General features: G+C 36.2%; 1 protein-coding gene across 1 annotated transcript; it reads right to left on the bottom strand.

Moving 5' to 3' along the window:
* Positions 1-40213: 40213 nt before the first annotated feature.
* On the bottom strand, positions 40214-139100 carry NCKAP1 (NCK associated protein 1). The gene is made up of 31 exons (XM_029225622.1): positions 138717-139100; positions 122704-122814; positions 103617-103709; positions 103360-103416; positions 102489-102631; positions 102311-102401; positions 99601-99738; positions 98727-98775; positions 94543-94699; positions 91845-91901; positions 89300-89396; positions 88819-88925; positions 87937-88069; positions 85448-85529; positions 83424-83482; positions 76996-77141; positions 74786-74918; positions 70183-70302; positions 69398-69537; positions 68396-68527; positions 65867-66085; positions 65546-65676; positions 65216-65313; positions 57528-57621; positions 49474-49556; positions 48940-49020; positions 46622-46715; positions 44050-44166; positions 43346-43455; positions 42169-42258; positions 40214-41134 (listed from the first exon to the last, which is right to left on the bottom strand). The coding sequence occupies exons 1-31, from the start codon at positions 138822-138824 to the stop codon at positions 41018-41020; spliced, it is 3387 nt and encodes a 1128-aa protein (XP_029081455.1). The 5' UTR covers positions 138825-139100; the 3' UTR covers positions 40214-41017.
* Positions 139101-144179: the final 5079 nt, after the last annotated feature.

Here is a 144179-nt window from a genome sequence, read left to right as displayed (position 1 = left end):
AGCTGACTGTTGCTCTGGTGGGCAGAGCTCAGTTAAACTTTAATCCACTTGACTGTTGATGGGTGGGGTGGGTTCCCTCCCTGTTGGTTGTCTGGCCTGAGGCAACCCAACAGTGTAGCCTACCTGGGCTCTTTGGTGGGGCTAATGACAGACTCAGTGAGGGCTCACGCCAAGGAGTACTTCCCAGAACTTCTGCTGCCAGTGTCCTTGTCCCCAAGGTGAAACAGAGCCACTCCCCTGCCTCTGCAGGAGACCCTCCAACACTAGCAGGTAGGTCTGATTCAGTCTCCCCTTGGGTCACTGATCCTTCCCTTGGGTCCCGACACGCACACTACTTTGTGTGTGCCCTCCAAGAGTGGAGTCTCTGTTTCTCCCAGTCCTGTTAAGTCCTGCAATGAAATCCTAGTAACTTCAAAGTCTGATTCTCTAGGAATTCCTCCTCCTGTTGCCGGACCCCTTGACTTGGGGCTCAGAACCTTCACTCCAGTGGGTGGACTTCTGTGGTATAAGTGTTCTCCAGTCTGTGAGTCACCCACCCACCAGTTATGGGATTTGATTTTACTGTGATTGCGCCCCTCCTACCGTCTCATTGTGGCTTCTCCTTTGTCTTTGGATGTGGGGTATCTTTTTGGTGAGTTCCAGTGTCTTCCTGTCGATGATTGTCCAGCAGCTAGTTGTAATTCTGGTGTTCTCGCAAGAGGGAGTGAGAGCACGTCCTTCTACTCTGCCATCTTGGTTCCTCCTCAAGAGTAAGTAATTTCTTGAACCCAAAGGAAAAACATCTGGTCAAACCTGTTAATTACAATGACATTATGATACATGACAGTCTCTGGAATAATGCTAGTGGAGAATTTTGTCTTGTATCTCCAAATAAAACCTTGTTTTTATTTATTTTTTTCATAAGAAATAAATTCCAAGACTATTCAGAAATGATTATAATTTATAAAAAATAATATTTGTTTTGATTCTGTTTATTACCTGCCAGTCTGATCATTATTAAAGGATTATTATTAAAGTATATTATTAAAAGGAAAAAGAAATGAGTCTCTCCAATTCCTTGATTGACCTAATGTGGTTCAAAATTTGATAGGACTTTGCACATAGATCATCTGGGAAGACCACGCCTTCCCCCCTAGTTACACGTCATGTCAAAGGTAACACATTGCATGGGAAGGAGTCCCAGAGAGAGAATTAGGGAATGATGTTATATAGAGTGACATCACTGAATTATTCCATCCGAAGTGGAAAGAGAGACAGGAACAGAAAATCAGCCATTCTTTCCCTTTGCCGATAAAGATAAAAACCTGACAAAGTTATGAAAACAACACCCATGAAGATGAGGCCATTCAGATACTTTTAAGCATAGACTTTTTTATAAATCCTTCATCTCCTCTCTTGATAGACATTCAGATTTTGACTTCTTACTAGTAATTGCCAAACAAAAACAATTTGAATTCTTTAACTATTTTGCAAGAGTGAGAAATAGCATCCCTTTTCTTAGATTTCCTTTCTTCCCAATTTTGAAACAAAAACCATTTAAATTTGTAAGATTGGAATGAAAACAAGGAAGTCTTTAAGAGGACCTTTTAGTAGAGTGCCCATTGGAGTCCATTTATACTGTTTTATAAACAAATATTAATGTTTTTGATTATGATGATAGTGATGGTGATTAACACAATGACAACATAGCTATCAAGGTCTAGAATATTGTGCCTAATAGGACCAAAGTGAAGAGGATACAGAGGAAACAGTGAAACTTCTCTTTGGCGGAGTTGAGGTGGTGGAATATAATCTCTGAAGAGAGTTTAAAAGAATATTGTTATCCTGGAAAAGATCATTCATCCATTCATTCACTGAACACATACTGCTACCTTCTAAGTGCCAGTTTTAGGTTGTGGAGATGACACAACAAACAAAGTCTGAGCCATCTTAAAACTTACATTGTTATAAGTTTTCTCTACAAAATGGAAAGAACTGTATAATGGTTGGTCCTATATCTTAACTGAGAAAAGACTAAGTTACAACATTATGTTACAGCAAAGAAGATTTACACTAGATCTGAAGGATGTTCTCCATTGAGGTTGATAAATTCCTGAAATTGGTCCCTTAAAAACTAAATTAGTGTAGAAAGAGAGAATATCTTTTTCTTCCAAGGGTTTAGATGATACCATGCTACAAGCACGGTCACAAACATCACTGTTTTCTTCAGATAGGCCCCAAACTTAAAGTGGAAGGAGGAGGCCCTGGGAGGTGAGGCTTTGAAAGAATTGGCAGGTGGAAAATGGTTAAGTTGGCATTTTTGATAGTACCTCTAAACTGCTCTTGAAAAACTGCTTACATTTCCCTAACATATTTTCAGCTCAGTATATATTTATTTAGTCACTTATCATATAATAAGAGTCTAAGTGTGTACATCTGGAATGATTCTTTTTCATGCAGGTGACATGTTTCATTTCACCAAATTATAGGTCCATATTTTCCTTTTATTTTTGCTTCTTCCCCACATCACCCACGGACATGCTTTTTGCAGAAGATTGCATTTCCTTTTCTAGGTATAAAAAAATTTTAACTAGAAGTATCTGTAAGACCACAATAGCCAGGGTGGTGCAGCCCTCAAGGAACCCTGTCACACTGCACCACATCAGCCACTCAGTGGGTGCTGCCTAGTGTTAAAAATATCATTTATGGTGAATGTTAGTTGGGGAACTTTGCAGTGCTTTACATCTGCTATGCATTTTGTTTCAGAGCTCACTTTTCTCTGAAGAACGTGGTCAAGCCAACAACACGCTAAGATTTTCCCTAAAGTATTTAAGAACAACCAAATAGAAAACCATAAAGTTGTAACACTTGATTCATAGTAAGATTTGACTAAGGCAATCAAGAAACCACTTTACTAGAAAAGAGTTCAATCACATTTAGAAAAGAAAAAAGTATCCAAATAGACAGCCAGTCCATTGTTTCTATCTAGCTATTGCTGCCTCCAGGGAAACACAAATTTGTAGATTCTCCTATGAATGAACTTATTCTATATTTTAACAAATGTCAGGTATTCACACATTCCATGTTTTCAACCTCAGTAAAAATTTACATTTTCTTTCCTGACTATAGAGAATTAATATTTGCATCATTTCATATATAGATCTCAAAATATACAAAGTATATGTTTCCATTGTTGCATTTCTAAATAGGTATAAATAGTATATACCCCTAAGGCCATGATATATGATTGAAATAAATTATTAGGACAAAAAAATGTTTGATGGCTGCCCAGGAAGTCCCCCTCCCCCACCCCAGGCGGGGAAGGAGAACAAAGGAGAGAACAAAGGAAACGAAAAGAGGTGCAGCAAAAACAGGTTGGAAGGATGCTAGGGTTGAACTTAATGCTAGTGGGGAAACAAGAAGATAATTCCACAGGGAGGAGGAGATGTCCACTCCTCCCCAGGACTAAATACATGGGAGGAACCTGACTGGAAGAGCCACTTTTCTGGCCTGTGAAGTTGAGCGCAGAAAGCTGCTGGGCTTTTCCCTCTCCTTTGGAGATCTCTTGGAGATCTTCAAGCCCTCTTTGGTACCCACTGTGGTCACTTCTAGAGGTAGTGCAGCCACTGCAAGGAAGGCCTACGATGGCCCAGCACTCCTATGACTGGGTACTTAATTCTCACTCCTGGGGTCAAAAGTTAGCAAGTCCTGTTAGCCATATATCTAAAGCCACTTTCTCCAATCAACTTTGTTAGTAATCATATCCATCAGTTGGTCTGCTATAACTTTTTTTCTAACTGGAATTCTAATTTGGATTGGTAAGAAAGGTCTTTGTTTACTAAACCCTTCAAGGTTTACCAGGAGTCTAATTTCATCCCATTGGCCTCAGGGATGACTATGTCCCTGGGGTCTAGTTCCCTTATAATAGGGATAGTAATGAGACCTCTGTGCAGTGCCTCAGCACTACATCACCACAAAGGATACAATTTCAAAAAGACGATTTGATGCCAAAGTACTACTCTTATTAATAATATTGTTTATTTTTATACAAAGAACAAATAGGTCGCAGATGATAAGTATAAAGTAATATTTACCAGGACTTCAACTCTCACCATTTTAATTTTTCTCATGTGTGCCACGACCCCCAACCAATTTTCCTCTCATATTGCCTGTTCTTTGCCTATCTATAAACAAAAATGCCCTGGAGATTAAGTGCTACAGAAATATAAGATGGAACAGATGTTGTGCTGAATAACCCTTTCCCTGCCCCTTTGAGAATACCCAGGACTAAAGGTGCTTTTGACATACTGTATGTTTTTATAAGGCCAAAACTGTGTTACATCTTTTTACGATAAGAGTAGTGTTCGGGAATCTGATCTGTACTGTGGCTAAAGCCATAAAATATTATAAGATTCTGGGGTAAGATCCATGAAAACTGCTGAGCTTCTGTGTAAATCTGCTTGTGATTCAACATATAACCCACCAAGTTTATCATTTACTGTCACCAAGACTCCCCTGCTCCTTTTATTTGCAACTCCCCACTGATAAAAGTAATGAATTCCAAGCATATTCACATGGGTCTGTGAACTAAGACTCAACTCAAGACATAATGGTTACAAAATATTTATGCCTGAGAGGTAACAGTTCCTATACAGTTTCACTATTAATTAGTTTATAAAAAATGCACATCTGTTGAATCCTTAACTAATCTCCCCCAATTTCTTTTTTTTTTTAAAGAATGTCCACCCATAGATACCTATTTACTAGATAACAATAGCATGTAATTCCAAAGGGAGTGGTAAGTAGTGCTAAGATATTCCAAAATCTTTTATCATTTGGAAGGATACTTTGATTGTCTAATTATTAATATTAGACTGTGTTAGGTTAAATGTATCCTTTAAAGCATCTCAGGCAACCACTACAAAAATAGCAATAGGGCATATAACTTTCAAACTAATGAAGGGGAAAACACAAGAGAAGCAGAGATGAAAATGAAACTAAAAACCTCAAAATGGATCCCTGTACCTGAGACCAGACATGGTCTGAAATTGTTTACATTTGCAAACATTCCAGCAGATACATAACTCCTCCACCTTGCAACCTTCAAACCCCACTTTCTCACCAAACCCAAGATTCTTCTCTCTTCTCTCTCTCTCTCCCTCCCCTTCCCTTTCTCTCATTGTACATACACATACTTATATTTGTATACTTAATTCTTATGTTCTCTATTTATTTTTAGATCAATCTTATGTCTACTTCTTAAGCCCTTAGATTGAATTTACATATTAATAAAGAAATTTGACTAATTAAGAATAAAGAGCCAGGTTGAATATAACTGAATTTTGACTTATCTGGTTGTTTGGTGGTGGTGTTAGGGTTTTTTGAACCTATTTTTCAATGATAAACCAGCTCTCAATTAAATTTATATAGCTTAAATTGTTCCATTATCTCCAAAGTATATGTTAATTGTTTCAATGATAATGATAATTTAGGGGAGAAGGAGGAAGGGGAAAAAAACAGGTCATTGAGACACGCAGAGAAACCATCCGGGGTTGGGAATCAGTTGCACTAGCAGATACAGGGTAAGAAACTTCCCAGCCAATTTCATCAGCCATTTATCAATACCATCTCTTTCCCTCTTTCCAGCTCTGATGAGATGGCTCTGATTTGACAAGTGAAGCACCATAAGGTTAGAATTAGATTCAGTGTCTCATTACTGTGGCCTCTAGAAAAGACAAGACAGTATCTACTTGTGAATAATGCCATCAACTATAGCTAAGAGCTGCCCAGAGCCTTGATCTCTGCAGCAAGACAGGAAGCCTTGAAATTGGATTAAACATGAACAAAATACAACTCTTTGGAAAGGCATTCCATTCTATTTTAAATAATAGAATTTTCAATGTGTAATTTATACAGCTCTTCAAACCAGCAACATATTTCAAATCTATTTGATTTAAAGTAAACTAATTAGAAAAACTTTAGACTTTCCATTACAGTTTGATTAATATGCCAATCTAAAATTGAAGCCTCTATAATAACTCATTTACATTAAACATTTTCTAGAAACCCATAAAATGTTACATTGACTTGAAAATTCTCCTAGACTGCCATTTTGTTTCAAGACGGTGTATTGAACTACAAATGTAACTTACTTTGTGTATTTGATGGTAGATGCATGTTAGGCAGTCTGTTTCAGACAAACAGAAACTGTCAAATGGCCAAGCTTAAACAAAACCTTATTGCTACCATTTAAAGTTTCCTTAGTGTAACGTTTTGAAAATGTTCCAGAAATCTCAATTTAAAAAAAAGAAAAGAATGAGCTTTTGCCAAAGTCAGGGTCGCTGCATTTACCCACTCCTAAATGGACAATATAGGAGTTATGGCCCTAAGTTTTAAGAAAGCAAACAAAAAACATTTTAGATGAACTATGCCAAAAGTTCTGGAGCTCATTTATTCCCTTTTGTCTTTGTTGGGTGGCAAAGACATGAAGTGAACATTGAAATTTATGAAATGGTCACAGTGTTTATCTTTTTTTATTAGAGCAAATACAGCACTTATAATACATTCTGAAGTTCAACGTGGTCTTTCCAAAAGAAGGCTTTCAGAAGAAAATCTGATGTTGTTAATCATGGAACAAAAATGCTCTGACTAGAAAAGTCTTGAAACCACCTATCCTACCAAATAAATGCCTTATGTATCTTTCCCACTCAGTGGAAAACATCCCTTGTTATTGGAATAAAATTATAAAACTAAATCAGGTTAGCACTAGGTTTTTCTGTAGGCCATTAACTTTCAGGGTGAGCATATGGGCAATCTCAGCCCTGTGAATGACTGCATCAAAAAGAACAGTTTGGGGCTTCCCTGGTGGCGCAGTGGTTGAGAGTCCGCCTGCTGATGCAGGGGACACGGGTTCGTGCCCCGGTCCGGGAAGATCCCACATGCCGCGGAATGGCTGGGCCCGTGAGCCATGGCTGCTGAGCCTGCGCGTCCGGAGCCTGTGCTCCGCAACGGGAGAGGCCACAACAGTGAGAGGCCCGCGTACCGCAAAAAAAAAAAAAAAAAAAAAAAATTGTTGCATGAATTAATGAATGAGTGACTGTGAAGAATAGTCTTTACTGATGGTTATAGGAAGGAACAGCAACACTGAGAAGTTATTCATTATGACAACCTCACCTAATACGAAGACTAGCAAGGCACAATCGGTTTGAGTCCTACTTCCATCTCACACTAATATTTTGACCTTGTGTAAGTCACTGAACTTCTCTGACCCTCAGTATCCTGATCTGTAAAATGGGCATAATAGTTCCTTCTCATTCGACATCAAAAGGCAGTTTTAGGGTAAAATAAGATAATGTCTACAAAAAACATCCATGTCTCTGAAGAAACAAGTTGGAAAGGATAAGCAAGGTATACTTTCCCCTGGAGAGCAGAATTAAATGTGTGTGTAAGCAGAGGGAGGAGGAATTTAGCCACTTACTTTATGCCATGATGATAAAAAAGACGGGATAAGTGGTGTTTATGTTGTATTCCCATCATTTTTCAAATAAAATTTTTAATAAAAAAATTGTTTCCACAGTTCTTCAAGCACTCTTAGCAATGCTTCAGAAGTGAGTCTAGGGGAAGCAGCCTCCTAGGTCTGATTTGTTGGCATGGGTGGGGGACAGAGAACATTTCAGATGCTGTGGCCAGGACACAGGAGACCATGTCTCCTTTTTAGTGATAATATAAAAACAGATCTAGAAAACAAGCCCCAAATCTAAACACCTTCAGAAAAGAATATTCCACAACCTCTCTCAATGATGCCTGAGTCTGCTTCCAAGATTTACATAGTCTGCATATCCTGGAATTATCTGCTCATCTCCAAGGACTCTTTACGTGCTTGTGCCTGTGGTTTCCTTTTTCCAACAGACTCCAGGGACCCAGCCACCATCCCTGACCTGTCTCTTGGTCCCATGCTCAATTTTCCTTACTGCTCCCAGGTATAAGCACTCCAGTTCATTTCACTTAAAATTGTAAAATGAATTTTGACAGGGAATGAGAGGAATGACAAAGACAGCCAACATCAGAAGTTACAAAGTTGGCAACTGCTAAGAGTCGTGCTCCCAGGTTTATGCTTGCCAACTTACTTCTGGAATAGAAGTGGAAGCCCCTAAGATTTTAGCCCTTCATTTTAATTTTTCTGGGGTTGGAGATTACCAAATTGGCTATTTCCCCCATCCATCATTAGAGGAGGCCACCAACTCTCTGTGTAATCTTGAGCAACTGTCTCAACCCTTCTCAGCCTCAGTTCCACCTCTGTCAAGTGGAATGATAACAGTACTGGACCTCATGAGGTTGCTGTGAGGATTAAATGAGATAATATGTGTAAACAATTAGAACAGTGCCTGGCCTGATAAGTGTTAGCTGTTGTTACTATTATTAGTAGTATTAGTATTATCTGTGAAAGCATCTCTCCCCATCCTAAAAATTCCCCACCCCTTTGTCAGGTGGGCACATTACCTATCCAAGCATCTCTCTTTTGACGGTACCTGCTCTTCCTACATATAACCCGGACATTTCCCCCACCTTCCCCATTCTGAACTCATTACTTGTATTTTCTCATCAAAGGAAATAGGTAATTAATAATTGCTCATTCTTATCTGTGTAAGAGCTTATTATCTCTATAGAAGCTTAGGGAACTAACAACAGGTTTTTTCCATGTAATAACAGTTCCAGTGCTTGTCAATGAGGCGATTTCTGGCTTTGGATGAGTCAGCTCACCCAATGGTACACTTTGTGGCTAAGGAGGCCACCTTCATGATTTCTACAAAGGGTGTGTGGAGGGATTTGCACAACTAAATTGGAAATTCTCACTCTAAGACTTTCTGCTGTTTCTTTCTCCTGGACTGGAAAGGGTAAATGGGTCTGTGATCTGTGTCCCCTCTAGGTGGAGCCCAGGCTGGTCCCAGCTACCCTCCCTGGTTTGGGATTCCTGAAAAGTTAGGTCAGCTCAGCCCTTGCTGTGGACCTTTTAGTCACAAGTTAGCATGCTGGATGAAAATAACTGTTTATTTTAAATATGGGAAACAAAGAGAAAGTGATCTGTCTTTAGGAAAATAATGAGTTTGTTCATTTGACAAATATTTATGAAGTATCTGCTCAATTCTAGGCACTGTTCTAGGTCCTGAGTTTACAGTGATGAACAGATCAGACATAACAGCTGGCTCCGTGGCCCACGGAATCCAGTGAAGCAATGCCATAATTAGAAAGTGTCTGGCAAAAGGCACAAACTTTCAGTTACAAAATGAGTAAATCATGGGGCTGTAGTGTACCGCATGGTACTATAGTTAATGATACTGTGTTGCATATTTGAAAGCTGATAAAACAAAGTTCTCATCACAAGAAAAAAAATCTTGACTATGGTGACAGATGTTAACTAGACATTGTGGTGACCATTTTGTAATATATACAAATATCAAATTATTATGTTGTACACCTGAAGCTAATATAATGTTATATGTCAATTATACCTCAACCAAAAAAAAAAAGAAAGTAAGCAGATATCTGATCCCCTTCCACTCCCAGACCTACTCTCTCCACAGTGAAAACTGAGTAAATTCATAGCAGGCCCTAGAATCCCACCACAACATACCTCTTTCCCTTCCTTCTTCCTTGTTTTCCTCCTTGTCTCCTTTCCTCCCTTCTTCCCTTCTTTCCATGTTCTCTCCTTGACTTTCCTCCTCATCAGTGCTGTTTTTTACTCTACCTTACTAAACACCACACTAATAACTCGCCCCTCATTCTACTTTTTTTCCAGCCAGTTCTAAATGGAACAGACTTTTTCAGCTCTAGTGTAAATAACTGAGCTGATGAGCTCTGCCCAGGTAGGGTGTAGGTGGCAGGGGGTGGGGCTGCCCTTGCATCCTAGAGATGTTGGTCTTCAATAAACACTAAGAGATTACAGTTTATTAAGTTAAAAAATATCATTCATTTTCCTCCTTCCTTTCAAGGAAGGTGAAATACAGCAATATCTCGGGCGACATCAGGAAAAGCAGAATAGGTGTCAAATCCCTGGGTTTTGCAGAAGATAAAGATTGATCTTTGAGTTCTAAGAATTATGTAAATGTCCTCTTTCATATAAAACGTCCTAAGCTGTGTTAGGCCCGAGGTTGGTAGGGTACTTACAAGATTTTTAAAATGCCAAAGGCATCCAAAGCTGTCCAAAAATGGCTCAGCTGGACACAAGGATGAAAAGAGCAGCACCCCCACCCCGCCTCCTCAACACCCCTCTGGCCGCCTGCTGCTGCACATCGCATACAGATACACCCATCCACACAGACTCACACAACCAGACATGTGCACACACACTGCAAACCTTGTAGGCCACTTGTTCCCACACAGGTCTCTTTAGCACCTATACTGCTGGGAGCTGAGCCGCAGTGAGGCATTCACAGAATGCCCTCTGCTGGTGGGCTCAGCTGGGGCAGACTGGTGGTCTCTCTGCATAATCATCTTCACCTCTTCCGCTCCTTCTGTGAGAGAAGGATTCAATTAAAACTCTCCACGCTACCTTAAAAAAAATTGCTGGGGGCTTCCCTGGTGGCACAGTTGTTAAGAATCCGCACGGAACACGGGTTCGAGCCCTGGTCTGGGAAGATCCCAAGTGCCGCGGAGCAACGAAGCCCGTGTGTAACTACAGAGCCTACGCTCTAGAGCCCGCGAGCCACAACTACTGAGCCTGCATGCCACAACTACTGAAGCCCAAGCACCTAGAGTCCATGCTCCACAGCAAGAGAAGCCACAGCAATAAGAAACCTGCACACTGCAAAGAAGAGTAGCCCCCGCTCGCCACAACTAGAGAAAGCCCGTGTGCAGCAACAAAGACCCAACGCAGCAAAAAAAAAAAAGAAAAAAAATTGGTGGCTCTTTTTAAAAATACTTTTCTTGAGCTTCTCTGGTGGCGCAGTGGTTAAGAATCCTCCTGCCAGGGCTTCCCTGGTGGCACAGTGGTTGAGAGTCCGCCTGCCGATGCACGGGACACGGGTTCGTGCCCCGGTCCGGGAGGATCCCACGTGCCGCGGAGTGGCTGGGCCCGTGAGCCATGGCCACTGAGCCTGCGCATCTAGAGCCTGTGCTCCGCAATGGGAGAGGCCACGGCAGTGAGAGGCCCGCGTACGGCAAAAAAAAAAAAAAAAAAAAAGAATCCTCCTGCCAATGCAGGGGACACGGGTTCGAGCCCTGGTCCGGGAAGATCCCACATGCCATGGAGCAACTAAGCCCATGTGCCACAACTACTGAGCCTGCGCTCTAGAGCATGCAAGCCACAAGTACTGAGTTCGTGTGCCACAACTACTGAAGCCCACACACCACAACAAGAGAAGCCACTGCAATGAGAAGCCCACGCACCACAACGGAGACCCAGTGCAGCCAAAAATAAATAAAAAATAAATTAAAAAAACACTTTTCTTCCTTGGAATTGAATATACTCAATATTGTTCCATCTATTCAATCAGCTATTGCTTTTTAAACAAAAGGTCTCACATATTTATTGCTGAACCAACCTATTAGTGCAGAAGCATAAAGAAAAAAAATTTTCCCAATAAAATAGGTCCAACTGGACCGGTAGTGGCAATTTTTCAGCTTGATAGGGTAAAATGCTAGTGACCTTTTTACAGTATAAATGTGAGCCTCGGATGTGCGATTCCTTATAGACACAGCCTGGTTCCTCGCCAGTGTCTCCTCTTGGAGCTGTACCTGACTGTATTGTGAATTTTCATTTGAAGTCTTTGGGGAATGAAATGACTCTGCTTTTGTTTCTTAGCCAGAAATCACCTGATCCTGAAGGTCTTGTAGAAGACATGACAAGGAAAGGAGTCAACCGCACATACCACGATGGTGGAGAAAGGAGTCGATCAGTTATTATTTATTACATCCACTACATGAAAGTCTCTGGGTCAAATCAAAATGTGTCAGACACAATCTTGACATCAAAGACTATACACCCTTGTACAAAGATGAGAAACACTATTGGGTCAATAAATAAACCGGGTAGTTAGTAGGTATAAATTGTTTAAAGAAACAGGGATTAATCTGATCTCAGTATAAGATACATCTGGAACCTACCTTCCTAAATAAATTTATATGCTTAAAATATATAAGCAGTAGGGGAAAAAGCTGCCAACACGTTTTATCTTAACAGCTAGCAGCAGAATTCTCCTTAGAAAGGAAACTCTCTCAGTTTAGGAAATGTTTTCATAAATGAATGCCAGAGCTAAAGGTCAGCAGCCGCCAAGACAACAAACAAATGTGGGTGGCAGAAGAAGGAGAAGAGATAAAGAAGGGAGAGGAGCGCCGGGCCACATAGCGGCAGGGCAGATAACAATAAGAGCGATAATGATAGTAAGAGTAGAAGGAATGGCTAACCACTTCATGCCAGGCATTGTTCTAAGTGTTTTTCATGGTTTACATTATTCAACCCTCACAACAATCCTATGACTTAGGTATTGCTATTTATCATCATTTTATAGAAACTAGAGCCCACTTTTAAAAAATGGCCAAGGTACTTTCAAAATCAAGAATAACCAATATTTAATTTGTAAGTTAACATGTCTGTAAAATAAATTCCTCTACCTGAAACTTCAGTCAAGTTTTCTACATACAAATAAATCTTTTGTGAGTACTTTTTGTGTATGTATGCAAAATAAAATCACTGGGTGACATGTCAGGGTCAAAGTGGCACAAAACATGGACACAATCATGGCATGGTGAGACAGTCCCTTAACAAATAATTTGGCAGAAGCAGGAGACGGGAGCCATAGGTGACCATGACCATAAGCTCCTCAGGAATTCATGGTTATTTGTTGGGAAAACACTGGATTTTCTGCAGTTAGTGGAACGGTATTCAACACTTAAGAGGGCAAAGTAACCCCCAGTAACACCTAGTGGAGACAACATACTTAATAAGAGTCCCAAATGATTGTTTATCTCACCTCCTAAAAAATGTTTTTCTGTAGGCCAAGCTTGTGCTAAATGCTGGAGCTACGTTATCTCATTTAATCCTAAGACACTGTGAGTTTTTAGGTCAGTCCAATAGCAAAGAGCTGGTGAGTAGTAGATTTGGATTTGAACCCAGGGCTTTCAGACCCCTGACCCAGTCCATTTAATATCACCAATTCCAGGACAGTATTCTCTTTTTACTACCTACAGCTGAAGGACGATGCCACAGGCTAAATGGTACTAAGGTTCCATTCCATTATATGTTTACCTGTTTTATATTAGAGAAACACGCAGGGATGTTCCATTGGAGATAAAGGGAGTCAATATAAAGAATCACAATTAGAAGCAGATTCCCTCTTTTTCCTTCACTGGACAAGGCTATGGAAACCTTGATAACCTAAAATAAAAGGAGAAGATAAAAGAGCAAGAAAAGATTGAAATATATACAAAAGGGGAAATAAAAGAAGGAAGTCAGAGATGAGTGTGAAAGAAGACAAAGTGAAGAGGTAGGTGCATATGTGAAAATGGCAGATGCTACACAGGGGCAGTAGTCTTGGGACACCTACCTCTACCCAGACCGTGCCTACCTCTATCATTAAGTACTTTCTTCCCAAATTGCATTTTCATGTGTTTTCATTGATATTCCACATGAATCCAATGCAGATTATCCCATTTTACAGTAACTCCTAGAGTACATCTATCCTTAAGTATGCAGCATTGGTATTACACGTTTTATATAGCAGCCCCTTAGAGCTAGTTCCTCTTAGTTTGTGAAGATGCTCTTAAATACCATAGGTTAATATTTGAAAATGCAACAAAAACTAGGGTTGAATAAATTCTGACATATTGTAGACTTTGCAAAAACTTCTTTTTCAAATATTTTGTTTAGCAAAATGTATTTTCCAACCAGTATAATTTTCTTAAGTCAATGAGTGTTGTCAGAAAATTTAATCTATTTTTTAAATTTATACTTTACTCACCAATTCTATTTAAAGGATATTTTGAAATCCAGGAATTTATTTTAGTTTCTTTTTACAAGTCTCTTGTTCTTTAGGAACTCTAAACACATTTTATTTTTTTTACATCTTTATTGGAGTATAATTGCTTTACAATGTTGTGTTAGCTGCTGCTGTATAAGAAAGTGAATCAGCTATATGTGTACATATGTCCCCATATCCCTCCCTCCTGCTCCTCCCTCCCACCCTCCCTATCCCACCCCTCTAGGTGGTCACAAAGCACAGAGCTGATCTCCCTTTTACAGATCTCTTTAAAACCTATTTTGTCCTGAAGTTGCCCTGAATTAAACTCTCACATATTAGAATTCATTTTGAAACTCTGAACTGAAAAAAATTTATTACTATTAAAAAAGGAACCATGCCACTCAACTAAAATAACAGTTCTTTGAATATATAGTTAAATGAAATTCTGGCAATATAGCTAAAAAAAAAGAAATATAACTGGGAACTCTGCTGACCAGGAGTCTGTTCTTGGTCTTTGCTTGACCTAATCTGAGTTTCCTACTTCAGCCAAATATTGAACGTTTTTCACTAAACCAAGTATAACAACACTTTTCACTCCCCTGCCTAGTAGAGAATAAATTGTTAAGTGGATGTCTGCGTGAAACTTTGAGCTGTTCAGATAAAGAATACCCTATAAGAGTTTAAAGTAACGTTTGGTAATGAGGCAGGGAAGCAGGCCCTCTCAAACCCTGCAGGTGCAAGTAGAAACAGGAACAGACCATCTGGAAGACAGTGTTGTTGAATAGCAGAAGACTTACAATTTTGGCTCATAATTCTACTTCTGCGAATGTATCTTAATAAACAATAGGGGACTGGTAAAAGTATGGCACATGGAATACAATGCATTAAAACATTAAAAACGATTTAGTAGACTATACTGTAGTAGAAGAAAATGACATGGAAAAATGCATATGATATATGTTGTTTTAAAAAGTTATCAAACAGTGGGTACTGTATGATCTCAAGTAAGTGTATATAGATATAGATGCTGAAATAGATTAAGTAGATCAATAGATCAATAGATAGATGTACGGGGTAGATATAGATATAGATATAAATATAGAAATGCATATAGCTCTAGAATATATATATATGTATGTATGTATACATATCTATATTTATAGATATATCTAGATATACATCTTTTTTGTTTTGTTTTTCAAAGAATGATTTCTTTTTTCAAGATTTACAAGAACTGTTATTTATTACCATGAGGTTCAAAGTATATACCTTTATAACTCATTAGTTTTCTCTTTTATACATAGTATCAATAGTGTATGTATGTCAATCTCAATCTCTATAGATAACTTTATACCTGTATCTAGATAAAATGTTAACAAAGATGGGATTTGGGGTGATTTAACATTTGTGTTTTTTCCTTGTCTGTATTTTTCCTGAATAAACATGTATTTTCTTCAGTAAATATATGTTTCCTTCAATAAACAAGTATTACTTTATAACATGGAAAAATTATTTAAGTGGATGACACTAGAAGAAAAAATCATATATTAACCAATTAAAAGACTATATCAGGGCTTCCCTGGTGGCACAGTGGTTGAGAATCTGCCTGCTAATGCAGGGGACACGGGTTCGAGCCCTGGTCTGGGAGGATCCCACATGCCGCGGAGCAACTAGGCCCGTGAGCCACAACTACTGAGCCTGCGCGTCTGGAGCCTGTGCTCCGCAACAAGAGAGGCCGCGATAGTGAGAGGGCCTGCGCACCGCGATGAAGAGTGGCCCCCGCTTGCCACAACTAGAGAAAGCCCTCGCACAGAAACGAAGACCCAACACAGCAAAAATAAATAAATTAATAAACTCCTACCCCCAACATCTAAAAAAAAAGACTATATCATACTCAAGGGAAAAAAATGCATATTTTTATGTGTTTACACCTTCTGAGCCCAAATTTATCAATGTAGTCTCATGCCCTTTAGGCTTTGTGGCAGGCAGAGCTGATCTGTGCTGTAGGGCCTGGTGACATGGGAACCAAGTCACAGCCGCCATCCCAGGCCTTGGGTTGAGAACACTTGCACTTACAGCTTTTGAACTCCTAGGACCTCCTGAGGCTGACTTTTCACACAAATTTGAGGGCAGTGAGCCTCCCATAATCTGAAACATGATAAAAGGGCATTTAATGGTTGCTTAATGTACTCTAAATTCATCTGGGAAACACCTTCAGATTTTTGAAGTGAAGATGAACCTAATTCCACACTGTACCTTTACACGGCAAGCAAAATGGTAGCTAACCTGTCAACCTAAGTACTGATGGCTGGGGAGTACAGGGAAAATTGTTTGTTTTAGCATCCAATTCCTTCTTGTTTTATCCATCTAAGACTGCCTCCCCAGTTTAATAACAAAGGAGGAAATGTGGTTAGCTCCACAAGGAAATACCACCTTAGAGTCGAGCAGTCCTAGTATAATATCCTCTCTGTAGAACGCCAGCTCTTAAGATGAAGGCGTTAAAGAAATAAATATGGAAATGTTATTTTTCAGCTATAGAAGATTGGGATTCAACCCGATGATGACAGAGGCCTAGGTGTTGCACACGTAAAATATAGGAATCATTAGTGAATCCATTTTTGCATTATTATTTAAGCTATGGTATACTCCAGAAAATAGCACATAGAGTAGAAATGAATATATCCTAAAAGATTCAGTGTAAAGGTCTCATGGAAGGAGATTCTTTTTTATTTTTTAATTTTCTTGAATGTGGTTTGTAGGTTTTCCCCCCTCTTTTATGGGGCCCTCCTTAATTTATTCCTAATGTATCTAGCCACGAGGTAGCACTTCTTCGACACTCAGGAGAAATGCATTTCACTTAAGTCTGAACCCTTTAGTTAATAGTCCTGCAGTTTCTGGACTTTGTAGTCTGTTCTCTGACTCACAAACATGCCTTGCTAGAATTGTAGCCACAATCACAATATTCAGAACAAGGACCATGAATGAAAACAGATGCAGATTGTTAAAAGGTTGAATCTGGGTTTCAATGCGTTTGATACTGAAATTCTGAATTTCCACTTGCCCGTCAATCCCTTTTCAGATGAATGCATCCTATGACAGAATTAGTCTTCTATTTGTATGAAGAAATGTCTCTTTTCCTTCAGAAAAAGTCTGGTTGCAGCGAGACTGATTACTACTACCACTATGAAACCTTACACTCGAGATACACGGAGCCCAGACACCTCAAGAATTCAAAGGAGTTAAACTGGAATCTTGCACAGTGTCGAGGTAAGGGATACACCTTACAAGTCTCATCTCAATTACATCCATTCTTGCTGAGGTTATAGGTTGGAGATGCAAAGTCAGATGGGAGTGGTGCTGCAGGTATCCTGGAACACCACCAAATTTGGATCTGAGGTGCATAGACTTACCTGAACAAAAAGTTTTGTTCAAACCCACATATATGGTGACTCCAACATAGGCTTTCCAAATGAACTGGACTCAAAAAAATACAATTGTTTCTCCTTTTCTTTTTTAAAGGTTGGTTTTCTGGTGACAGTAATTAAAGAATAACTATGTTGAACTTCTCTTCAATGGGCTAAAAGAAAGGGCGTGGGTATCATTCAGGTTCATATATAATGCCTCCTTGAAAAAATATATTGAGCCAATAAACCATGTGCTTGACATAATTCCTAGTTTTTAAGTCACCTTTTTTCTTTCCAAACTAATAAAATGTAGTGTATCTTTTTTGGTCTAATTTTAAAATTTAATTAATTAATTTTTGGCTGCGTTGGGTCTTCGTTGCTGCGTGCGGGCTTTCTCTAGCTGTGGCGAGCGGGGGCTACTCTTCGTTGCAGTGTGTGGCTTCTCATTGCAGTGGCTTCTCTTGTTGCGGAGCAGGCGCTCTAGGCACTGGGGCTTCAGTAGTTGTGGCTCGCAGGCTTAGCTGCTCTGTGGCATGTGGGATCTTCCCGGACCAGGGCTCGAAGCTGTGTCCCCTGCACTGGCAGGCAGATTCTTAACCATTGTGCCGCCAGGGAAGTCCTTGGTCTAATTTGCTCATGGGAAATGCCATTACATATAACCTTTCAAGAACCCAGTGTCAAATGCCTCTTTGCTCTTCATTTCAATATCACAGCTGATGACGTGCTAGCTACAGTGCAGACACAAGCTACTATTACAAAGAGGTGGCAAATATACAAAACAGGTTATTATTCAGCAGAGGCTATTTAGCAATACATAACTTACAATGTAATTTACTTGTTTCCCCCACAAAGTTACATGACTATTGCAAATACCATAAACTATGTTCAATTCAGCCATCAAAGGAGGATTTATTGTATGTTTCCTGCTTCAGCTGAGATCTTATTATAGCTCCCACAGGTAGTCAAAACACAAGAGAATTTTAACTTCCTTCAATAACTGCTCAAACTTGAATGTAGCTAATATAGAAGGAAATAAGAATGGGCTATAAGTCTATCGTATCCTCTGGGTGTTTGAGAATCTCTGGTTTGTATTTCTAAATTGATATGTAATCATTTTGTATTTTTTTTTTTTTTTTGCCGGTACGCGGGCCTCTCACTGTTGTGGCCTCTCCCGCTGCAGAGCACAGGCTCCGGACGCGCAGGCTCAGCGGCCATGGCTCACGGGCCCAGCCGCTCCGCGGCACGTGGGATCTTCCCGGACCAGGGCACGAACCTGTGTCCCCTGCATCGTCAGGCGGACTCTCAACCACTGCGCCAGGGAAGCCCCATTTTGTCTTTTAAAAAAAATTAATTTTAAAAGTTTTTTCCTTAAGAAAAAATATCAACTAGCTTGTTAAATTTTACATAGTACATTGGACTATATCATCAAGGCCAGATTTCCTCAGCCACATTTTAGGCCCTTTCCTCAGCAATATACACTTGCTTCTTAAAAAATAATAAATAATAAAAATCATTTTCCCAAGCACCTCAGTCTAAAGTTACAGCTGTATCTGGTTACTCTTTGGATGGGAAATAGGCCGGTTGCTTTTCTTCTTGGTCCTCCAAGCCTTGCTCCTGAATCCTTTCCACACACATGACTCTTATTTCAAAGAGAAACCCCACTGGGAGGGTGGAAGACCTGACTGTGAGAGAAGGAAGTTATGCTAATTTCCCACCCCAAAGACGCCACTGGGCACTTCAAATACTTGCAGCTTAGGAGGGAAAAAAGGCTTCATTCTAGATCAATTCAAAATTAGGTGATCACAACTGCAAGTTTTCAGGCTATGCCATCTCCTCCCCCACCTCTCACCAGTGCCTTCCTCAGCCCAAGAAACAGCGTTGCAGCCTGAGGAACAGAGCCAGGCAGAATGGGATGCAGTGTCCCCATGAGAGCCGGGCCCTGTGCTAATTGAAGACATGGACGGCTGTGTTGTTTCTGGCTGCACCACAGCCAGAACTTTATATTTGGAGGAACAAATGGCTCCCAAGTGTTCGGGCCACAACTTGTCTGTGTAGCTTCTCTGACGTTCAGGAGTACTTTGCCTCTCAAATATGAAAGATTCCAGAAAAGGGGAGCAGGGAGCTCTGGGAAAGGAAAGAATTTTTTAAAAATGTTTACTCATTTACCTTTGTTAGTTGAGGAGTTTCTAAAGGAGATATTGTTCAAGAAGAAATGGTACATATTAAAAGAAATCTTTCAAGAAGAAATACAGTCCAATGCAAGCATTCATGTAACAAATATTTTATATATGTCATATGGTGCAATTATTCTTAACCTTTTCCCTAGCCTCTTTGAAAATCTGATGAACAATATGAATTATTTCCCTAGGAAAAAGCATACACATATGGAAGTACAGAGCCTTTGTCACAAAGTCCCTGAAGTGGAGGCAGGAGTGATATTACCAAAACAGTGATGGAGAAAACCCTGCCCTCCATCCCCCAGTAAAGATCAGCAATTAGACAGCTCTCCATGAATAAGAACAACTCTGGAGAGCTCTCGAGTCCACTTAAGAATCTTCAGCAACACAGTGAAACAAAAATCTGAGAATAACCTCATGAGAAGAGAAGGAAGAAAGCTTCATTTTGCCTGCATTATCCCATTCCTCAAGCCAGCACTGCTCAGGGTCAAGAGAGAACTTCCCAGCTAGAAAGAGCTCCCCTAGCCAGGAAAGGAAGAGTGGATGGAGTGAGCAACCAGCTTCCCCAGCCTTTGGGGCACCATATGAAGGTCCCATTACAGTTTCACCCCACCCAGAGGCTGGCAAAGCTGACACACAGAGAGACAGAAACAAGGAAGAAAAGCAGGAGTTACCAATAACAATCATGGTTTGTAGTGACTTGTGACTTGCTCTGCAGACAAATCCAGAAGATTTTGCCACTGAAGAAACGTGTTAACACCAGCACAGTTGCCAGAGACCCCCTGGGGATTTCACCAGCTTTTGCCCCACAGGTATTTGTATTTACTGACACCAGCCACCTGAATCCTTCTCTGCTACCTCCTTCTTCACCCATACCAGACCCCAGGAACTGTACTGGTGGCCAGCCCAGGCCTCTGTGGCTACGTGAGTGCTAGATGCCAGCCTAGACCCCCACAGCTGACATCCACTTCCTAGTGTGTACTTGACATAGCCCCTCCAGGTGTGCATTTGCACACCACTAGCCTTATACCTGTCACCAGTGTCCACTGCAGTGTGCACACCCAGGGGAAGACAATACAGCCACTGAAGAGCATGCTGACAGCCAAGGTCCCCATAACTGCCTGTGGGCTTGGATCAGGCCTTGTCTTCTGTCACTGTCTTGCACCACTGCACCATACTACCTGCAATTAAGGCCTCCAGCTGTGCACCTGCATACTCCTGGCCTGATCCCCATTACTGGCCTCCCCTGCAGTGCACACACAGAGGGAGACGATGCAGTCATAGGAGAGCACACCAATAGCCAGGGCCCCCACAGCTGCCTGTGAGCCCACAACTGGCCCAGCCCTTGCTGCCTACCCTGGCCCCCACCACTGTGTATGTGTCTGCAGCTGATCCAAGCTACCACACAGGCACCTGCAGCAGGCCCCATAGCCCAGTGTATGTACACTACTGGCTCTAGCCACCATCATTGTCTGGCCTGGTCACTAGTTGCTGGACCTAGAGGCATAACTGAGGACCCCAACAGCCCTTACAGCCACTGTAGACCCCCACAGTGCTCCCAAGGACCACACAGTTGTTGATGTCGTGGACCTCAGCAGCATGAGCCAAGGAGACATCATGCACCCCTGGACCCAGTGCCACCACATGTCCCCACACTTGGTACCTTCCTCCACTAGAACCAGGGTCACAGCACATTCCAGCATGTCCCAAACCACAGGTGAAAGTCTTTCCTTGCTGAGATCAGTCCATGAAGCCCAGAAGAGATGGCTAGTTATTTAAATGTAGAGACATCTATGCAAGGCTACAAGGGATCATGAAGAATCAGGGAATCACGACTCTCCTGAAGGAATACAGTAAGCCATTAGTAATGATCCCCAAAGAAATGGAGATGCAGGAATTGCCCAACAAAGCGTTCAAAATAATTGTTCTAAAGATGCTCAGAGAACTACAAAGAACACAGATAAATAATTTAACAATATTAGGAACACAACAGAAAAACAAAATGAGAAGTTCAACAGAAAGATAGAAAACATAAAAATGAACCAAACAAATTTTGGAGCTGAAGAATACAGAGTGAACTGAAGAATTCAATAGAGAAATACATAACAAAGAAACCTCCAGAATGCTAAGAGCAAATTTCTCAGCACAGGCCTTACAGACCAGGAGAGAATGAAATGATATATCCAAAGTACTAAAAGAAACAAACTGCCAATCAAGAATAATTTACCCAGAAAAACTGCCCTTCAGAAGTGAAGGTGAGACAGTTTCCCTAACAAACAAAAGCTGAGGGTGTTCTTCACCACTATACCTACTTTACAAGATATGCTGAAAGGAATTCTTCAAGCTGAAATGAAAGGATGATAATTAGTATCACGAAACATATGAAAATATATACCACACTGGTTAAATTTGGCATATAGTCACATTCAGAATACTCTAATACTGTAATATAGTGGTATGTTAACTACTTAACCTTAGTATAAAAGTTAAAGGACAAAAGTATTTTTTAAAAGCTATAGCTACAATAATTTCTTAATGGATACACAAAATAAAAAGATGTAAATTTTGACATCAAAAATATAAAAGGGGGAGTAAAAGGTAGAGTTGTTGTAGGTAATCGAAGTTAAATTGTTATCAATGTAAAGTAGATTGTTGTATGTATAAGATGCTTTATGTAAGCCTCATGATAGCCACAAAGCAAAAACCCACAGCAGATTCACAAAAGATAAAGAGAGGGGCGAGTTCCCTGGTGGCCTAGTGGTTAGGATTCTTGGCTTTCACTGCCGTGGCCTGGGTTAAATCCCTGGTCAGGGAACTGAGATCCTGCAAACCACATGGTGCAGCCAAAAAAAAAAAAAAAAGAGAAGGGAATCAAAGCATACCCACTATGGAAAATAACTAATTTACAACAGAAGACAGCAAGAGAGAGGAAGAAAGGAACAAGGGAACTACAAAACAGGCAGAAAACAATTCATAAGGTAGCGTTAGTAAAGCCTTACTTACAATAATTAATCTAAAAGTAAATGGGTTGAACTCTCCAATCAAAAGACATGGAGTGGCTGGATGTATTAAAAACAGTAAGACCTGACTATATGCTGCCTACAAGAGGTTCACTTCAGCTTTAAGGACACAGGAAGGCTCAAAGTGAAGGGATGAAAAAATATATTCCATGCAAGATAGAAACCAAAAGAGAAAGGGTAGCTATACTTGTATCAGACAAAATAGACTTTAAGCCAAAAATGGTAACAAGAGACAAATAAGGTCATTATATAATGATAAAGCAGTTGATTCATCAAAAAGATATAACAGTTACAAATATATATGCACCCAACACTGAGGCACTTATAGTAAGCAAATACTAACAGATGTAAAGGGAGAAATAGACAATACAGTAAGTCCCCCACATACGAACCTTCAAGTTGCAAACTTTCAAAGATTCGAACGTGCTTTTGCATGCCCAATCACATGTTAGTTCACCTGTCTGGCATATATTGTCACATGTGTGCATCCTCTAGAAGTGGTTGCGCAGGAAATGGCAAGGAGATTTTCTTTATTTGAGGAGGCACTGTTAGCTTTTGAGGCACAGGACCCGAATGCAGAATGGTACACAAAGGGTGCAGCAGCAATTCAGAACGCAATCTAGTGCTACCATGTCATCTATGATGAGAAAAGAAGGGCTACCACCCAGACATCACTGGATCCTTTTTTTAAGAGGGTAGATAGAATTGAATCCAGCAAGGAGCCAGAACCTGTGCCATCAACGTCAGGTGTGAGTGAAATTGCAGCTTGCCCTCCGTCTTCTGTCGCTGACGATCCTTCAGCTCTACCATCTCCCACCTCCTTTCCCTCTTCCAGTCAGTAACTCTTCTTGCCTGCTCACTCGATGCCAGCCCCTGTATGCCAGCTGTTGTACTGTACTACTGTACTTTTCAAGGTACTGTACTGTAAGTTAAAAAATGTTTTATTTTTTGTTTGTTTTTTATGTATTACTTGTGTGAAAAGTATTATAAACCTATTACAGTACAGTACTATATAGCCGATTGTGTTAGTTGGGTACCTAGGCTAACTGACTTACAAACAAATTGGACTTACGAACGCATGCTCAGAACCAAACTCGTTTGTTTGTAGGGGACTTACTGTACAGTACTAGACTTCAAAACCCTATTTTCAACAGTAGATCATCCAGACATAAAATTAACAAGGAAACGTGGGATTTGGCACATACTTCAAACCAAATGGGCCTAACAGACATATAGAAGAGATTCCATCCAACAGCAAAAGAATATATATTATTCTCAAGTGCACAGAAAGCATTCTCCAGGACAGATCATATGATAGGTCATGAAACAAGTCTTAGCAAATGTAAGAAGACTGAAATCATACCAAGTATCTTTTCTAACCACAATGGTATGAAACTAGAAATCAGTAACAGGAGGAAAGCTGGAAATTTCACAAATAGCGGAAATTAAACAACACACTTCAGAACAACCAATGGGTCACAGAATTAATCAAAAGGGAAAAAATTATCTTGAAACAAATGAAAATGGAAACACAACAATATAAAAGTCATGGGATGCTGCAAAAGCAGTTCTAAGAGAGAAGTGTATAGTGATAAACACCTACACTAAGAAAAAAGATTTCAAATAACCAGCTTTATACCTAAAGAAACTAGAAAAAGAACAAACTAAGCCCAAAATTAGGAGAAGAAAGGAAATAACAAAGATCAGAGCAGAAATACATGAAATAGAGTCCAGAAAAACACTAGAAAAGATTAATGTAAATAAGAGCTAGTTTTTTGGAAAGATAAACAAAATAGACAAACCTTTAGCTAGACTAAGAAAAAAGAGAGAAGACTCAAATAAGAGATTACTGTGAATAATTATATGCCAACAAATTGACTAACCTAGAAGAAATGGATACATTTTTAGAAACATACATCTACCAAGACTGAATTGTAAAAAAAATAGAAAATCTAAACAGACCCATAATTGCTAAGAAGATTGAACCAGTAGTCATACACCTCCCAATAAAGAAAAGCCTAGGACCAGATGGTTTCACTGTGAATTCTACCAAACATTTAAAGAAGGCTTAAGACCAAGCTTTCTCTCAAATTCTTCTAAAACACTGAAGAGGACGGGAGACTCCTAAACTCATTTTACAAGTCCAGCATTACTCTGACACCAAAGCCAGATAAGGATACTATAATAAAAGAAAACTACAGACCATATCCCCAATGAACGTAGATGCAAAAATCCTCAACAAAATACTAGCAAACCGAATTGAACACCACATTAAAAGGATCATACACCATGATCAAGCAGGATTTATCCCTTGGATGCAAGGATGGTTCACATATGAAAGTCAATAAATGTGATACACATTAATAGAATAAAAGATAAAAATCATATGATCATCTCAATAGATGCAGAAAAAGAATTTGACAAAATACTATAATCCTTTCACAATAAAAATGCTCAACGAATTGGGTACAGAAGGAAAATACCTCAACATAGTAAAGGCCATATGTAGCAAGCACACAGCTAACAGCAGACTCAGTGGTGAAAGGTTGAAAGCTTTTTCTCTAAGATCAAGAACAAGACAAGGATGCCCACTCTTGCAATAAATTTGACATAGATAGTACTGGAAGTGTTAGCCAGAGTAATCAGGCAAGAAAAAAAAGTAAAAAAAAAAAAAAAATCCAAATTGGAAAGAAAAAAATTAAAATTGTCTCTGTTTGCTGATGTAGAAAATCCCAAAGACTCTACCAAAAAACTTCCAGAATTAATCAATGGATTCAGTACAATTGCAGGATACAAAATCAACACACAGAAATCAGCTGCATTTCTATTCACTAACAATGAAAAACAAAGAAAACAATATTATTCACAATAGAATCAAAACCAATAAAATACTTAGGAATAAATTTAACCAAGAAGGTGAAAGATCTGTACACTGAAAACCATAAGACACTGATGAAATTAAAGAAAATGCAAATAAATGGAAAGATATCCTGTGTTTATGCATTGGAAGAATTAAAATTAACTTGTTCATAATACCCACGGTCATCTATAGATTCAATGCAATCCTTATTAAACTTCCAGTGGCATTTTTCACAGAAATAGAAAAACAATCCTAAAATTTGAATGGAACTACAAAATCAAATAGCCAAAGCACCAATTAAAAAGAAGAACAAAGCTGGAGGCATCACACTTCCTGATTTCAAACTATACTACAAAGCTATTATAATCAAAACAGTATGTACTAACATAAATTCCAATGGAACAGAAGAGCACAAAAATAAACCTATGTGTATATGGTCAGCTAATATTTGACAAGGGAGCCAAAAACACTCAATGAGGAAAAAATAGTCTCTTCAATAACGGTGCTGGGAAGACTGCATAACCACACACAGAATGGAACTGGACCCCTATCTTATGCCATTCACAAATACAAGAGACCTGAAACCATAAAAGGTCTGGAAGAAAACAAGGAGAAAACTCCTTGACATTGATCTTTGCAATGATTTTTTGGATATGATGCCTAATGCACAGTCAACAAAAATAAAAATTAATAAGTGGGACTATATCAAGCTAAAAAGCTTCTGGGGCTTCCCTGATGGTGCAGTGGTTGAGAGTCTGTCTGCCGATGCAGGGGACACGGGTTCGTGCCCTGGTCCAGGAAGATCCCATGTGCCACGGAGCGGCTAGGCCCGTGAGCCATGGCCGCTGAGCCTGCGCGTCCGGAGCCTGTGCTCTGCAACAGGAGAGGCCACAACAGTGAGAGGCCCGTGTACTGCAAAAAAAAAAAAAGCTTCTGCACAGCAAAAGAGACAGTCAACAAAATGAAAAAGCAATCTACAGAATGGGAGAAAATATTTGCAAATCTTATATCTGATACATGATTAATATCCAAAATATATAAAGAACTCATACAACTCAACAGCAAAAAAAAAAAAAAAAAAAAAATCCAAAACAAAAAAGCCCCCACACAATCCAATTAAAAATGAGCTAAGAAAATGACATTTTTCTAAAGAAGACAAATGGCCAACAGGTGCATGAAAAAGTGCTCTACTACTAATCATCAGGGAAATGCAAATCAAAACGACAATGACATACTACCTCATAGCTGTTAGAAGGGCTATTGTCAAAAAGATGAGGGAAACAAGTGTAGATGAGGATGTAGAGAAAAGGGAACCTTTGGGCACTGTTGTTGGGAATAGATATGGGTACAGCCACTATGGAACAGTATGAAGGTATCTTAAAAATTAAAAATAGAACTACCATATGATGAAGCAATCCCACTTCTGGGTATATATCCAAAGGAAATGAAAACAGGATCTGGAAGTGATATCTGCACTCCCATGTTCACTGCAGCATATTCACAATAGCCAAGATAGGGAAACAACTAAGTGTCCATCAACAGATAAATAGATAAGATGTGGTGTATATGTACAATGGAATATTATTCAGCCATGAGAAAGAAGAAAGTTCTGCCATTTGTGACAACATGGATGAAGCTTGAGGGCATTATGCTAAGTAAAACACGTCAGACAAAGAAAGACAAATACCGTACATCACTTACATGTGGAATCTAAAAAAGCCAAAGTCATAGACCCAGAGATTAGAATAGTGATTACCAGGCAATGGTGGGGGTGGGGGAAATGGGAGATGTTGATCAAATGGTACAAACTTCCAGTTATAAGATGAATAAATTCTGGGGATCAAATGATTATAGTTAATAATGCTGTATTACATACTTGAAAGTTGCTAAGAGAGTAGATCTTAAATGTTCTCGCCACAAAAAGGAAGTAGTAATTATGTGACATGATGGAGGTGTTAGCTAATGCTCTGGTGGTAATCATTTTGCAATATATATATTTGCAATATATAAGTGTATCAAACCAATACTTTGTACACCTTAAACTTACATGTTATATGTCAACTATACCTCAATAAAGCTGGGGGGAAAAGACTTTATTAAATTAAAAAAACATTTTAGGGGAAACCTTCCCTTATGTACTCTTTTATAACTGCCTTGACAAATTTGAGATGGTTATACTTTTTTCAATTTAAGTTTTTCATAATTGTATTAGAAAGCAATAACTGCTTTTGTACCCTTTCTGATAGCCCACTTGAGGATGACTTTTGCGTTATTTGTTTTTTTTTGCGGTACGCGGGCCTCTCACCCCCACGGCCTCTCTCGCTGCGGAACACAGGCCCCCGACGCGCAGGCTCAGCAGCCATGGCTCACTGGCCCAGCCGCTCCGCGGCACGCGGGATCCTCCCGGATCGGGGCACGAACCCGCGTCCCCTGCATCGGCAGGCGGACTCCCAACCATTGCGCCACCAGGGAAGACCCTTTTGCGTTATTTTTCACAATAGACTTTTCATGTCTTTGAATTCTTTTAGCTGGAGTAGGAAATGCAAACAAATCAACAAATGCATTTAGCCCTTGAAAGTTGGAGTCCAGCTGAGTAGTTACAATATCAATTCCATCATGAACAATTCCTTTTACCTAAAAAACTGCTAAAACTCAGAGGGTGGCAGTATTATTTCTCAACATAGGACCAACTGGAAAAGAAAATGTAGACCCCTTTTAAATATCTCTGAATGTTGGCAAGCCTGGGGAATTTTTTGATATGAGAAAAATATGCATTTGCTTTTAAGGCAACATATTGCCTATTATGTATTAATCAACTGACTTCAACAAAGACTATCTTATCTGTTGCTAAAAATCGACCAACAGCCACTAGAGTGCTATCTTTGCCAGTGCCAAAAAGATTTCCAAATCTTTTCAGCTAAAAAGCCAGCAAAGATCAAAAAGAGGTTTCACATGAGCTCTCTACGTGCCAATGAGATACAAGTGCCATTTTTAGCACATTATAATAATCCTGTTGTACAGCATTCTTTTCCAATGACCTGTAAAAGTTATATATTTGAGAGAGGTACTTATTTTCAGCGTAAGAAAGTATGAATTAGGAAAGGTACATTTAATAAGTTCAATGATCTATTGCTACAAGTTAATACACTTTTTTTCCATTCTATGGAGTTACAAATTCCTGGCCAATTAGCCATAATAGAGATGAAACTTGACTGCTACAGTGCAACTTGACAAAATGATTTATTACTCCTTAGTCACTGGAATAAATATGTGCTAACATTTACAGCTTTTCACTTATTTTGTTATGAATGCCTTCCACCAAATTAGAATATGTGCACTAGCATAATATTGTAGCCAGAGAAAGGAAGAGAGAGAGAAAGGAAAGAAGGAAGGAAGGAAAGAAGGGAGGGAAGGAGGGAGGGAGGGAGGGACAGAGGGAGGGACGGAGGGAGGGACGGAAGCCCAGCCCACGTTGAATTCTAGTTAAGTGCAATTTATTTTATTTGCTAATGATATCACACTAATTTTCTAATGCATTCACATATCGATAATCACAGAAGAAGGGAGCCCCCATTAGGAATATCTCTCCAAGATGAAGCTGTGAGTAGGGCAGGTCACCACAGACTAGTTAAACTGTAATTTTAGTTTTATCATTCTGCCCCTAGTATCTGGCACATAGAACGTAAAGAACATTTGTTGAACCGCTGCTAGGATATGATATAATACATTGTTTCTTTTAATTTTAGAATTATGTGGCATTGAGAAGGAAAATGGAGAGAGATGAAATAATAGTTGCTGAGGTTTGGGATTCTGGAAAGATATCCCAGGAGGAGTAGAATTAAAGCTGGAAATTTGTTTCTTTAATTTCCCGACTCAAGCATTACTTTAAAAATGAAAACTCTTATCAAATTAATCTTTGAAAAATCAATTAAAACAGCTAAAACAGAAAACGAGAGACTCTCAGAAACCCGTTGTCCACAATAACCATTGTTGACAATACTGCACATTTGAAAAGTGCCACAGTATTCTTTCTCTTTTCTGATTCTCTTTAGAACTTAAGCTATTTAGAATTACACGAAGGGCTCTATTAATTTCAAGATTGAAAAGGTAAGGAAACAAACCCCTCTAATAAACTTCTCCCTCAGAAAATATGCTGTGAGGAGGAAAAGGCTGACGGCTAGACAAATGTTACAGAAATCCGCTGGTAAAGATGCCCTTTGCTTCACGTTGGGAGCAAGTAGTTATGTCAGAGCATGTGGTGAGCACCTCTACCTGGGTGTTCCGCCCAAGAACACAGGTACTCTCACGGTGTCCTCCTTCTCACACGCAGAGAGTTAAACTCATTATTTTAACAGGGTTCACCCTGTGTACACTTTTTTAGGAATCTCTACCTCAATGGTACAATGAGGTTAATACATGAAGCAAAGCAAAATTCCTATGATAGGTTTACATAGGGTGGCCTGAGGGATTCATAAGCTGTTCTTGAAACACTACACCTATCTTCCAACTGTCACAGGCTGTATAGAATCAATATGCAGCCTGCTTTTCTAGAAGCCTGAATGGCTTAGGGCTGAAGAGAATATAGTTGGGTTGTGTGGTCTATCTTTCAGACGGGAGTCATGGTATTGGTCAACTTGCCAGCAACCCTTGGACTTGGGCTTGGATATGACAGGAATAGCAGAACTCACTAGAGAGGTCATCAGCTGCTTCCTCTAATCACTTTCTGGGTGCCGTGACCTCCAGTGGCAGAGGCATTTATTCTTCAAGGGTGTTTGGCTGCCTTGGAAGCCTATGAACCTGGTCGGTCCTCACTGTGTGATCAGCTGCCAGGGGAATTAATTGCCAGTGCAATGTTGAGAATAGATGTGAAGTTATACCGATAGGATAACATTTCAAGGTCTGCTAATCCTTGTGTCTAGTGACATGAGAAGACCATCAAACCTGCTTGAGTATGGGAGGTATTTCTGCAAAGGGATAAGATTACAATTAAGTGTCTCAAAGCTCCTGCCTCTTTTATGAAGTACAGACTCTAGCTAGAAGTAAGTCACCAGAATAAAAGGATCATTTCTCTATTTCAGAACAGTGACTTCAGCAGTCACTCTGTAATTTCTTTGGTGGTCCTTCTTCTTTGCCCTTGGCATTTCACTTAATTTCCAAATTAAAAAAATCATTTTCCTATAACATGTAACACCTTTTTGATCTCCCACCAATGTTCCCATCCTTATGCCTATTTATCGATATATAAGAAGCTCAGATCCCTCATCTTTTCCCCCAAATACTCCAGACATGTGAATCGCCTCATTAGGAGAGATCACAGAAACCACTTCTTTGTATCACCAATGAGCTACGTCCATTCCAGGGGCTAGAAACCCCAACCTACCTGTAACTAATAATGCCCTCCTCCTCCACAAGAACAAAGGGAAAAATAACCACTTGTTCCCATCATGAAGCAATGGGTATCATCAGCAATGGAGTTCTATAGTATCTGTCTAGCCATCAGTCTTTTCCACCTCACAGCATATTTTCTGAGGGCTGTGCAGGGCTGGGGGGATGACTAAACTGAAAGGTGAAATGAACACGGACCCTGACCTTAAGGCATTCCCAGACTTGAAGAAGACACAGACACGTAACAAATACACAGTGATTCAGTAAGTACTATAATAAAGCTACCTAAAAGGTTCAAAAGAAACAGAGGATGATGTGCTAAGAAAAAGGGAGGTGACGATTTGCCAGCCAGAATATAAAAGAACATTCTATTTCCAGAGGTAGGAAACATGAGGAAAAGTACAGAGGCTTCCAATGAGCAACTGTTGAAACTGTTCTGGATGTTGCAACGATATCTGAAAATACAAGCTTTACCTCTGTTGTATGTAGTATATAAAAATCAGTATAAAGTAATAGAGTACAGAGCAGTCTTTAAAAAAAAAACTTTCACATTTAAGACAACATAACGACTTTCAAACCAGAGCTAGAATACAGACTGACACGAAGATGGCCCATTCTCACGAATGTAAATTGTGATGTTATACTATTCATAAAAACATGATGGAACTCTCAGAAGGCAATTTTATAAGCAAAACCAAATAGCCGAATAATATCAGAAAAACCACCACCATTAACTGAATGCCTATGTGGCAGGCCCCAATCTCATTGATTTATATACATAATCTCCTTTAATTCTCACAATAGTCCTTGAGGTAGGTATTATCCCTATTCTACACTTAGGGAAACAAACTCAGAAGAGACAAGCAAATCATCCCTAAGTGACAGAGTTGGATTCAAATCCCAGATTAATTTGATGACATGGCATCATACCTCACATCCACCCCCGAAATCCTACCAAGAACCAGTGAAAGCTCATTATGATTAAGACTTTATGACTATGTAACTACACGCATATATGCAGCAGCACTGCACAGCACAAAGAGCACTATACCAAGAATCATGAAGATAGTATTCTAATCCCATAGTCTTTTTCTAAGTAACTTGGTTTAATTACTTAACCCTTGAGTAAGGTGAAGTAGACAATTTCTAAGGCTCTATCCAGCTGTAAAACACTAAAACGCTCCTTTATTACAATCACTGCTGCATAATGGGTTTTTCATTTAAGTATTAGCCATTATCTTAAAAATAAGGTCATCTTTCAAAAACGCAGAATCACTTAATCAGTCATGTTTACAGAGCTCCCTACACTAAGTCTAATGCTAGGCCAAGTGTTGAATATTCCAAAGTAGGATCTCACTTCAACAGCTGGGTTAGCTTTGGGACTTCCCTGGTGGCACAGTGGTTAAGAATCTGCCTGCCAATGCAGGGGACAGAGTTTCAAGCCCTGGTCCAGGAAGATCCCACATGACGCGGAGCAACTAAGCCCGTGTGCCACAACTACTGAGCCTGCACTCTAGAGCGTGTGTGCCTAGAACCTGTGCTCCACAACAGAAGAAGCCACCGCAATGAGAAGCCCGTGTACCACAATGAAGAGCTGCCCCCACTCGCCACAATTAGAGAAAGCCCGCACGCAGCAATGAAGACCCAACGCAGCCCCCCCCCCCAAAAAAAAACAGCTTGGTTAGCTTCTCACTGTTATTTACCCAGGGAATGTTTTTCAGTGTTTTGGGAAAGAGCACAATACAGTAGTAGTAATGGGCTAGAAATCCAACAGCTGTAGATTTTAATCTCAGTGCTGTCACTCAATAATTCTGTGACACTGGGGCAAGGGATTTAAGGCTGTAAAAGTTTCCCATTCACTTATGAAAACTGAAAAAAATAATCCTTACTAAGTAATTTGGTTTAAGAGATTAAATAAGGGACATGAAAATGCCTAGTATCAAGAGTGGCACAATATAAGCACTGAGTAAGGGTTATTCTTCTGCTCCTTGAGCTGCAGTTAAATTAGTGCAAAGCAGCTTTAAACACTACTGGATTAAAAAAAAAGCCCACATTCATATCTGAGAGACAAAGTACTGATAAAAGTACAGTTCTGGGCCAGATTTAAATCTTGACCCTGCTACTTCCTTGCAGTGTGAGTCTGAACAGCTTACTTACCTTCCCTGAGTTTCTGTTTCCACATTGGTAATGAGGATAACCATCAAACACAGTTATTGTGAGAACAAAATGAGCAATAGAGAATTAAATTAGATAAAACTTACCTTATACCACAGTGTCTAGTACCTAATAAATTCTCAATAAACATTAGTTCTCATTATTACTCTAGCCAACATTTTCAGTTTGGACAAACCCCCTATTAACAGTCAAGGTCTTCAAAAAGAGTCATGTACCAAAATGTTCATTGCAGCTCTATTTACAATAGCCTGGAGATGGAAACAAGCTAAGTGTCCCTCATCGAATGAATGAATGAAGAAGATGTGGCACATATATACAATGGAATATTACTCAGCCATAAAAAGAAACGAAATTGAGCTATTTGTAATGAGGTGGATAGACCTAGAGTCTGTCATACAGAGTGAAGTAAGTCAGAAAGGGAAAGACAAATACCGTATGCTAACACATATATATGGAATTTAAGAAAAAAAAAATGTCATGAAGAACCTAGGGGTAAGACAGGAATAAAGACACTGACCTACTAGAGAATGGACTTGAGGATATGGGGAGGGGGAAGGGTAAGCTGTGACAAAGCGAGAGAGAGGCATGGACATACACTACCAAACGTAAAATAGATAGCTAGCGGGAAGCAGCCGCATAGCACAGGGAGATCAGCTCGGTGCTTTGTGACCACCTAGAGGGGTGGGACAGGGAGAGTGGGAGGGAGGGAGACGCAAGAGGGAAGAGATATGGGAACATATGTATATGTATAACTGATTCACTTTGTTATAAGCAGAAACTAACACACCACTGTAAAGCAATTATACTCCAATAAAGATGTAAAAAAAAAAAAGTCAAGGTCAAATTTTCTCTTCATTGCCGCCTCAAGTTCTGCCAGCTGGGCCTTGCTTCATGCTGCATACAAGGATCCTTGTACGTTTTGGCTGAAGGTAAGAACTAGGAATGAACTGAAGCTCAGCTTCAGCCTGGGAACTTGTACATTATCTGCTCCTCAACTTCAGCCTTTGCAAGGTTTAACAGTTGAATGCCTACTTCAGATTGCTTTCTGGCACCCACAGCTTGTGTATAATCAATGACTATGTGATTACATAGGTTATGGTCATACCTAATTAGTATGGCATCTTGATTTATAATTAATCATTGAATATTCACTTTCAAATAAACATTTTAGATGTAACTTGGGAGTGAAAATCTCCCTATGTGCTTTACATGTTGAATTCTATCCACCAGTTTAAGTGTGAATGTGCCTTTAGAATGCAAGTATTTCTTACATGATGCTTGCTGTAAAGATTCTCCTTCTACTGCAGGGAAGATGCTGAAATTGGTGTGCATACAAGCAACTAAAAATGATATGCAACTTGAAATTCAGAAGCAATATTTTTATCTTGAGAGCCAGTCACATCACTCCAGTGCCAGATTTCTAGAACCAACATTTACTGACAATTGTTTTCTCAAGCAAATGTGTGATGCAGTAAATCCCTGCAAAAACATTAGAAAAAAAATAAACAAGGACAACATACCTTAGGTTTCTGAAAACTTTATCCAATTGTGCATAAAGTTTCAGTTTGTGAGAATACTTTAATAAAACTATCACCAGTGACCCCCAAAACTTTAAATCCAGGAGTTAAAGAGGAAATACCTTTTAACTTACTAATGGAGAAAAAGCAAATGATTTGATAGAAACTTCATCATGAGTTGGTCTCTGCTCTACACTTGAAAGTAACTACTTAATACCTTAAATAAGTAGTTTAACATGAGTGTGGGAGCAATTGAGCAGTTGAAAAAAGTGAGAAATTAATGATTCTGAACTACACTAAAAATTTAAAATATAATTGATGTAATAAAATTATAATTTTTGAATAAAATTGATTCATGTATTTTAGAACTTGTATACTATGATGGTACTTTTCAACTTAGGCCTTGGCCAAATATTAATTTCAAGAATCAACCACTGAGCATTTGGTCAATATGTGCACTATAAATGTGACTCAGCCATATACCACAGTTAAGACATGGCAGTCAGCAAGGCTGCATACCCTATCTCCAGCTCACCCACTTTCCAAGTTTGTGAACCTCATGTAAGAGGTTGACCAGAACCTACATCAAGACTTGTCCATCCATCTTACTTCCGAAGAGAAAGAAGTAGAAAGCTAAGGGTCAAGTGGGTGCACTTAATCAGAAATGAGATATGGCCCTCTATGGCTAGGATCCTGACTTTAGATTGCTAATTTATCTTATTTTGTTATTTTCAGGTCAAAATGAAATGAAAACTTTTCTTGGAAATGAAACATTTCAGTTAGGCATGCTTGAAATGTTAACTACAGCAACGTGTATGGAAAGTTTGGTTCATACAAGGAAGAATGCAATTTTAATACATTTAAAGCAACTTTCCACTCTGAAAATAACACCAGAGCAGAGTCGATAAATATTTTTCCTTTTCATTCAACAGGACCAAATAACTCAAAAATCATTTCTCATTAAAGATTAAAACATTTAAAATTTCAAACCGATTCTTTTCCCCAAAGTCAGAAGTCATGGTATACCTTTAGAAAAAGAGGGCAAGTTGTCTATTTGGAAATTCAGGCCAAGACCATCAAATGAAGTGATGCTTCATGCTCAAGTGGCTATAAAAGAGATGAAGAACAGATATAAGGAGTTACACTACTTTAAGGATTATTCATTCACAAGTCTTTACAAATAGCACAGCTGAAATCTCCTAAAGGTAAGTCACTGTAATAGAAGGGTGGGCATGATTTCATATAAATTAACTGGAATATTAAGGTTCACTGCCTTACAGAACTTGGGCTTGGTTTAGAAAACCTGATGGTGTGTAATAGACCTTACCATTCTCAGATCAATGCCACAGCACCAGTGAATTCAGTTCATTTCCTTCTTTACAACCAACCTACCTTGACTGGATCTGTGAACTCTTAATACACAATCAAAGAACAAAGGAAGACAGGCAAACCAGAAAAAGGAAAAGCGCTAGCTAGCCAAATGAGGCTCTGTCAAGTGCTCCTTCTGACAGAAATGCTAATTTGTGTACTTCTACTTCTCATATATGCCAAGTTTGTTTTTGTCTTCTTGGCCTTTACCTTCACTGTTCTGTCTATTTCTGGTTCCTTCTCATCCTTCATGTTTCTCTTACAGAGGCCTTCCCAGATGACACTTTCTAAAGTACTGCCCCCAAGCAACTCTCTCTTCCACTCCTCAGTTCATCATCCTGGATATTTCCCCATCACTATCAGAAGTTTGCTCCTTTACTGTCTACCATCATTAAAATGTGAACTTTAGTGTAAAGGGGAACCTTCTTTATTTTGCTCACCCTTATACCCAAGCATCTATAAGTATTTGCTGAATCAATGAATGAACGGAAAAGAAGAAAATGATTAGTAAGAGTGACAATGACTATAACTCAAAGGTCCAGAATGGCAGTCATGGGAAGCACGTGTGTCAAGTTCCATGGTTACCTCTGGAAAAGAGGATGGAAAAATTAAGAGATAAGCTGGAGAAACAAAAGGCATGAGAGTCTAGCAGAAAGGAAGGAACAACTCATTTTTAACTCTTGAGGTACTGTTTTAATAACTGGGGAAACACAAAGACTTGGTAGGGGTATTGCTAGCTTAAACTAAATTGATCTCACCCAGCCAACACTTGCACTACTGCATCTCACAGCTATCAGCACAGCACTGTGCCAATTATAACCCATAAAGCCAGGCTCTTGAGTTTTTTTTCTGGACCCAACCTTCTCTTGCCTCTAAGTTCCCAACTGTCTTTTCTCCTGAATAGATACCAGAGCCCTAGTCCTATGGCAGTGAACTTCTAATATTTTCCTATCGGGGGCGCGGGCGAGGGGGGGTAGTTTAAGAAACTGGCAACACTGGCACAACAGAATAAATAGCCGACTAAATTATGACTTAAAACAGTACAAAGTTCACTCTAAGCTCCTGGAAGGCAGGGGGGCAAGATCTTACACATCTTTTTCATCTCCAACAGTTCAGACATCTGCTCTCAAACTGAACAGAGGACACTTTGTGACCAGAGATCCTGCATTAGTTCAATCTATTAAATAGGTAATGATTACAGTAAATAAAGATGGATTAATGACCGGTAGGGCAGTGATTTCCTCTCTTAATTACATTTAAAATAACATATTGTATAGATTTCTATTTCCTCTGTATATTTAATAGCAAAAAAGCCACTTTACCTAGGTTCCAAAACATTTTGTAAAATGGGAAAACTTTCCAGAAAATGAAGTCTGGGCTGGAATGAGTAATACAAATGTAATTTTAGCAAGCACATTAAAATATAAAGAGTTTTAAAAATTAACTTTAGAGGGTGTTATTTTACCTGGCTATTTTATCGCTAATTTAAAAGGTTAGTATTAATTACATCAATTTAAGGGGAAAATATTTTTTTCTTTTTTGAAAATTAGGTATACCAGGCTATTAGTACGAAAGGCAAGGAAAGCCTTACAACTTTTTACTTTCTGATTGGTAGATGTTTTTACTTGAGAAAGATAAAGTTTTCAAAATGACATCTCTGAGAAATGAGGTTAAAATTGGTATATAGTTTCCTACATACAGTATCTAAACACACAAAGAGCAGCTTTTGGAATTAGCTTATTATGTCATTTACAACACCTATTTAATAGTATAAATTTACAATTAAGGAATTAGAGTTTGGTATAATTTCAATCTACTCTGTAGTTCATATATTTAAACTGGACATCTTTTCAGTCTTTAACAGGTATATACCCTTTTTATATCAATGCTGTTCTTAACTTGGATTTGGAAATAAACGTTTTCTACCTCTAAAAGTCAATTAAAATTCAGTAATCAAAGTAGCTGTATACTAACTTTAATTACTATGCACTGTTAGTATATTTTAATAGTCATATCACTATACTCAACATTGTATGGGGGTGTTTTCAATCCTAAATACATGCACTAAAAAATCTTATACATGCAAACGTTTTCAATTAGTATTTTAAGAGAAAATCTTTTGACCACTCCACTTGAAAACAACAAAAAGAATGAAAATGAATAATTCACTAAATAAAAACCAGTAAACATAAAAAAAGATATTCCACTTTACTAATAAGCAAATGTATGCAAATTAAAACAAGATTTATGTTTCATCTTTTAAGGAGGAAAAGATGCATCAACAATAGTAAAATTGGTATATAGTTTACTTATAGGAGGAAATTATCCTCACACAATTGCAGGACTAAAACTGATACAATCTTATTGGAGGGAAATTTAATAGGTATCAAAGTTTAAAATGTATATACCCTTCCACCAAGCAATTTTACCGGTGAGAAATTATCCTAAGGAGATAACAGTCCAAGTTCACTAAGATACAATATATTTGTAATACAAGAATACTTCATTTTATTGCGCTTCGCTGTACTACACTTCACAAATACTGCGTTTTTTGTATATTGAATGCTGGTAGCAACTCTGCATTATCAGATGATGGTTAGCATTATTTTAGCAATGAAACAGTTTAAATTTAGGTATGTACATTTTTTAAGACATAATACTATTTCACAGTTAACGTACTACAGTGCAGGGTAAACATAACTTTTATATGTACCGGGAAACCAAAAAATTCGTGTGACTTGCTTTATTGTGGTATGCACTTTTATTGTAGTGGTCTGGAACTGAATCCACAATATCTCCAAGGTACGCCTGTAGTGAAAAAGAAGAAATCTGTCTAAATGTTCATCCAGATGAATCTTTTAAACTAGTTATGGTATATATGAAGGCTTTAAAAAGAATATAAATATCAAAGACCCTTTTCTACTTGAGTAATAAGTAGAAATAAGTAGATTACAGGCAAGCATACATGGTATGATGACATCACTGTTGAGAAAATAAAAACAGTATGTTGTAGTATAAATTCAGAAGAAAATAAGAAAGTTAAGAAAAACAAGATGTTAAAAATAGTAGTCAATTTACTTTTAACTTTATTTTAAAAAATGTTAAATTTATTTATTTTTTGGAGGTAGAAAGACTCTGCAAAAAGCAATCACACAGGACACCAGTCAGTCAGTCAGTTTGAATATATGAGAAAAAACTGGGGCAAGGTAAACTTCACACGACTATAAAAGAGCAATTTTTTTCTTGGCCCGAAGAGGGGTAAATTATGTCTTATGTACATCCTTATACCCTTCAACATATCACCCCAGTCAAAGTGTATATACTTAAATGCCTACTGTACCTCCTAGGATATCATTATCGACAAGTTATTACCACTCTAGGATCCTAATATTTCAAAGCAAACAGCACTTAATCTTAGTTTCAACTGTTACCTGTGTATTTACGCTATTTCAAGTTTAAAATATTCCATTTAAAAATTCCTTCCCTTTTAGAAAATCCTCATGGAACCACTGGAAATTTTCAACAGATAGTGACAACTATTCCCTGCTTTAAATACAGACTGGAGAAATCATACACAAAATAGAAATATGATAATCTTGTGGCACTTCAATTTCATCCCAGTATCTGAACAACAAAAAATTGTAACTAAGTTCATAGGAGCTTTCTTTTATCTTAACATGAGTTACCAGGGTGGATACATAAGAAGCTGTGAACAACAGAAGCTCTATAAGATATCCAGATACACAGCTGTTGAGAAACAGTCTTTACAATGCCAATCAAAGAGCAAAACATCTGGTTAGTTTTCAAACTAAATGAGCTGCTCTGCCCTCCGTGACAACTGCCAAGCAATAGGCCCTTTATGTCTTTCCCATTCATTACTGACTGATGCAGTAGTTCTCAACATTTTCACTAATTCTATGATCATTCCATTTTTTCCCCCAATCTTTCAAATGTATCTGTCCACTTGCTCACAGATAAAATTAGCAAGTTGATGGCACACAAGATTCATTTTTAGCTCTTAATTAAAAAAAAATGTTATGGAGGGACTTCCCTGGCGGTCCAGTGGTTGGGACTCCACACTTCCACTGCAGGGGGCGCGGGTTTGATCCCTGGTCAGAGAACTAAGATCTGGGGAGCGCACCCGCCCCCCCCCCAAAAAAAGCTATGGAATTTTATTTTCTAATTTTAATATTTTTTCTAGTGGAATGTTTTTCAAAACATTTAAACAAATCTTATAATAGGTGACCTGGTATCAACATGCTACTTAGACATTCCTAGAATAAATTAAAGTTTACTTTAAACTAAGTTTAAATGAAAACTTTCATATTACTGAGTAAATTTTGAGGATCCCAAATTAAAGAAATCATTCAAAATGTGATACAGTCTAGTGTTTATTTTACGTTATGGCAGGTACACTTGAATTTCAAAAATTTAAAACATATAAAAAGTGGTTAGGGACTAACATTTGTATCAACAGTTGATAAATGTCTAAGATTGTTTATTATACAGCAGGGTTCAATGGTAGTGCTAATGCCAACAGGGCACCATGGAAATTAGTCTAAAAATTATCATTAGGCTTTATACAAGCAACAACATTTGCTGCTGTTTTAGAATTTTGGGACACAGCCTGCTTCTAATGCTAAGCAGTCCTTTAACATTTTTAATGTTATACAGTGTTATAGTAATTAGTTTGGCAAATGTTTCAAAATAAAGTAGAAATGTATTCATAACATCACAGAAATGCACATCCAGTTTTGTTTTCAATAAGAACCATAATAGGTACAGGTCAGAACTCTTCCCTATATGAAATAATTTACACACAGATGAATGCTATAATATCACTATCTAAAATAATCACTAAATACAATTCTTTTTCAGAAATAAACAAGCAAAGGTTTTTTTTCATATCAAATATCAAAAACATAGAGAATGCATGTTTTTCAAACAAATGATACTCTAAAATTATTGAAATAATTTCAGTGAATGTGCAACCTAAATCAACCAAGTATACTGAAGTACAACGATATTAAGAAACCAATGATCAGAAAACACAACTGTATGAAAGAAATTTATAATCCACGAAACTGTTTCTCAGGCCTTAAGGTAAAATAGTTCCACAGTTTACAGGTAAAACCGAGGCAACAAAAATGCGTGCTTGTCTTCAATAAGTAGGTATTTTATGCAGAAGATGTAACACTTTGCTTGTAGACAGCATGGTATGCATTTCTCAGCAAGACATAAGGAAAACAAGATTCCAAAAGATCCATTGTCAGGAATGGGGATTCCTGCACAATCTGAAAAATCCCAAAAATGCATCAATTCAACTTATTTATAATGGCAACATTTACTGACAACTAGTAGAGCACAATTTTATATTGCCGTTATTGGGAACAGACATAAGTTTTCCTTTCACTTTAAAATCTGAAATGCGAATGTGCCACAGTGTATGCTATCAAAACATTTTAAATCACTACTTTTCAATTAAATCAATTAATCAACAGGAAATACTGAGCACTTGCATTGCCCTCAACAATATATCACATTTAAAATGTGGTCCATATCATCAAGTCTAACTGGAACCCAACATTAAGCTAAAAAGCCAAATCAAACATGAGACCATCTATGATTAAGGGGAAAGCTGTTAAGTTCCAGAGAGTTCAAAAGAGTAGAAAAGTTAACATAGGCCAAAGTAATCAAGAAAGTCTATCTGAAAAAAGATTCGAGCTACGAGGTATGCCGAATCATTATTAGGATAGACACAGACCTCTGCAGATAAAGGAAATTATTCTAAGTGAGGAAAGAATCACATGGTAGAAACAAGCACAGGTGGTTTCATGCCAGTAAAGAGAAGGAACTGACGAGGCACAGAAAATTACAGGAAATGTTATTAGATGGGTGGGATGAAGTCAAAAATCAGAAAATTCGGAAAAGAGTTCAAACTGATACACTAGGAAAATATAAAGCCTGAGTGTTTCCCAATAGGTTGAAAAACTATTAATAAAAGAATACTCTACAGGTAATGGTGATCTTTTATTCTGTTGTTTTCTGATGCGATTACCATATGGTAAAGTACAAGCGATATCAGTCTATTTAGCAATTATTAGAAAGTGTGTGGCTTGGGTGGAGTGAATATAAATGGTCAAAAAAATACATCACTGTTATAAAGCAGAAACTAACACACCATTGTAAAGCAATTATACTCCAATAAAGATGTTTAAAAAAAAATACATCAGCTCTTATTATAATTTAATGACTGAAGTATCAAGAAAAGACTATCAGGAAAGACTGGAACTTTTTTGTTGTTAGCAAAAATTAAAATAAGACTTACCATATCTAGCAGTAAATAAACAGATTCTCTATTTCTTGTTGTTGTTTTATCTGTCTCCTGGCCAATTTTCAGTAGACTGGAGGATGCAAGCTTAAAAGTGTACATACATTTTAAATAAATTTTTTAAAATAAATGTTCACCACTTATTTTCAGTATGCTTCAACTTGCAACACATTTCAATCATAAGGTGAGCTTAGGCTCTTTACATTCAAGCAACAATTTAAGAGCTATTAAGGTATAAACAGATACAAAGGTAATAAATGTAATCAAATATTCTTATTGGTTTTTAAAACTGATTTTTTCAGAACAAGTCTTTTTTAAAAAAACGATTTAAATTGCTTTTTCTCTTCCCAGTAACTGTATTAACTATATTTCTTAATTCCCAAATAAGAAGAAAATTTCACATTGAGTTTGAGTTAATAGGACCACAATGAGATTAAGACATTAAGTCTTAAATAAAGGAAATAAAGAAAATGAAAACAAAAATTTTAACTCTTAATACCGTTTTCTTTGAAATAGATGTTATTTTGTCCTCAAGTTAGTTTGCTACTACGTTTACTTTAAAAATAAAAAAAAAAATTTTTTAAAGCTAACAGGATTTATAACTTAAAAAGAAGCAAATATTCTAGTGTTCTTTATACCACACTGCATCTTTCTTTTAATTAAAATATGAAAAAGGTTAAGTTGATAAAGGGAAGGAAGAGCTACACTACCATAGAAACTAAAAGCTATACTTCATGAGGCTAGAGTTAGCACTACTACCCTCTTTTGGCAGTGAATAGTATTCTTACTTTTGAGTTTGATTCCATTAACAGTCTCTCTCCAAATAAATAGAAATAAGTAAAATACATCCTTTTAGAGGGATACATTCATCTTTTGCCTCAAGTTTCCTTTGTTTTGTTTTTTCCTCTTTCAAACTCTAGGCAAAATTCTAGGGCAGTCCAAACATCAGCTTAGAAAAAAAAGTCACATTGCAGAGCTCTAGAAATGAGAAGACTTCTAAGTCAAAGGAAAAAATGCTAAACTAACTGCTCCTTGACTTCAATGCCCTGTCTTTACTTATTCCTTATTCCAAAAATTAATTAATTAATTAAGAGAATTTACTTTGTTACACTTCATAGTTACGATTTTTAATTTTCTCTAAAAATTGTCATGAGTTTTGTTTGATTATACACACCGCCAGAAATTCTTTAAGCCGATCTTCAATGCTTCCCTTGTGAATTGTAAACAAAGCTGCAGCGATCTGGTTGATGGCTTTGGCCAAGCAGTGTATGTTGTTGCAGTGCCCTGAGAAAGCGCAAACAGGGTTTGTGGTTTCTGTGTGACCCCAAAATATCAAATCTTTAATGACTTCATAATCTACATAAATAGTGGCATGATTAAAAACAGAGCTGAAGCATCATAACCTGCTTTGCTTGCTCTCCCTTCACTTTCATGAGAGCTAGTGCTTTTAAGAACAGTGTAGAAGAGAACAACAAATAATTATATCTATATTAAACAGGCACATTTTCAAAAACCCCTAAAAGAAACCATATATCAGTTTTATATTGTCTTGGAAACTTAAAAAATAAGTGCTTAGCTGCTTTACAAATATTTCCTCATTCAATCCTTAAAATAATCCTAAGAGTTGGATACTCCCTTCACCATCCCCTGCCACACACACATTCAGGCACCCGCAGGCTCACATATACACATTTCATATGTGTATACGAAACTAGGGGCTTAGAAAAAGAAAAACTGACTATCCAAGGTTATACAACTAGTAAGCGGCAGAACTTAACCCACTTTTTATTATAAAAAAAAATCAATTACTTGAAAAGTACCTACTATGTCAAAACTCATAACTTTTCCAGTGCCAAAACAATTTTAAACCACTATTACCTTCTATAGCAGGGCTATACTGAGACATCACGTTACTGGCCAGTGTTGGCAAAGAAACTGCCACAAAGACCATGAGGAGGCAGGCAATTTTATATTCTTCTTCTGGACTTATGTTTTCTAAGGGATAAAAATTAAAAATAAAGTCAAGGTATTTCTGTCAAGATTAGTTAAGAGTTGATCATCTAAACCAGAAAAAGCATATTTTAATTCTTGTATATTTTACTGAGTCTCTATAGAACTGATTACAATTTTGTTACAAGACATACAGAATGAATAGAAATAAAACACATTACTATTGGCTATTATCAAGTCCTCAGGCATATTTCAAGGACCTCTAATAAAATAAAGCAAAAAAATTTTTTTTTAAACTGTAAGATTTAAAAATATTAGTCCTGTAACTAAATACAGTTTTAGCTACAAGACTAAAAATATGTTTAGAATTACTGGAATCCTAAAATTTCCTAATTGAAAACTAATAATAAATTACTTTATAGGAAAATTCTATGTTTCAGTATAGAAAGTTATGTCATAACTTACTCTGCAAAATCATCCAGAAAACTCTTAAGTTTTTTTCTAAAATAGATATAAGTGAAATGTACTATTAAAAAGAGATGAATGTGGAAAGTAGACTGGATTTCTAACTTCTCCATTTTAGAAGACAGGAGAAACCAGTCATAAATGAATACAACTAGTATTGTCCTAAGGTTTTAAATATTTATTGTAAAATAATTTATCTAAAATATTTATTGTATCCATATACTAAAATTGTGGGTTATCTAGGTACTTCACTTATCGGGTACCTGGGAACTTCTAGTCACCTTACTATTTATCAACACATATAACTAAGAACTGAACATAAGAAAAGAGCCAGAATATATTTTAAAAATCTGGCTGGTCATGACTATTCACAACAGCTAAAACATGGAAACAACCTAAATGTCCATCGACAGATAATACATAAAGAAGATGTGGTACATATATACAATGGAATACTACTCAGCCATAAAAAAGAATGAAATAATGCCACTTGCAGCAACACGGATGTAACTAGAGATTATTAAACTAAGTGAAGTCAGTCAGGAAGAGAAAGATAAATACCTTATGATATCACTTATATGTGGAATCTAAAATATGGCACAAATCAACCTATCCACAAAACAGAAATAGACTCACAGACATAGAAAACAGACTTCTGGTTGCCAAGGGGGAGGTGGGTGGAGGAGGGAAGGACTGGGAGTGTGGGATTAGCAGATGTGAACTATTATATACAGGATGGATGAACAACAAGGTCCTACTGTATAACACAGGGAACTATATTCAATGTCCTGTGATAAACGATATGGAAAAGAATATAAAAAAAAGAATGTCTGTATGTGTATAACTGAGTCATTTTGCTGTACAGCAGAGATTGGCACAACACTATAAATCAACTATATTCCAGGGGAAAAAAAATCTGGCTGATTATGAAAAATATAGCTGTGGCAAATCAAGTAAATATAGTAATTATCCATGTAACTATAATTAACATACTGCACGAATGATGAAACAAAAGTAATGTCAAATCAAAAAAGAACTGATGAACTCAGTCAAACACCATGTTACATCCAAGGAAGCAGGGGAAGGTATTTTAGTGCCAGAAGCAGATGAAATGTTTTTACTTTGTAGAAAAATCTAGAGAATTCTGTGTACCACATTTCAAAGGGCTGATTTTAAAATATTCTGAACGTTTAATATTACATAATAATGCACAGACTCTTTATGGTAAGTAGCTCTAGTAATATAGGACACCCTTTTCTATTTTTCTACACATTTTATCTATTTGTTTGTTTGGCTGCACAGCAGCTTGCGGGATCTTAGTTTCCCAAGCAGGGATTGAACCCTGGCCCTGGCAGTGAAACAGCTGAGTCCTAACCACTAGACTGCCAGGGAATTCCCAAGACACCCTTTTCTAGATAACAATGCTTCTATCTATTAGACCATCTCCATCAGCACACAAATGCTATTATTTCCCCATGTGAAAAATATCCTTCTCTTGATTTTACTCTTGCCTCCTGCTACTATAATTTTACTTCTTTGCTCCCCTTTTTACAGTAAAACTCTGTGAGAGAGTCGTTTTATACTCATTATCTCTAATTTGTTTTCTCCTAAGCCGTCTTTAATGAGCCTTTTGCCTCTAAGACTTCACTGACATTGCTCTTGTCACACGTATTAATTCTACATAGCTGATCATTCCCTTTCCACTCTCCTCGAAGCGATTCTTTCCTGGTTTTTCTTCTCCTTCACAGATTCTTCCTTCTCAAATTTATCTTTTAGTAGTTCTTCCTCTTCTCCCTGAACTCAAACTTGAGAGTGTACCAGGACTCAGACTCTGATCCTCTTCATTTCTGCACACTAAATGGGCTTAATAACCTCATACAGTCTTATGACTTAAATATCTAATCTGTATGTACAACAAACAAAAAAAACCCTTGATATAAAACAGGCAGTTGAACAAATAGATAAGTATCACAGCTATATCTGTGTTGTCCTGGTTTTTTACTAAGACTACTACATAATTACTAGTGCATTTTACCTGATTTTTGTGAGGAAAGAGCTACCACCAAGGCAGGATCAATCTCACACGGTAATCCAGCAGCTGATGACAATTCATATACATTCATTGCAACCTAAAAAATACAAGAATTATAGAGTAAGAAATATTCTAACAAATTTCTGAGAAATCTCACTTTAGTAAGAAAAGGTATAGTGTTTAAATTAGAGTCTGCCTACAAGAACACTAGAGAATTTCAGAAACTTGGCTATAGAAGGAACTACAGCACAACTAACTACACCGAACAAGCTGATTTAGTATTTTGTGTGTGTGCACTGCTGATTATAACTTGACACTACTAAGCCAAACAAAACTTGTATGCTTTCTGTGGCAATTCCAACAGAATCATTCTAAAGCTATTATTTTTCTTGGAAGCATAAGTGTAAGATCAAGATCAAACCAACAGATATGAAAAAAAGAACAAAAGTGAATCAAAATTACTGGGCTTACGTTTTATGTCCATACTTGTCTAATTTAAAATTATAGTGGCTCAATGCCTAATCATATTGTATCTATAAATTCAGTAAATTACTTATTATAATAGATTTTTAAAGGAGTACTAATTTAAAACCTGATAAAGCAATTTCAAATGACTAATTTCTTTTGGTATCACATAAGGATTTCAAGGATACTCCGCTCAATAACTCAGTTAAAAACTACCTACATGGGACTTCCCTGGTGCCACAGTGGTTAAGAATTCACCTGCCAATGCAGGGGATACAGGTTCGATCCCTGGTCTGGGAAGATCCCACATGCCGCAGAGCAACTAAGCCGGTGTGCCACAACTACTGAAGCCCGTGCGCCTAGAGCCCGTGCTCCGCAATAAGAGAAGCCACTGCAATGAGAAGCTCGTGCAACACAACGAAGAGTAGCCCCTGCTCGCCGCAATCAGAGAAAGCCCGCACACAGCAACGAAGACCCAACGCAGCCAAAACTTAAAAAAAAACAAAACAAAACTACCTACATAATTGGTTAGCCCTGATATTACAACAACAAATGTTTACAATCTAGTATAAATTTAAGTGTTAAAACACAACTATAATACAGGGCAGAATATATTTAATTCTACAATGAACAAACAAAAAGTTCTCTGATAATACTAAAAAAAAAAGAAAGAAGAGATGAAATGATCACTTGGGGATCCAGCAATATTTCTTAGAAGATGGCAATTGAATCAGGCATTAAAAGATGGCAGGATTTCAAAAGGCAAAAATAGAGGCAGCCAGGATTTTCAGGAAGAATAAGTTAGAGAACAAAGTAGAAAATGTGAGAATGCACACAACAAGATTTGGTCATCTTACAGGACCCAATGGAAGAGAGGGATAGAGTAAGGAAGTAAAGAGAGAGAGAGAAGGGTGGAACAAGTAATGGAAGCTAAGCCTCAAAAATAAATTTGAGACTTGAACGCCATACAAAAAGTTTAGAAATAACTTTTTCAAGTCAGAGCTTTTCAAAATATGCAAAACAGAAAATAATCTTTCCAAGAAACATTAAAGTTTAGAAAATACAGATATGATAGGTTACTTACTAGATGTGTAACCACTGGTAAATCTGCTGGGATTAAATCAGTGGCTGATTTAATAAATAAATGATCAATAAATGATCAATAAATTTACAAAACAAACAAAACCTGTGGACTCTGGTAAGGCTACCAACCTTCTTTATTTAAAACAGGATACTAATTTAAAAAATTATAGCCTATAATTAACATCCTTTTATAAGATTTTTTTAACATCAATTTTTAAAAACTGAAATTAGCTTTATTTAAAACAAAACAACTCTCATTTCACTGGCTTATCTTTTTTTTTTTGCAGTACGCGGGCCTCTCACTGTTGTGGCCTCTCCTGTTGCGGAGCACAGGCTCCGGACGCGCAGGCTCAGCGGCCATGGCTCACTGGCCCAGCCGCTCTGCAGCACATGGGATCTTCCCGGACCAGGGCACGAACCTGTGTCCCCTGCATCAGCAGGTGGACTCTCAACCACTGTGCCACCAGGGAAGCTCTGGCTTATCTTTTTCATTTTGCTTATGACCATGTATAAACAGCTATCAGTTTAAGGAAAAGGTGATTGATCTTAACTCATTTTACATTGCTATAGGTGATCAAGGAAGATTGACTTTCAAAATGCCTATATAGTATTTTGGTGCTGAGCTCTCTAAGATACATTTTCAAAGGCAAGCATGCTAACCCATCACTCTAAAATATAAACTTTATAGTAGCTTAGGATTTACTAAATTTTACTTCATATGTAAGTTAAATGTCATTTTAGAAACTGTAAAATCCAAATAGAAGTTTTATTACCTTCATATCAGTTTCCCTTGGAATGTGATCCTTGAAATCTTCAATTGAACTGACAAGAAAAGGAATGTGGTAGGACAAGACCTAGGCAGGAAAACAAATTAAGAATGTAGAATTATTTTTAAAAAGCAACCTCTAAACTTATGAGATATTACCATTCAATTACTTCTAGTTTGCATAAAAATTATTTTACTTTGTCTATTTTCAAGTGATTTTCTAAAGTACTACAATACACATAAACGGAATGTATTTGATGCCAAACCAAGTATAGTCAAAATGGAAAATGCTCTAATGAAGAAAAAAGTTGAAAAAGTAGCACAATATTCAGGCAAGTTATATCCCCTAAATTTCAATACCAAAACAAAAAATGAGTTTAAGTAACTATAATTTTTATATGCTTTATTTCATATAAACTATGAAAACTGGAATTTTAATTATATTACTGCCAACTATAAATTTTTAAAGTTACTTTTAAATTTCTGGGAAATTAAAAAGGATTATTTGGCTATAGGATATGTACTCGTAATGGTTTCTTACATCTCTAAGTGCTTCTTGTGCCAATGATCGGAAGGATAAAATTACACCAATTATTGTCATCCTCTTCAAGACACTGTCAACAGCTAAATTTGAAGGAAGGGGAGAAAAGAAGAGAGTGAATTGGATTCTTTCTTAACCATGGAGAAAACTCTTAGTCATAAAATCCCCATGATAAAAGGCACAATTAAAAACAATTTGATTACAACCAATGATTAAAGAGGCAAGGGTACTGAAAACTGATGTTAAAATTAGGAAATTATAGTTTACTTCCAGTGGAGTACACTCTGTTCTTTAAAATGGTTTAGATGGTTCATCAGAATCCTGAAACAATCATGCAAGTAGCCACCTGTATAATCCTATCACATTAATGGTAGTAATAGGAGGAAGGAGAGAGAGACTAGGGGAAAAAGAAGAAGCTGATCAGAGTGGATCCTCAAAAATCAACTGGCGGGACTTCCCTGGTGGTCCGGTGGTAGAGAATCCACCTTCCAATGCAGGGGATGAGGGTTCAATCCTTGGTTGGGGAACTAAGATCCCACACACCTCCGGGCAACTAAGCCCATGCACCACAACTACTGAGTTCACACACCTCAATGAAAGAGCCCACACGCCACAAACTACACAGCCCGCGTGCTCTGCAGACCACGTGCCACAACTACAGAGAAAAAAACCTGCATGCCACAACTAGAGAGAAGCCCACGTGACACAATGAGGAGCCAGTGCACCGCAACAAAAGATGCCGCATGGCTCAATGAAAATCCTGTGTGCCGCAACTAAGACCCGACACAGCCAAAAAAAAAAAGAGAAAATATCAACTGGCCCTGGAACTTGGGAGATGCTAAATTAAGCAGTTGAGATCTAGAGTCCAGAAACAAAATGACTATTGAGATCATAAGCAGTAAGACCAGGTTTCTGAAGACTATGAATGGATTTGATCACTTACATTTTGGTTAGAGAACATTATTCTGAAATTTATTGCTATTATATTCAATATCAAAACTTGGTTAAATAAAATCAGGAGATATTAGAATTAGAAGGATCAATACCTTCATATTTTAAAAAACCAAAATTTATTGAATTACTCCCCATACACAAGTCATTGTACTATATAAGAAACAAATATAAACAAAATAATAATCTAGACCTTAATAACAGTCTAAATGGACTGTCAAGAAAACTAAAAAAATATGATCCTATTTATATGAGAGAAGGTATATATGTATATACATATATACACACACACATATTTGTATATACATAATAAATTTCTCGACAGATGTACAGAAAACTGTTAACTGTAGTTAAACCTTTGAGAAGTAGGACTGGAGAGAATTTTGTTTTGACTTTCTACCTCCTGTGTGGTTTGTTTAAACCTTTACCATAAGCATCTTTTATTAATACACATGGAAAGGCATAATAGAAGCCAAAATGTGATGAGAATTAATAGTGTTAACAAAATCATGTAAGGCACAAATATGTTATAAATTCCACAGGAGCAAAGTCTTATTAATCTTTTTATCTATCTATAGCACTCAGCAGAGTGCTTAAGACCCACAAGACTAGAAGATGTTCAATAAAATGGTTATTCAAGAAGTGAGACGAGAAAGTTGTTACTATCCAGATAAGGAGAGAAGAAATGAGGGTAAAAGAAAATATTTCTCTGAGAATATGTCATCCAATTTATGGGCATAAAGGAGTGAGAACAAAAGGGCATTCCAGTCCAAAAAACAAGACAGCAAACCCAGAAAAAAGAATGCAGAGAATAAGGTGAACAATCAGAAAATAAGTAGTGTGATATAATCATATACTTCGATGTTACCCAGAATTTAATGAAGTTTGCAAAGACTATAGCTATAACCTCCTCTTGAATATGCACAATAACATTAAAAGTTCTGAGAAACTTCACATTAAGAAATCTTGTTTAACTTATTGTTTTAATAAATAAAATAAATGTGCTCAAGTCACATAGTCAGAAATTCCAAAAAACTAAAAATTAATTTCAGGTTGTCTCCCAATTCAGAGCTTTTTTTTTTTTGGCCGCACCACGTGCCTTGCAAGATCTTACTTCCCCAACCAGGGATTGAATCCGGGCCATGGCAGTGAAAGTACCTAACTATTGGACCTCCAGGGAATTCCCCAGAGCTACTTTTAATAAATTATATTGCTTTCTCTTTTTTAGGGTATTTAAAAGAATGTGTTTGTTGACTATGAAAATCAAACTGCTACAAAAGTAAATCAATTTCTGTATATGGGATAAAGGCAGCACAAAGGTAAAGAAGAGATCAGAGACAAAAGAGAGTATTCTGGAAAACAGTTCAACTCAAAGCATAGCTTTCTCTATTCCCCTAAATAAGTCACTCTCAAGCAGATCTTTTCTTTTTCCAAATCACAAAAGATTTTGCTTCAAATCCACGAATAGAAGAGTTAAAGTAACAGTAAACATGCATTGAACACTGCAGTGGATTAGCTGCTTCTAACCAGATGACACAGTCAAAACGTTGTTTATTAGCATGAAATTAAGTAGGGTTAAGGCCAGCTGGGTGATCAAATGAGTATTTAAAAATTAAAGAAATGTGAAAAATAATAATAATAAAGTAAAACGTACTAGAAAATATAAGTATATAGTATAACAATGAACAAAAGATTGCCAGCAAACACAAGAAAGGATGCTCAAAATCACTAATCATTAGAGAAATGCAACTCAAAACTACAATGAGGTATCACCTCACACCGGTCAGAATGGCCATCATCAAAAAGTCTATAAACAATAAATGCTGGAGAGGGTGTGGAGAAAAGGGAACACTCTTGCACTGCTGGTGGGAATGTAAATTGATACAGCCACTATGGAGAACAGTAAGGAGGTTCCTTAAAAAACTAAAAATAGAACTACCATACACCCAGCGATCCCACTACTGGGCACATACCTTGAAAAAACCATAATTCAAAAAGAGTCATGTACCACAATGTTCACTGCAGCTCTATTTACAATAGCCAGGACATGGAAGCAACCTAAGAGTCCAATGACAGAAGAATAGATAAAGAAGATATGGCATATATACACAATGGAATATTACTCAGCCATAAAAAGAAACAAAATTGCGTTATTTGTAGTGAGGTGAATGGACCCAGAGTCTGTCAAACAGAGTGAAGTAAGTCAGAAAGAGAAAAACAAATACCGTAAGCTAACACATATATATGGAATCTTAAAAAAAAGAAAAAAAAATGGTTCTGAAGAACCTAGGGGCAGGACAGGAATAAAGACGCAGACGTAAAGAAGTAAAGCTGTCACTGTTTGCAGGTGACATGATACTATACATAGAGAATCCTAAAGATGCTACCAGAAAACTAATAAGAGCTAATCAATGAATTTGGTAAAGTAGCAGGATACAAAATTAATGCACAGAAATCTCTGGCATTCCTATATACTAATGATGAAAAATCTGAAAGTGAAATCAAGAAAACACTCCCATTTACCATTGCAACAAAAAGAATAAAATATCTAGGAATAAACCTACCTAAGGAGACGAAAGACCTGTATGCAGAAAATTATAAGACACTGATAAAAGAAATTAAAGATGATACAAATAGATGGAGAGATATACCATGTTCTTGGACTGGAAGAATCAACATTGTGAAAATGACTCTACTACCCAAAGCAATCTACAGATTCAAGGCAATCCCTATCAAACTACCACTGGCATTTTTCACAGAACTAGAACAAAATATTTCACAATTTGTATGGAAACACAAAAGGCCCCGAATAGCCAAAGCAATCTTGAGAACGAAAAAAGGAGCTGGAGGAATCAGGCTCCCTGACTTCAGACTATACTACAAAGCTACAGTAATCAAGACAGTATGGTACTGGCACAAAAACAGAAAGATAGATCAGTGGAACAGGATAGAAAGCCCAGAGATAAACCCACGCACATATGGACACCTTATCTTTGATAAAGGTGGCAGGAATGTACAGTGGAGAAAGGACAGCCTCTTCAATAAATGGTGCTGGGAAAACTGGACAGGTACATGTAAAAGTATGAGATTAGATCACTCCCTAACACCATACACAAAAATAAGCTCAAAATGGATTAAAGACCTAAATGTAAGGCCAGAAACTATCAAACTCTTAGAGGAAAACATAGGCAGAACACTCTGTGACATAAATCACAGCAAGATCCTTTCTGACCCACCTCCTAGAGTAATGGAAATAAAAACAAAAATAAACAAATGGGACCTAATGAAACTTCAAAGCTTTTGCACAGCAAAGGAAACCATAATCAAGACCAAAAGACAACCCTCAGAATGGGAGAAAATATTTGCAAATGAAGCAACTGACAAAGGATTAATCTCCAAAATTTACAAGCAGCTCATGCAGCTCAATAACAAAAAAACAAACAACCCAATCCAAAAATGGGCAGAAGACCTAAATAGACATTTCTCCAAAGAAGATATACAGAATGCCAACAAACACATGAAAGAATGCTCAACATCATTAATCATTAGAGAAATGCAAATCAAAACTACATTGAGATATCATCTCACACCAGTCAGAATGGCCATCATCAAAAAATCTAGAAACAATAAATGCTGGAGAGGCTGTGGAGAAAAGGGAACACCCTTGCGCTGCTGGTGGGAATGTGAATTGGTTCAGCCACTATGGAGAACAGTATGGAGGTTCCTTAAAAAACTACAAATAGAATTACCATATGACCCAGCAATCCCACTACTGGGCATATACCCTGAGAAAACCAAAATTCAAAAAGAGTCATGTACCAAAATGTTCATTGCAGCTCTATTTACAATAGCCCGGAGATGGAAACAACCTAAGCGCCCATCATCGGATGAATGGATAAAGAAGATGTGGCACATATATACAATGGAATATTACTCAGCCTTAAAAAGAAATGAAATTGAGCTATTTGTAATGAGATGGATAGACCTAGAGTCTGTCATACAGAGTGAAGTCAGTCAGAAAGAAAAAGACAAATACCGTATGCTAACACATATATATGGAATTTAAGGAAAAAAAAAATGTCATGAAGAACCTAGACAGGAATAAAGACGCAGACCTACTGGAGAACGGACTTGAGGATATGGGGAGGGGGAAGGGTGAGCTTTGACAGGGTGAGAGAGAGTCATGGACATATACACACTAACATACGTAGTAAGGTAGATAGCTAGGGGGAAGCAGCCGCAGGGCACAGGGATATTAGCTCGGTGCTTTGTGACAGCCTGGAGGGGTGGGATAGGGAGAGTGGGAGGGAGGGAGTCACAAGAGGGAAGACATATGGGAACATATGTATATGTATAACTGACTCACTTTGTTATAAAGCAGAAACTAACACACCATTGTAAAGCAATTATACCCCAATAAAGATGTTTTTAAAAAAAAAAAAAGACGCAGACGTAGAGAATGGACTCGAGGACATGGGGAGGGGGAAGGGTAAGCTAGGAAGAAGTGAGAGAGTGGCATGGACATATATACACTACCAAATGTAAAACAGATAGCTAGTGGGAAGCAGCCACAGAGCACAGGGAGATCAGCTCGGTGCTTTGCGACCACCTAGAGGGGTGGGATAGGGAGGGTGGGAAGGAGACACAAGAGGGAGGGTATATGGGGATATATGTGTATGTATGTATAGCTGATTTACTTTGTTATAAAGCAGAAACTAACACACTATTGTAAAGCAATTATACTCCAATAAAGACGTTAAAAAAAAACAATGAACAAAAGAGATCAGATAGGGATTTAAAAAATAATATTTTACTAAGATTTTTTTTTTTTAATTTTTAATTTTTGGCTGTGTTGGGTCTTCATTGCCGCGCATGGGCTTTTTCTAGTTGCGGTGCACAGGCTTCTCATTGCGGTGGCTTCTCTTGTTGCAGAGCATGGGCTCTAGGCACACAGGCTTCAGTAGTTGCAGCACGCGGGCTCGGCAGTTGCAGCACATGGGCTTCAGTAGTTGCGGCGTGCAGGCTCAGTAGTTGTGGTGCACGGGCTTAGTTGCTCCGCAGCATGTGGGATCTTCCTGGACCAGGGATCGAACCTGGGTTCCCTGTATTGGCAGGTGGATTCCGAAGTGCCACCAGGCAAGTCCCCTTACTAAGTATTTATTCACACTCCTCCTCCCTATAATGCTACCAAGTCAATCTTTCCTTTTTTTCATTTCATTTTTTAAAGTTCCACACAGTAAACTTGACTTTTCCCCCTTTCAGTGTACAGCTCTAGGAAAAATTTAACATGTGTAGATCTGTGTTACCACCATCACCACAGTGGTGACCAACTTCATCACCCCAAAAAACTCCTTTGCTGCCTTCCCTTTACAGTTTTGGCAACCACTGATCTGTTCTAAAAGGCAACCTGTAGCATAGTTTTGTTTTTTTTGTTTTTTTTTGTGGTACGCGGGCCTTTCACTGTTGTGGCCTCTCCCGTTGCGGAGCACAGGCTCCAGACCCGCAGGCTCAGCGGCCATGGCTCATGGGCCCAGCCACTCCACAGCATGTGGGATCCTCCCGGACCGGGGCACAAACCCGTGTTCCCTGCATCGGCAGGTGGACTCCCAACCACTGCGCCACCAGGGAGGCCCCTGTAGTATAGTCTTATATTAACTTTTATTAAATAACTTTGTATTTTTTTATTCATTTATTTTTTGGCTGCGTTGGGTCATTGTTGCTGCGTGTGGGCTTTCTCTATTCGCGGCGCACAGGCTCTAGGCGCACAGGCTTCAGTAGTTGTGGCACAAGGGCTCGGTAGTTGTGGCTCATGGGCTCTAGAGTGCAGGCTCAGTAGTTGTGGCACACAGACTTGCTCCACGTCATGTGGAATCTTCCCGGACCAGGGCTCAAACCCGTGTCCTCTGCATTGGCAGGCGGATTCTTAACCACTGTGCCACCAGGGAAGTCCCAAAGTTTCTATTTTTGAAAGCAGGATAAGATAGCCTAATAAAGTGATTCTCTAAATCATTTTATAATTTTATAAAATTTGATATAGCTGCAAAACATTTAAAAGAAAAACATCAAAGGGGAAGTATATAAAATATATGCATCTTTAATTTACTTCAGGGTTATTTTTTACTTGGGAAAATAAACTCTCTGGTTTTCTCAAATACGGAGAACATTTTATTTAGGATTTCACTAAATTTTTAATGTTGTAAAGGCTTCTGAATGAATCAGTAAGAAGTATGACTTTAAAATAATTTTTAATTATAACTTTGAGTTCAAGGACAAAAATCAAATTAAATTAATTCAAGTACATCTAAAATAGGTACTTGGCTAAACATACTTTAATAAACACTTAAGATTCACTGCTATTTCACATATCTCCCACAAAGAATCAGTATCAAGAAGATTTTTTTTTAAGTTGTAGGCTCAGGTTTTCATACAATGAATACTAGTTAGCAATAAAAGGAACAAAGTACTGATTCACTTAACACAGAGGGGTGAATCTCAACAATATATACGAAAGAGTATATACTGTGTGATTCTGTTTATATGAAGTTTTGGAACAGGCAAATTTAATCTACAGTGATAGAAATCAGATCAGTCACTGTCTAACGGTGTGAAACTGACTACAAAGAGTCATGAGAAGCTTTCTGAGGTGACTGGACTGATCTACATCTTGACTGTGGTAATGGTTATGTGGATGTACACAACATTTGTCAAAATCCATCACACCGTTCACTTAAACGTGTGCATTTTACTTACATAAACAATACCTCGATAAAGTTGATTTTCAGAAAATTACAGACTCTAAAGTTAAATCTCCTTCAGTCTAAATTAATATAGATTTATTGTATTTAATTTAATGGGTTCATGAACTAACTGATAATGATATCAAATATCTGACACGTGGTACTAAGAGTATTGTAAAGAAAACAAAATATGAAACAGGTAAGCCATTCACTTAAAAGTTCCTTTGCAAAAATTTTCTAGTTCTCCTCATTACTGAAGAGTACTTTTCATAACTTACTATTTATATTTATAAAATTTGAGCAAAAGCTAAATACTGAGTGTCAAGGTGTTCTTAATGCTTATAAAAAGTATCATGATTTACTCACACGATAATCTTTTAAAGAGTGCAGCCATCTGGTCGGGTTTGTCAAAGCTGGTCCTCATTTGTGTTAGCACATCAACATTTTCCACCACAAGTTTCTAAAGAAAGGAAAAGGAAGATCCTAGGTCAGGCACAGACCTCCTTATGTTGATGAGATAAGAACATGCTTGGAAATTACAATCTAGCAAGTAGGAAAAATAATACATGAAATCTAGATGCTCTATGCTATGTTTCTGTTATTGTTTTCATAAAAGAATTTTAAAATTATTTACATAAAATTAATGTTTTCCTTCAGTTTGCAAATTCAAGAAGGGAGGAGTTCAGGAAAAAGCAATAAAGATAAGTAGTAGTATAAAGGATTATCTTCTGCTTAGACACAGAACAGCACCAATAATAAAAAGCAGACACTGAAGTGGATATAGAGAGCAATAAATTCCAACTAAAACAAAAAGAACTTGCTAAAGTTAAAGCTGGCTAAAGGTAGCCTAGAGTTCATCATTGGATATATATATAATCAGAGGGAGAAAAACTTGTAGGGGTATGGTACCACTTCACAGAGAACAGAGCAATGTTTCCTAGCACAAAAAGGAAATGTCAACTATGTACCTCCTCTTTCAGGGACCACTGAGAAAAGGGAAGAGAAGAGAGGGAAGAGAGTGAAGGATAGCTAATTAAGAAAAGTATAACTCATTAAACAATGCTTTTCTTAAAAGGAGTACTGGAAAAGTAATTTCATTTAAAAGTTATAACTCAAACAAATATAATTAATTTTATTCTGGCAGAGATAGTGGGTATATTTGGAAAGCCTGGATATCTTAATTCAGCAGGTCTGGGTGTGGAGATATATGTAGCAAGCATATTGTTGAAGTGCCATAGTGGTTGTGTTACAAGCCAAAGGCTGATGACAACTGATTTAAGGGGAGCATGAAAAACTCCATGGAAAATCTATAAAAGTAATTTTTCCCATACTAGTACGAATTTTGCTTATGTTCCACCTGAGATCATTTCTGTTTATGCTCTCATTCAGATGTTCAGCTCCAGTAACATTTATTTGCTAAATTCAACCTCTACAGTGTCTAATTAGACTACCTGCTCTCTCTGAGGCCTATTCAATACTTGTCCCATCAATCAGTATACACTCAAATATATGCCCAACCTTGACTGTGCTCACGCACCTTGAACATAATATCATGTATCAGTGAATCAAAGACAGCAATGAATATTAAATGCACCATTATCTAATGTGCCATTAAGAAAAAAACTCGGGATTCCCTGGTGGCGCAGTGGTTAAGAATCTGCCTGCCAATGCAGGGGACATGGTCTGGGAAGATCCCACATGCCGTGGAGCAACTAAGCCAGTGCACCACAACTACTGAGCCTGCACTCTAGAGCCCGCGAGCCACAACTACTGAGCCTGCGTGTCGCAACTACTGAAGCCCGCGCGCTGCAACTACTGAAGCCCACGCACATAGAGCCTGTGCTCCGCAACAAGAGAAGCTACCGCAATGAGAAGCCCGCGCACCGCGATGAAGAGTAGCCCCCGTTCGCCGCAACTAGACAAAGCCCGCTCACAGCAACGAAGACCCAATGTAGCCAAAAATAAATAAATTAAATAAATGTAAAAAAAACCTCTACCAATTAAACTGACACAATGTTTTCTAATCATATGACTATAAGACATGTATAATTTCAGAAATGCTAATATAGGATAATTGTTTTAGAATCAATAAATTATTGTATACATTTAATAGTAAGATTCTGTAATCATTTTTAAGCTCCTCTACTAGGCAATTTACAAACAATCCCATTTACCCTGATCCAAATGAGGGAGGTGACAGTCCAATTTCACAACTGAGAAAACTAAGGCTCAGAGAAGTTAGATAACTTGCCCAAAGTTATAGATATTAAACAGTGGAATTTGGAATTTAAATTCAGGTATGCCTGATTTTAAAATCCATGCTCTTAATCCCCAAAGAAATGGTTGTTAATCTTCAGTGTGCATCAGAATGATCTGGAGGACTTGTTGGGTTCTAGCTCCACAGGTTCTGATTTAGCAGATCTTAGGTAGAACCAAAACTTGTGCATTTTTATTAAGATCCAAGGCAAGGCTGCCACTGCTATCTGGGGACCATGGTTTAAGAACGATTACCCCGAATTATTTGTTTGCACATTACTCTTAAAAAAAAGTTAATGAAGTCTCCTCTTAAAAGTATAGTTTATATAAATTTCTTTTCTCCCTCAATTGCACCCTGAGACAGAGCTTTCTATACATTTAAAGCCATTGATTAATATCTCTGACAAATGGCCCAAAAGCTGTAACTAGGAATTATAACTAAATGGTTTGGAACAAACTGAGACTAATCAAGTGAAAAGAATCAAGACTACTAAAAAAAATGTTGGTTTTCTGTTAGAAAGTGTTAAATTCTTGGCACAATTCATATTTAAATTTCTTACTTCATCCTTCTAGGACTCTGAAGAACTAGAAGAACTGAAAGAACTGGCAAGACTTGAAGAAGTTGACTCGATGGGCACAACTCCAAATGAAACACCCCAAGAATTTTAGTAGGAATGGAGACACTGGTTGTTTTCTTCTCCAGGAAGTAATAAACACGTTTTATCATTAGTACATGTGCATAGTGTTGACTGTGTCTGACACACGATTTACTCACAACCATTAAGTATAAAGAAGCTTTCCTTTTTTTTAGTTGGCCCACAAATTTACTCTGAAATAAAAAAGGTCCTCAGCTAAAACAGGAACTGAAACAATCAATTAAGGTAATCTTTAAGATAAAAAGAAGATGCAGCCACATAATATTTAGTTTATGTCAGTTTAGATTAAATATAAAAAATAAAAACAGAGAAAATTAAAAGCTAAGATGTTACAGAACTATCTTAAAAATATTATAATTCCCCCCAAAACACTGTATTCACTAATTTCATAAAGATTAAAATGCTATTTCGGCATCATCATGCTCTAATATGGAGAGTCTGAGTTACAATCTTTTCTGAGGGATATTTGACAATATCAGAAAAAAATCATCCACTTTCAGAAATTTGTCGTATAGAAATGTTCAAACAAGTATGTAGACTACATGCTGGCTAAATGTAGAGAACTCTATATGTATGTCTAAACTCTGCTTCTTCCAGAAATACACTGAAGTGATAGGAAAAAAATAAAAAGGCATAAATCTTTGGTAACAAAGGAGATAAAAGAAGAATGAGAGATGCCAACAAAATTCTAGAAGATGAAAACCGGAGCAAAGGATAAGTGGAGATGAGAAATTTGAGCAGTTAAGTTCCTGTAGGGGAGATACTATGCAGAAGGCACGCTAATGGAAGCCTCAGGGCCTAGGTAGGACTCAGAAATTGTAGGCAGTGGCATAGAAAGGAAGACTTGGGCTTGATAACAGGAGGGTTATTACATGTCTGTAAGGGGGAGGGGGTCATTACACACCCAACTTCTCACTGTCTTAAGAAGTGATGCTGACAAGGAGGACTCTACATTCAGGAACATCAGGAACAGAAGGTGGCCAGAGAGAAAGGGAGAACGACCTAAGAATCATGATAGCCAGCCAGATGTATTAGACCTCCTCCCTCCTCCCTCCCTTAATCTCCAATGGACTTCCACTCTTCAGCTGGAGGTACTGCATGTGAAAAATTATTTGCAGGAATCATCTGAATCCTAGGATGAAGATACCTTTCTCCAGAGAGGATTTTTATTAGCGTCTGCCAAGCACCTTGGGGCACTACTAATCTAGGACCACTTTTAATACACATTCAAGACTTGAGATTCAAAACAAAAAGAGTAACATAAACAGGGCTGAAAATCCTGGGGGGACGGGGGTGTGTGTGAATCATTTCCAGTTCACTGTTACCCTGAAGGTATAACTCTTTGGGGTATCTATGTAAAGAGGGTGAAAGGGAATTTAAGCAGAATTCCTTTCCACTCCCACTCTGGGCAGTCTTTGGGTTTTGATTATGGAGCCCCTTGCTCCACAAGACCACCAAGACTCAGCTGAATCTTAACAAATGTTACTTCTGGATCAGCGAATGTCCTCACATCAGCACAGTGGCTTCCAGTGCTTTCCTTGATTTTAGCCTAGAAATAAACACCTCACTGCCCTTTTAGCTCTTTTTTAGAAAATGTTTTCTTTATATACATATATATATGTATATATATACATTTCAAAAAAGTTGTCCTTAAGGGAAAAGTTGATCTAAATAACCTAGCCTACCAGTATTGGAAGCAGCAATCTGTATGTTATTTTACTTCTGTAATTTCATAAATTTGTATTCTAAGGAAAGTAATTTTATAGGACACTGAAAAATGCAAAGCAATTAGAATCAGCACTGATAGACAAGTACTTTTGGAGATTTATCTCAATGAGATATAAAACACACTGAACAGTATAAAACACACTGAACTTGTCTATATGAAACACCATTATATTATGATCATAAGATTTCTTATGGAATAAATTATAAGAATACACATTGAAGTATGCCTCAGTACACAGAGGCTGAGAATACAAAGTCATAAATAACACCTCCAGTTCTTAATAATATACAAGTAGTTAAATTCAGAGGGACTTCCCTGGTGGCTCAGTGGTTAAGAATCCACCTGCCAATGCAGGGGACATGGGTTCGATCCCTGGTCGGGAAAGATCCCACATGCCACGGAGCAACTAAGCCCGCGAGCCACAGCTACTGAAGCCCACGTGCCTAGAGCCCATACTCCACAATAAGAGAAGCCACCACAGTGAGAAGCCTGTGCACTGCAACAAAGAGTAGCCCGTGCACTGCAACAAAGAGTAGCCTGCGCACTGCAATGAAGAGTAGCCCCCGCTCGCCACAACTAGAGAAAGCCCATGTGTAGCAACGAAGATCCAACGCAGCCAAAATAAATAAATTAATTAAAAAAATAATAAATTCAGAGAAATCTGAATTACAATTTGGGATTATTAAGAAGGATCTCTAAGAAAACCACTGTAAAGCACTGTGCAATTCGAGAAAACTAAATCCTCAGGACTAGCTTTGTTTTGCAGAAATCTAAATGATAATGGGCACAATGCTAGAAATGTAAAGCTTTCATATTTACGGTTGACCACATGAAGAAGACGTCTGAAAAATACTCATCTAAATCAGGATTTAGTGTTTGAGCAGCAAAAAAATAAAAATAAAAAGCCCCTAAATACCAAAACATAATTATGTGATTTTCTAAAAGTCTTACAACTAACATTAAATCATTAATAAAATAGGCAAGTTTTTATGAAGGTAAAAAGAAAAGTTAAGGAAAATCACATAGATTACTAAAATCAAAAGTTTTAGAGAAAAAAATGTTTTAGTATCCTAAACCATCTTGGTTTTGGGGTATACTACATTTAATGAGAAACCCAAGCTAATTCACTCCCATGTATCTCCAAAGATAATAAATCTAAGTTCTTACACAAAAAGTTTCTCTTGTCTAGCTTTTTAACTCAGGTTTAATATTACCAAATATTTGAAAAAGAATCCAGCCAAGAAATAACACTCGTGAGTCAGAAAACTCATATTATTAAAAAAGAAGTCAACACTATACTATTATGACATCAACTTTAAATTAAATTTTAATATCTGAGAAAGAAAATATGGTCATTCCAAGATACAAAAGAGAAATGTTAAAACATAAGCTCCTTCGATTTCTTTTAAAGAATAGGAATGTATTTGATAACATTGATACTTAAGGACATAGCTAAGACAGTTAAGTTTATAAAAGGATTACTGAAAGACTATGACAAAATCTGAACTAAAAAAAATCCAGAAATAATGAACAATATCTAACAAGATAAATTATTAAAGGAACAAAAATAAAGGTCTAAAAAACGAAATCACACAAAATACAAGATGTAGAAAGCATGGTTCAAGTCTGTATATGAAAACAAAAGGGGAGGGGGACAGGGGAAAGGAGGAAAGGAGAAGGAGGAAGGGGGAAGGGAAAAAAAGGTACCTGATTCCAAGTTGAAAACAGGATGGTATAGCTATGTAAAGTGCTGATGCTATCTTAAACTGTATCAGTAAGTATGGTGTCCAGGGTAAGTAGGTGCACCCTCACTACTCAGATCTCTAGCTGAAGTTTATTCTCAGTTCAGGGCACCAGCCTCTAAAAGTGACACCAATAAGATAGAATTTGTAACAGAAGAGAGTGAGACTAAATATGAATATACTTCACCTAGGGAAGAGAAAGGTAATACCAACAAAAGTTTCTAAATATGTGGAGGGTCATGTTGTTAGAGGCAGTCTCTACCTCTTGATGTAAGAATGAGGACCAATCAAAAATTACTACTTAGATATTAACATAACTAGAGATATGCAGTAATTGATAAGACTGCCTCATTTTCAAGAAGACCAAATCATCCACCCAGAAAAATGTATATTCCGGCATCAAGTAAGGGTGGGTTAGCTGACTGCTAAGATCTCTTGCATTTCTCAAGACAGTGTAGTAGGGTACTAGTATAAACTCTGGAGCCAGACAGACTATATAGATTCAAATTAAAAGTTTCACCACTTATTAGCATGTGAGCCTGGACAAGTTACTTAATCTTTCTTGGTCTTACTTTTCTAATTTGTAAAATAGGGACAATAGCAGTTTTAAGAATTTAAAGGAGTTAATAAAAAATATATAAAGAGCTTAGAAAAGTCCTAGAACAAAGTAAAGAGTAAGGAAAGCTACCTGTTTTTATTTTTGAATCCAACAGGTATTTACCAAGCACTACTATGTGCTGGACACTAATTTAGCACCAAGGTTTTTTTTTTTTTTTTAATTAATTAATTAACTAATTAATTGCCCTGTTGTGGCAAGCAGGGGCCACTCCTCATTGTGGTGCGCGGGTCTCTCACTATCACGGCCTCTCTTGTTGCGGAGCACAGGCTCCAGACGCGCAGGCTCAGTAGCTGTGGCTCACGGGCCTAGTTGCTCCGTGGCATGTAGGATCTTCCCAGACCAGGGCTCGAACCCGTGTCCCCTGCATTGTCAGGTAGATTCGCAACCACTGCACCACCAGGGAAGCCCTAGCACCAAGGTTTTAAGAGAGTTTATAATTGAGTTTTTATTCTAGTGAGTGACATAAGATGCATGACATGAAAGGTCACAAGTAAAATACAAATAAAGCTGGATAAAAAGAATAAAAAGTAATGGTTGCGATTTTTAAAAGTGTGTTCAAGGAGGGATATTCTGATAATTGAAAATACATGAATGTTATGAGAAGACAAGCTGAGACAGTATCTTAGTGAAGAGTATTTTGAGATGACACAATAGCAAGTAGGCCAGCCAGGACGGAGGAGTGTAAAAGGTGAGAAAAAGTGGAAGGCCAGATCCTCTAGGGGCCTTGCAGCACTGTTAAGGATATCAGATACCTTGAATTCTCATAGATATGAATAGACTAGTTTTTATTATCACATCATAGTACTCAACCCACCACATTAAATGGCAAAGAAGCACTAAAAATAAAAACAGTTCTAGAAGAATCTGCTTATTCAGTCTGAAATAAAAAATAGTTGGCAAAAGCTAAATTACTGGACCATAATTCTTCTATTATTTCATACAGAAAAGAACACAAGAAATTAAAGATGAGAAATTTGTTCCCTGAGGCTTCTAGGCTTGCTGCTCATATTCATGAAATGTTTTAAAGCTAAAATCAATAAAGACTATATTACCTTAAGTTCAGCAACTTGTGATGAAATATGCCACATAAGGCTTTCACTTAGGAACTTCATACCATATGGGCCTAGCAGTTCTGATAACGACCTCATTTCTGAAAGGAAATGGAATTTTATACTTTGACAGAGCAAATATTTTAAGAAGCAAATTATTAATGGAAAACCCGAAGAAAAGTCAGTAGAATAAATAAGAACACAAATGCAAAGCTAAGTCTAAGATACAATGTATGATTATCCATATAATTGAATAAAAATAGTCACAACAGAATCAAAACCAAAAGAATCAAGCTTTCTTCATTCTCTAAAACACGTCAGAGTATTATTCACCTGATATGTCAGAATATTCCTCTGCGTTAAATGTTAATTCATTTTCCGTAGGTAAGTTCACAAATGCTTTCATTGCAGGGAAATAAGCTATATGACCATTGCTGACTTGTCTTAACAAAGTTTCCAGATACCTAAGGCGAAAAGTAAATTTACAAATGGAGAAATTAATTCAAAATTTATTATGGTATACATTACCGCATATAATTTTAAAGTTGACTAATAACATGAATGAGCAATTATCCATTAAAAAAAAAAACTTTCAGAAGGCATTCATTACAAAGAAACTTTATATCACTCCAAATTTCTAAATATGTTCCTTACCAATTTGTGTACAGACTTGTAATGGTTGGCTCTCCATGACTGTCTAAATGTTGTGTTTGTTGAAGAAGCACATTATTAAATACTCTTGTAATATCAATTTGCACATAGTTTTCTATTGACTGGAGTACAGTCATGTATGCTCTTACACTTGTCAGAAGCTCTGATGGTTTTGCAATTTCCTGTGTGGCTTGATTATACATAGTCATTCCAACAATAGACCTGGGGGGGGTAAAAAAATAATTAAAAAGTTCTAATTGTTGTATCTATATAAACAGGCCATTCAATCTACTGCTCTCTAATATTAAATAAGCAATGAAATTTTAAATACACTTTGTTACAAGTTCATGAAATTATTACTATGTTTATCTTCCAAAGAAACAACTTTAAAAAAGAGTATACACCTAAAAGGTATAATGAAATGGGAATGCAAGTGATTAAAAAAAATACTAACGGCATCAGTAATAAAAATTATTTGAGAATAAAGAGGTTTAAAAAATTCCTTTAACACGATATGCTGTCTCCAGCAAGTACAGTGGACTATTTAGTCCATAGCCTGAATTCCTTTGACACTGTTATGTGCCAGTAGTTTTTTAGGCTTTATATATATTACCTACAATCTTCATATTTAATAACCCTACTATGCAGTTATCACCACCATTGCATAGAGGAGGAAAAAAAAACAACTAAGGTGCAGAATTCAAGTAAACTGCTCAAGGTCACTTTGTTTGGAAGTGGTGGGTCTAGGATTTGACCCCACACCTGCCTGACTTAGGGCTACCTCTCAACAAAATGCATGACAATCAAAGCATGGCAACAACAAAAGCTTTATTGTACAATAATCACTCACACCACATAAAACACCGATCTGTTTGGTTTATATCCCAAGAAACTGTATAAGCCTAAAAGGAAACAAATGTTGAAAATACTTTCCTAAACTATCTTTTCCCACATTAGCCACCTTCTTTAAAACTCCCTGAGCATTAGATTTACAAAGATCTTAGACTTGTATTTGTAAGGATGAATCCATAAAGACACCAGACAAACCCCATCACTAGTATCAGTCCCAGAAGAACAACTCAAGACAAAAACTGCTATCCTTGTACACAGCCCCTAAGTCCTAAGACTGTGCTCAAGTGATCAGCAAAAATCAACAAACTAATACTCACAAGCTATTTGTCCTGCCATAAAAATCTTTCCCAGGTAAACAAGTTTATATAGCCTTGCCTTGATCCTGATCACTAAGTAGATGTTTGGTAAAAAGAACATCTGCTTCTCCATGGATTAACGGACCAGACTGTTTACAGAAGGAAAACAAGGGAGTTGTAAACTGAACCCTACCTTCCACCCACCACTCCCTACCCCACCCAGTTGAGAGCAATAAATACCAGAAGGCATAATGTCCCTTTGGTCTAAATACTGGAGCAGTCTGGGTTTCACTTTCAGGATGCCTACCTTACTAAAGAAGAGCAAAAGATAGTCTTTGCTCAACACTGGACTCTTCTCAGCTGATGACTTAACACTCAATTTACTGCCTATTTAAATATTCTACTTTGTTCTATAATTGTCGAAGCTCTAAGCTTTATACCGTTTCATTACTACTCATAGTACTTAACAAACACAATGTTATGCATATGGCACAAACACTTGTTAGTGACTACAACCTTTTGCTAAAGTTTTTGAAAAATCTTTGGCAAAATTTTGTTTCATAAATTGCCTTAAGGCCTTCAAGAAAAACATGTTGAATCAATATTTTCTTTAATAAATAAGTGTGTAATTTTAGAAAAAGGCTGAAGCAATATTTACAAAATTAAAAGATTTCTGACTTGTTACATAAAATATCATTTCAAGAAACATATATATAACTTATAAAATTAGAATTGAGCGCCTCAAGAGTCTAGAATTCTACTGGCATAACAGCATACGTTGGAATTCACAAGACTTAAGTGTTCACCTAGTCCTGAGGTTTTCACACATTTGACTGTGATCCACTATAAGATATGTATCTAGCATCACAACACAGTACACACATACATAAACAGTTTCATGAAGCAGTATTTCTACTTACTACATGCAATGCACTGATTTTTTTCCTATTTCTTCTTCCTTCTTTACTTCCCTCCCTCTTCTTTCTTCCTTTAAATATTGACTACAACCTTCTAAACTGATTTCATGATCCTACTAGGTTGCCACCTGTCCGCTGAAGTACACTGATTTGCTCTAATCTTCTCCCTTTTTCTTACAAGGAAGTTAAGACTCACAGAGATTAACTGGCTTGTCCAGTGTTACAACTAGTTAATAAATATGGGATAAGAATCTGGATAATTTAAGTAATTCCCAGTTCATTATTCTTTATACTTCCCAGTTCATTATTTTTTATACTACAGTTTCTACTAATTTATATATTATTTATATACCATTTCTACTAATGCTTTCCCTCATAAAAGTAAACATTGCATAGATATGAAGAATAAATATAACAAACTCATTAACTAAACCAACAAACAAAAACAGTTTTATACTCTTTCTTACTTAGTAAAGCGGATTTCCAGATGAGAAGTCAAATATTCTCGTGGGGTAAAGGTATGTTCCCAAACCACCATGTTTGGTACATAATTTATAGAGAAACACAACTCAGAAAGTGCAGTGTGCAATTTATCAAGGCTGAAAAAATATTATTAAACAGTAAATTAAAAAAATTTTTTTAGCATTTCATCACAGCAACACAAAATTAATTTTATAAACATATCAGACTTTATTTGGGAATAATAACTGCAAAATCGATTTTTTCTCTCTTAAGATCTGAACTGACAAGTTCTAAATCTCTAAGGGTATCACTAACCTTTGAGAGCAATTTTCTAAAGACAGCATCATTCATTTGTTTCTTCATTCAGATGATGACTATACTGACTTAATATACAAGAAAGAGCTTATTCTGCACTCATAAAGAATTATTTCCAACTCCTGCTGTATTTTCTGTTCTGGAGGAAGAAAGCTGTCTACAAAATGGCCAATAGCTTGCTCAACACAGGAAGCAAGGAAGTAGGAAATTTACTTTAAACAAAAAATATTCACCTATTATTGCTCATCTATACCTCCCCTACAAACAAACAAACAGCACTGAATGCTATCTAGTCTAATATACCCATTAAAAAAAAAGGACATCAAGTATTTTCTAATATATGACAAGATGCCAAAATAGTGTCAGACATCTGACTTTAAATAAACTGAAAATTATAGACTGCTTATAGTATACCCCCCCAAATTTTTAGACAGATTCTTGGCCTTCAATATTCAACATATAAAGACAAATGACATCTATTACATGTATTTTCTTCAAAAATCCAAAATATGTATTTTGAGATAAAATAAGCACTTACTGGCTAATCAAGTTCACAAAGGTCAAAAAAATTAACAACTGGGAAATGAAGAATTTACAATTACCAGCATTTCCTCAGTACTAATGCCATACAAAAAATGAAAAAAAACTCCTCTACCTGTAACAAAAAGATACAATAATAGTGGATGGCTTACTTGGTCACTACCAGCCTGTTTTTCCTCATGCTCTCAACTCCTGGTTTTTCCCTTTCAGGTTCCCCTTTCTTACCAGTCTGTTTTTTTGACTTCTTGTTCACTGCTTGACTGATGGTTTTGGCACAATGCTTGGGCAGCAACTAAATTTAAAAAGAAATGAAATCATACAAACCAATTACTTTGAAAACATTAACTACTGAAACAAACCTTAGCTAAATCCAGACTATGTGGCAAATATCATGCTAGCACTAAGAAGAGAGGTAATAGGTGAGATGTAGAGTTTACCTAGCCAGCTTGGAGAGCCCACTCAGCTTGGTGAAAAACAGAAACAGGTAAATCTTGTGTGAAGAAACACTTCATAGAGGTAGTTATATCAAAGCTACAGTTAAAGGACAAGTTAAAAAATACCAGGCAAATGAGGAATAAGAAAGAACATTTTACTGAAAGGAAAATGGCCTATGAAGACCAAGACTATGATAGGACATGATGTGTTCAGAATCTAGTTAGAATGACTAGGTAGTGGAGTATAAAGTACAGGCTAGAGTGGTTTGAGCTACCTTAGGAAGGGACTTGAATGCCAAGCTAGAAGCTTAATTTTAAACTGTAATCCTAAGGACAGAGGGAATTTTTAAAAAACCTAATAATGGAGTTTCACAAAATGAGGTAATGAGATTTACTCATAGTGTGAGAATAAAATTAAAAAATGGAAAAGAACTAGCTAAGAGATCATTTTCTTGCCTTCCTACACAATTTTCCTATCTGTAAGGGAACATTTAAATTATCACCTGGTCACTAAGAGTACACTGTTCCGTGCAAATATCAGTGATGAGATTTCTAGCTTGTTTGGCCATTTCATCGAGGAACATATTACATAAGGAAAGACTGCGATCTCCAATATGATGTCTCTGTTAAAGCAAAATAGTAACAACAACAATAATAAAAATTATAAGAAAGTAGTTTGAATTAAAACACTTTTTAAATAAACATGGAAAATAAGGTTCAAGTCTATTCTACAATAAGGAGTGAGAAGGTTCAAGTCTATTCTACAATAAGGAGTGAGGATGGGAGATGTTATAGATTTCTTTTATCTCTTTTAACAACTAACCTACCGTACTGTATTTGCACACAACCGACATAAAATAAGTACCTGGTGATTATACAATTATGATTGCAAGGAATCTGAAAGGATCAGTGTCTTCCTTAACATGAAAAACTATTAATTTTCAAATTCCAATGTCCTATATCCAGTTCTTAAATACTAAAATATCAAACACACAATACGAAAGATCAGACTTAAGAGTTATGTTTTCTGATCTCACCTGATTATATACAAAAATCTTGAAAACACAGAATTTTGTAGTGTATAAACAGAAAAGAAATGTTAAAATATTTAAATAAAATCATTAGATATCAACTCAGTAAAACAAACAAATGCACAAGGCATTCAACTCTCTAAAATCAAACTCCCCATCCCAGAAAAGAAAAAAAAGGCTGACCACAAATGCATTTTCTGAACACAACAGGGGAAAAAAGAACATTATATCTAATGTTTGGGAGATTATATACGTATATGTAGATACATACACTCACTCAAATCAATCTATCTCTAGCTACAGAATTCTGTATCATTTTAGTTTTGGTGGGTGTTGCAATAGTTTAATGGGTTTTTCTTATCAATGGTAACTGGAATGTTGAGTATATAATGCTGTACAACTTTGCACTATACATTTGCAATACTTACAAAGAGACAGCTTTTTAAAAAAATTTTATTGGAGTATAGTTGATTTAAAATGTTGTGTTAGTTTCTGGAGACAGATTTATAAGTTTTCCTTCCCTGATCTTCCATAATTATATAACAAACATATGCAGACATTACAAACATTATTTCTATGCTGAAATAAATATAATGTAAAAGAATATAAAAATACTTAAACATGTAAAATAACTGTTCCTAGATGTACCATGCTACCTTATAATGTATTTTAAATGCCCTTTAAAACTTGAATAGGAAGCAAAACCTAAAGGGATCTACAGACCAGATACAATTAAATAATGGTTCACTTTATTTAAGGAAAAATTTCAAATTATAAACATTTGCATTTTATTTAACCAAATTCTGACTTCTGAAAGATAAAACATATCCCTTGCTATCCCTTCTTCCTGAAAAAAAGAACTCTGAACTAGCATTGCTTCAAACTTACTAGACTAACTTATTTAAAATACAGATCTGATTTCACTACTTCTCTTCAATGGCTCAAAAATGCTAAGACTGGAAGGAAAACAACTAAGATTTCTTAACTCTGGCTCTGTGCTGAGAACAGAGGATAATGGCAGAAGCAAAGAGACCACTTAGGAGACAATAACAATCAACCAGGCAAAAGATGATGTGGCTTGTTCAAGGGTGAGAAGAGGCAGGAGTTTGAATATATATATATATATATATATATATATATATATATATATATAAAGGCAGAGCCCAAAACAGAAAGGCTTCAAGTTGGGGTGGATGTGGAAAATCAATAATTCTATTCTGGACATGTTACACTTCAGATGGCTAAAAATACCTAAGTTGCAGCAGGATATAGAGAAAATCTAACTCGAAGGGAAAGGTGTGGGCTGCAGATATAGATTTAGGAGACATTAGCATATGGAAGATTTTTAAACAATGAAACTGGAAACTGGAAAAGATGAGTGAACTACCCTACTGGATGGTAGAGTTATAGCAACACGATAATTAGTTTCTCATTAGTACTGGCTACCCTTATCTGGGAATCCTGCTGACCCAGGAGGGTGTGAATTTCAAATCTAGTTCAAAAGGTACCATCTTTCTTCAAATTCACTGTAAGTACTACAGCTTAAACTAAAGCCTCAGCATTAAGAAGTTGTTCTAGAGGCCTTTTCTATAACCTTTCTGATCTAAATGAGATGAATGGCTAAAACTAAAATTACAAAGCAAGACTGCACTGAGAACTATTAACTGTGCACACCAACTTACTTTATCCTCACCCTTAGGTGAATTCCCTCATCACCCTTAAGTGAATTCCCTCAGTGTTCCCAGAGTGCCCCATGTATATTTCTACCACAACACAGATCATCAGATCACGGATTTGTCTAGGGTAAAGACTGTGTCTTTGCATCCTTTCAATCACAGGTTTAAGAAGGCACAGCTGGAATATAACAGGCTTTAACAAGTTAGCTAAATGAAAAACAGAATAGTACCACTTACTAGCTATATGAATATAGGGAGAAAAAAACCATCAGTCCACCAGAAATTATCAGTAGTTCTGACTATGCTGTTACTTTGTTGTAATAATCAAATGCAACAAAAGATGAGAAATGCTGTATAAATTTTATGGTTCTACATAAATATAAACACACTATTAATTACCTGTTGTAATTATTTGGTAAGAATTGAGTCTTACCCCATTAAGGAACCATAACTTTACCAACAAAATGAGGTAGAAACGTTAAAATAAATGATACAGGTTAGATGATGATAGATAAAATAATGATGAAAGTGCTATGAAAATATGGTTAAGGAGAGACAAATTTTAACTGGAGGAATGCTGAAAATCTTTTTGGAGGAGGTGAATTTAAGCTGATCACTGAAGAAAAAGTAAGAGTACGACAGGTAGAGGTGTAGTGAAATGAATTTTATGTATGAGGAAAAAGCCTCTAAGATACCAAAAAGTAGACTAGTAAATGAGTACAGTTTACCTAAGGTGGGATAGTTACAGTAGGGAGTGGAAAGTAGAAGACTGTGAGTATATAGTGGATAAACAAAATGTGATATATACATACAATGGATTATTATCATTCATAAGATGAAAGTTCTGATATATCTATAACACAGATGAGCCTTGAAACAGTATGTTAAATGAAACAGGCCAGACACAAAGGGACAAACATTGTATGATTCCACTTATATGAACTCTCTAGAAGAGGCAAATTCATAGAAAGCAGACTGGAGTATACCATTCCAATGGAATGCTGAAGGATGGGGAGTTATTGCTTAAGGGTATACAGAGTCTCTGGTTGGGGTGATGCAAGTTTTAGAAATGAACAGTGGTGAGGTTGCACAACACTGTAAAGGTAATTAATGTCACTGAACTATACATTTTAAAATACTTAAAATTACATTTTTATGTTTATATATATATATATTTTTTTTCTTAAAGACATAAAACAAAAGAAAAAAAAAGAATGGGGGTAGAGATCAAATTGTTGAGGATTTTAAATGCCTAAGAAATTTTTACTTTCTCCATATGCATTGGTTCTTTAAGAAGGAAAGAGGCACTCTGGTGGCATTGTGTTAGTCTTTAAGGCAGATATTGAAGGAAGAAAAATTATTTAGCAGTACAGATGAAAAACATTGAAAAGCTGAACTACAATATACCATACAAATAAAATGAAGAGGACTTGATGGGTATTTAATGGGAAGGATGATGGTGAGGAAAAACTGACAATATATCTTAGGTGTCACGATTGGGGGGAAAAAATCTTTTAATTGTAAAAAATCTACAAATCTTTTAAAATTGGTGATATTATATCCTCACAGGTATTAATCCTAAAAGCACTCCCTAATAAACTTCCTGCAGGCTAATTTCTGAGTCTACTTCCAATGGAATGCTGAAAAACAATCTACAACAGATACTACCTAATGCTTAAAGATAATAATAATGCTGCTATTTGTAAGGTTTTTTTTGACAAGTTCTGCAGCTCTAAGTAAAGGGATTCAACACTAAGTTAAATTATTTTTTAAAATACTATTTAATTTTAATATATATTCTTACCATACTCACAAAGTGATATTTCTTCTTGAAAGATTAGAAGAAATACTGAGTACATTTTTGATAGATACTTGGTATCTGTAAAACTTGAGTAGTTCAATTACTCAGTAACTGTGTGTGCCTGTATGTGAATATATCACAAATACCAGCAAATCTGGATTTTGCTTACTGTATCTATTATATTGACGAGTCAGTGAAATTCCTCTTTGAAATGTTTATGTTTAGTCAGTAATCTCTCCAATTTTCAAGTCTTTTCAATGAGCGTTTCAGAGGAAAACTAAGCATTCAAAAATCAATCACTATATAACTTTACCATAAATATTAATACCTGACTCACTATTTTAATAAAGGTAATTCCAAGTGACTTTATATGTTCTTACAAACATGTATGTATATTTATCTGATTATTCAGATATATATTATGTCTATATCATATATCTATTCAAGCATTCTTCTGATTCTGCACAGAGATGCATTAAGTGGGCAGCTAGATTAGACAATTAGGACTTTGTGAGTCTTTGTGAACATTCGGTCAGCTTTATGTTTGGAGTAGTTTTTTCTGCATACCATATAAATCACAATACTACTCTGAAATTACCTCTTCTGGACACAGTTCATGTGTGCAACTCATAAAATGAGTGCAAAGTAGTGGGAACGCAATTGAGTATCTTGACTGAGAGGGTAACTCCAAACATTGTTGAAACATCTTCTCAAAAGCACGACTATAAAAACTATAAGGAAACAAAAATTAGAATCACAATTTTTATAGTTAAAATTAAAATTTTATGACCCAGTACCTTATATTTAATTTAATTTGATTCAAGTGAGTAAAAATTACCAACTGTAGCATTTATTCTCTTAGGAAAAGAAAAGTTATTTTTCCAAAGAGTTATCTCTTACACACCAATAATCATTTCAGAGTAATAAAAATATTATTTATATAACATTAACACATTTTTAAATAAAAAAATTAAAGAGAAGATAAACCATATCTATGGCATATGAATATATGACATTCAAATCTTACATCATCAAATTTTATCAAAGCTAAGTCACTATCAATTTTAAGAAACACCATTATTTTATGTACCACTAAGAAAGAAAAACATTGTCAATTAAACAATGACACACCATCAATTTTAAATTACTTCCGGATTTAAGAGATGTTAAATCTAAAAGAATGTGAGGTGATAAAATATAGTACATCTTGGAATAATGAAGACAAACAGAAGTCATAAACATGTCTTTATCTTGGATATGACAAAGTAAGAATGTGGTTAAGAGAAAATATGGATAAAAATTAATTAAATGACTGAAAACTTGAAAATTTTAAACATTATTCAAAGTGCCTTTATTTCCAAGAAAGAGAATAGGAATTTCTGATTGCTGTATACTTCTTTTGCAGGAAGCTTTCTGTAGCTCAAAAACACCTAAACGTAAAATGTTCCATTTTCTTTCCAAGGTAGCCTTTGGGTCAGACAATAGGATAGGGTTCCAAATAATCCTTAAAATTCTTACAAACTTGTTATGTGATAACTGTGTTTCGTGAGTTGCATTAAGAGATCCCTATGTCTTCCCCACCTGGCGATTTGGATTTCTTCTGTAACACTGCTAATTAAAGCCATACTACAAACTGCAAAAATCAGTGTAGATTGGTTTTTTCCCCCAAAAATAAAAGCAACGAGACACTTTTCATAATGATCTCTATTCAGTACAAAGAAACTACTATCACTATCCACTGAAACTATCTCAGCATTTTAGAATTAAAGGGATCTACTAGACTATTCCCATCAGCTTCCCTAAAGGAAAAAAGGTCAGGAAGCAGAAACAGAGTTGTTATTGTACAGCTCTGGTGTAAGAATACTTAAGTTTGAGTCCTGACACCACTGTCTATTAATTTTATTACAATCAAGCTCACTTATTCATTTAGATATTTATTAAGTACCTACTATATTAGACATTAAGGAAACAAAAACATGACCTTCTTCAAGAACCATATTATGGGGCTTCCCTGGTGGTGCAGTGGTTAAGAATCCGCCTGCCAATGCTGCGGACACGGGTTCGAGCCCTGGGGTCTGGGAGGATCCCACATGCTGTGGAGCAACTAAGCCCATGCGCCACAACTACTGAGCCCGTGTGTCACAACTACTGAAGCCCGCGCACCTAGAGCACGTGCTCCGCAACAAGAGAAGCCACCACAATGGAAAGCCCACGCACCATAACGAAGAGTAGCCCCTGCTCGCCCCAACTAGAGAAAGCCCACGCACAGCAACAAAGACCCAATGCAGCCAAAAATAAATAAATAAATTTTAAAAAGAAACATTTTTTGTGGGGGAGAAAAAGAGTTGTAAAGTACTAAGTATAACAAAAGAGCTATATGATAGAAGCAAAGGAGAGTGGAGCACAATGGAGGGAATAGTCACCACATCGTCATAATATTAATGTCTAACTTAATACTGCAGAGTGAAATTATGTGCTATTTAATTTCCAATGTTTGCTCTATTTAACCCTGACCCAAAACTTTTTTCCTTTAGTCTAATGACACAATCTGAAGTGACTGTTTTCACCTCCTCAAAGAAAGTGTAAAAAATAAATTCACATCAGTAAGAGTTGCTCTTATAGAGAAAAATAGATATAAAATCCCAACTTGGTAAACTTCATTTTATTGGCAAGTTGTCCACTATTCCATTTATTCTTAAGAGTCTATTACTGAACTGTATTAAGCACCACACTAACATAAATAATCAAGAAATATACCTTTGCATAATAAAAATTTCAAATTCTGATTTAAAGAAAATTACAACATACCAAAATATGGAGAGATCTGATGTTTCCACCAACATTTCCACCAGGGAATCTACCATTTTTGTGTGAAAAATTATTGTATTCATCATCTTTCCAAGTTCTCTGTGATCTGAAAGACTAAGTGAAGCCTTAGAGACACTAGTATATGCCTGTAAAAGTAAAGCAAAAAACAAAAGTAGTTTAGGTAATGACTTTAGGTATAGACCAAGTCTACAGGGGGGAAAGAAAAAAGAAAAACACCCACTACTGAAAAATACTTAAAGTTTATTATGAGCAACATCACCTTTTAAAAATTGTCTACAGTGACCCAAACTTGAAATTCCTATCAAGAATTTCTTTAAATAAACTGAAATACTGTCCATAAAACAGAATCTAATACATGGGTCATTCATCTTGAATGCCCAAAATAAGTGAAGTCACAACATCAAAAGTATAAAACAATGAATTGTCACAGTGTCCCTACCAAAAGAGGTTTTCAATCTATTTCAAGAGAAAACATATATAGGAAACAATAAGATGAAAGTAGGTATTGCACATGTTGATTCAGGGAGGTTTTAGATTATACTGAATCATTAAAAACTGGATAACATAACACATTGTATTAACTGATGGAGTCCAGAAAACCACTGTGAAGATGGTAAAATTAGTGTAGGCTGACCAAAAAGGCAATAGGTCTTAACCGAAACCATCAGGATAGGTGGTGAGGGAAAGAAATTCCACTAAAGAGGTACCAACTCACAGAAAGCGAAACCTGCCCACAGATGGTGGACATTTCAGAAGGGTGGAGAACAAGAATAGGAGGGGTGCCTACAGAACAAAACACTGCTCACTATGGCTGTGGTTAGAGTGCAAAGAAGAGAAAGGAAATGGTAAAAGAAGAGATTCAACCAGATCCTGCAGACCCTTGAAAATCATGTTAAAGAATTTAAACTTTTTGGTGAACCACCGAAGGTTCTGTGTGATAGCTAATTATTGTTTAGAAAGATTATTCTTTGTGGAAGGGGAAACAGAGAGGGGTGGGCAGAAAGGGAACAGGAGGCAGAGATCTGTTAGGATGAAGTGGTGGCAATAATCCAGACAGGATTATGCTATGGTCTAGGGTCGTACAATTCAAAAGTGTTTAATCTGGGAATGACTAGATGTGAGAGGCAACAGAGAATTATGGATGATGGCCAGGGTTCTGGCTTTAGGGAGACATTCCTTCATAATCTCATATGTGTGCCTACACACCCTGCTGGATATGCCAAAAACGCAAGGCCCAGACCACTCACTATCCAGGCCATTTCTGGGGGTTATATTTGCATCTACCAAGCTTGAGAAATAAAGAAATGTGTCCCTCTGGAACAAAGAGCAAGTATGCTTACTGTTGATGACAAAACAGAGGGTTCCTCAAACTCAGTTCTCCTTAGCTGCAAGACATGACCAATGCATAGCATTCATCTGGGTCTCTCTGTACTACCCACATGAGACACGGAAGCAAGGGAAAAATGATGTATATATACTGATGTTCATGCCACTTCCTGTGCAGTGAATTAAGTCCTTTGTCTCTGATCCAAGACCCCCATGTCTTCTGCTAGTACCCATGAAATATTAAGAGACTAAATAATTATTGCCTTTTAAGTAGGATAAAAATCAAACCTCAGCTTCTACAATGGGAAATCTCAGCTTCTACATGGAGGAAATTACCATTCACTGAGGCAGGCACATCACAAAGCAGAGTTTTATATTTGTTGTTTGTGTCTGCCAGTAAAGGGGAGAGAATGAGGAATATGATGGCAGTACTCTAATGGCAAGATATATTCTGGACATTCATCACAAACTAAGTCTAACGGAAGTTTAATTTACCTTTCATCAGATTTAAAGTATAAAGAGAAACCAGTAGTGGCCATGAGTTCAATAAAGACTTCCATTAACTGAGCCTCATTTTAAAAATTCTGAATTAAAATATCACTGTGAAAATAAATTCAGATGAAACAGATGGTGACAAAATGAGATAATTTGATTTAAAACACTCATTTGAAATGCCTGACAACAATGGAAGAAGAAACATACATTACTAAAAAAGAATTGGTTTAAATAAAAGTCTAAGATTTGAACAACCCAAGTAAATTAGAAGGCAGAAGAGAAGAAGCTAAATGAAAGAGTGACTGAAGATGCTTAAGGGACTAATGAGACACAGTGGAATGAGATGCCTTAGGAAGCAGAAAAAAATGGCAGAGAATACATGTAGAGAAGGAGAACTCTTCTTTTAAGACTACAAAGACTCCAGTGAAGGCACAAAGCATATTATAACATTCCCCCAAATGCTTATCCTTCTAGCCCTGCTCTACTCAAGAAGTGATATCTATAGAGCTCAGGACATCTCTCTCTGGCCATATGCTTATACCTAATAACTCTTGTCCTTCTACCAAATCACTGATCAAACGCAGATCATTCATATCTTTTGTGAAGATATTGATATTTTCCTTCTTGTAGTAATACTTTACACTAAAAAGTTTCTTTACTTGCCCTTTCCTGTGTAAGCTATTTTCCTATTCAAATTCTACCTATCTTTCAAAGTCTGGGTTAAAACGTTGCTTTCTCTATAAAGCCATTACTAGCAATTCCAACTTGAAAAAACCTTTCTCCTTCCTAAGAAAACTATAATTAATTGTTAATCATACTCTGTTGGTGGCATAATTCAACTTAAGCTTTTAGATTTTTAAACTGCTGTTTAATTTTTCATGTTTTATGCCTTGTCTTCATAGCCAGGTTTATAAAATACCCAAAAGAGGATTTGTACTCTTCTACAGATTATATAATACTACTGTCAATATTTTATATCCTGCATCCTATGGTCTAGTCTGTAGTCTTAGAACCCTCATTGTTGACCTGCTCTTAATAATCTCTGCAAACCTCCTAGATTCTGGACACTGCCACCCACCTCGCACTTCTGCCCCCTTTTCCTAGTTAAGACTTCTCTGGCTCAGTTTTATGTCCCATTATTTCTTCCTTGGTATGTTCTGACCTATTATCACTAAAAAATAAGAACCTACTATGCAATAGAAAGGGGTTGAGTGACTGTATGTCACAATCCTGGTTAAGAGCAATGTTATGGGTTAAATTATGTCCTCCAAAATTATAATCCCTAATACCATAGAATGTAAAGAGTCTTTATAGAGGTAATCAAGTTAAAATGAGGTCATTAAAGTGGACCCTAATCCAATATGATCAGCGTCCTTATAAAAAGAAGAAATTTGTGCTTCCCTGGTGCCGCAGTGGTTGAGAGTCCACCTGCCAATGCAGGGGACACGGGTTCATGCCCCAGTCCGGGAAGGTCCCACATGCCGTGGAGCAGCTAGGCCTGTGGGCCATGGCCGCTGAGCCTGCGCGTCTGGAGCCTGTGCGCCGCAACGGGAGAGGCCACAACAGTGAGAGAACCGCGTACCGCAAAAAAAAAAAAAAAAAAAAAAAAAAGAAGAAATTTGGATACACAGATAAACAAAGGAAGACTATGTGAAGAGAGATAGCAATGTCATTACAGTGTTGCATTTATAAGCTAAGTAAAATTTAAAAATCTCACAGAGGGATATATCAATTCTATATCTCTAATGCTCACTCAGATGCTTTATATTCTGCTGTATGACTGCACTGGACAAAGGTAAAATTCTCAAGTAAATTTTTCAAATGAATAAGTTTAAGAATCCTGGAAGTATTTAATAAGGGTAGATTTGAACTGCATCTAAATCTCTAAAATTCTCTGAACCTAAATGTTGGTTTAGGCACTCCCACAAACTAAGAGTAAGAGGCTGAAAGCAGTTCAAACTTTGTGACAATGACTTTTAAAATTTTTGATGTATACCTTTGGCAGAGTAACTCCACTTCTATTTTCATTCATTTTATAAGCACTGCTTATGTATTGTTTCAGAGTTTTTTTGTTTTTTTGTTTTTTTTTTTGCGGTACATGGGCCTCTCACTGTTGTGGCCTCTCCCGTTGCGGAGCACAGGCTCCGGACGCGCAGGCTTAGCGGCCATGGTTCACGGGCCCAGCCGCTCTGCAGCATGTGGGATCTTCCCGGACCGGGGCACGAACCCGCGTCCCCTGCATCAGCAGGCGGACTCTCAACCACTGCGCCACCAAGGAAGCCCCAGAGCATTTTTTAAAACAAGAAAATGTTAATTTCTAAACTTTATTTTTAACTGGAAGAAAATAACCTATAATATATACACATTAAACATTTGGGGATGGCGGTATCTCAAGTATTCTTTCCCTGATCTCCCACTAACCAGCTCTGTAATCTCAGGCAAGTTACTTAAAACTGTGGCTTAATTTATAAAATCTTAATTTCTAAAAATATGCTGTTGTAGAACACAGATCAAGAGACAGAAAAGTGTCTATATATTTTGACACTGGAAGGAAAGAACCTAACAAAAGCAAAAGCACCTCAGGGAACTAAGCAGACTGCCAGAAAACTATGCTCTTTCTATGAGTGCTTCCTGAGACTGTATTCATCTAAAAATCTCTTCCTCAAACACATGGTGCTTATATTTTCACTTTTAATTAAAACACTTTAAAATTTTTTTATGTTGCAGAACAGTATACAGTATAACCTCATTTATAGGTTTGAACATCTAAAAGGATACTGCATAGGCCAATTATTAAAAGTTAATATTTCTGGGGAATGAAACTGGGAAAAGTGTGAATTTTCCTTTTCTACTTTACCTCTGGATACTTTGACTTTTTATAATGAGAACATATTATTATTATTTTTAAATATACAGTTATTGAAAATACCATGCCACAGTTTCCCCATAATTACGAAATATTTAAGGGGCAATTAAATTCTATCATTAAATTTACAGTACATACAAAAATTTCAGGCTCGAATTTTAAAAAGTCCTTAAAAACTATTTATGTGATGGTTATATTTTGAATAAAAACTTTTTAAGTCTAATATTTATTTCTGCATTTCAGAAAAATGAAGCTTTTAGCACTAGATCAGGGGATGGTAAACTATGGTCTGTGAGCCAGCTGCCTGCTTTTATAAATAGTTTTATTGAAACACAACTATGCCCATTTGTTTACGTATTAAATAAAGCTGCTCTCACACTACAATGGCAGAGTAGTTATAACAAAGACTACGTGGCCCAAAAACCTAGTTATGTAAAAACTATGATACTGTAATCAAAACTTTTATACTGGTATAAGTGAGAAATATATTTATCCAAATTTAACAACTAATACAAATTGTGTCTTCTATATATACAACTCAATAGCAAAAAACCAAAACAAATCAATTTAAAAAGTGCAGAGGATCTGAATAGGTCTTTTCCCAAAGAAGACATACAGATGGCCAACAGGTACATAAAAAGATGCTCAATATTACTAATCATCAACTCACACCTGTTACAATGGTTATTATCAAAAAGACAATAAATAACAAGTGTTGGTGAGGATGTGGAGAAAAGGAAATCCATGTGCATCACTGGTGGGAATGGGAATGGGTGCAGCCATTATGGAAAACAGTATGGAGGTTCCTGAAAAAATTGAAAATAGAACTAACTTATGATCTAGCAATTCCATGTCTGGGTATTTACCTGAAGAAAATGAGAACACTAATGCAAAAAGATATCTACACCCCTGTGTTCACTGAAGCATCATTTACAATATCCACAACATGGAAACAACCTAAGTGTCCACTGATGGATGAATGGATAAAAAAAGTTGTGGGACACACACACACACACACACAGGAATATTATTCAGCCATGAAAAAGGCAGGAAATCCTGCTATTTGTGACAACATGGATGGACCTTGAAGGCATTGTGCTAAGTGAAAGAAGTCAGACAGAGAAAGACAAATACCATATGATCTCACTTATATGTGGAATATAAAATAACAAAAAAACAAAACAAAATGAACAAAAGAAAAAACCAAACTTGCAGGTACAGACAACAGATTGGTGGTTGCCAGAGGCAGGGAGTCAGGGGTAGGTGAAATGGGTGAAGGTAGTCAAAAGATATAAACTTCCAGTTACAAAATAAGTAAGTCCTGGGTATGTAATGTACAGGATGGTGGCTATAGTTAATAACACTGTATTATATATTTGAAAGTTGCTAGGAGAGTAAATCCTAAAAGTTCTCATCACAAGTAAAAATAAACTTTGTAACTACATGTGGTAACGGATATTAACTAGACTTACTGTGATCATTTCAAAATATACTTATATATTGAATCATTATGTTGTATACCTGAAACTAACAGAACGTTTCATGTTAATTATACCTCAATAAAAAAAAGTTTCTTTCATGAAGTAGACTATGTTAGTTATACAAAAGGAGTCTTTTCAATAGGTATATAATAATGAATTTTTTTTCATATTAAGTTATGTTTTCATGTTAACTAAGGTATTCAATAACAAAACAGAATGACAATGAAAATTATTCTTACCTGTAATCTAAACCAATCTAATCTCATTCCTCTGAAATCAAATACTTCCCCGTCTTCAACTACAATAATAGAAAAAAGATTACAAACCAAATTAATGTAATTAAGTTGTAATTAATATAATTTGTAATAATGTAATTATACAAACCTATAATCACATTTTAAAATTTAAGAGCTAAGACAATTCCACTTCTGGACATATATACAAAAGAATAAAGCAAGGTCTTGAAGATATGTGTACACTAATGTTTACAGCAGCATTATTCACAACAGTCAAAAGGTGGAAGTACCAATAAGTCCATCAACAGGGGCTTCCCTGGTGGCGCAGTGGTTGAGAATCTGCCTGTTAATGCAGGGGACACGGGTTCGCACCCTGGTCTGGGAGGATCCCACATGCCGCGGAGCAACTAGGCCCATGAGCCACAACTGCTGAGCCTGCGCATCTGGAGCCTGTGCTCCACAACGAGAGAGGCCACGATAGTGAGAGGCCCACGCACCGTGATGAGGAGTGGCCCCCGCTTGCCACAACTAGAGAAAGCCCTCGCACAGAAACGAAGACCCAACACAGCAAAAATAAATTAATTAATTAATAAACTCCTACCCCCAACATCTTAAAAAAAAAAAAAAAGTCCATCAACAGATGAATGGATAAACAAAATGTGATATAAACACACAATGGCACATTATTTAGCCTTAAAAAGGGAATAAATTCTGCCACATACTACAACATGGATCAAATGTTGAGGACATTATGCTAAGTAAAATAAGTTAGTGACAAAAAAGACAAATACTGTACAATTCAGTTATGTGAAGTATCTAGAATAGTCGAACTCATAGAAACATAAAGTAGAATAGTGGATCCAGGGGCTGGAGGGAAAGGAAAATGGGGAATTGTTATTTTTTAGAGTTTTAGTTTTACAAGATGAAAGGTTCTGAATATTTATTGCACAACTATGTGAGTATACTTAACACTACTGAACTGTACACTTAAAAATGATAAGATAGTAAATTTCATATTATGTTTATTTTGCAATTTAAAAATAATTTAATAGGTAAGAGTGAAATAATTCTCATATCCTATAAAGATGATAAAGGAGGCAGTTATGCTAAGAGAAGTGTAAAGTACAGACTTCTCTCCTAAACCTGTGACTCTCAGTTTGCTTACATGTCAATTTAAAGGACCTAAAATAGAGCATGAGGAACCCTGCAAATAGAAACTTTGGATAGCACGCTGAAGTCCCACAAAATAACTTTATATAAACCAAACACAACCAGGCAAGGTTACAGTAGATTCATTACTTAAGTGTGATAACTATAAAGGTTAATAAAACTAAATAAATTTATTACTCAGAAATTTTCAAGGTTTCTGATACCTTTTACTTAAAGATTATAAAACTAGAACATCATATCAGTCTACTGGAATAGAGTATTCAACTAATGGAGAGGCAGTCTATTATATGACATCAACTTTTGAGATGGACAGACCTGAACTTAAGATCCTACTGTAGTAGTTAACATCTGTTAGAGTGTGGGCAAACCATGTTAAATAATTGGGAGGTTAACCCTCAAACCTTAAGTTTCCAAATCTGTCAAATAAAAGTAGTAACAGCTTTTTAACACTGATGAGGATTAAATAGGATAATACATATAAAGTGCCTGCCCAGATTAATCATTTTATTAATGGTATCCATTATTGTCACAGGTAATGCTTGGACCAAATATACACTTTGTTACGATGTGGAGTGCTCATTTTTCTTTATTATTTTTTTATATTACAAAATGCTTTCTTCCCCCTGCTGAATAATAAGAAATGTTAAGCTATACTTCTTATGATTTTATAATCATCACACATCCATTTTGGAAACCTTTGCTTCAGAATGAACAAAGTTAAAACAAAAGAGAACAGGTTAAATATGTCCCAAAATAAGATAAGTAATTCTGTAAAAACTAACTGCTAAATCCTCTCCTTAATAATCTAATTTGAAACCTGATTACAAGAAAATGTTTTTATTTAAAAGACTTATTACCTTGTTTTACACTTAGAGAAGTCATAGTGTTCACAAAAGAGGACATGATGATTGATTCATCTTCAGGGCAAACAGAAAGATTCTGAAAATCAAAAAATAATGATAAAAACATCTAGCTGGGAAAAAAACTCATAGGTCCATCAACTGGTAGATGGATAAACAAACTTGCATATCCATAGTATGGAATATTTTTCTGCAATAAACATTCCTTTCTGGAATGGAAGGTTGATACACACAATAACATGGATGAATCTCAGAAACATTATGCTAATTGAAAGAAATGAAAAACAAGAAATTATATCATGACAATTTCATTTATAGGAAAAACTTTTTTACAAGGCAAAAGGTGACAAAGAGCAGACAAGGGTTGCTGGGGGTCTAGAGAGGGAATCAACTACAAAGGTGCAGAAGAAAACTTTTAGTGTTGGAAATGCTCTACATCTTGACTGGTGATGTTACATGAATGTATACAGTTGCCCAAATTCAAACAGTACACTAAAAATGGATGATTTTTATCATATATAAATTTTACCTCAACAAAATTACGGCCAAAAAAAAAATCCCTCTCAAACTGGCTAAAAAAAGTGAATATTTGATAACTGCATGTAAAGTAGATGCTAAATGATTAACTTTTTAAAAAGTGGATGCTTAGCTCACAAAAAGCATAAATAATTTTCAAAACATTAAGACTTATACAACAATGTAAATGTACACAATGTCCTATACTATACACTGAAAAATGGTAACTTTTATGTTATGTATATTTTACCACAATTTAAAAAAATTTAATACCTATTACAATGAACTATTTTAACAGGTTAATCTTAGTTCTAAATTTAAATCCTAACAAATGGTTAAAAACACTATGCATATACTTTACAACAGAAGTGGGTGGTAAAAAGCATAGACATTTGAGTTAAGACTTGAGTTCAAATAGTGGCTCTATTACTCATGAACTGTGCAATACTGATCAAGTTACATAAGGTCTTTTTTCTTCACTATACCTACCGTCACAAAGTTGTTGTACAGAAGTAATATACTATCAATAAATTTGCCAATTATTAATATTAGTATTATTATTGCTGCTGCTACTACTATTACTATAATCCCAGAAAAAATAAAAAATTAATTTTCTCAGTATTGTTAAAATCCAATTTATATAAAAGACACCAGAAGACATGGAGTGACTTAAAAATTCTAACACTTTAACATAAATCTGTAAAATGTATTAATAAATATCCAGCTAGTCACAGTAAGTTTCAAAATGCCATGAAACCAAGAGTCTGGTTTACTTTTTTAGATTGTGATAGCACAGTAGACTTTGGTTTATCTGCTAAGTAATAACTATTCCAAAAAAAACTGCAGCAAAGCAATAACACTCTAAGCATAAAATCAGCTTTTCTATCCCCCCTTTTAATAGACATTATTAAAGGAAGCATATGAGCTCCATCTAGTGGATAAAAGAAATAAACTAGTTTAGGATAGTAAACTATAAACTGTATATAATCCAGGGTAAACAATTACATGAACAATTTTTTTTAATTTGCATTTTTAGGTAGGTTTGAAAGAAAATTCGGATATCAAAGTATGGTTATTTACGTGGAAAATGACTAGTTTTAGAGTAGTCTTAATATAAAGATAATTCGTGATGCTCTTCCTCTGTACCATATGTTAGCTTATTATAGACATCTGATTTTTAAAAATGAAAACACTGAAATATTATTTTCCTTACAGTCAATTTATTTGGCATAAAAATAAATCTATATTAAGATTAAAAAGACTGAATCAAGAAATTATGGAAAGCAAAAAAATGAAAAAAGCTAAGACTAAAAATCAACAGAAGAAAATCCAAACTGAAAATAAAATTAGGACATTTTATTAAACTACGACATCTAGATGAATTTTTTTTTACTCACTGTTCTCTAACACACTATGCAAAAAGATTTATCTTCTGTTTTCTTCTAATACTTAATTATCAATTATAATGTCTCCATGAACTCTTCTTGATCTCCATAGCCACTGCCCAAGTTCAGGCTCTCAACAGCTCTCACTTAGCCTACTACAGTAATTTTTCTTCTGATCTCTCTGCATCCTTACTTGGCCCCCAGCAATCTATCACCAACACTGAGTCAGGGTGATCTTCCTAAGTATTAAATCTGATTTATGACTAACCTCCCCCTTTGCAAGGCCCTCTATAATTTGGTTACTGTACCTCTCTACCCCCAAGATAAAGAATTATTCCCTGCATGTGTTCACTATGAGTTTTATACACACGTAAGCATAATGCCCATCACACTGAACTACAACAAAATGTTTTTGCCCCTCTAGATGATGATCCCCTTAACAAAATATGACCACGACTTACTTACATTTGTATCTTCACCACTTGGCAAAAGATTACTTTCGTAAATGTTTACTGAGCAAATAAATCAGTTATTAGAGAGGAGGGAAATAAGGAACAAAAGGGAGAATATGACATAATTTTTTACCTGCACAAGTTCATTGAGGACAACAGCATCAAAGCCAGAAAGGTACTGCACGTAATACCTCTGCATTACAGGTCCGTATTTCCTTACATGTGCTCTAAGCTCTTCCATGTAAAATATTAATTCAGCAATGTGCCTTTTTTAAAAAATTCAAGAAAAATATTTCAAAAATTAAATTCACTGTTATCAAGGAAAATATGAAATGCCTTTGATATTGCTACATTAAGTTTCTTCCTTAGAAAAAGCATTGTTAAATATTTAATGTCAACTAATTTCTTTTTATATTATTTCATATAAATAAAGAAATCATGGAAAGCAAAAAAAAAAGCTAAGAATAAAAGACTGATAAAGGAAAATACAAAATAAAAATAAAATGAGGACATCTCATAAATACATCATTAAAAAATCATAAATGAAAGAAGATTACAGTATTAGGGAGAAGTAAGATTTTTCTGTATGCTCTTATTTCTCTGATTCATTTACCTAACTTGTATTGAGGGACCGTGGACTAAAATGAGAGAAAGATATTACAAATGACACAGTTGCAACTCCATTAGGATTCTTATTCAAATTTTTGTGTAGTACATAATTTTGAAACATGAATTCCATAAGAAATACTATACTATAGCAAGAAAACAAACAAGAATTCTATGACCAGCTAGAGTACTAAAGAGAAAACATTTAAAGCCCTAATTCTAAGCTAAAGTTGACTTTGCATTGTAATTCATATCACCTAACGATATATTATAAATATTCCCTCCATTACGACAAATATGAAAAGCCTTAAAAAAAGTTTTTAAAAATAATGTTACTTTAGTCCCCAAATTCCATAGCCCATAAATCAAAATATACAAAAATCATACTTTTTAAATGTTGCTAACTTACTTATCTATAAAGTCATCTGCACTCTTCTTTGGCATGTTATCTGCATGACGAAGTAGCCAGATAATTTCATCACGGGCAAAGGATAATGCCATAAAAACAAAAAGTGCCTGATAGATATTAAAAAAATAATAACATTATTTACTCTCATGCAAAGATTAAAAACAAAACGTATTCATAATCTTTCTCCAAGTGAAAAGTCATTAGCAAAACTGATAATACCAACTTTAAAAGACAGAAATGAGAAAACAGAGGAAAACTTCAATGTATCAGGGAAAGCATGCACATAAACAAGATGTGAGGAAGATGCAGGAAGGTCTGATTTACGAGTGCCAAGTCAGCAAATCCACTCTCAGCTAAATATAAAATCCACTTATGTAGTCCCTGACTCAAAGTTTAGTAAAATTTCAGAGAGAAGAAAAAAATTTTTAAAATTTTAATATGACACACTGATTGTAGTTGAAATAAGGATTAAATCAATTACCTTGGGACCTAGCAAGCCAGGTTGATCAGAGAGGACAGTAGCCAATTCTTTCAGTGCAGACCTTAAAAACTTGCGTCTTTCTCTGTGCATTGAACCGCTATAGGGAAAGACACCCACCATTACAGTTTATCTGTTTCTAGTAAACTTATTATTGGCAATTAAATAACATCATTTCAGGGTCAACTTCCAAAGTTTTCTTAGGAAACAGAAGCCCTTACAAATATCTTCTATGTGTTTGTCATTAAGTGACTTTCCAATCTCATCTTTATCCCTGCCTTTCTTGTGCTGTTTTTAACCATGCTTATTTTCTTCTCTCTAGCTATCAAAATCCTACCCAAACTTCAAGACCAATCCTTCAAGAAGTATTTCCCAATATACAGATGTCTATTTCTGAATAATTTCTGCCAGTTTAGTACCATATAGACTAGCACTCTATAAACTATATTGTGAAATCCTCAAAAGTATTCACTGTTCTATTGTATAGACTTGTCACCCCCACATAGAATCAATAAATATAACTTAATAAATATCTGATAATCTATATCCTCCTTTATTAAGTATATTCCTATTAAATATATAAAACTGACTAAATAGGGGCCTCCCTGGTGGTGCAGTGGTTGAGAGTCCCCCTGCCAATGCAGGGGACACGGGTTCGTGCCCCGGTCCGGGAAGATCCCACATGCTGCAGAGCGGCTGGGCCCGTGAACCATGGCCGCTGAGCCTGCACGTCCTGAGCCTGTGCTCCGCAACGGGAGAGGCCACAACAGTGAGAGGCCCGCGTACCGCAAAAAAAAACAAACAAAACAACAAAAAAGAAACTGACTAAATAAAAGCTATATTCAATAAGGTACTGGGATGAAATCTATTTGGTGCTACTGTTCAAAAACAGAAAGATGAGGAAAGGATAATCATAAATATTCATGTACTAGGTATCTTAAAAATAAAATACAATTTAGAAAAATTTATTCTCACACATTAACAAGGAAAAAAAAACACAGAATATTCTATAAATTCCAACTCCTCATACTATTCAAAACATACACCATTCCAAAAAAGTTTTAAAATTTAGATAGTTGCAAAAAATAAACGGCCACACACACACCACACACACCATATGCCAAAAAACTAAGTATTGATAGAAGAAATATGCAACACCAGAAATTAAGCTGTGACACAACAGATTAATTTTAGAAGACATATTAAAACCCAATCTTTGCCTATGTGACCTTAGGTTCCATCTCTCTAAGCTTCAGCCTCTCATCTATAAAGCAGGGATGATGACACCTGACTCAAAAAAATACATCTTTCATGATGCCTAATCTATAGTACCTTTACAATGTCAGTATAATTCTAATGACAAGCTCTCTTTTAACTGACAATAATAAACACATCTGGTGTAATATCTAAGAAGAAAGTGGGCAAATGTTTTGATTATTTTGCTACACAGGGTCGCTGCAAGGAATATTAACATCGAGAGAAAATATGGAGTACTATGGCACGTGTTAATGAAGGATAAGAATTACTACTCCTCACTATTTATACCTGTTTTATATAATAAATAAAGGGAATAAAAATGCCTTACTTTTAAAAGATCTTTATAAAAGATAGCTGAGACACCATATATCTGCCTAGGGTCTAACACATGAATAAGTCATAATCATATGTATTTCTGTAGGTCAGGAAAGAAATTCTAACACATTCCAAAGTATGTTATTTGTACTAGAGAATCATTTTATAATAATATAAGTACTTTATTCAAGTGAAAAAATGCATAGGAAATAATATACTACAGTTAGCAATGAATAAAGATGATTTAAATTCCCAATATCCATTTTACAGCCTAAACCTAAATTCTAAAACTTCTTGTGGTTTTATATTTTTACCTGTGACAGTGGTGCTTATCTTTTCTCTGCCTTATAGAAATACTGATGGATCAGGTAATGTTATCTCTACATTACCTAGACTTACTGGAGAAACTATTCTATACAAGTATATCATACATAACAATTAAATGAAATATCAAATTATTCATGAGAAAATTGAAAAGTTGTTCAAACATCTTAAATACACTAATTTATATATTTACTAATAAAATATATTTACTAAAATTTGGGAAAGGTATGGGATTAACATACTTTGAAAAGTAAATATCATTTGGGAGAGTGTAAAGATATGTCCATTTTCATGAAGTATCATAAAAATCATCATAACTTGCAAAGTATTGGCACCAAAGCATAGTGGCAATAAGAGAACTGAATGATACCAAAATAAAGTCCTCTGTATAGTATTCCTTAGAGCATTTTTAAAAACAATTCAAAAATACTTAAAATCTGTCTGCATTAGCACCAATACAGAGACGTTGGTGTTAATACACTGTACTCTGGTACAGATACAGAGGTTATAAACTTATTCCTCATTGGTTGAAAGTCCTTCACTCCTACGACCATATCTTACACACCATTAGTCTGCACTCACTTCAACAAAATAATGCTTTAAGAAAGGAATTCTTGATTAAAAGTTCCACAGGTAAGTTAGAACTACTTACGCATGTGACACAGCTGCCTCTTTGCATTCTCTTATGTCATTAATACGCTTATTATAGCTATGAGCAAAAAGAAAAAAAAGGAAATATGTTAATCTTAATTTGGTCAATAACAGTAAAAATAAGTTAGTCAAATACTAGTCAATTAAAAATGTCTTATTATCAACAAGAAAAACTGGCCTTCAAACTAGAAATACATGGAAGAAGTCTATCCACATCCTTTTCTAGCACCTTAAGTATCCAATCAACTATTCTTAGAAAAATAAATCTCGTATTATATTAAAATCCAGTAATAAAATTAAAATTTACCACGTAGATTTTTATTTTATTAAATACACTTCCTTAAACCCCCAATAGAGACATTAAAATTATACTTCTAATATAATTAGCAGTGATTTCCAAAACTTGGAAGTGCTGACAAAGCTATTACTTCTGGCTTTTTATCACTTGACTTTTTATGCTATCTCGTAAGCATAAAAAAATTTCTCAAAGGACACATACTAGTGATCAATACTAGTGACTGTTTGGGAATACGGCTTTTGTGGTGGAGAAAACTGGGGCAGGAAAGCATTTGACTACTTTAAATCATTTTAAGGAACAGAATTATGGGTGATTTTTACTCACCATTTTAAAAAAAACACTTTTTTTTCTGAATTAAAAACATTTAAATAAAAGAAACTGAACACCAACATCAAACAGTTTAAAGGTACCATCTAAAAAATAAATGCTAATAAATATATGTTAATTTCCTTACTACTAAACGCAAAAACTCAAAATTCCTAAAATGTTAAAGAAAAATTATCTTCCTGACAACCTGGCTAAAACCACTTAGACCAAGAACTTCAACTTCTAAATTAAGTACGCTAAGATTTTTGTGTTCTTTAGGGAAATGTCTAAAATACACTAATTCTGTAATCGCTGACCTGTATAAATAATGAGCTTTTATACTTGTGGTCTGACTTGTAATTACTATAATAATTCACATTTTAAGTTGGATCAATCACTCACGATTTAATAAAAAATTAAAGCTTTTCAACTTTAAATACAGAGATTCTTAAATGGTAAATTTAACAAAAATTTGCGTAACAAGGGAATTCCCGGGCAGTCCAGTGGTTAGGATGCAGGGCTTTCACTGCTGTGGGCCCAGGTTCAATCCCTGGTCAGGGAACTAAGATCTTGCAAGCCATGTGGCATGGACAAAAAAAAAGGCGTAACAAAAAGACAATCAGTTTCATGATGCCATTAAACTTATCTGTACCATATGTACCATATGCTCACTCGATATATGGAGGCTGTCTGGTTCTAAATGTTTACATATATTTAAATATAATTCCACAGACAGGATGTCAGTATGCTAAGACATCACATAAGTTTCAGGATTTTTGAACTGAATCAATCAGAAAATGACAAAGCCCACAACAACACAGGATATTTCCAGGTACTCCATCCTATATAATAAAAGGTGAACTAAGAGTTGAAAAATACAGAGGGTACTGTTTCTCGTACTATGACTGAGAGACTACCTGCATGAGAATATCAGAATCACTTATGGTGACAAAATCAAAACAGCGGTCACTTGAGAAGGCTAGAGGGAGAGGGATCAGGGGTGGCAGTACTGATCAGAAAGAGGCACAAGAGAATTTTCTGGGGATAACGGAAATATTCTGTATCTTCATCTAAGTGGTCACCAAGAGTATTCATATGCAAACTTGTTGAGCTGTACACCTAAAATTTATGCATTCTTCTGTTTGTAAATTTACCTCAATAAACTACTGGGGGGGGGGAAGGGCAGATTTCTTTAATCTCTCTAAGATACAGATAAAGGAGATACAGAAGGTTAGAGGTGATGCCCAGGAACCTGGATTTTAATTTGCATCCCAGGGTACTTCACATGCACACTAAAATTTGAGATAGTATAGTGGCTTAAACTGTCAGTACTAGACATAGCTTTACGTTTTAATAACTAATAGATTTTTTAAAATCTCAATTTCTTTAGGACATTACTGAATTGGATATGAAACAAATGTAGGTAAATTTCACTTCTATGAAGCTGCTGACAAACCCAACACAATTATTTAATATTTTCAGGTTCGGGGGACCCCCAGGATATTTTAGATGCTCCTAATTTCAAAACATTTTAAAACCAAGCCTGAATTCAACAAATGCAGGCATTAAAAATTCCAAGAAAACAAATTTGAGGATCATTTGTGTTACAGGGAATGAATCACTTAGAATACTTCCTTATTATAAGGAAACATGATTTCCTTTTTGCAGTGTCTGACTTCTGTACTTGTTATAATTAATTTAATGAAGTGTTTTTGATTCATATACTTTTCTAAATGCAAGATATTCTAAAATACACTTGTAAAATAGCACTTCTAAAAATTTCAACTCTTAAAATGTACATTGTGCTTTTAGTAATATTTATGTCTAAAACCATATTACAATATGCAAAACAGTACATATCTTCTTTCTCCTAGAATGTACATTTTGAAAGGGCAGGAACACTAGATTTTTTAACCTGTGAAATTACCTGTAAAAAATATCAGGATCACTGCTAAAAACAACTTGGTGTGACTGGTAAGTTGGTATAGGCTATATCTTCTTGTGTAATATGATCCTTCTCTATCCCCAAAACTTTAATAGATATTCCACTCACTACTCTTCTCCAAAAAAGACAAAAAAATTGAAAATGCCATACCCTCGTATGTTTACGAATAAGTCTTCCGCAGCTTTGTGAATGTGGAAAACTTCATCCCGAAAGAGAGAGAGGCAAGAGCTACTTTGAAGAGCTAGCTTCCAAAGGTTCAGTGCTGTTGCATCAGTATTTAGGATCCCATGGCACAAAATAAATCCAACTTTAAACAAATGAAAAAGAAGTGCAAATATAAAAGTATTCCAAAGTTAGATTATTTCAGTTACAGGGTAGCTTTTTAAAAGTAAAGAAACATTAACAAATCACTAAACTGAGGCTTTTAAGTGACAGTTAATAATACATATACATACAAGATACCAGCAATATTTCTCCTTTTCAATTATAATTTTCTGTACTCTGCAAAACCAGTGCTTTGAACCTGCACTGATGAAATGGGAAAAAATGTCACTTCTGGGTTGAGAAGGAAGCGGTTTTAAAAAATGAGTAAAAGATACTTTAAGCCAGAGATCAGAAGCTACCAGTTCACACATAATACAGTAATCATTACAGTTCTAACAAAAACTGAAAAAGCTAATCTACTCTTCTAAATCTCCAGAAGAAATTAAATAGCATCTCACATTTTCATAGCAAATTATAGTTACTAAATAAGTCCTTTGACATGATTATCCTATAGTGTAGAAAGAACCAGTGGTATCCTTTTCTTATAATTGAAGAAATGAAGGTCAATGACTTGACTAAAGTTATACTAATAAAGTATTAGAGCTAGACTTTGCCTCAAGCAGTTACCATTAGTCCAATATTCTTTCAATATATTACGCTGCTCCCTATCATATGAATTTTGAGTATCTTTTACCTTCTGTCATCTAATTTAGAAATCCTACACAAATGTGTAATGCTGCATGTTTGTTGATGTCCTCCCTAGCGCTCTATTCTAGGCCATAGAACCTCATCTTTCATTCTTTCAACATTACTGAGTGCGTATTATAAACTAGGTACCGTACTGGCCAGTTACAAATTCAATCCTATTTTCTGAGATTTCCCTCTGATTCTCAACAGTCACTCCCATCTTTAAACTCCTGAATCGTTAACATTTAACTTGCCATTTGTCTTTTATTCTTAGCTCAACCTTCCTTTTAAAGGGTCACTATTATTATAAGCAAGCTAACTCTTAAGCATATATTGAGGAGTCATACATACAGAAGTACATTGGGGCTTCCCTGGTGGCGCAGTGGTTGAGAGTCCACCTGCCGATGCAGGGGACACAGGTTTGTGCCCCGGTCCGGGAAAATCCCACATGCCACGGAGCGGCTGGGCCCGTGAGCCATGGCCGCTAAGCCTGCGCGTCCGGAGCCTGTGCTCCGCAACGGGAGAGGCCACAACAGTGAGAGGCCCGCGTACCGCAAAAACAAAAACAAAAACAAAAGTACATTGAACTTCCTGAAATATATTAAGATGTTTTTCATACAACAGGGCCCCCTAAATGCAAGCCTAATTATTTGATCTAGTACGTAACCAAAGAAATAGAACATACTGTATGAAAATTTTAAAAATCCTTGAGAAGTTTTGTAAAAGTTTTTGCCTCGTGTACTGACATTTTTTTAAAAATAAATTTATTTATTTATTTATTTTTGGCTGCATTGGGTCTTCATTGCTGTGCACGGGCATTCTCTAGTTGCAGCGAGTGGGGGGGCTACTCTTCGTTGTGGTGTGTGGGCTTCTCACTGCAGTGGCTTCTCTTATTGCGGAGCATGGACTCTAGGCACACAGACTTCAGTAGTTGCGGCACGCGGGCTCTAGAGAGCAGGCTCAGTAGTTGTGGCGCACGGGCTTAGTTGCTCCGTGGCATGTGGGATCTTCCCAGACCAGGGCTCGAAACCATGTCCCCTGCATTAGCAGGCAGATTCTTTTTTTTTAGCAGGCGGATTCTTAACCACTGTGCTACCAGGGAAGTCCCATGTACTGACATTTTATACTCTAATCCCCTTAGTACAATGAAATTTCACTTAGTGCCTTGTACCTCAATGTATACTTAGATTCACAAGATTGCTGTTGATAATAAAATTTCTCTGAGAATATTATCAGTTTCATTATGGGTTACTGTATATTTTACTTTTTTAAGATATGAGTCACATTATACATTAAGATATATTCATTTGTTTATAAGATCAATAAAAGGTAAACTAATTTAAAATAGCCCAAGATTAGGAAGACAATTTATTAACTGAAGCACACATTAACCTCCTTTCCCCACTAAGGTCCCAATAAAAGGACAGGAAAAAAAAATTTTTTAAGCCATAAAAATATTAGAAAACAAGACAGAAGACCAATACTAGACAAGAAAGTTGGAGAAAATCTTTGAAGAAAGAAAGACTGTACTACCAATTTAAAAAGAGGTCTTTCCCAAGGAGTCCTCTTAGTGTAATTAATAGAGTAAGAACGGACCCTGAAAAGAATATCAGGATAAGTTATGGTGCAACTGCATTCAAAAGAGCAGGGTCCTCAACATTCCAGACCCTCAACAATGCTTGGTCCTAGGCTATAATCTAGACCAGTGACTCTGAAACTTTAGCTTTCTAGCAGGATCACTGGGAAGGCATATTAAATCACAGGTTGCTGGGATCCATTCAGAGTTTCTCATTCAGTAGGTCTAGGGTAGAGATCAGTATTCTGCATATCTAACAAGTTCCTAGGTGATACTGCTAGCCTTTGAACTAATCTAGAGCAAAGCTCTAAAGAAAGTAGACCATCTTCTATAGAAAGTCCTAGAGTGGGAATTGATGTCAAAAAGAGAAGTGCACAGTTTGACCTATTTCTATTAATTCTACTCAAGGCTCAAATAAATGAAAGCAGCAAAACTGAGTAAACATTCCTTACTTTGGGCAATTGTGGTTATCCCAAATCTGTTTGCCTTTTCCATGCCCAGGTATCCTCCCCTTACGGGAGTCTGTCTTCTGACTCACATCCCTGGCTCATTACACAAAGCCTGCATTCAGCATTCCCTTTTAAGGTAAAGACTGCGGGGAAACAGTCCTATTTAATGCTTGAGGTCACTCATGCCACCTAACTCTACTAATCACACTAGTTCTTTATCCACACATCCATAAACATAAAATAGTCAAGGATCACCATACTTTTGAGCAAAATCAATACTCTGAAAGTTGTGTTTTTAAATCAACAAAGCACGAAAACCTTAACTACCATTATAAAAGAAAATATAAACATCCAAATCTGATCAACATAAAAATTATAATTAATAAAAATGGCTAAGGGCAGGGGGTGTGTGCTAAATTCTTCCTCTTTCATGCTAATAACAGTGCTACTCAAACTGCCAGTGCATACTGAGATTAAGTAGAGAACTGAGAGTATTTAGAAACTTTCATTTAGAAAACTTTTCATTGACAGCAATTTATAAGTAGAAACCTAATAACAATCAAATTGTTAGATTAAATTGAATCTAATAATTAAAATGTGGGCTTTTATTTTGTCTTTGCTTATTACTTTATCTGATAATTCCAGTAATTCAGTTCCACTGTATTTTATAAAAGTATCAATCTAAAAATCACTAAAAAAGAAAAACTGGTCCTTCACCAGTTTTAGAAACAGTATAATAAAAAGTCATCAAATGTTACCTAAATGTCACCTAAATGTTAATAAATTAAGAAACAAGAACTATAAGAACTAAAAAGCACAAATTGCTCAAAATTATTCCCCTCTGCCAGTGGACCTGGGGTGGTAGAAAAAATTACAGCAATTCTCATTTATATTATATCTGTGTGTCTATTTCTCCCATAGTTTGTGAACGTCCTAGGAGTGCAAACAAGTAATTTTATCTCCCATGCAAACATATGAGTCATCTATTACATATACTAAAGTAAATTAAGACCAAAAACTTTAACTGAATAAATGCAATATGAAGAAAATCATTAAAAATAAAATAAAAATTTAGTTTGGATGGTCGTGTTGAGAGGAAATATAATGTAGACCATCAGCCTTGGATTTAGTGTGGGTTCTCTGTCTTTGTCACTTACTAGCTGTGTGGACGAAACTTTAGATTCCTCATCTATAAAACAGACCATCTACCCTAACAGGGTGAGTATAAGGACTGAATGAGGTAATGTACATAGAAGTCTTAGTACAGTGCTTGGCACAAAAGTAATACATGTTACCTGTTATTTTTCTCTAAAACTTAAACCTGAGGGGGTAATCAAAAACTAACCAATTTTACTTACAGATAATCCATTTTTCCATGGCATCCAAAGAGAGATATTCGCAAGGCATCTTAAAAAGAGAAAATATAAATTTGTGGCTTAAAGAAATTCTTAAAAAAATATTCTGTACTGAGTCACTCCTCCTTCTCTTCCTCCTGAGAAGTCTGACTACTCAACTCTTGGTTCAAATACCACCACAACATATTTGAAAAGTTGGATGAAAGTTTTATAACCTATATTTATACTTGCAGTCCATAAAGGACAATGAAAGCTGTGCCTCTTTCACATTTACCCACCCTGAAACTTCTCTTTAAAAAATACTGTTGCTAAATTGTTTTCAATCTGGTAAATGACTACTTCCAAATTTCCCAAGTCTCTTGCAGAGTTTGCAGTATTCCAAAGGATAAAATTTTAGTCAAGTTAAAGAAAAGATTTATGTACCTCAATGTTCACTGTCTCACCCAAATCAGTAATTATGTGTGTGTATTCTCCATATGCGTAACATCTATGTTCATATACACAGAAAAAAGCTTGAAAAGAAATGTAACAGAATACAACAGCGATTTTCTCTAGTTGGTGAGATTTGGGATGATTTTTGTTTTCTTCTTTATAATTTTCTGAATCTTCCAAATTTTCTACCATAATAAGGCTAAGCAAATTTTTAAACCTTAAAAGAAAATACTCGTACTACTAATTTTACTAACTTAGCATCAGAATCTAGAAATACAAAAACTAAATGGTATGATTTAAATACTGAGCATTTTACAATAAATAAACTTCACTGACAGGCTAATACTTATTAGAAGAAAAACTGCAATAGCACTGCTTAACTGATATTTTTTTTAAAAAATCAACTTTACTATTTTCATTCAAAAAAGAAAATACAGAACCATACAGTGTCAGACTGTGCAGGGTTAAGCATTGTACTGGGTGCACTGATGAGACTCAATAATTGAGCATTTCTCCACTGGTCAGCTGAAAGATTCCTTCGTGGATACACCATCTGAAGAGAAATCAGTGCATCTGAAAGAGACTAATTAAATAGAAAAAAAGAAAGTTGAGGAATAAAATGGTTTTTTTTTTTCAATTTCCATTTAAATTCCAGCTACAACTGCTGTGTGTTTCTAACTGTATCATCGTAAAACAACAAGAGCGTAATTACAACTACGCTCCATATAATATTTGAGGTGGGTTCCAGTTATCCTCCTCTAGATTTTTTTTTTTTTAACTTCATGAAGCTACATAGATTCTGCATTCCTCAGCAAAAGCTTAGCTCAAGAAATCATGTTACTTTCTTCAGGTGAAAATGTTTGGCAATCTTGAGATCTTTATTTCAAAAAGGGTAGAGAGTCTAGGGTAATCATTTTGTGCATCACTTTCTACTCAATAGCTCTCACTGAAAGAAAAAGACATTAAGGTTACATGACTAAGTGTTAATAGAGCTCAACATGTTTCATATTTCTTCAAAGAATGCCTTCTAAAAATAACCCACTGTACTTTATCTTAATAAATTACTTACTTCTATTTGCCATTTGGTCTATTAATTACAGCTTTACTATCTAGGTATTTAATTTTTCATCTCATCTGATTCTTGCTTGCTTTTAACTATTCTTTGCTATTCACTCCTCCTTCCTAAAAATTCTGTACGAGTGGTTCTTTAATCTGGCTGCACATAAATTGCCAGGGAAGTCTGTTCAGAAAACGAGAATCCAGGGCTCTGCCTGAACCAGAACCTCTGGGAGTAAAGCCCAGGAATCTATTCTTATCACACTCCACCAAGTGATTCAGAATAGCTTTTTAAATTAAATTAATTGAATTTTAACAAATCCTAGCAAATACATGATGGTCTTTCTATCAAAACCCTGAGATATCACAGAACATCGGAAAAATCAAGATTAGGAAAAAACTGGTCTAATCCAAATGGACAATTCTCAAGTAATTATTAATTGTCTAATATAAACTAATGGCTATGGAGAACTTAGAGATCCAACAGCCTTTAAAAGAAATTTTCATCAACTAACTGGGAAAAGAACCAAATTTGAAGTGGCTAACTAAAAACAAGGCCATACATGATTGGCAAGAAGTTAGAAACAGATCCAGAGAAAAAATAGGAAAGGAGTAGGGAAGACATTTCTAGGTGAGGAAAAAGGACTATCAAAATCAGAGAGACAGACAACAATGATCTGCTCAGCACTTTGAGGAATCCTGGCACTTTCATCTACAATGCTGATTTTTACTTCAAAACTAATGTCATCTACTAGCCTCTTTCAAACTAATGATTCAACTAACTCCAAGACATTAAACCTACATAAATTTGTAGATATAATACAGCTATGCAAAGAAATTAAACTGGAAATGCATCTTCATAATTTTCATGGGAGTAAGAAAACTGAAGGAAAATTCTTGCTGTCAACTGTATGTCAAAAAAAAAAAGCATAGATTCATACAAAATACTGTATTACTAAGAAGTCTAACTCCGGGCTTCCCTGGTGGCACCATGGTTAAGAATCCTCCTGCCAAGGCAGGGGACATGGGTTCCAGCCCTGGTACAGGAAGATCCCACATGCCGTGGAACAACTAAGCCCGTGCACCACAACTACTGAGCCTGCGCTCTAGAGCCCGCGAGCCACAACTAGTGAGCCCATGTGTCACAACTACTGAAGCCTGCATGCCTAGAGCTTGTGCTCCGCAACGAGAAGCCACTGCAATGAGAAACCCATGCACCGCAACGAAGAGTAGCCCCCACTCGCCGCAACTAGAGAAAGTCCGCGCACAGCAACAAAGACCCAACGCAGCCAAAAATAAAATAAATAAATTTAAAAAAAAATTCTAACTCTCATCATTCAAAGAGAACAATGGGCCAAGATTCTAATATCCTGGGTTTTAGCTCTAGTTTTGCCACTACTGCTACCAAATGGCTTACTTCATCATATCACTTCTCCAGCCTCAATTTCCTTATCTATAAATAATGAGGATACCTGTAAATTTCCTTGATGTGCTTAGGAACTAGCCCTCCCTCAGAGAAGCCATAAAGGCAAGACTCTAAACCAAAACTACTTCATTAAGAACTAGTTTTTTAATATACCATAAAAGACAGACATGCCAAATTATCACAAAACTCCTGTAGTATTTCTCTCATTAAGAGGCTATATTATAATAATATAGCTAAAATTTATTAAATACTATGTACCTAAATACTCTTTACAAAGTAACTCATTTAATACTGCACTTTTACAGGTAAGAAAACTGAGGTACACTGAAGTTGGTTAAGTAACTTGCCCAATATTACACTGTAATTGGCAGAGTTGGGATTAGAACCCAAGCAATCTGATACAAATATAGACATTCTCAAATACTAAACTTCACTATCTCTATACACTATACTGAACCTAAAAACTACAATGGATCAATATATTCCTGAATCTCTATTCACTATTCTGAATCTAATTAATGAGTTCTCTGGTTCACAATTAGATAAAACCATGCATAACTATTATTCACATCTCATTATAATTTTCTTTCTTAAAAGTAGTTTATCACTCTAACTATCCACCCTTAAGCTATATCATATGCCTATTGAAGCACACCTAAAAACCAGCTCTTACCTTGCTATGGGGTACAAATTCTTCCATCATCTTCTTTAAAGGGTTTTCATAATCCACAATCATCTGACCAAGACGTGGGTATTCTCGGTCACTTAAAACAGACATATCAAATATCACTGAGTTGTAAGCCATAAAATTAATTGGGAATTTCACACAGATTTTTATAATGCAGGTTTACCTTGCTCCATGGGTCATTTCATGCGCATAGTTGTATAATCCAATGATTGCCTTCCTTTCTTCAATTCGAGACAGCAGTATCATTAGTGTTGTATACGTTATGATCAAATCTAAGTAGTTCTTCGTTAAATCAAAGTTTACAGTCTAGGGGAAAAAAACCATTAAGTTCAACTCCTTCCTATTTCACAAACTTTTAAGCACACACACAAAAATCTTCATGGCAGCTACTGAAAGCTAATAATTTTCTATAGTTATTTGTTTTACCCCCATTTCTGAAATTCTATCTAATTCCTTTCACCAAAAACATGCTTATAATTTTGGAGTTATAGATAATAGTTTTGTGCTTGTGACAAAATTTTATGGATGAAACAGAGTCTGTGATCACCCTATTCAAACTGCTAACAGTTTAAAAGAATAACCAAAACCAAAAAAATAATAAACATGAAAGCAAATCTCACTAAGCAAGAAAAAAGGAGTATTAAATAAATAAATAGGTTCACCATTAAGTCAGTGGAGACATTTTTCACTTTGACTTCCTTTATCTAGAAATTGACTTATCAAGAAAGAGTTTTATCAAGTATGCTTTTTATAGAGAAAAGGATTACTTGTGTAACCTTTTAAAATTGGGCCTATTAAAATACTAAAATTAACAACTATTTCCGAATATGTACAAGATTTATATTCAATGACAATCAAATAAACAAGTGAAAATACAGTATAACTCCTTACCTTAAAAAATACAAGCCAAATTAACAATGCTGAAACTTTATATACTAATCATTTACATTTTCTCTAAAGAAAAGCATTTGATCCCCTTAGTTCTACTAGAAACAGACAGAAGAATTGGAAATTTTTCTGAAAATAATACTTACAATATCAAAGAAGACTTGGCAAACATCAATAGTATTCAGCAATTCACAAACATGGTCCTGAAAATAAAAGTTTATTTAAACCTTTTACCTATATGAATACTACTAAATTCAGAAAACACACACAAATAAAATGTATTTTGAATTTTTGTTCTAGAAGAATTCTAATTTTATTATCTACAAGTGACAGAACAATTTATATGATTAACAAATATCAATCTATCTCTGAAATGTTAAATTTTATACATTAAAATACATACCTTAAATTCCATAACATCTACAAATGTAAAGTAATATAATGCCAGATTTTTCAGAATCTCTGATTTTTCTTTCTGTAGTTGTGCAAGCTGTTGCTGTGAAAACAAAATTAGAATGCATTGTTTACTGAGAACAAAATTATTTAGTTTTACTACAAACTATCTTCTTTTATGATTGCTAAATGGAAGCACAAGCTTTTAGGACAATATTTCTAGATGATTAAGGCTCTTTTAAAAAACCAAAATACTTGAGACAGCAACTGCTAATAGTGACCAGCAACTGACATTGTGAGGCTATAAAACGAATCAAAGCAGATTAGTACCAAACTGCACTACTATTAAGGAAAATTGGAAAGTGTTAGGAAAATTATCAAATGAACTCTTTAAAAAAACTAAAAACAACTCATAAGCATGACCACATTACTAGAAGTGGGAGAAAAGAAGGTGAAAAACATTATAACTTACACTACAAAAAACAATATGCTTTATAAATTTGGAACTTACCAAAAAGAACATCCAGGCAAAGCCACGTTACGCATGCAAAATAAAATGTAGATACAAACATAAAATACAGTAACGGTTCCCTGACCAGATCCACAAAACACAATAATACATTAAAGAAAAGCAAAAACCAAAACAACAAAAAAGATATGAGAAAGAAGCAAAACTAGAGTTAAGACACTGGTAAACATAAGAAGAAGAAAAATGTGAATACAAAAGACAAATATTATTTCAATCAACTGTATTATTAAATTTACAAAAGTCCTAAGTTTTCTCTTTAAAACAACTATTAATATAATTTCTGAAAGAATCCAGCCATATTTAACATCATATATCATAAGTCTGCCAGAATTCCGGAAAAGCATCTAGAACCTATCTGATACTCTGAATGTAGTCTACAGAATAGAAACTTCCACATCTTCCACTTCTGTTAGACAAGCAGAATCTCAGGCCCACCTCAAACCTACCAAATCAGAATCTGCCATTTAACAAGATACCCAGGTGATCTGAATGCACATTTAATATAAAATAATTCACCTAGAACATGAGAAAACCAGAAAATATGAGAAAGTGCTTCAAAATATCAAACTTGCTATCAAAGCCCATACAGTTTTGAGGCCCTCAATCAGTTCTTAAACTTACACCTACACAGGAGTGTTGGGGGAGAGGTGCCTCTACACATAATTGTATCGAACCATTATGATAAGTCAGAAAATTTATAATAGTGAGCATAGCATCAGGAGATTAAAAAAACTATTAAAAGACTATTTAAAAAACAGCAAGCACAGGGGTTTCCCTGGTGGCGCAGTGGTTGAGAGTCCGCCTGCCGATGCAGGGGACGCAGGTTCGTGCCCCGGTCTGGGAAGATCCCACATGCCGCAGAAGGGCTGGGCCCGTGAGCCATGGCCGCTGAGCCTGCGCGTCCGGAGCCTGTGCTCCGCAACGGGAGAGGCCACAACAGTGAGAGGCCCACGTACAGCAAGAAACAAAACAAAACAAAACAAAAAACAGCAAGCACAGCATTCTGGTAGACCCAACTATTATAAAGTGCCCTAGACACGGCAGTCCCTGAGGACATGTAAAAAAGTGTAAACGAAGTATCTCTACTTCCCCTATATGCCAGGCAAACTGAGATATATACTTATAGTGATGTATGTAACCGTTCTAGCTTTATCTGTGGTAGTAGTTGACTCTATTTTGAACAATATGTTTCAAAACAATTCTATGTTTATAAGCACACTTTTAATCATTACCACTCACAACATCAAGCAGACACCTTTTTAAATGATTCTGTTTCCTCAGATTATACTACCTTTACCTTGTTCAATAACATTAAACATTTACAATGGACGTCTTAATCCTTTCCCCTACTTTTCAGTACTTTAAATTTGAACTTTGCAAGGTAACAGGTGAAAGTAAACTCATAATATAATAGGATAAAAAGCAAAAGTATAATTTGGTTGCTACTGGGTTAATTATTAATAGTGCCTCCTTTCAATTTCAGTGTCCTAGTTTGGACAAAAAATGACACAGTCACCATCTTATTATGGGCCTTAAGGATCTTTTATACAAATTCTCATTTTGCATATTAAGAAGCTAATGCTCACAGAACTTAAAAGAATCTTCCCAAGGTTATATAACTACTTAATATGACAAGGCCAGGATTAAAAATTTCATATCCATGCTCCTGATAAAGTGTTCTTTCTACCATTCCACATGGCCCCCATCTTCCTTTTTAATAGTAAAATCTCATTATGGTCTCAATTTCTCATTCAATTTTATTTCCCCCCAAATTGTATGTAACTAGCCTCTACATTGGCTAAAACAAATTTACTGAACTAAAGGATATCTAAATTCAAAATAACTACTCAAGTTTTTAAGACCCTACATAATTTGGTCCTAATTTACCTTTCCAATCTAAATTTCCCCTACATCCATTCACACACTATACACAGTAGCCAAAACAAACTATTCACTACTTTCTACACACATCTCATGTTTTCTTTACTGTTTTCTCTCTTGAGATGTCCAAATTCCACCACTCACGTATGTCCAAATCCTACTACTCCTAAACTACTCAATTTAAATGTTGACTTTCAAGAAAACATCCCTGATTGAACTTTTTCCCTCAATGCAAATAACATCTCCCTACTCTAAATGTGTATAATTTCTAATAATATCACTTTCTACCTTATATCAGTTACCTGCAACACTATGAGACAGTGTATCAAACTCCACAGCCCATATCAAAACAGCTCTGCACATAAGAAGTACACAATATAAACATCTATCAGATGAGTGATTAGGACAATTTTAAAAAACCTTTATATGTCAGCGTCAGATGACATGTTTTAGCAAGTGACACCCACCTCTTACTGTGAAATCACGGCTAAATGACTTAACCTCTCAGAGTCTAATACCCCCATTATCAAAATGGGAGCTGATGTGGGCAGTTTAGCCAAGATAATATACATGAGAACACTTTACAGTGCCTGGCACCCAGAAGCTGCTCATTAAATATTAAGTGAATAACAGAAGATGCTCACAGACCACTTCTCCAAAATAAGCAAGAATAAAGCTGTTTTAAATAATCCCAATACTACTCATAGTACTTCTAATAAGACCTGATATTTAACTGAGCATGCTCTCTTTGCCAGGCAGTGTTCCAAATAACATACAAGTATTTCACAAAATCCCCTCAATGTCTCTACATATAGTTACAATTATGTTCCCTATTTAATGAAAATAAATTCCATAAAGCTCTGCATGAAAGTTCAACTATAACAACAAAGAATAAAAGTGTCTACAACTCCTGGGCTTCAACTGAAAAAAAATGCTCCTATTTTCGTTTTTAAAGTGAAGTAGAGCAGACACTATCAAAAAGTATTTAACTTCTAGGTTCAACATCCAGAACAAGTTGTTTTCCCATTATCTCTTTGTTTTATAGTAAATAAAAAGTAGGAAATGGTTTAAGAATATAGATCAGTAATAGATTGTTTGATGCTACAGAACAGAACATTAGAAAAGTACAATTTTGAGAAATGATTCTATCAATATTCGCTAACACTTTAAAAGCATATAATGGATACATGGGTTAACTATATGAGCAAAATATCTGTACAATGCTTTCATTAAAGCTTCTGACTGTGGAACATTATTCTTAAAATTTAAGTAAAATGTGTAGAAACAAAATAAACAGGATAAATAGCCATGCAGATCACAAAATAAGATCATATCTTTGCAATGAAAAATCTTGGTAATTAATCTTTGTACAATTAAGAAGCATTTTCTACACAAAATATAAGTATCTAAAAAACTGATTGAAATTTAGTATTTACTAGCTTTCATTCTTTCAAAGAAAAGATACTAGCAAATTACAATAAGGAACCAATGACTAAGAGAGCTAACTCAGATTTTCAACATAAAGGAAAGTGACTGAAGTCCTTTATTCACCCATTTCAAATATTCTTTCATCATCGAAACTGCTTATGCATAATAAATTATTTTTCTTGACCTAAACTATGCTAGTATTTTGTTCCTCTTAAAAAACAACCAAGTACAGAAGTTTGGTTCAGGGAAGGCTTTGTTCAATTTCTTAGTATGATATTCTAAATCAGGCTTTTCTTTCTTTTTTATTTAATTTTATTATTATTTATTTTGGGGAGGCTAAGTTGGGTCTTCATTGCTGCATGCAGGCTTTCCCTAGTTGCAGTGAGCAGGGGCTACTCTTTGTTGCGGTGCACGGGCTTCTCATTGTGGTGGCTTCTCTTGTTGCAGAGCATGGGCTCTAGGCCCGGGGGCTTCAGTAGTTGCAGTGCAAGGGCTCAGTACTTGTGGCTTGCATGCTCTAGAGCGCAGGCTCAGTAGTTGTGGCACATGGGCTTAGTTGCTCCATGGCATGTGGGATCCTCCCGGACCAGGGCTTGAACCCGTGTCCCCTGCATTGGCAGGCGGATTCCCAACCACTGTGCCACCAGGGAAGTCCCTAAACCAGGCTTTTTAAAATAAGAGTGCTGAGAGGCTATTTGTGTAAACCTCTTTTTTTTTTTTTTTTTTTGTGGTACGCGGGCCTCTCACTGTTGTGGCCTCTCCTGTTGCGGAGCACAGGCTCCAGATGCGCAGGCTCGGCAGCCATGGCTCACGGGCCTAGCCGCTCCGCGGCATGTGGGATCTTTCCAGACCGGGGCACGAACCCATGTCCCCTGCATCGACAGGCGGACTCTCAACCACTGCGCCACCAGGGAAGCCCATAAACCTCTTTTAAGGAACTGTCCAGCCACCACTCTACTCATCAACACTCATGTGGACTACTAACTATAGTATAGAAGCCTCCTAACTGATCTCTGTACTTCTGCTCTTGCCTCTTCAGTCTTCTCCATATAGTGGCAGGAGAGTGGACATTATAAGGTAACACACTACCCTGAAGAGATGATTCCAATGAAGGTTATACAAGATATTAACACTGGATGAAGAGTATACATGAACTCACTGTATTATTTTTGTTTTAGTCTAATATTATTTCAAAATAAAGGGTTTTTAAAAAAAATTTTAGTAAGTTTCCCATCACACTTAAAATACAAAGTCTCTTACCAATGTCTCAGAATAAAATCTAAATAGGACCCCTGCCTGTCTCTACAACTTCATCTCCCCTCATGCTCCTCCAGCCTCTCACAGTAGTTGTCATACTGGTCTGCGTGCTATGTTCATCAAATAAATTCACCAAGGTTGGTCCCACCTCTGAGCCTTTGCACTTGCTCTTTATCATGTCTGGAATGCTCTTCTCTACTTCTTCACATAGCTCAATCCTTCACTTCACTTCTCTTCAGAGAAGCCATTGTTGTGCACTTACCTAAAATAGTCTTCTCACCCACGTTACTCTCTTACTCCTCATCCTGCTTTCTATTTCTTCCTACCACTTATCTCCAAATAAAGGTATGTATTTATTCACTTTAGTTGTTTGTTGTCTAACATCCTAACTTGAATTGAGATTCCACAGAGGAAAGGAGGTTTGTATTATTTCATGCTATTGTATCCAAGGTCTAGAATACTAGCACACAGTAGATGCACTTTAAATGAATAAATGATCTTCAAGTTTCTCAACATAAGTCATAGAATCAACTTTTAAATTGTACTAATTATCAATGAATGCAATATCAGGTATCAATTCATGTCTCAAATGAGTTTATGTATCCTAACACGGAGTGGTAATTTAATCCCTTGAATAAATCCCTGTTGGATAAAATACTTCATTATGTCCTTACAGGATAAGAAATGAGAAACATTTAAAGAGAATGACATATTCATATCAAATATAAGCAAATCTCCTAAGATTATATGAAAATCCAAATTAACACAAAGATTAGTCATTTTAAAAAAGGTTCATGGGACCTTGTTGAACTTTCATTTTATTATATACAAATGATTCTGTTGGCATTCAATATTTCATAAATGCATTTTTCTGAGCAAAAGGTAGTAAATAAATTTTAGGGAAAGTTATCCTAACACTTGCCTAGTAAATAAGCATTACTGAATGTTTAATATTTGTTACTAAACTAAATCCTCACCACAACTTTGCAAGGTTCATTTTTTAAATTGTGGTAAAACATAACAAAGTCTACCAATATAGCCATATTTTATAAGTGTGCAGTTCACACGTACAAATATATCTGCATTGCTGTGCAACCATCACCCCACCTATCTCCAGAATTTTTTTCATCTTCCCAATCATGGTATATTTTTATCCTCATTTTCCAGATATAGAAACAGACTAGAAAAGGGTTAAGATGTTAATCCAGGTCAATCAGATTTCAAAGTTCAAAACACCTCTTCAATACACTTTAAAATTCAAGTTGCCAAACCATGACAAAAGTAGTATAGGGATAAGCAAAGCTAAGGCTATTTTCTTCTCAGAAAATACTTCTATTTAATTGTAGCTTCATCAATCTCACAGATTGAAGCTTCTAAGAACTCTAATTCAACCTCTTCATTTTATATACTAAAGTGATCTTTTTCAAGTTTATATTGCTGTCATCTGTTTAAATTAATTCTGAAAAGCAAAGAGTTTTGTTTTTTAAAGAACAGAAAGGCAAAAAAAAATTAAAGGTTTTATGCGTGCCTCTTTGCAGTAGGACTTTACTGTTTCTCTCATCAAGAGATGTAGTTTATTTTTCCACCCTTACAATCCCAGCTGGCCTTGTGACTTGCTTTGACCAAGAGAAAGCAGCGGAAATGATACTCTTAACTTACAAGGCCTTGTAACTTCACATTTTGTTCTTTTTTGGAACACTGCCCTAAAGTGTCATGTGTGAGAAAGCTAACATATCCCACAGAAAGGAAGGTTCCACATCCTCTATCCCAACAGGCCCCATGCCCCAACCACCCACCAGATGAACGCAGCTGTGACCTAAGGCTGGTGAGACCAGCAGAGGAACTGCCCAATCAACCCCAGAATATGAAATGAGTTGTTGTTGTTTTAAGTCCGTTAAGATTTGGGGTGGTCTGTTAGGCAGCACTCGGTAACTGAAACAAAGATCAATAAAAGAAATTAAAATAATCTCTGTTTCACCACCTGAGCACATTAACTTGCACCAGGAAAAATCTTGGAAGTTTAAGATTTCTGGTCACAAGATGGTTAAATTAATGCAAACTGATGAAACTAATTTTATCATTAGTACTAGAAAAGCACTAAATATATGCCCCAGTATAGTGTGGTCGGTCAGATCTAACATCTTTGTATGAAAGATATCACACTGTATTAACGAAAATACAATTTACCTCATATAATGGTACCATTTTCCATTATGAATGAAAATGTAAATGAAGCTAGCCCCTTTACACTCAATTTTAATAATATTTTTAAAAAGTCTTTCAGATATGTGATTAGCTTGCTTTCACAACCTGGGTACAGAGAAATAAGTCAGGCTTTTCTTACTGATTAGATATCATAACTGTAATCAATTATACTGAGCTAATTATGTCAAGATGGCCTCAGGCGCTACTGACATGTGCAAGGTAACATGCCAACATTAAACAGTCCTTGCTGGCTATACTTTTTACTTTTTAAAGTTTTTATTTCTCTTCCTATCAATTACCATTTGCTCCTGATGAGAATACCCTTTAAGGTACAATGCATTAGAAAATATACGTGTTAACAATTTTACCTAAGCAAACTCAACAAGCTTGGGCACAGTGAGAACCAAAAAGCTTATTTCTGAATAAACTTCATTTTTTATAAACTACCATTTCTGGTTGCTCAAAATCATTTGTTTTTTACAGGTTTACTGAGGTATAATTTATATACCATAAAATTCATCCATCAGAAGTGAACAATTAAATAATTTTAGTAAATCTACAGTTGTGCAACCACCAACCCTACCCAGTTTTAGAACATTTCCATTAACCCAGAAAGTTCCCTTGTGCCTATTTACAGTTAATTCCATTCTTACCCGCATCCCTAATAATTACTGATCTGCTTTCTGCCTCGATAAATTTGCTTTTTCCAGACACTCTCTATAAAATGAAATCAAATAATATATAAGCTTTCTACATCTAGCTTCTTTCATTTAGCCTAATGTTTCTGGAGTTCATCCATGCTATAACATGTATTGGTAGCTTGTTTCTTTTAATTGCTAAATAGTACTCCATTAACTGCATATACTACCAATTTACTTTATTCATCAGTTGATGGGCATTTGAATTATTTCCAGTTCTAAGCTCTTATGAACAATGAATGCTGCTATAAACGTATCTATATGTGGACATGTAATGTACTTCCATTTTTCTTGAGCAGATTCCTACAAGTGGTATTGCTTCCTAGTTCCCAGATGTGATTCAGAGAGGCTTGTGATATGAAAAGTAACCTCTAAAAAGAGACAAGTTACTGTAATAATATTATTATTCATTTAGTTAACAATTATTTAGTTAACAATTATATTATTCATTTAGTCAACAAATACCCCAACACGATATTATATTGTCAGACACTGTTGGAAGAGCTGGGGATAAAACTATGAATAAAATGATGACCCTGCCCCTAAATGAGCATACAATCTAGTGAGGACTGTATATCTAGATATACAGGTAATTCTCACTTTTTTTAGATAACTATCCAGTTTTAGAATCTGGTTACACCACACTAACTTCTAAGTGTAAGGTTCAAGGATGGTGAAAAACTACAATGATTAATTCCCACCTTCCCTTCAAGACAAAGACCCTCACCAATTTGTAATAACATGAAAGAGCTTTATAAAAACAACAACAACAAAAAAAACCCACACACAAAATAGTATGAGAAAGACCATAGCAAGAAAGGTCAGAGCTTCTAAGGGTGGTGAAGATGAGAAACAAGATGGGGAAAATTAAAGGAGGGCCTAAAACTCAGAGAGCACTCAGGGATTATTTTTGTTAATTGATTACATACTAACAGAGAGTGGTGGCTCATATTAAATTGCCTCAATCAGTAGGCCTGTAAAGAGGAATAAAGTTTATGCTTAGGCCGTCTTGACTTCTTTCTGGCCTTTTTGGACATCTGTTGTTCTTGGGAGATTTGGAGATAAGGTGAAGTGGCATCAGTGGAAGAATACTTCCCACTTGATATCTCTAATACCCTCTTAATACCCTACCTTCATCAATTCTTTGAGCTCGGAGGGAGCTCCTATTCATTCACCCTACTATCTTTTTATTGAAATACAGCCTCTCATGTTCGGTTTCCTCTTTTGGCCCATCATTATATTACTCCCTTGTAATATAATGGTCCTTCATTATATTACTCCCTTGTCCCTCTATCATAATTACCTGATAAAACCCACAGCAGGAGAAAGCCTATGTCTATGCTGACTCCATCTCAACCTGAATTCACAATCATTAAATATAACTGAGTAGCAACATTATGCCATTTTCACCATCAATTCACTCTCACACTCTCCTCAGTGATTATTCCACTCCTTCTCCTCTCTCTCAATAATTCCTCTTCAACTTGATTCTCAGCTTAATGCTAGCCTGAGCCCTAGGCTTATATATACAATTGGCTACTCAACATCTCCACTCAGACTTCTAGTAGGTCTCTCAAACTGAACATATCTAATATCAAGCTACTGAGTACTATCCCTTCTATACTCCCACCCCAAACCAGTTCCTCTTGCTTCTTCACTCCAGTAAATCTTGATATTTCCTCAACCCAAAAACCTTGGGGTCTTACATTTCTCACTGTCTTATATACCCCATACCCAATACATTGGCAAATACCATAGGCTCTGTCTTCAAAACATCCAAAATCTGAACAATTTTTCACCTGTACCACCCTAGACCAAGCGACTATCAGCTCTCCTCTCAATGACTGCAAATTTCCTAACCAGTTTGTTTTTACTTCTGTTCCCCTGCAGACTATTTCTCAACCCAGCAACCACAGTGATCATAGGTATATCATTTCATTCCTCTACCACTCTTATCCAATAACATCTCAACTCAAGAGTAATTAGCCAAAGTCCTTACTATGTCCTAGAAAGCCGTATCTCATCTGCCGACCCCTTCAATCACTGTCCTCATCTCCTACCACTATCTCCCAGCCCCTTTCCCCAATCACTCTGGTCTATTCATAATGGCCTACTTCCTGTTCCATGAACAAGACAGGCACACTCCCCCGAGCCTTTGCCACTGCTGTTCCCTCAGCACAGAAGGCTCCTCCCCCAGCTCACCTCACTCCCTCCTATCTTTAAATCTTTTGCTATATTGCCTCCTCCTCAGTAAGGCTTTCCCCAGGTCAAGTAAATTGGCATCTTCCCACTATCACTTTGTTCTTTTTAGAACTCAACTCTATGTGGCACTGTGTTTTTTCGTTTGTTTGGGTTTTTTTTTTGGTCTATCTCTGCCCAGCAGAATGTAAGCTCTACAAAGCCCAGTGACTTGTTTATTTACTGCTGGATTCCCTCTCCCAGAACAGGACTCAGCTAATAGAAGGCACCCAGTAAATGTTTTAAATAAATAAATAAATAATAGAGAGGACTATGAGAACATACACAAGCAGCACTTAACCTAATTTGAAAGAGTTAGTAAAAGCTTCTCTGGAATGGTGACATCTAAGGATAGACCTGAAAGACAAGTAGAAATTATCCTAGTGAAAGAATATGGGAGAGAAAGATTGTTCTAGATAGTAAAAACAGCATAAACAAAAGACCCAGAGGCAAGAGAAAGAATGGCCATTTGTGCCATGAAAGTGTACACTCTCCCAAAATAAAATATTTCTTTAAAAAATAAAGCAATTAAATCTATTTCCCCATTTTCTACATTTTATCCTACACCAGACAATGAGGACTAACACAGTATACTATCCTATATGTTCTTGGCCAAAGACCATTACTGTACGTATTTAAAACATTTTTAGCCAAGATGAGTGAGTACTAGGAAGAACAAAAGAAAATAAGTATTTTACAACATCTGTTATTCATTCCCTTATAGTTTCTTTTGCTGTCTTCAATTTTGGATCTTGGCAAATAACTTCTGATTTGACAACAGGTAAAACCGGACTGGCCATGAAAAACAATAAGATACCATGTCAAAGGTACTCAAAGGATAGCAGGTTAAAAGTGGCTAAAGGCCCCTTCAAACAAGTGACCAAGAAAACAAAAGCTAAAGATCAACAGGTGATCAGGTACTGGTAACATCCTTTGCTATTATGAAGGAAATCATTATCACCATTGCAGCCAAAGGGATTGGCTAACAACGTTTGGAAGATAGCTGAAAAACTGGCAAGATATAACTTCAGGAAATTTGAAGAAAATGGATAAATGATTGCAAATGGCAGGAATGCATCTCCTTGGGGACTATGCTATGAAACCCCAGTATAACGCTCATTGGCCATTTCATTTGCAGAAAAACTGACAGCATCCTTGAGCTAAAGAAGGTATTACTGCAGTTTAGTATGATTAGAATATAGAGTGGACAAGATTCACAACATAAGGTGATTTTAAAACAGATGTGTTTTGGGATCATAAGAACCACCCTTGGGAACATGACAAAAGCTGAAAAATACATTCACACAAGAACTCTGTACACAATTTCAGGGGATTTCCAAACTCTATGAAACTCAGTGTGAAAGTTCAGGTAAAAACCATTACACTCAGGACAATAAAGAGAAATATGTCCCAGGATGAGAGCTATGCAGCAGGCTTATGCAAATTATCCAGAGGGAAGTTAGAAGACAGAGGATTATAGGAAAGTGGGCTCCAGAAAAAAAAAAGCTTACAGAAAGGTGGTATGATTATTAGACTGGATAAATTTTAAAATTCTATAAAGGCACTTAACTAATTCAAGAAAGTCAATATATCTATGTAACAAATTTAACTGTGAAATATTCTGGAAGAGAATCCATTTCACTTTGATAATAAATATATGATATTATGTATATAAAAATACATATAATGTAAACATATTATATATTTGGACTTACAAGAATAAGTACAAAGTGTGATAATGGAGTGCAGCAATGCAAACCGAACACTCAGGTCTTTATTAATTTTAATTTTTAGAATCAGCATATAATTCAATCTCAGAACACTTTATGATTACAGAACCAAAGGAAAGCATTAACAATTTTGACAACATGAAAGTATAAATGACCAAGGGTAAGGGTACAAATATAAAGAACTATATACTATTTAAAGTTTAAAAAGGAAGTAACCAATGATCCAAAAATGTTAACAAAAAAACTATCAAACATCAGGAAGAGGGGAGAGGGTAAATGAGGGGAGGAAACCTAATGAGCTAAATCTTCATATTTTGTAGCAAAGAATTAATAGATCCTGTCTAAAGTTGGCAAATGAATATATAAAAGAATCAGCATATTCCTTATAGTTCTGGAGGTAACCTCCAGATACACTAAAAGCAGAAGTTCCCCCTGAGAAATATGACCAGGGTGGGAGAGAGTGGGGTAGGATTACATACACTCGCTTTTCATCCTTAATTCTTCTAGACTATTCAATTCATTATCATGTATTCATGTTAGCATGGTAAAAATTAAAAATAAAAATAAAAAGATTTAAACGTTTAGGTAGGTCATTAGGGCTGATGCAATTCCCTGCCATCACTTGACCTATTTCAAATACTTTTCAAATATATTAAAGCAAGGCTTAGTTGTTTCTTCTAATGAGGGGTTCATTCTTATATTTACTTTCTTTATTCAAGGCAGAATTAAAGACTATTACATGTAGAAGAGATATTAACTAAATGTTGAAGATACATTTTTAAAAGAATATTGACACAAGTTAGTCCTCACTGTATTAAAATTCTTTGAATTTTGGTAAAGTTTAATTGGTCAAAACCAATATTTCTTTAAGTTGCCATTAGGATACACACACATACTTCTTCACAAAAGTACATCATGAAAACTGTTACAGGGCTTCCCTGGTGGCGCAGTGGTTGAGAGTCCGCCTGCCAATGCAGGGGACACGGGTTCGTGCCCCAATCTGGGAAGATCCCACATGCCGCGGAGCGGTTGGGCCCGTGAGCCATGGCCGCTGAGCCTGCGCGTCCGGAGCCTGTGCTCCGCAACGGGAGAGGCCACAACGGTGAGAGGCCCGCGTACCGCAAAAAACAAAACAAAACAGAACTCTGTTATAGGGCTTCACTGGTGGTGCAGTGGTTAAGAATCCACCTGCCAATGCAGGAGACACAGGTTCAAGCCCTGGTCCGGGAAGATCCCACATGCTGAGAAGCAACTAAGCCCACACGCCACAACTACTGAGGCCGCGTGCCTAGAGCCTGTGCTCTGCAACAAGAGAAGCCACTGCAATGAGAAGCCCACACACTGCAATGAAGAGTAACCCCCACTTGCCACAACTAGAGAAAGCCCACGCGCAGCAACGAAGACCCAATGCAGCCAAAAATACATAAATAAAATAAAATAAATTTATATTAAAAAAAGTTAAAGGGGTTTCCAAAGGTTCCAGTTTAGGTAACCAAGTGAATGGTGATGGCTCAAAACAGAGAACACAGAAGAGAAACAAAATGGAGGATAATCATGTATTCAACACTGGATACAATGTTTGATATTTAGCTTGTGGAGCTGTCCAAAGGGTAACTACAGATAGTATATTACTAGATAGTATACTATCTAGTATATTACTTAGTTGATAGTATATTACTTAGTTGAAGCCATGGAAGTAAAATGTTTTCATACATATATACTGCAGGGTGTGAAAAGAAAGGTCATTTGGAAATACCCACATTGAAAGAGCTGCTAGAAGAAAAGCCAGTAAAGTAGACCAAAAAGTCAGAGAAGTAATATAAATAACAGCTTCCATTTTTCAAAAGCAATTTGTTACACAAATCTGCTAAGTGCTTTAGGAGATATTAAACTGCTTAAGACTGGAATTATCACCATTTATTTATTTTTAATCTATTTTAAATTAAATTAAATTAATTAATCAATTTATTTATTTAATTTCTGGCAGTGCTGGGTCTTCGTTGCTGCGCGCGGGCTTTCTCTAGTTGCGGCAAGCAGGGGCTACTCTTCGTTGCAGTGCGCAGGCTTCTCATTGCGGTGGCTTCTCTTGTTGCAGAGCACAGGCTCTAGGCGCACGGGCTTCAGTAGTTGTGGCTCACAGGCTCTAGAGCGCAAGGTCAGTCATTCTGGCGCATGGGCTTAGTTGCTCTGCAGCATATGGGATCTTCTTGTACCAGGACTCGAACCCATGTCCCCTGCATTGGCAGGCGGATTCTTAACCACTGTCCACCAGGAAAGTCCCTATCACCACTTTAGAGATAAGCACAAAGAGACCTTAAGATGTTGAATGATCTGTCCAATATTATTCAGCTAAGTGGAAAGACCAAAATTCAAATTCTGGTTTGTTGTCCATCCTCTTAACCAGTATACTACCATCATAATGGAAGCCATGATAAGACAAGTAATGCCCATTTAGAGACTAGGAACGAGTAAGTTTTCTTACCCTTTCTTTCTGACTCCTGACTAAACCACAGTGCATGTGTCAAGAGCCTCCCCATCCCCATCCCCAATACCACCACCCCACCCCCAGAACACATTTATGTTTTCAGGAAGCTGGGACTCCACTAAAAATAAAAAGTACAGTTATTTTTATAGCTAATAACATAATGAAGTTTTTTTAAAAAGTGTTGGTAAGTTTGAATCCTGACATAGTTCTAAGACAATGTTTGAATAAATGAAAATTAGCTAAATTAAATCATATCAGTTAGGTTCATTCACTCATCATTATTTAGTGCCTCTTATCTGCCAAGCACTAGGGATAAAATGGTGTCTAAAAACAGACTCTAATGCTGTATCTCTGAACAAACCTTACTGCAATGACGACACCTTTAGAGTTGCTTTATTTTGTCTTGCCTTGAGTGACATTTGTAAGCTACTTAAATAAAAAATATAATTACATAGTATTTGTAATACTGTGCTCCTTGAAAGAGGAAATAAACAATATCTATAACACAAAATGTTCCTCTAAGTCTGAAAGCTTAACTTCAAATTATTTCAATAATGGCCTGTATCTAAGTCCAGAATCCCTATATTATTATTGTGCCACTCTACTCACAATGTCTTCATTCTTAGGGCATTAAGATCTAATTTAACATATACAGGACAGTAATTTATATCATTTCCCCCTTAATTTGGGAATCAAGTCCAAAATTTTGTACTAAAATGGACAATAAAGAGGAAAATCCCATAATGACACTTTTGTGCCAGATACTTTTACTGCGTAGGAAGAAAGGGGAAGGGAGATTAAGTTTTTTAACTTTCAGAAAAAAAAATTTCTTAAGAAAAGTTTTAACATACACCTGAATATTAGCTTTTAGGATTTCTTGGGCAAAACAATTTTTACCTGTTGATAAAATAAGGAGTTTCTACTATTTTCTCCATCCAGGGAAATAACAGATTTCCCTCTATATGCTCATAAGAAACCTATGAGAAACAAATCATAAATCCATTTGACAGTTACACTTTCAAAATAATGGAAGATATCATGTTATAGGCAAATTAGATAATCTCTCAACTCAGAAACGCTTTCCTTAATCTAAACTAAATAAGAAAGTCTATAAAGTCTATTAAAATATATAGCCTGGCACATATTAGACACTCAATTAAGTGTCTGTTATAATTATAAAACTGGATGGCTTTTATTCATATGAATTTTACTTAATCAACCTGCTTTGAAGCGTACAGGGCATTTAGTTCAACACCATGACCCAGGAAAAAAGCAGAATCACATTCCTTGGTACAGACTCTCCCTAAGTCCAGAATTGGGGGGGAAAGTTTGTAAGTTTATAACTGGTCACAAAAGGGCCTAAGCAAGACAGTAAAAGTGACTTGACAGAGTGCAACATCATCACTTATTGAAGCCATGTTAGGAACCAATTCTGCTATTAGTCGGCACTGCCTTCCTTCATTGTATACTAGATATCTATGTGCTCCCAGCTTCTACTGGATTTCAAAGTATAGGAGCTGGAAGCAGGAGCAGTTACTAAAGAAACAATCAAAACTCAACAATTTTTTGGCTACAAAATAAGACTGGCTTTTTTTTTTTTTTTTTTTTTTGCGGCACGCGGGCCTCTCACTGTTGTGGCCTCTCCCGCTGCGGAGCACAGGCTCCGGACGCGCAGGCTCAGCGGCCATGGCTCATGGGCCCAGCCGCTCTGCGGCATGTAGGATCTTCCCAGACTGGGGCACGAACCCGTGTCCCCTCCATCGGCAGGCGGACTCTCAACCACTGCACCACCAGGGAAGCCCAAGACTGGCTTTTTTGTAAGGATCTATTTTAGAAACTTGAAAGCAAAAATTTTGCTGAATTTTTCACTGAAAAAATCTTAATTTTCGTGACTGCCTTTTCTGAAATTGGGGACAAGTGGTGCTTGTATAACATAAATCAAAACAAAAAAGTGCTAACCAGTAATCTTCTTGATCCCTGAGATAAAGTAAGCATGTTCTGAAGCACATATTTATACAATGGCCCAAAGAATAAGAAAAGATGTAAGGAATAAGAAAGAAAAAAACCAACTGTGATATCAATACTATTTCTTCAGTGTGCTTTAGTAGCCAGAAATCTGCAAGCTCCTATCAATACGAGATGCTACTGTCATTCCCTGTCCTTAAGCTTCTATTAACTATTTCTCTAGAATTAAATATAACAATAAAACTAAACTCCTCACTTCTCATTTCCTAACCTAAACTGGCTAGGAACTTCTCAAAGGATTTTAGCAGGCCCAAATCAAAATAAGATCACAAAACTTCACAAATACTCAAAAACTACACAGTGCTTCAGCAGGTTAAAAAAAAAAAGAATAGCATTACATAGAATAGTTGTAAAGACCATATGACAGAACTCAGGCTTCGCAAACAAAACAACCAGAGTACATTCTACAAGTAGTCATAACATTCAACAACGTTGTATAATTGATTTTATAGGTTAAACATAGAATTATCACATGACCCAGCAATTCCACTCCTAGGTATATATCCAAGAGAAATAAAAAACATATGTCCACATAACTTTTACACAAATATTCATAGCAGCATTATTCATAATAGTCAAGCAGAAACAACTCAAGCATCCATCAACTGATGAACGGATAAATAAAATGTGATATACCCACACAATGGAATATTTTTTGGCAATAAAAAGAAATGAAGTACTGATACATGCTACAACTTGAATAGACTGAAAACATTACACTAAGTGAAAGAAGCCAGTCAAAAAAGACATGTTATTTGACTCTATATAAAATCTCCAGGATAGGCAGGCATACAGAAAGCAGATTCATGTTTGCCTAGGGTTGGGGGCAGGGGAGGGTGGATGTTGGCAGGAGTGACTGCTACTGGGTCTGGACATTCTTAGGGGGATGATGAAAATGTTCTAAAATTGATTGTGGCATTGGAAGCACAACTGTGTGGAGATACTAAAACCCACTGAATTGTATACTTTAAATGGGTGAACTGCATGCTATGTAAATCATATTGCAATAAAGCTGTTATTTAAAAAATCAATTTTGTACGGCAAAAGTTAAAAAGGTAAGTAAAAGTATTAAAAAACAAACAAGCAAAAAAAACCCCCCAACAGCATTATTGTAAACAGCTTGCCCAGCAAATCAAGAACAAAGATTCTCTATTTATTCTTTAACAAAAAATTTTACTGTTATGAAACAGTGAATATATATTTAATCAGATCTTGCTAATTTTCTAAGAAAATGCTCATTCTCACACAGAAATTTACATATATATGTATATAAATTAAACTGAAAAGATTCTCTGAAGAGCTCATATCACAGAGATTTTGAGCCATGAAAAAGAGAAGTGTATATGAAATTAAACGTAAGACAGATTTTATTATAAAATCTCTTTAATTTAGAGTACATAATCTCTCAGATGAGTTAGCTAATTAATGTCAATAACTAAAAAAGAGTTCTCCACACAAATAACAGTGTTCTTAAGGATGTGTGCTTTGAATCACTCACTTGTAATCAAGAACTAATTGTGATACCTTAATACACCAATGATAAAACACAATCTTCTGTGAAACAAAGAAAGACTTCTATTAACCCATACTCACAAAAAACATAAAAACTTTTTAAAATTAATTCTTTAAAAGCACTTTATCAGATGTATTTTGTTAATTGTGACTGGTATTTTTCCTCTACATTAAAATATTTTTACGTGAAAGATGAATCAACAGGCTAATACAAATCTTCAATGAACATACATGATTTGAGGAAACCAAAAGATGACAAAATATTTCTTAAGCAGAGCTTCTTAAAAGTAGGGAAATCACATGTAAGAGGAAATTTCTAGACTAAGTTTGTACATTAAGAAAAAGAGATAGCAAGAATTATAACATAAGACTATCAAAGAAAAAAATAAAGGAAAAAGAGAAGACATGCAGAAAGACTCCAAGTCAACAAAATTTAAATGAAAAGGCCACAGCAAGGTGAAAAATAACTCCAATTTCCTAAAATTAGTTATTCATAGCAGTTATTATAAGTAATTACCAAAAGATATGTGAACATATTGGGAAGACTAAACATTTCAATAGAGTACTATGAAAAATTTTCCCATCAGAGAAAAGTAATATGGGGTAATAAAGATCCTAACACCATCAGCTTGTTATACTATTTTTCAAAAATGTTTTTCTCAATTATAAAAAAAACTAGAGAAACAAATACATTTTAAAGCTAAACACAGCTAATTACTAAAAACAATACAAGCCCTATGAAGACATTTTCTAACTTCAAGACAAAGTTAAGTCTATGACTATAAGAAAACACTCCCCAACTAGTCATGCAAATATTTGAAATACACATGTATCTATTACCTTACTCTTTGTTGCAATTTGAAAGGTAATAAGTGTATATAAGAAATTAAGATCATATGTTTTCTATAATAAAATGGCAATGTAGCTCAGTCATTTTTTTTTCCAGTTTAGAGATAAGAATATTATCTCTAAAAGCCCTTAATCAATGTATGCAATTTGTATGTCTAAATATAAAGTAGATAAATAACAGCTACTTCAAGCATTATACTGACCACTACTTCCACTACAGATGGCTAAAATCAAGTAATATAAAAATTTAAATGACTTACATTGTTGTTGCGGGTTTCTACAGCAGGGAATTTTCTGACTATGAATTTCACAGCAGATTCCAGGTTTTTGTCAATAAGGTAGGATGGTTTTGCCTTGGGGTCTCCACAAGCCTATAAAACAACAGTAATAAAAGTGAAATGCATCCTTCTTCTAAAACCAAGGAATAATAGCAAATCTGTAATCAGAAATTAAGGAGATATTTGTTTTTGGTGAGCAGGTGACAAAATGAATAGGCAAAGTGCAGGGATTGTCACAGCTGAAATATGCAATGGGAGACAGTACAGAGATGTTCTTCTACTGAAAAAAATGCATGGAAAGTTTCAAAGCAGTTAGCGCAGAACAGCAGTGAAGGAAAAAGCTCAAACCTAAAAAAAAAGAAAAAGAAAAAGAAATTCTTGGTTTGAGGTAGGATTGTATTCATTTGAAGCTATTAAAATATTACAAAATTAAATATTCAGTAGAGTACTGGAAATGTTTCTTTCTACGTGTTATATAATAAAAGCTTATGTTTAAATGTCTCTTCCAAAATGTTTTCCTCATTCACTTTAAACATTTTAATACAAGAGCCCTAGTTCAAAAGAACTGGAAGCTGCTAAAATTGTCTTTACAGCACTAAAGCTGTGTTGCCTGTTCCTCCGAACATCTGAGTTACAACATTGGTTTCCATCATACCGGCAGCACTTCAAACAATGAAATCTACACCTATTCTATATCTCTTAAACACAGAACAAATGGAAATGTTTACATTTTGACCACATCAGCAGTACAGCATTCTCTCTAGTAAACTGTAAATCATTGTACAAATGTAAGGTATTATTAGAAAGAACTTTTTATCTGAACTATGAGCAATACAGAATAATCTTCAATACTGTTCAGTTTCATTCTGTGACATTTAATTAACTGCTTTCTAGTGAGATGCTATTTCTTAGGGAATTACTAAAATTATAACATTCTTACTTAACTTCTTTTTATTGCATTTTAAAGAGGATGTGTCCTTTGAAAAGTTAACTATTATGTGTGAAGAAATACAGTTTTGCAATTTAATGTTTTTTCATCATTCACTATGGCTATGTTGTGGATTGCAGAAAGAGAAGTTATGAAACATGAAACTGATCTGAAAGCGGGCAAGCGGGCAGAGGGAAGGTGAAAAGCTTTGCAAACCTTCCAAACTTGTCCTTGCTGGGGAAGCATTGTAATAAAAAGAGAGAAAATTACTTGTAAACAATGATTGTCAAACTATGACACACGTTTCAGTAGAGAACTTATGCACTGCAGACTACGAATAACAAAACAAGATGAGAACTATATGGTGCTATAATTTTAAAGGTATTTTAAGTAGCAAGTTTTAGTATACAATAGATTTATAGAGTTTATATTATTTATATATATTTAAATACTACTGTGTAGGTGTACAACCATGTCACTTTCTTGGTGCTCTTTCTAAATCAACTTAAAATAATACTAGAAGGAAAAATAAAGACTACATGCAACTATAAAAACAGGAACAAAACCATCAGTGAAATTTTACATACCTTAAAAAGAAACGGTAGCCAAGAATAAAAATAAATCGTTATTGGATGACTTTTGCACTTCAGCTCAAATTAAAACTATTTTTCAAATATCAACTAACTCCTTTCCAAGCCAAAGTATAAAAATCAATGCAAACATTCCTATATTTTCCAAATGGAAATAGGAATGCAATAAGAATTATCTTAATTCTCAAACATAATTAGATAAGAAATTTAGAACTTTGTAATCCTTAACCACACCAATAAGAGGCTATTTTGTAAATTCCATTTCAACATCATAAATATTAAAATATATCTGACTTTTCCTTAGAGTAGACTATCATTTGCTTAAAATATTATTTCTCATAAATTAATCTTCCAATTAATCTACTTCCCCCCAAAATATTATACTATAAAGAATAACTAAGAACCACATAACTAAGAATTTGTCCCAATAGAAATAGTTACATATTAGCATTTCCTTATATCAATGATAAAATGAAAAGCAAGTTTCATAAACATGCCTGAGGCAGTGAAGAATCCCAAAGTGATTCCAAATTCTTTTTAAATGATATGTATTATCTTTCATACTCTAATTACTTAAAAATTCAGTTATCCATCCTAACAATATTAGTGCAATCAACAAATGAAAATATGATAGACTATCATACCCATTTCCAATGATCACAATTTAAGAATTTAATCAAGTAATTAAACATATATCTATATATGAATGGCTCTTCCTTATTACACTGAAAACATAAAGAATGGAATTTCATGGAAAAATAAATGGTTATATAGTCTTTCCTTGGAATTAATTTATCTTTTTCCACACTACTCAGTGAGCCATAACTAAACAAACTACACTGGGAGGCAGTATGCCATAAAGATTAAGAATACAGACTCTGGAATAAGACTGGCTGAATTTCAATTTTCATCACTTACTATCCATCGAATCTTGACTATATTACATAACATCTCCTAATCTCAGTTTCTTCACGTGTAAATGGGGAAATCAGTACTTACCTCATAGAGTTAATTATGAGGATTAAAAGACAAGATAGATAAGCTATGTACAGTATTTAGCAAAAGGACTGGCACATAGTGCTCTAAAAATGTTAACTGTTGTTAATAATAGCTATAATTATAATTACCTAAGTAAAAGTCTCATATGAATAGTAACCACAGAATAGTCTTTATCAGAGTATACAGAACTAGTAATAATGACTACAACTCCTTCCCCCAATCACTTATTTCTTTATTTACTCCAAGTCTAAACATACTAAATTTGCTTTACTTATAGAAAAAGATTAGCCTAGTAGTTAAAAACATGGATATAGGCTGTCCATGTTCAAATCCTGGCTCCTAACTGTAATATAACCAAGTGATTTTCTGTGCCTCAGGTTCTTCATCTGTTAATTAGGTGATAATAATTACAATGTACCCAAAAAGGTTTTAAGCCCATTACATGAGTGTCTGTATGTGTGTACATGAGCAGAATTCTTAAAGGTATCTGGTATACCACAAGCACTCAAAAAAGGCCAATAAAAAATATAAGGTTAATAGACACTATACAGAAGTACTAGGCACATTTTATTTTTTTCTGAAATCAACCTACTTGATTTATTTACTTAACACCCATACAGACACTTGCAAATACTCTGGCCAAAAAAAGTGCAAGAAAAAAATAAAACCCAACTAAAAGTACCTAGGTAATAACAGTATCCTCAGTTTATGGGTTAGAATACGGAGGCTTAGGTTAAGCAACTTGCCCAAGGTCATCTAGGTAAGTACATCTTGGCAAAGAGCCATACTGAATAATTTAGTTAAGAAGAATGTCCTACTATACTGAAAGAGTACAGCAAAATTCCAACTAACCAGATGTCTTGTTTTATAAAGATTAATCTTCTTTCCCACTCTAACTCAAAAATTTCATTTTGATGACATTGAGGACAAAGGAATCATAAGATAACAACTTATATTTTAAGAACACAGCCTGCACTTGATACACCTAAAACCCTATCTTACTGCAATAACAATATTACACAAAATTAATCTTTCATTCTTAAAAGTAACGCCCTTTGAAATAGCAGATTTAAGAAAATGATATAGACTACTATATTGTTATCAATTCATTTTAGACTAATACATTCCAGAAACGCTACCAAAAAGATTGAATCAAAAGGTTTAATAAATTACCAATTCAATTAAATTAAACTCTTGAGTACTTCTAACCTGCAAACTGCCGCCCCTGCCCCCCACCCCCAAAAAAAGAAAAGGTGAGTAGAGGGCAAAACTGTGTCTAAACCCCTGAATCTTAATGGCCCTACAATAAAAGGTTTTTTGCATAATTGGCTAAAAGGGCTATTTCACCAGACAAAAAGGAAACTATATCTGAACTACATAATTTTTTTAAAAAGCACCACACTAAAACCTTATGTTTTACTTTATCTTGACTCAGCATGATTTCATAATGCATAAAATACTATAATTTAAAATCCCAGAAGATCTAAAGCAAATTTAAAATTTATATACTTAAATTTCCAGTTTTCAGAATTGGAACTTTATTTCCCATGAATATTCTAATTATCTTTAAATTCAACAAAGTTAAGACTAATGTGGCAGATAAAATTACACAAGTGTTAAAGGAAATACTGTTAAACATAATAATTAACAACTCTTGTCTCTAAGTGGATCACAACCCATATGACCTTAGGCAAGTTGCTTAACCTAAGCCTCAGTACTCTAACCCATAAACTGAGGATACTATTATTACCTACTTCATAGGGTAGACTGTTCAGATTTTTAAAAGACAAAATGCACATAAAGTGCTTATTTCAGGTGCCTGGCACACAAGTACTTATAACTTTTAAACAATTCTATTTTTTTAAGTAAAACTTTTCAAAACACCTGGATATCTATAGTGAGTTCCCAATTATCGAAATAAGATTTTCCATGTAACCAATTCAATGTCAGTATTGTCAATTCAGTATTTCCTAATTCGTTTTTTCACAAAACACAAATATAACGTTATTACCCAAAATAAAGAACAAAGATGTTTCAGAGAACCACATAATATTCTATTAGGGGCACAAAATAAACATCTTTGATTAAAAACCTCAAGATCAGACTTTATGTAATTTTAAATATGACTTTAAAACAAATCTTTCTGCCAATCTACCACCAAAATTCCTTCCCAAGGCCTTTCCTCAGATTGTCTCAATATAGATTACGTACCACAGCTTAACTTCATATGGTTAATGTTACGTGTTTTTTCAAAAACTGCCTTACCACAATGTTAAAAAAATATATAGATAGAAATAGTCCTCTCTCTATTCATAAGAGATTAAGCAACAATCATTAAAAAGGAAAACAATAAAGACACAAGAGTAGAGAGTAAAAGGAACATTTACTGGGCAGCTGTTGCGTGCAAAACACCTTGGTTTAGAAATTATCTAAACCATCACTCAACAGAGGGGAAAGGAGCATCTGAAATTCAGTGACTTGCTCAGGGTTTTACAGTTACTCTGAGTACCCAAAGATTCCAAAACACTAAAAACACTTATTTAAAAACATATGCTCCAACTTTCCTGGTGGCACAGTGGTTAAGAATCCGCCTGCCAATGCAGGGGACACGGGTTCAAGCCCTGGTCCAGGAAGATCCCACATGCCGCAGAGCAACTAAGCCCATGCGCCACAACTAATGAGCCCACGCGCCACAACTACTGAAGCCACGCACCTAGAGCCCGTGCTCCGCAACAAGGGAAGCCACCACAACGAGAAGCCCACGCACCGCAACGAAGAGCAGTCCCTGCTCGCCGCAACTAGAGAAAGCCCATGCACAGCAACGAAGACCCAACATGGCCAAAAAATAAAATAAATTTTAATAATAATAATAATATAAATAAATAAATAAAAACATATGCTCCCATGGGCTTCCCTCGTGGCACAGTGGTTAAGGATCTGCCTGCCAATGCAGGGGACACAGGTTCGAGCCCTGGTCCAGGAAGATCCCACATGCTGCAGAGCAACTAAGCCCGTGCACCACAACTACTGAGCCTGCATGCCGCAACTACTGAAGCCCGCGTGCTGCAACTGCTGAGCCCGCGTGCTGCAACTACTGAAGCCTGCGTGCCTAGAGCCTGTGCTCCGCAACAAGAGAAGTCACTGCAATGAGGAGCCTGCGCAGAGCAATGAAGAGTAATCCCTGCTTGCCACAACAAGAGAAAGCCCACGTGCAGTAACAAAGACCCAACACGGCCAAAGATATAAATAGATATATAAATAAATAATTTTTTAAAAAAATAAATAAAAATAAAAACATATGCTCCCAGCTCAATATCAAAAACACAAAACCCAATCAAAAAATGGGCAGAAGATCGAAATAGACATTTCTCCAAAGAAGACATACAGATGGCCAAAAAGCACAGGAAAAGATGCTGTACATCACTAATTATTAGAGAAATGCAAATCAAAACTACAATGAGGTATCACCTCACACCGGTCAGAATGGCCATCATCAAAAAATCTACAAACAATAAATGCTAGAGAGGGTGTGGAGAAAAGGGAACCCTCCTACACTGTTGGTGGGAATGTCAATTGGTACATACACTATGGAGAACAGTATGGAGGTTCCTTAAAAAACTAAAAACAGAGCTACCATACGATCTAGCAATCCCACTCCTGCACATATATCCGGAGAAAACCATAATTCAAAAAGATACATGCACCGCAATGTTCACTGCAGCACTACTCACCACAGCCAGAACATAGAAGCAACCTAAGTGTCCATCAACAGAGGAATGGATAAAGAAGTGGTACATATATACGATGGAATATTACTCAGTCATAAAAAAGAACAAAATAATGCCATTTGCAGTGACATGGATGGACCCAGAGACTGTCACACTGAGTGAAGTGAGACAAAGATATGATATCATATCATATGATATCAAAGATATATCGCTTATATGTGGAATCTAAAAAAATGGTACAAATGAACCTATTTACAAAACAGAAAGTCACAGATGTAGAAAACAAAGTTATGGTTACCAAGGGGGAAAGGAGGGAGGGATAAATTGGGAGACTGGGATTGACATATACACACTACTATATAAAAAATAAATAACTAAAAAGAACCTGCTGTATAGCACAGGGAACTTTACTCAATACTCTGTAAAAACCTATATGGGAAAAGAATCTAAAAAAGAGTGGATATATGTGTATGTAAAACTGATTCACTTTGCTCTACAGCAGAAACTAACACAATATTGTAAATCAACTATACTCCAATAAAATTAATTAAAAATACATAAATTTAAAAAATAAAAATATATGCTCCCAAAAATGTATACAAAAATAGTTCCAGGGCTTCCCTGGTGGCGCAGTGGTTGAGAGTCCGCCTGCCGATGCAGGGGACACGGGTTCGTGCCCCGGTCTGGGAAGATCTCACGTGCCGCGGAGCAGCTAGGCCCGTGAGCCATGGCCGCTGAGCCTGCGTGTCCGGAGCCTGTACTCCGCAACGGGAGAGGCAACAGCAGTGAGAGGCCCGCGTACAGCAAAAAAAAAAAAAAAGTTCCATTCTTTCAATACCTCAGCTGCTCAAAACTTTTATTGGAGTAATCACTATTAAAGGAAAATTCCGATGATTTCAATAAGTTTTATTTTTTAATTTCTAGTCTAACTCAGCAATAAAACACATTCCTTTGCCAAAATACTACAGAACAAAACGATTTCTTTTAATATAATAACTTAATTGAAAAGACCATGAACAAAATCCCAGGGATCAGAGTGAGAATGCTATTTTTGAGAGCATAGGAAAGAAATTAGCCTCATCTGAATCATATCAGGAAAGAGGAGAAAAATACAAAATGTGACCAATTTATGCTAGAAAGAGGAATTTAACTTTTTACTCAATAAACAAGAAATAATAAACCTGTTTTAAAGCAGGCTTTGCAAAGTTGAAGGCATAAAGGAACAAAGATTCTCCCTTGAGTCTTCAGCAAATTGAAATGAATGCCTAGAGGAAAAATGGACCCAATAAGATCATGGGCCATAAAAGGAACTTGTGTATAATTCTTTTATTTTCTAATTTTAAAAATAATGAAATACGGTGTGAAATTTTCCAGTAAGTATTGGAAAATCTATCAAGACCAAAACAAGCTTCAAATTCTATTATTACTGATTAATTTTCCATTTTTTCCCCTCATTCGTATCACCTATATTTTGCCCAACCAATCTGCTTTCAATTTCCCCCTTGAGCTGGGGTAGGTGAAAAAAAAAAAAAGGAAGGAAAAAGAAGTAACCCACTTCTACAGTTTGGATTAAGAAGCTTGATAGGAAAGTATACTGAAATTATTAGAAATGCTTTAGAATTAATGTAATTTTATACATTACCTCTTAATTAGAGTCAACAGTAGCAGATTTAAAGGTATATAAATTATGATTACTGTTTCCTAAGCACAGGTTCTGGGAAAACCATAAACTTAAGAAATATTTCAATGCATTATATATTTCAAAATTCACTGTTAAACATTTTAATGACTCAAATAAAAGTTACTAATTACCATTCAATTCTCAAGATGTCTATGTCCTTGTTCTCAAACATTTTTCAGCTTCTCATATACAGAAACATTTCAGTTTATAAACAAAGGCATTCTGTTATAGTTCTTTAAAAGTGTTATATCTGTCCACATTTTTACTACTCTAAAGAAGTTGCTCTTTAAAGGACTGCTGAGAAACATACTTCTGAAGTACAAATAGTTATTTTGTATTAGCAGTAAGTAGATCTCAAACTATAATATCAGACAGTAAAAAGGAATAATTAAGAAATGTTTCCTAAAGGTGGTCTTGAGCTGGGTTAATAGAAAAAAAATGAACACTTAGTAAATGTCCACTATGTTTCAAGCCCCAGAAGTGGAACTAATAGCTAACATTTATTCACATCTTACTCTTGTGCCAGGCACTACACTAGCACTTTATGTGAATTAACTCATTTAATTCTCAACCTTATAAGGCTAATTAAAGAGTGCTCCACAAATGTGGGAAAACTGGAATATCTATCTAAGATTGCAAGAATTAGAATCAATAAGACTAATATGGCTTAGAAAACCAAAAACTATAACTTGAAGCATAAGAGAAGCTGAGAGCAAATAAGTACCCTATAGATGGTTTTGCTAGCATAGGGTCTACGTGTAGCTTAGCATTACAGAAATTTAGTTATCCCCCAAAAACAAAATTACATCATTATAGCGAACGATTATCAGAAAAAGAAATCAGAAGTATTAAGAAGTTACACTTTACTTATTTTAGTGGTTCTTAACATCAAAACCACTTCAGGGGCTTTTTCTTATTCAGTAGGTTTGGGTCATGACCCAGATATATGTATTTTTTAAAACCTTCTAAAATGATTATATTGTGTATACCTGACTAAGAACCACTGGTCCCCTCAATTTCTAAATAAAGAAACCCTAATTCAGAAAGACTAAACAACTTGTCCAAAGTTAAAAAAAAAAAAAAAAAAGGATCAGAGCTTTACCTAGAATCTAGCCCTCTCAACCCACAGAATATGCTACAAGTATGGGAAAATAACAGAGAAGTTTAGAGGCTATATGCCAGCAAGAAGGACATTAGATATTACTAGGGGATTTTATAACTTTATATTTTGTATCTTTATATACTCCACTGAAAAAATGTCTGAAATCTTGAATAATGACTGGCTGGCTACTCCTTGTCACTGCCCAGCTAAAGTTTCTATTCATACTTCAAAACCAAGCACAAAAGTCACTAACTCTTGTTCCCATCTCTCCCAGACAGGAATCTTTAACTCCCTTTTCAAGACACCCACAACCACACTTAAACACTGCATTTTAGTTAGTTATCTATACATCTCTCTCACCCACTACAATATGAATTTCTTGGCATTGGAAACTGTATCTTAATTTATCTGTTTCCCTAGTGTCCAGGAAGACATTCAATAAATGAAGAGTAAATGAATGAATGAAAAGGAAACTCCCAGTTTTTGGTACTGACTAAAAGAATAGTTCATGTGACTTATAAAATAGTTTTAAAGACACAGGTTTATTACTGTCAAATATCTAAAATAATCAACTGTGCAGTAAGAAAGTTTTTCCAGTACAGGCTCTTTTACTTAAAACAAGAGATTCCTTTGAAACCTTTAACCCATTATATATTTCAAAATTCATTATTAAAAATGTTAAAGATTCAAATAAAAGTTACTAATTACCATTCAATTCTCAAGAAGGTGTTTATGTCGCTGCAAGTGGAATTGAACAACATAGACAAACTAACAATTCAAGAGCTTATTAACTTATTTAAGTAAAACATTTCAGTACAATAGTATGTGACGAAATGATTAAGTAAGAGATTCTCTCATCACTGTCAGATTAAGTAAATCAAAATCTAATAATTACAGTACTGCAAATTCCTAATAGGATCAAAGTTAAGATTTTACTACTTTTACTAATAAAGACAATATTAAAAACAGTCAACAGAAAAACATGCCTTGGGAATAGAAAAGAATACTGCTATTTTTGTAAACTCCAAGACAGAAAGAAACACACTTACTGGTTACACTTTCTTAATTGCATTTCTTATAATTCATGCAGGGTTTTTCAATGAAAAAACTGTTACCGTTTGACTTCAGAAATCAAAATGTAAAATGAAAAAGTATATTTAAAATCTCAAAATTAAAGATAGAATATCTTCAATGAGGAAATGATTGTATGCGTCCTTAAAATTAAGGAAGATAAATGCTATTTCACTGTTTCTTTGAGTTTACACCTTCCTTCCTGCTTTATATATATTCTACCCCCAGTTTAAAGCAAAATTTCCTGTTAGTTTTCTTAGTATTACTTGTATGGTCAGTCCTTTCAGTTTGTATATTTTAATATGTCATGAACTAAATATTAGAAATAATCACAAAGGAAAAATGCATATAATATGAAATGTAAATACAAAATACATGTCCTCAAAAATGCTAATAAACTGAATTTTAAATTTCCTAATTCTAAACTATTTCTCATTTTAATACATTACAAAGCTAAACAGAAGTCTTTAATAATCACTGGTATACTGATAATTATGATCTCAATGATCTTTTCATAACAAATCCGTACAAAGTTCATACAAAAGTAGTCTAAGAGGAAAATTATTTCTGTAATATAACTGCATATTTCTTTAAGGTTATTGTGTGTTCAAAATCTAATTATGTCTACCACGAAAATTTCACTAATGACTATAAATCTAATGGCAAAAATAAATTAAGAGCTCAGACTTAGGGGTTAAGAAAGAAAGGTGCCAATCCAATTCTTATTTTTTAAAGTAAGAATTGGGCAAATTTAATTCTCCAAATTCAATTTCTTTATCTATAGAATAGGTACCTACATCACAGATCTATGAAGAAAAAAATTTTTTTTTAATTTAGCATATAATAGTCTCAATAAATAGCAGCTAGCATTACTTTTATTACACATTATTTTTGTTGAACAATAGAGATAAAACTATTTAGTTCTAACACATAAAATGTACATCTACTGAACGTGATCTGAAATTATTGTTAGAATTTTACTTAACAGTAACACTGCTAGTAAATTATCAAAGAATACAAATTAAATTTTTAATCATCCTAACCAGTTAAGGACAAGAATTTTCAACACTGACACACTTTCTCATCTGGCTCCACTCATTTTTAACACATTGGATGTTGCTAGCTAAATATGTCCATCCCTGTAATTTTCTTAAAATATAAGTATACTAGCAATAGATTAAGAACCCTAATTTCATTGATATATAAACTGTACCATGCTGCTTCCTCAATTTTATTTTTGGAAAGAACCTAAATTGAATCATAATACAAAATGTGCATGCACATATGTCAGCATTTGTACAGAAAATTGTTTAACTATATACAGCTTATTTTTAAAAGTGGGAGATGAGCAGGCAGAGAATTTTTGAAGTTATGTTTGAGTTTTTGACAATAAACCTGTATTCCTTTTATAATCATTAAAAAAATTAATATTTAAGTTATCTAACAATTCCACAAAGGAAACAGAAGATGGATAATCTACCCCTGCCACTTAAAAAAATAATTTTTTTCCTATGCAATTTTTCAGTGACCTTAATCTCCTCAGCCTACCATCCAGCATAACAAGAAACAGAATTATCAAATCTTCATTTTTTACAAGCAGCTTCCTTGAAAGTTACAGATGTAGTAGGATTTGTTTATGTAAATATATATATTATTTAAATACAGATTTATGAAGAGACTGTTTTCTTCTTAACCCGTTTAAGGATCTTGATAATGAAATCTCCCTGGGGAAAAAAATCTTATGCATACTAACAATGTTTATTAGTCTACAACTTGCCAGAATCCCAATCTTTGGAACATGCTTCTGCTCCTGATCAACCAACACAGAAAATAAGGCCCTAAATGAAGAGAAACGTAACACTGAAAGGGAAGACTAAATCTGATTCCCCTCGCTTTACCTCGACTGCATCCTTCACATACATTTTTTTTTCCTCCATTAGATAAGCAGATACCAGCTAAAGACTTGCAATTTTACACTGCTATTCTATTAATTTCTTTCCTCATGAAATAAATTCATCCAAAATCACGGGGAGAAGACTGTGGGAAAAAAAGTACTCCTCAAATAAAGAAGTAAAAGTACATTGAAACCTGCAAAAATACACCATTAAAAAGAAGTTTGCAATAGTTGAGTAGGTCTTTTCTCCTTTTCTATCCTTTAAAATTGAAGCAATAATTTAACAAGATGAAAAATATGGAAGTATTAACTGATACCTTTTGTTATCTGTTGTTATCAAGTTCATGTTGGTGATGGTGTAGGAAAAAATAGAAAAAACAAGAAAGAGTAAACAAGAAAAAAACATTTTTAAGGTTAGCTAAAATGTCTTCTGTTGGAATTTCGGCATATGTGTTTGCTAAGCAGTAGTAAATTATTTCAGAGAAACAAATGTTGCCCCAAAAAGTTACTGAGACTCCTAAACAAATACTATCTTAGATTCAGAGACGTTTTAAACTGTTTTCACATTGTTATTATCTTTTATCTTCACAAAAACAATTCTGTAAAGTAGGCAGAGCACACATTACCATCCCTATATTAAGAAAAACTAAACTGAGCTCAGTTCCTGTTTAAAATAGGCCTTAATGTCTACTTGAAAGATAACATAATCAGAGCTGGAACAGACTTTAGTGTTCCTTTCACAGTTAATTTTCCCCCATTTTACAGATGAGGAAAAATGAAGCTCAGGGAAGTCAAGACACCTACCCAGTATTACAAATCTCTCAGAGACAGACTGAAACATTGGAAGGCAGGTCTCCTAACTTCTGGCCCAGTACACTTTATTTCCACCACCACACTGCCTGCCATGCCATAGTAGCAGATATAAAAGTAGCCTGAAAATGTTAAAAATCACTATATAAGTGAGTAGCATTATTAGGTCCAGAAAAGGGAAGACATATTTTTAATTTAAAAAAAATTAAGGAATTATGCAATAAATAAATTTAAATGTGAAACTATCTACCACCTTCACCTCTTTTCCGTAAAATCCTCCTTTATGTGTTCTTACATCCCTGATTAGACTACAAACTCCTTAAAATTTTCATAACCTGTACATATAAGGATCTCAAAAATTTTTCAATTGATGAAATTTTATTTAAAAAAGCAAAACATTTTCCAGAAACCATGTTACATTCCCCTAATAAGCATTAAAGCCTATTACTCTTGATTACAGTAACTTAAAAAGTTATTTTGCTTAGGTCACTGAAGTATTTTTCACTGTGTATGCTCCCTAAAATATTGCCATTGCAGACTTTCAATTGAAACAGAGCAATCAGATCTGATAGACAATCTAATGCACACATGCATTAATAAAAATGTGATAATTGACTGGCAGGCACGTATTATGCGGTAGAAGTTTTTTTTGAGGTATAAGAGAGAGAGATTGAAAAGATTATGTGGTTTATACTGTCATAAAAATGTAAACAGCAGGAACCTTATAAACACATGGTAAACAGATCTCACTCACTTTTTTGGCAAGATTTTTGAACAAATGTTTCAATCCTAGCCAGCCAGGAAGCTATGCCAGCCTTTACAGACAACTCTATACAGGGCAAAAGATTCAAAATCCATCTGATGTATGTGTATGCAAAATCACACAAGGAGAGCAGAGCAAAAGCTATTACTATTAAAACTAGAGCAAGATTATACACATATTCATATATATGTTGCACATATATAAAATATACTATACATAATGTATTCATCCTTTTCAACAAGTCCTAACTGAAGGCCTCATGGACCAGGTAGGACCCTAAGTACCAGTAATTCAAAAATAAGTAACACTGTCCCCACCCAGAGAGAACTCACAATCAAGCAAGGTAGAAAAATATTTCTCAAGAAATTATAAATGCATTAAGTGCTGAAATATAACATTTCAATAATTCAAAATATTAGCCACTTGGATATAATGATCACATTCAACTCATTTTAAATTTTACTAGTTTAATAATACAAGAGCCTGGAGTTTCTCAAAACAGGAAGTGAAAAAAAAATATGCTTTTGAGAAAAGGCAGTGAACTGGAATTATAAGCATTCAAATGCTTAGAATTTAGTCAAACCTTATTTTATTTATGAAGATGAAATATGTAAAGTTTGATTGTATTTATGCCATAAAAATGTTCAATGAATGCTTTAAAAAAAGGTATTTTGCCCAAATACCCAAATCACTTTTGATGTTACTCTCACTTCCTCTTCTGGAAACCATCATAACCATTTCCTTTAACCACAATACCACATGTCTAGAAACTTTTAGTAATGTTTGACTTGCTCGTTTTTTGCACAAAGGGCATATAGGAACCAATTTCCAAGTTTGTTAAGGAGCATAATTTCACAAAAAAGTTCTGGTCAATACAACCTATAAGTAATACTATCTAAAATTAAATTATTCTTAATTTACATAAATTTACAACCAAGGCTCATTGGTAAATGCAGAGGGCTTCTTTATAATGACCCTGAGCTCCTGCCACATAAAATGTAACAAAGTGAACAGGCATGTTGCAGTTACTATCCCGATTGCACTGCGTTTAAAGTCAACCAATCCTCACGTCCAGGTAAGCGACTGGAACATAGCTATCTTTACACAAAATTTACCACTATTAAGCCAGGACAGTTTTTTCTCCTTTAGAATTCAGTGTCTACATCAAATTGTTCAAATAAGTCAGTTTTACACTGAACCCCATGTATGAATTTTTTAAAAATATTCTTTCTTCAGGAGTCCTAATTCACAAGGGCTACAACTCTACTGCTATGATTAAACTAAAAAGAAACCTTCAGGATGCAATAAAAAGCCAACAAAAATAATTACGAAGATATAACATCAAATACACATTGGAAACTGTTAGGATCTAGATTGTCACAAAAAATCTTAACTTTCTCTTTATCGAATTATTTAAAACTTTAACTTTGTCTTAAAAGAAAGAGGATTTTGGTCTTTCTTTCCTAAGATAAATTAATATTTGTTCTATCTTTACATCTATTTTTCTTAACTCCAACTCAGCCCCTCATTCCTTAATCTGCTGAAGCCACGTAAAGACTTTCAATGGGCCTATTAGCTAGATCTACTCAAATTATCAGAATACGCTATAAAATCAGCAGTAATAGCAACATATTCACAGTTTTTATTTGTATAGACGCCGAACTTTAAGAAATGATGTTTTGGTATTATCAAACATGGTTGGAAAAACTAAGATGAGGAGGAGTAAAGAGAGAAGGGAGAGAAGGTTGTTATTCCTGTTCTAGTGACTCACAACCCAGAAGTATTTCAGGAGAAAACTGGTTCCACCCTCACTTCCCCCTCCTCTCCACCTTCAAAATGAAATAATTCCAAATCGTCAACACGCTCTCTAATGGCTTTTATTTGGCAATCTAAAATAAAATGGCAAAAGTGGAGGGGATGCGGGGTTCATCCTCATTAGCCATTCCCTTCCCACATTCCCACACTTAACAAACCCAAAACAGAAAACAACTGCTTCCATCTCCGCCAGGTTCCTACCATCCGACCTCAGTTATTGAACACCCAAGTTTTCCTATCCCCCTTTTAGACTCTCGCCCACCCACCCTCCTCTCTTTCCCGTAGAGCCCGTTCCGGGAGCCGGGGCGCCGAGGAGGGGGCGAGAGCGGCGGCGGCGCCCCTCACCCCGCGCCGGGCCGGCCGGATCTGGCCGCTGGGAGCGGGGAAATGGCTCCTCTCCGCCCCTGGCCGGCCCGCGAGCCAGCAGGAGAGGCGCCGGGACTCCGCATTAGGCCGCGGCGCATCCCGGCGACCCTGGCCGGGCCTGCAGCCGTGAGGCGGTGATTTCTGTCCCGGGAGCCGACCGCCGCCCCCACCGCCCGGGCCTCCCCAGCTCTCCATCCCTCCTCAGCCCACCCGCCGCCCCCGCCGCGGCCTCGCCGGCCCGTGCGCACCTTCTTGATGTTGTAGAGGCGGGTGAGCATGCCGACGCCCCGGTCGTTGAGGATGGTGAGCTTCTCCGCCAGCTTCTGCTGACTGGGCTGCAGTACGGAGCGCGACATGGTGGTGGTGGTGGTGGTGCCGCCGCCGCCGGCCGCCTCGCGCCCAGTCACACCGGACCGCGGCCTCCGCAGCTACCTCTGTCGGGCCTCCTCCCCTCCCGCCCGCGACCTCCGCCTCAGGGGAGCGCGCCCATGGCCCTCGCGCCTTTAACCCGCGCCGGTGACAGAGCGAGCCTTGGCGGACGCCTCGGGGTCCCTTTCCCCTCAGCAGCCCGCGCCCCGGCAACCTCCTGCCTTCCGCCCGCCGCCCTTCCGTCCCCACCCCCGGCGCTCTCCGCCCCAGCCCCCACCGCGCCGCCTTCCCGGGCTCCTCCACTAGGTGTGGCGGCGGCGGCGTCGTCTCCGGCGGCTGAGAACGAGGCCGCTTCCCGCAGCCCGGGACGAGCGCTCGGTCACCTGATCGGCCGCGCCGGCGCCCCCGCGAGGCCGGACAGAGAACTGCGCCTGGGGGCCCTCGCCCTCCCCGCCCGGCTCCGCTGCTACCGCCGCTCGGGACGCGGCCTCGGCCCCACACCCGTCTCGACCCGGCCTGGCCCGCCCACTGCCCCTGATCCCGGCAGGGGAGTCTAAGCCGGAACCTGATGAGGTCACGTTTCTCTGTTCGCCACACACCCCTCTCCTTCAAGTTCCCAAAAGTTGCCTTTCCACACCACCTCCCTAAAGAAACCACCAGAAGCCCGCGGGGAGGAGTGGGGCGGGGGCAGGGCGGGTGTTTTTCTGGCGAGTTTCTCCCGAGAGTGGGCTGGTGGCTCCATGCGCTTCTCCCTCCCACTGCTTGACAGACGTTCCCGGCTGAACACAGCAGATGTGCTCTGCGAGGCGGGCCTCGCCTCTCTTTCCCTCCCCATCCCATCCTGACTCTCCTGCCTCAAGGCAGTTCGTGAGAGAGGAGGTCGGAAGTGAGGGCAGCTCAAGTTCCTGAGATAATCAGAATCTGGAATTTGTCGACGAGGATCACCCTTCCGGAGAAGACGCCAATAGAAGAGGCCCTGGCACGTGGGAGGCAGAAATAAATGTTTGTTCAATGAATGAAGGAACGGTCCCATTTTTTTTTTCTGGCCTCCACCCCAAATCCCACCCCTTCTTGAGAGCATTCTACTTTTCCATCTCTCTTTTCTTTTTTCCTGATCAATTTCCTCCCAGTCACACCCGAAGGCTACTCCCTCTGGTCAAATATATTAGATGTGGTTCCAAAAGTGAGCAAAATTAAGGATTTATGTCATTGACTGGGGTGAGGAATTCCAGCAAAGAGGAGTCAAGCTGTTCTGATGGGTTTTTTTGCCCTAATTTCCTCTGATATATTAATCTTTTATATTATATTCATTAATTTTAAGTGAATGACAAAATATTCTGCCACCTTCAATAAACGATATTGTAAGAGTAAATATCATTTCATTGATCAAAACACTTTAGGGAAAGGAAATTTTCACGAATATCTTTTGAAACATTTTTTTAAGCTAGTATACGTACAGTTCCTACAGAAATCTTCGTTTTAATATGCCAAGGAGAGAAAGGCAGTAGACGGACTGAATTTGATTTAAGAAGCTTTAAATAGAGTCCTAAGTCCACCAAAAAGTCCTACCTGCCTTTGTGCTTGGAATCCTATACACAGAACTTAACTTGAATGAAGGTTTTTAATGCAAACACCTCAGAGAGATCACCTATTGAGCTATTATTAATCATTAGCACGTTGGGGGGATTTAATTTATCTGGTTACATTCCAACCTGATAGTTTAAATATTAATTTAGAGGAGGTAAGATTCTGGAGCCTGAGATAGTGAGAGCAGGCCTGGGAAGGAGAGGTCCAGGGAGGGGCTTGGAGAGTAAAGATGTGCTCTTTTCAGGGACCACAGACAAATTTAACCAGAGGCAGGATTACAGAATCACACCAAAGAAACGTTATATCATTTTCTACTTTTTCAAAACTCCTGTATAGAGAGAACAAGAAAATGGTGCCATATTAAAATTTGAACACAACTATCACTCAAGAAAAGCCACTGTCATGCTTCCATATGAACTTGAACATTTGTAGCTGCTTATAACTCAGAGTACCCAATAGAGGGAGAACTCTGTGGATTCTAGTCTCATTATTGAATTTTTATTATAAACAACTTTTAGACATATTGGCCCTAGATTGAATGGAACATGTCTATTCGAGTAAAAGGTATTAGGTCTAGATGAAGTATTCACAATTCTTGCATTTCTCTACATTTTCCATCAAAAAGCATTTTGTTATTAAGAGCCAACCCTTTGGAAGTTTGACTGTATGTGTAGTATAAACTATACTGTCAGTGCTAAGGTAATAATCATATATTTTGCCATGCATGTATGATTTTATGGCAAGTGTAATTAGTATGTGTCATTTTATATTTCCTCTCAGTTTTCATACCATGTGAATCAGTCTATAAAGTTATTAAAAGAATTGCCCCTCTTGTAGATTTTTTTCCTGCTATAGTTTTCTGGAAAAGCATAACATTTTAAGAGTGATTAGGAAAGTTAAAAAAAGACATTAGGAAAGTAAGTTTTAAAAAGCATGATTGGGCTTCCCTGGTGGTGCAGTGGGTGAGAGTCTGCCTACTGATGCAGGGGACACGGGTTCGTGCCCGAGTCCGGGAAGATCCCACGTGCCGCGGAGCGGCTGGGCCCGTGAGCCATGGCCGCTGAGCCTGTGCGTCCAGAGCCTGTGCTCCGCAACGGGAGAGGCACAACAGTGAGAGGCCCGCAAAAAAAATAAAAATAAAAAGCATGATTGAAGATTTTATTTCCCTCATCATATCAAGCACGCTCTTCACAGTTCCTTTGGTACTAAAGATTTTCAAATAGTTTCTCTTCAGTTAAGAGATTTCCACTGTTTGTCTCAGAACATAAGCCTTCAGAGAGATTTAGAAAGTAGAAGACAGCTTCATATTTGTAGTAATCATAGAAAGTTAGCTAGCATAGACCAGTATACCTTAAAAAATGTGAATTTTACTGTACATAAAGTATATCTTAATAAATCTGACTAAAAGTTATATATCTATGTTTGAAAATTTATTTTTTTATTGAGAGAAGTATAATGGTACCCACTCTAAGGAAAGTAAACATTTGAAAATCCTAATTGGAAAACGTTCAATCATTCATAGTAACAATCCTGGATGGATTTAAAGAATATTTTTCTATTCTATATAATAATCAAACTTATGTGTTTGATTGAACAATAAATACTTAAATTGTGCAAAGTGCTGTTGTTCTAGGAGGAGATATAAAGCTGTATAAGATATAGATTTTAATCTCCTTGAGCTCACATTCTCAGTGAGAATAGAAATATACATAAGGCCTGAGATACAGGGCTACAAGGGAAACCTAGGGAGAAGAGTTCCAACCTGAAGTTCCTGAAGTTCCTAAGAGTTATTCTAAAACTTACATTTGGGCTTTGAATGAGAAGTAAGTCTTGGACTTAAAAAAAGGGTTTATAGAAAAAGGGTTTCCCTGGTGGCGTAGTGGTTGAGAGTCCGCCTGCCAATGCAAGAGACACGGGTTCGTGCCCCAGTCCGGGAAGATCCCACATGCCGCGGAGCAGCTAGGCCCGTGCGCCATGGCCGCTGAGCCTGCGCGTCCGGAGCCTGTTGCTCCGCAACGGGAGAGGCCACAGCAGTGAAAGGACTGCGTACCGAAAAAAAAAAAAAACTTAGAGAAAAGGACACTCTAAGCAGAAGGTGCAACTTTAATAAATGCAAAATGATTTTTAAAAAGTGCAGGAAAATAATAGGGATGCTCATTACGTACATGAAAGAAATAATGGGAAATAAAGCTGGAGGTAGAACAGAAAATATGTAGGCCTATGATTGCTAAAGCAGGAGAAAAAAATTCAATGGAGAAGAAGAAATATCCAAAAAAATGGGAGAACTAAAGGTAACTCTTGGGAATTTGAGGTTAATAAAGAAAATTTGAAATAGTTGCTCACTGTGACAAGGATTCCTAATTATCCTTCAGTATATTTCTCTTTCTTCCTTAGAATAAAGACTACATCTCCCAGTCTCCCTTGCAGCCTAGTATGGTCATATGACTAATGTTCTGGCCATTAGGATGTAAGCTTTCAGGAACCTTCCTTAAGAGACTGCTATGATCTCTTTTTGCCAGTCTTCCCTTCTTACTTCGTTCTTCCACATGAAACAAGGATGCAATGACCACTATCTTAGGCCATGAAGACAATGGCCACTCACTAAGGATGGCAGAACATAGAAATAGAAGGTACAAGTGGGCTTCTTAGAGCAGAACTACCATACTAAACCTGCCCTTTCTACATCTGGATTTTGTTTGAAAGAGAAAGTTTTATTTAAGCTTCTTTTATCTGGGACTTCTTTAAAAAATTACTCACAGCCCAACCTTATACTAAATGATAACAGTTTTTGAGGTCAACATTATAGTATCACTATTAGGAATAAAACAAGGACTAATAATCAGATTTAATATTGACTAAGTGTTTTTGTACTGTGTCAGGTGCTACTATTTGAGTTACATTTTCTCATCACCTCTCTCAACAATACTTTGAGCTATTATTATCCTCATTTTATAGGTGAGGAAACTGAAATACAGATAGTTTTTTTGTTTTTAACTACTGAAGGTCACACTCATAGAAAGTGATAAATCTGGTACTAGATTCTTTATCAGTCTAACTCCAAAGTTCATGCATATTCTTAACCACTGTGATGTAACTGACAACAAGTTGGATGGCATAAATTTGGCATGCATCAGTGAACATGATTCTGTAGTTTCTGCTAGAGTTCCTTAACTCTGCCCAGACCTTCATAAACAGTCTCTTCATTAAAGTTTCTTCAGTTAACAGCTAGACTCTGCCATATTTTTCCCAGATTGGTATACCAGTCTTTTAGGTGGTTTTCTTTAGCTTTGCCTCCTCCAGAAACTAGAATGGGAATTATTTCTGTAACACTTTTTGCTAATCATGAAGTATATTTCAGTTTGCCTTTTTAAATCACCCAGCCTTCTGTTCCTTCCCTATTGAAGACAAAAAGAAAGAAAAATTGAGGAAGAGCTTCTTCCTGGGTTCTTAGGGTAAAGCCCTTTGATTAGGATATCTCCTGACAAAGTTAATGTTCCACTTATTTTTTTTCCTCTTTCTCTCCACTAATTCTTAAAGACAAATGCAACATTTTCCCTCACATCAGACTTCAAACCAGGTAGCTATGTATGACTAGAAAAGTATGACGAAATTTCTCTGAGAAATAGCCTAGAAATATCATAGTAGACATATATTGGTTTTGTCTGTCTTCCATCCCTTCCTATTGTGAAACTGCTACCTTCTGACAAAATTGAGTGCAGAAAGCAAAAAATGAGTCAGGCTGTGGGGAAAATGAT

The sequence above is a fragment of the Monodon monoceros genome, unplaced genomic scaffold (genome assembly GCF_005190385.1).
Source record: "Monodon monoceros isolate NGI ecotype Baffin Bay Population unplaced genomic scaffold, NGI_Narwhal_1 Super_Scaffold_16, whole genome shotgun sequence".
In the NCBI taxonomy this organism is placed as follows: Eukaryota; Metazoa; Chordata; class Mammalia; order Artiodactyla; family Monodontidae; genus Monodon; species Monodon monoceros.
Note: the sequence above shows the minus strand (reverse complement) of the source record. Positions and strands in the feature narration are given on the sequence as shown.

What these genes read in the sequence shown, in the direction of transcription:
- NCKAP1 (XM_029225622.1), bottom strand. Translation starts at nt 138,824, where the DNA reads ATGTCGCGCTCCGTACTGCAGCCCAGTCAGCAGAAGCTGGCGGAGAAG. An exon ending in GCCTCTACAACATCAAGAAG is followed by an intron (nt 122,815 to 138,716) that starts GTGCGCACGGGC and finishes GTTGTTTTATAG; the next exon opens with GCTTGTGGAGACCCCAAGGC. An exon ending in GAGGCAGCTGTGTCACATGC is followed by an intron (nt 89,397 to 91,844) that starts GTAAGTAGTTCT and finishes CTTTCCCTATAG; the next exon opens with CGGTTCAATGCACAGAGAAA.